Raw genomic sequence first — 144,179 nt, forward strand, 5'->3', positions numbered from 1 at the left:
TGTAAAATAAACATCCTCCAAGTGTGTATAATCTGAGCTGAAACAAGACAATGAACAAATGAATCAAACAGATGTCTATGGTGTATTTTCTTTTTTAAAAAAAAAATTTTATTTTTTTTGTTTGTTTGTTTTTTACAGAGAGGAGGGGAGAGGGCTAGAGAGTTAGAAACATTGATGAGAGAGAAACATCGATCAGCTGCCTCTTGCACGCCCCCTACTGGGGATGTGCCCGCAACCAAGGTACATGCCCTTGACCAGAGTCGAACCTGGGACCCTTGAGTCCGCAGGCCGATGCTCTATCCGCTGAGCTAAACCTGTTAGGGCTATGGTGTATTTTCTGAGACGTGTGAGAGATCGCTTCTGTGTCTGCGAAGTCATTTTATATTAGACTCCTGCTATAACAGAACGATGAAAAGCCAATCCAGGGAACCCTCTAGAGCAGTGGTTTTCAACCTTGGCTGCACATTAGAATCACCTGGGAATCTTTTTAAAATCCTGATTTCTGGGCCTCATACTCCAGAAATTCTGTTTCTTTGTTACTAATGTTGTGGTCCCACCCCATAACAAAGAAACAGAATTTCTGGAGGATGAGGCCCAGAAATCAGGATTTTAAAAAGATTCCCAGGTGATTCTAATGTGCAGCCAAGGTTGAAAACCACTGCACTAGAGAAACCTGGAGAAGAAAATGAAATTCAGCAAGCAGCTCATTAAGGAAATAGATTCACAAGTAGCAAAGGGTCCTTCTTTTTTTAAAAATATATTTTATTGATTTTTTACAGAGAGGAAGGGAGAGGGATAGAGAGCCAGAAACATCGATCAGAGAGAAACATTGATCAGCTGCCTCCCGCACACCCCCCACTGGGGATGTGCCCCCAACCAAGGTACATGCCCCTGACCGGAATCGAACCTGGGACCCTTGAGTCCACAGGCGACGCTCTATCCACTGAGCCAAACCAGTCAGGGCAAAGGGTCCTTCTTACACAGTTCAAAAGCTCGCATCTACTAAGGTGATCAAGGCATGTGGGCTTGGAAGGGTGGAGAGCGTTACAAAGAACAAGGATTCGGGGAAAGGCATCTAGAAAAGGAACAAAGTCAGGGAAAAAGTAAGGTTGTATTTGGGGTTCAGGGAGTGACCATTGATCTAAAACAGAACTTTCATCAAGCATGCTAGCACAGCCTAATGAAGGGACCTTGAAACCAAGGACAAAGAAAGTGAAATGTACCTGCCGCTTAGCACATGCCCAGGTGAATTCTGCTGACTTGCAGGAACAGGCCAAGGAAGATGTGATCATGTGCTCCTCTGCACCCTGGCAACAGTCAGCTTGAAATGCTTGCGGTTTGCTTCTTCCTCCTCTTCCCTCTCCTCCCTGCCTATTCGCGCCCATTCCAGCGCACACGTGGAAATCGTTTTTGCAATACCACACACACCACGAGTTTCATTCATTGCCGTTAAGCACAGGAACAGTCCTGTGTGGTGAGGACTCATCAGAAGTGGAATAACTTGTGCTGGTGGAGAAAGAGGAAAAGGGTTGGGGTTGCATGTGTGTGTGTGTGTGTGTGTGTGTGTGTGTGTGCGTGTGTTATAGCCCTGCAAGTTTGTAAGTTTTATGTCATCATGGTTGGTAGATTGTCCACTTGCCCTGGGAAGGGACAGAATATCTTGATTAATCCAGTTCCCCGTGTCTTGGCGTACAGTGTGGAGGTTTGCGGGAGTCGATAAATAGCACCCTTCTCACCCACCCAATCTCTGAACCATCTGAAAGATACAAAGGAAGTGAGCAGATGGAGATAGAGTAATTACCAGCTTGATTGCTGGTGAGAGCTGAATGGGAGCAGGTGGATTATATGCAGCAACAATGGATGTCCTAATAACCGAGCCCAAGAATTAGTCTGACTCAGACAGGCAGACACAGACGCCCTAGAAAACCCCAGCTCTCGCCCACCGGGGAGAGGCTGTATTGGGCGGCCAGATACAGGACAGAGCAGCTTTCTACTGGCCCATCCCGGAGAGAAAGGGAGGAGGAAGGTCTGGGTGCTGTATGCCAGCATCTTCCACACCCAGGGAGAGATTTGAGCGAGGTGGCTAGAGAGGACATGTGTTACCCTATTAAGTGTTTCTAGGGACCAAGACATCTCCCCCCTATGGCAATACCGACCATGTGTGCGCTAGTTCGTCTGTGTAACGGGGTACTTACTAAGGCCAACTTGAAACAAGCGGCCCATTGAGCAAAGGTGCTCGGTGGGCCCAGCTGGTCCTCGCCTGGTGATGAAAGCTGCAGCGCACCTCCTGGGCCCAGGGAGGAACCACTTCATCAGCCCCTCTTAGTTATGAAGTGTGCTGGCCAGGAAGCACTGGAGGAGGACAAAGGGTGTGTCAGAAGGAATCCCAGCACTGCCTTCCTGGAGATCTCTCAACAGGTTGCTGGGGAGGGATGGGATGAATTTGCATAAGGAGCCCAGAGTCTTCTCGGAGAGAATGAACTGGGGCCCCAACACACCAGGGAGCCAACACCTGCTTTCAGAAACCTAAAGACGTGCAAACTGGCTGGAACAGCATCACTCTTTTCTAAGAGATAATAACATTTGGGAATACAAAGCAGATCATAGTGGAAAGGTTTTTATCTTTTATTTCTTATTTTTAAAACAATACTTTCGCCCTAACCGGTTTGGCTCAGTGGATAGAGCGTCGGCCTGCGGACTGAAGGGTCCCAGGTTTGATTCCAGTCAAGAGCATGTACCTTGGTTGCGGGCACATCCCCAGTAGTGGGTGTGCAGGAGGCAGCTGATCGATGTTTCTCTCTCATTGATGTTTCTAACTCTCTATTCCTCTCCCTTCCTCTCTGTAAAAAATCAATAAAATATATATTTTTAAAAAACAAACAAAAAATAATACTTCCCCCCCCCCCCCAGGAAGTGGCAATTGTAACAATAAAAACAAAAGCCTAATGATACATGATGCTTTTCCTGGTAATATATATGTATATGTACATACAATATTAATTTGACAATATTAAATCCGTAGTAATAACCATGAAAATGGGCTATAAGTAAATTGTATACCATAACAGAAAAAGGTGGGGTTCTGGGCCAATTTGACAAGAATGTTGCCAACTACAAAGGTAACAGAAATTATAATATAGCAGTATAAGGGGGTCATAGCGACAAAATGGTTACTATGTGCTGTCAGTTCAGACAGTATTAAAGATTAGGTGCTGTCGAAGAAAAATAGGAAATGTCCTGAGATGTTACAGCTTGCACATGAGTGATCGAGATTTCCCCAAATTTGACCATAAACCTCTGGATTTGTGCATAACGGACTACACATGAATTGTAAAGCTGAGGAAATGTCTTCTCAACTGTCAACAGCAAACAGATTTTGATGAATCGTGACTGAAGGGAAATCTGAATTACCTTTCTATTCTCACTATAGAAAATGTCATTCCACCAAATCATCTTTTGAAGAGGCAAGCAAAGAATTTTATAAATATCGGGGAAAAGAGTGTTAGAGAGGTGTGTGACAGCCAATTAATTAAAAATATTTTGTTTTTCTGGACTGTGCGGTGTGTGTGGTAGCTGTCAGCTTTTTAAAATTTATCATTTATTTTCTCACTTGAAAATACTCTTTCATACCTGATTTTTGTATTTCTAATTTTGTATTCTCTCATCTTAAAGAAGATCCCCCCAAATTGAATACCTACAGGTCCCACAAAACCAGGACCTGACCCTGGATGTAAGTTAAAATGGCAACATACTTTCTTAATAGGAAAAATTGGGGGCCTCTTTTTGCAGCCTTTGGGGGGCACTCAATGAGATCCTGACCACTGAGATCACGCGACCGGGGTTGTACTGGGCCTTGACCAGCAGGTGGCAGTGAGGTACAGCAATACCAAGTAACAGCCCCAGCTGCCATCAAAAATAGCTGAGAGATAAAGGTTATTTTTGCATACTGCCTGGTGCCAGATGTTTTACTTTGGTGTTTTGGAATATTTTAGAGGAAGAATGTTCTAAGAAAGATATGAAGCATAAATATAGCTCCCCTCACCAGTTAAAATGTACTAAAAGAGTCATATTTAATAGCATGTAGACCCCACCCACTCACCCATACTATAATTATTTGGTTATACCACCATGAGCACCATGCCTCAGAGTTTTACTCCACCAAAATGAGTTTCTCCTAAGATGAGTTTATTTTCCTTCCTTATTACCCTGCAGGCGAGGTCATTGTTTTTCTACTTAAGAACAGCCTCTTCTAATCTTGAAAAGCAAAATTAATTTGCAGGGTCTGTTGCATGCAAAACTAAAAGAATTTCATGTTAATAAAGAACAGTCAAAGCGATCATAGCAGCACCATGGGCCATGGCAGGCAGAGAGGCCACAGTCAGTTAAACGCCGGGGTCCTTTCCAATGGTGACGCCCCAAATCCTGGGCATATCTCTTTAAAGATAGCAGCTAGTGCGTCCCTGGGGATGGCTCTGTGCCCGTCACTGTTCCCTGTTCTTCATCATGTTTTATTAACTTGAATAATGCTCACAACAATCCAGTTCGGGGGCACTGTTATTACCTTTGTTTTCAGACGAGGACACTGAGTCACAGAGAGGCTAAATAATTTACTAGGACCATACAGCGAGCGACAGAGCTGGACTGAGTCTAGGCAGCCTAGTTCATGAATCAAGGCACTTAGCCACCTGCTACTGCTTCAAGTCCAGTCCTATTTTTATCCCTTCCAAAGAGAACATCATTACAAAACAATCAGTGGAACATAGCCCGAGAACAGGAATCTCACAACGTCCCGGTCTTTTAGCGACGATGCAGAGGATGCTGCCACCAAGTCTGCTTCTCCCCTCCATGCCCAGAAAGAGGAGGAGAAGGCCACTTCGCTCACTGTTCTCCCACAGGGACTGACCATGGCAGCGGCCAGCTCTAACCAACCCCCCCTCCCCCCCCCCCCCCCCCCCCCCCGCCCGCCCGTGTCTGCTCTGCACTCCCCCGGAGTTATCCAGAATCTCTCTTTCCTTTGCTGTGAAACTCTGAAAGAACAATCTGTACTCGCACCCCCACCTCCTTTCTCAATCTGCAGCCGAGGTCCTGCTCCACCCGCTCCTGGACAGCTGAGCTCAGTGAAGTCACCAAGAACCTTGCATTAGTCAGCTCCACCTCTCCTAGCCTTGGGTCCCCCCGCTGCCCCCCCCCCCCCCCCCCCCCCCCCCGGTGTTTCTACATCTCTGCCCTTTCATCCTTAGCCCCGTTGGCTGAGTCCCGCCTTGTCCCTGTCTTCTCTCATTCCCCACCTCTCCCTGGCCCTCATCCTTCTGGCCCCAGCTTAGCGACGGAGGATTTCCAACGCTTTCTAGTTCCTGCCGCCACTCGCTCGTCTTTGCTCCCAACTCATCTTTGGGTGTCTCCACTCAAGCCATCCCAAGTAGTGCCTTCTGCCCACCAACTAACTGCATTGCTTTTCTTTTCTTTTTTAAAAAAATATATTTTTATTGATTTCAGAGAGGAAGGGAGAGGGAGAGAGAGATAGCAACATCAATGATGAGAGAATCAACTGGCTGCACGTCCCACACTGGGGATCAAGCCCATAATCCAGGAATGTGCCCTGACCGAGAATCAAACTGTGACTTCCTGGTTCATAGGTCGATGCTCAGCCACTGAGCCACACCAGCTGGGCTGCATTGCTTTCCTTAAATCCCCTATTTCAGCCAATGGCATCACCCTTCACCAAAGCTAGATACCCCAGCGCCTTCTTGCATCACTTCCCTACCCTCAAACCCGTCTGGTCTGTGAGCTCCTCCCCTGACCTGTTTTCAGGCCGAGTCCCCTTCCGTCTCATTCCCACAGCCCTTACTCATCTCATGGTCATCCAGTCCAGCTTTGCACAGTAGCAGTGTCTGTGAGCTTCCTGTCCTAATTTGGCTATCGGTTTACCGTCATAGCCCCTGTCCCCATCCCCACCTCCCAGCTTCCACTCTTTCACACTTCTCTTCCTCAAATGAAGGCTGTGACATGGCTGTCCCCTGGTGGCTCCCCACTAAGAACAGATATGTTCCTTACACTCTCCTTAGGGACTGCTGCCGCCCAGCCCCAGCTCGTGTTTGTCAGCTCGCCTCTGGCCACGATGGATGCCCGCTCCACCCCCTCCCTCGGGCACTCTATGCTCTGGCCGCACAGCTGGACCGGGCAAAGAACACAGGAGCTAGGCGGGCAGCCTGGGGTCACTATCTAACCCTACCACTACTCGCTACGTGACTTTAGAACCAGTATTTAAACTCTCTACACCTCCGTTTCTTTATTTATAAAATGGCTGCAATGATCTTTCCTAAAAAGAATGGCTATTCAATGGATAAATGTTTCTAGATCTAGAGCATCTACTGTGTACCAAATGTTGTGCTCAGAACTCAATAAATATTAGTTCCTTTTCTCTACAACTTCCTCCTCAGTTTTGTATTTTTAATTAAACCAATTGAGGTGATATTGGTTACTAAAACAATCTAACCTCCTCACCTTTGTTTTGTTTTCTTAAAATATATTTTATTGATTTTTTTTTTGCAGAGAGGGAGGGAGAGGGATAGAGAGTTAGAAACATCGATCAGCTGCCTCCTGCACGCTCCCTACTGGGAATGTGCCCGCCACCAAGGTACATGCCCTTGTCTGGTACATGCCCTTGTCTGGAATCAAACCTGGGACCCTTCCGTCCGTAGGCCGACACTCTATCCACTGAGCCAAACTGGTTAGGGCCTCCTCACCTTTGTTAATGCAGTTCTTTCTACCTGAGCAGACCTCAGTGCTCCCTCCACCCCACCCTCCTCCCCCAAATCCTTCAAGGCCAGGTTCAGCAGTTATTTGTGGCAAATCATTAGGGAAGGAGGTGAGCTCTCAAGGTGAGGTTCAGCGATCCTTCCTAAGTACTAGGAACCAGTTATTACACAGTGTATTTTTGTTGTTGTTTTGTTTGTACAATGTATTTTGTTAGCTTTCTAATGCATTCTTTTCTCCTCTAGACTGGGTGGGAGCTCTTTGAAAGTAAGAATGATGTCTTATTCTTAAAAACCGTGTTTGCATCCGCTGCATCTAAATATGTACAGAATACATTCAAGAGGGGAAAATGCAGTGTTATCTACTATTGTTACCAAGACTTCACCACTCTTAGTGGGATTCTCTGGAAATTATTTATAAATACTCTGCATTGATGTGTCCAGAACATTTTCAAATTGCCTTTCTTATTATGCTGAATAACTTCCTGTCTTGATACAATAAAACCTTACTTTGCTATATGAAGCTCTAGAGAAAAATGGGCTCTGAATGGGCTGTCTTTGTTTTTTTCTAATATTTGTGTTAGGAAACAGTTGATTGGTTAGCTAGAAAATAGTCTTTGCTGATGTTTGTGTGTTACTTTGGGAATTAATGGTGTTTAACTGTATGGACTTGTTTCTGCTAATATTACCCACATTTTTGTTACTTGGGTGATTTTTTTTTTTTGTCTGCCTCCCTCCCTCCACCCCCCACCCCGAATGTAAATGTTCAAAAAGTCAGCAATCTTGTCTTTCTTGTTCATTGTGCTGTGTCCCCAAAGTCTAAAAATCATGTTTAATAATATTTGTTGACTAGATGATGAAGAAATAAATGTATACTGTGTTCTCATTCTTAATAGAATGTAAATTATTAAAATGTGAAATATGTACACCAGGATATTTAAGGAATTAGTTGAATCATAACCTAGATGGTCCAATATTTGTAGATATCACCATTTGTATGACCCACTAACATCTCAACATATCCTGCCTAACGTCTATTTAAGTTTCTAACCCACATCCTGCTCCTTTAGACCCAAATCCCTCCCCTGTTTCTTTTCTTCTTTAAAGATGCCTTGCTTCTTTCCTTACTTGGAAGTTTAGGCCATCTAATGTGACCTTCTCCGCTTCCCTCTTTTCTGTTTCAGAGTTAAGTCATCACTGACTGGGCTCACGGTTCCCTTTCCCAGCTGCACACTGTGTCACCTCTACATTTCCTCTTTCCCAGAATCCTCTGTCCAGCGCCACAGGCCTGGATCCTTCTCACCCCTCACAGCTTATCACAGAGGCCTTCTTCTCCACAGTCTTCTTGGATCTCTCCAGCCAGAAGCAACTCTCCCCTTAGCTGACCTATCTCAGCACTTTACATACGTTCCCTTTAAGGCAGTGGTTCTCAACCTTCCTAATGCCGTGACCCTTTAATACAGTTCCTCATGTTGTGGTGACCCCCAATTTCATTGTTACAAATTGAACATAATTAAAGCATAGTGATTAATCACAAAAACAATATGGGTAAAGATAATATGTGTTTTCCGGTGGTCTTAGGCGACCCCTGTGAAAGGGTCGTTTGACCCCCAAAGGGGTTGCGACTCACAGGTTGAGAACCTCTGCTTTAAGGCATCTTAACAAAACAAGGCCCACTTTGTGCAAGCGAGGCACTGTGTGTGTTGGGAAGGTTCACAGCACGTGGTTCCAGCCCTTGAGGAGTTTACTACCTAGAAAGAGGTCCAATAAATGACCAGGAAGCAATATCACCAAGAGCGTTCCCGAACCCTCCTTAGAACACAAGCTACCCAACACAAGTGTTTGGTTTCCTCATGTTTATATCCCACGGAGCATCGTCGATGGTGCCATGCACGGAGTGAATGCAGGTCCCTACGTTACTTGACAAGGTTCTGGCTTCCTGCACACAATATTGTCCAAGGCAGTCTCCACCGTGGTTCCCAGAATAAGGCAAGTTTCCCTGTGATCAGTCAGCAGGTGTGCTAAATAAAGAGATTGTTCCTTCTTATTTTTTAAATTTAGCCTGGGAGAAATGAGGACTGGAGCAGAAAGGGGGAAAGAGGTGAAGGAAGGATGGATAGTTGAGATGTGCTAAATAAAACCTGGAAAACCCTGAGTTGGCAGATGGTTATTTTCCATAAGAAAAAAAGAAAGGGAAAGAGAGCGGAAAAAACCAAGGGGGGGGGGGGGGGGGGCGCGAGCAGGGAGGGAAGGAAAGGAAAAGAAAGAAAAGGAGAGGAGCGTAGAACCACCTGGCTGGGAAGAAAGCGCTGTTGGTATGCTGGTCAGAGGCAAACTAGAAGTTTTTGTTTTGTTTTGTTTTGTTTTTAATGAGGAATATAAGTGATGTTGACGTTGTTTTTTAAAATGCTTTCCAAATATATGCCACAACATGGATGAACCTGAAAAACATTATACTAAGTGAAAGTAGCCAGTCACAAAAGGCCACATGTTTTATGATTCTATTTATATGAAATGCCCAGAATAGGCAAGTCTATAAAAACAGAAAGTAGATTAGTGATTCCCAGGGGTTGGGGGAGACTACTAAAGGGTCTGGGTCTCTTTTTGGGGTGATGTGATGTAAATGTTCTGGAATGAAAATTGGTGATTGAGCTATTTTGAGAACGTTAGGATCCCCAAAGGTGGAATGCACAAGGCTGAAAGGGGTAAAGAATTATGAATTTATTAGGTCATCTGGCTGAGCCCCCAAATGGCACCAGCACCCAGGGACTGGGAGCCAGAGATTTTAAAGGATTCTAGGCGGGCTTTTTCTGGCCAGAGAATTCTCTGAGTGGGTCCTGAGGGGAAAGATAATGGTCTTAGCAAGTGAAATGTGGTCTTAGCAAGGGAAATGTAGTCTAAGCAAAAGGGAATGTCGGCTGTGAAGGGCTCTAAAAGTCAGTTGCCAGGGGAGGGAGTATCCATTCGATTATTTGATCAGACCTAATAGCAAACATACTTTTAAAGACCACTGAGTAGTACATTTTAAGAAGGTGAATTTTATGGTATGTGAATTATATCTCAATAAAGCTGTGCTTTAAAAAGAAACTATTCTTAATAATAAAACTTGAACATCAAGGCAAAGAGGTCTCTCTCCAACCCACTAAGTTCTCTGCCAGCCTTCCCTTTGCCAAACCCCCAAATAGCAGAAATCATCTGGCCAAACGGAATGGTAATACTTCAAGCTAAAATTAGGGAGACTTTTTTTCTTTTGGGTAGGTATAACTTCTCACATTTACAATCTAATTAGGTAATGGAATTCACATAGCAAATGGTAAATAGTATAAGAGTTAAATAGTACAGGAGATGGCAAAAAAAATGAATTGCATTGATTAATCAAGAGGCTATTTCTAACAACTTTATTTTCTGTCCAAAAAATTGGGTACCATCCAAAAGTCCAACATAAGGGGTGATTAAATTATGGCACTTCCCTCAAAGTGGAAAAGATATATATTTTTGAAGGAATATAGAATAATTTAGGAAAATGCTCATGAAATGATCATAGATGGTCAAGGAAAGTCACAAACAGCTTACAAAGTATGATCCCAACTTTATCAAATACTAGAGGCCCAGTGCACAAAATTCCTGCAGGGTCCCTAAAAGCTGCCGCCTGCCAGCCGGGGCCTCCCTTCCCTGGCTGCCAGCTGCCAGCTGCCAGCTGGGGCCTTCCTTCATTCCGCACCACCCCCTAATGGTCAGCACATGTCATACTGAGTGATCGAACTCCTGGTCAGACAAACTTCCGAGGGAACATTTTGCATATTAGGTTTATATATATATATATATATATATATATAGACTAGAGGCCTGGTGCACAAATTCGTGCACAGATGGGGTCCCTCAGCCTGGCTGGCAATCGAGGCCGGTGATCAAGGGAGGGAGGGGCCACATGAGGTTGGCTGGCGGCAGGATATTGGCTGTCAGAGCGCACTGACCACCAGGGGGCAGCTCCTGCATTGAGCGTCTGCCCCCTGGTGGTTAGTGCATGTCATAGCGACTTGTCAACTGGTCGTTCGGTTGTTCAGTCCTAACAGTCACTTAGGCTTTTATATATATAGATATTCATGGGTAAGTAGAGAGCATATGAGAAGGAAATGCTCAAAATATTTAGATGTAGAATTATAGGATATGAGCCTGTGGTACTTTATTTTAATTTTTCAATTTTATTTCAAACAAGAATGTTTAAATATCATAAAGAATTTAAAAGACACAGATAGGTATACAATGAAAAGTAATTCTCTTTCCATGTCTGTCCCTTATCCCTTCATTTCCCTGCCCCAGAGGCAACCACAGATTCTTGGAGAGCAGTTCACGGCTGGGCTAGGATGGCTCCCTGGGTGACCAGTTACCCTTGGAGAGAAGCCATTGAAGACTATTTCTTCTAGCTACCGCCCTTGCCACAAATTCACTCTAAAAGAATCTTAGCATGTGCCTTCCCATAGCAAAAAGTCTAGCCTGATATTTTGGGATTCCTCTGGCCCCACAATTTTTCTCCACTTTGCTCCTGGTGCTTAATATTCTCTTTAACTGGAACAGAGATTCTCATGCACAGTAGAGGTAAAAGTCTAAGAATGTCCGTGTTGGGTGGGCTCAGCATTGCCACAGACTTGTTATTGCACAGGTCACAGCCTGGCCATGGTCTAGCTCAGTGATGGCGAACCTTTTGAGCTCGGCGTGTCAGCATTTTGAAAAACCCCAACTTAACTCTGGTGCTGTGTCAAATATAGAAATTTTTTGATATTTGCAACCATAGTAAAACAAAGACTTATATTTTTGATATTTATTTTATATATTTAAATGCCATTTAACAAAGAAAAATCAACCAAAAAATGAGTTCGCGTGTCACCTCTGACACGCGTGTCATAGGTTCGCCATCACTGGTCTAGCTGACTGCTCAGTGATCTAATGGCTGTACCCAGGAATCTTCCTCTACCAGCAGTTCTCAACCTGCGGGTCACGACCACTGAAAATACATCCTGCATATCAGATATTTACATTACGATTCATAACAGTAGCAAAATTACAGTTATGAAGTAGCAACGAAAATAATTTTATGGTTGGGGGTCACCACAACATGAGGAACTGTATTAAAGGGTCGTGGCATTAGGAAGGTTGAGAACCACTTGTCACAAGGGCCTTGTCCCTCTGGCCCCTGTTTCTCAAACTCAGCCATTCACATGCCATCTGCAGGATTTTGCTTCTCTACTATCTATTACTTAATTTTGTCTTTAAATCAAGCCACTTTTTTTTCTTAAATACATGCATTTGAAGAGAAATTTATATATTACACGGTCTTTTTTGAATTCACAGTTGAATATGACTATTAATATTTTTCATGTGTTCGTGTACCTAGGGATTACATATGAAACATTTAGTAATGCAGATGGCAGAGGGGTCATGAAGGAGCTCTATGGGGCTCTGTCGGCTCTTGCTGGCCCAGTACCCGCCCTGCACGGGCCACCTTGCCGTCACCCCACGCACCCCCAGTGCTGCACTCACCGTGTTTTGGAACTTCTGCTGCAATGCACGCTGCCTTCACTCGCTAACTTAATCTTCCTAAAATACAAATCTGGTGTCACTTTCTTGATCAAAAATTGTCACTGCCCACTGCACATCCCTTACAGCAGAAAGTCCGAACTCTTTAACTTGGCATTCAAAGCCTCTGCAATATGACTACCGCTCTCTTTAATGTATTCATTTCATAAGTATTTATTTATTAAGCACCTATTCTGCGTCTTTCCCCCTTTATCTCCCACTATCATCTTTAGTGGATAAATCAAGTGCCACTTTGACATATTTTAACCCCAGGCACACTTCAACCCCAGAACTGGTCCTGCTCCTTCCTGTCTCTGGTCCTTCGCTCGCACTCCATTCCTCCCTGCCACAGTGCCTCTCACTGCCACCTCCCTTCCTCCCTCTGTAAAATGCTGCCAGCTACAGCACTCAGCTCAAGTGCTTTCTCCTCCCTGAGGCACCCCACATCCCCCTGGGCCAGAAATAGGCTCCCCCTCTTCCTCTCTCCCATAGCCTTTGGCCATCTACAGGGTGGTAAAGCGTGTCATAGTTACGTTTATGTCTGCCCTTTCAAAATGAGTATGTTCCCCAAAGCCATCTTGCCTGCCCAACCTCCCCTCCCTACCCACAGTCTTGCCCAATCCCTTGCAACATTTAATAATGTGTCTTAAATTCACTTACTACGCAAACTGTCTCCTACTTTTAAAAAGGCAAATTAGCCCCAGGACATACGTGTATGGAGTTGCCACTTGTCCAGAGAAACCTGTATTGGGAGGTTTTCCAGAAGTTTGCTTTGCGAGCCACCCATTGTGTTGTTCCATTGGCTCGCATGTGAGGGCTGGATGGAATATTTCAAAAGACGAGGAAAAGAAAGCAGGGGGAATTGAAAGATCCATAAATTTTATCTGTGCCAACAGGTTGCCAAGAGGGAGAGTCCCTTGTGTGTCAACCATGGTGCCCAGGAAAACAAAGGGAAAACATTCCCAGATGCTTGGCCACCAGGAAACTGCATCGTCATTCCCTCTTAATTGCTGCTGTCGCTGGAAGAGCCGAGAAGAGCTTTGCATCTTTATTTCTTGGGCTTTCAGGGATGTGAAACTTTTACCCTTTGAATTTTCCTTTCCCACTTAACAACCATAAAACTCGTCTCTAATTCGGCCTCAGTAAAGCGGCATGACATTTATTCAGAACTTCTTAAGTGTGCACCTGCCCCATAGTGGTTAAAAAAAATCCAAAAATTCATGGAAAGAGCATGAATTAAGCAAAACCACCAACCCTTCTTAATGTGTCGAATGCTTTGAGGTTTGAATCTTCGCAGCTCCAGGTGGAAGCCTCTGAGCTGGTTTCCCCTTCGGATTCTTTGGCTGTGATTCCTTCTGCCACCACCAACCCCAGTCGCTTCGGAGTCCTGCTTGCTCCTCGTTTAAGGGCCTGGTTTGTGCATATCCAAGAAACAGTTCCTTAACCTGAGCACAGTAGAGACAGGATAGAATTTTCAGGGAGACTTTACAAAGTGCCACAGGGAACACAAGGGAAGTAAATACAGAAAACATCAGCAACATTCCAGTTCAGTGGCTCGCAAACAGGCTTCGCTAGGGGACATTTAGCAATGTTTGGAGACAGTGTGTCACCACTGGGACGATGCTATTGTCGTCTGGTGAATAAAGCATTCCATCCCTCCTGCTACAGGACTAGAGTGCAATGCCGCTAAGCCTCCCACAATCCCCCTGCACAGCCCCTGCAACAAAGAATTGTCTGGTCCAAACCATCAGTGGTGATGAAGCTGGGAATACCTGGTCAGAGGGAAGAGTGGTACAAGTACCGTCACGGATAGGAAGTCATGCATTCAACACGTTCTGGTAGCGGGTCCTGTGCTAGGTGCCGGAGACAGTATAATGAGCAAGATAGAGAAGGACGATAAAACTGACTCCAAAAATTGGCAACTATAGTGAACTATGTGCCAGATACAATGTCATCGGCTCTATGAACATCATTTCAAATGATTATAACAATAATCCCATGAGTCGGGTACTTGAAAGTTGAGGAAATAGAATCAGAGAGATTAGGTAACTTTGCCATAGTTGTGTTTTTATTGTTGTTGTTGTTATTACTGATTTGAGAGAGAGAAGCATCAACTTGTTTTTCCACTCCTTTATGCATTCATTGGTTGATTCTTATATGTGCCCTGACCAGGGATCCAACCCGCAACCTTGGCGTATCAGGAAAATGCTCTAATCAACTGAGCCTCTGGCCAAGGCAGTTGGGCTTGTCTTAGGTTGTGGAGGCAAGACTCAAATGCAAATCTGCTTGAAGCCATACCGGACGCTCCTAACCCCTCCCGGGATATGTCCAGAGGCCCCGTTAGAGCCCAAGGCCCTTGCTCTCTGCCCCCTGTCTGGTGAGCACAGATTTTACATCTCTTCAGTGTCCAGGAGAGGGAGGAAGGTTGGAGCGGCAGAGGGGTGCTGACTCATGCTTCTCCTACTTCATTATTCCTGCCGAGGTGCCAACAGCAGATTGAGGACCATTAACATTTATCAGAACCAACAGCCCGGGGAGAAATGGCAAACATTTTCAGAGACTTTCTATGTGAATTGGCTTTAACACCAAGCAGTCATACTGTGTAGATTCTCACATCCAAAGAACAATTTTCCAGTGCAATATACATTGTTCTAGAATATAAAAAAAGAACTACCCAATTTGTTTTATGAAGCTAACAGAACCGATAGCAAACCCTGGCATGACTAGCACAATAAAAGAAAAATCAGAAAACAGTATTTCTTCCGGAAAGCCTTTTGGCATTGCAGAGCCAAATTAGGTAAGTGCCCTCTGGCTCAGAAATTAACTGAGCAGACAGCCTGGGCACATTCCCACCCAGGTCCATGAGGGGAGCGTCCATGGCCGGTCACGGCAGCATGGTGGCAGCAGGGAGCCGGAGTCCTGGGCCTCAGTCACCGGGCGAGTAGTTGGGTAAAACGTGGTGCAGGTGGAAACAATGAGCTGGACATACTCCTACAAGCATGGGCTGGTGTTAACAATGTGGTGCTTAGTGAAAAGAGCAGGAAACAGAACAACAGAGTGCCACCTAAATGAAAAACACATTACACAAAGCAGCAATGTACATTTTTCAAAAGTACATTCGCATAGAAATAAGTGTACATATTAAAAGGGTGCTTATTGAGGACAATAGGACTAGGATATAGGATAACAGGGATGCAGTCTGATTTTAACAGGTCCTAAGCCCATTTGCACTTATGAATCCTTTCACCCATAAAAATATTAAAAGTCATATTTTGCAACTGCGTTGGTATAAAGATGAGTATATATATATATATATATATATATATATATATATATCTTCTTTGACCTGCAAGCTCATTTTTACTTCTGATTTGAAAGAAATTAAAACATTTTCGTGGGCCCCTCAGAGAACTGTGAGCCCTAAAGCACTGTGCATGTAATGCCTGGTGAGAAATTGGCTGTGGATAGATAAATGAATGAATGAGGTAGAGAGGTGCCTTGCATGAAGCATGGATAATTATGTGCTACAAACTGAGGAGCATGAGTCATTCAGTCCTCTGCATCTGAAGTCTGAAAACCTTTCCAAAAAAAGCAATGCCTTAAGTGTGCTGGAGAACTCTGGTGTGTGGGACATTACTGAGATTTAAGGAAGTTAAATACCACCACCACCCGCCCCCCAAAATGCTCCAGTTGAGAAGTGCTGAGCTCAGGCAATGAATTCATCGAGAGGATTCTGAGCCTCGGTCTGCCCTGGCCTGGCTGTCCTTCTGGCGCCAGCAGGACGAGGCTCCCACTGGCAGACAGGGTGAGGGGAGGACTCCCTCAGCCTCCAGGTTGCACGGACAATCCAGGGAGCACTGTGGCCATGCTGGACACAAGAGCTAGGCTCTAATGCAGCTCGATGTATAACTTCTGAACATCTAGATATGTGGTATGCAGGCTTTCATTGATACTATTGCCCTGGGCCCTCAAATATTAGGCCTGATAGTTCTAAGAAGGGTGATCCTACCGCGCCACATCAAAACCGGCCCTGCACAATCACAGTCAGTCATTCGGACTCCCCAGGCCCCTTCCCCAGGTGCCAGTCAGCCTCCGACATGCCTGGGCAGCCTCAGGCTTGTGCCTCACAGACTCAGAACCATCACAGTGGGAGTTCTGAGTCCACCCGCAAGGTTCTCTCTTCTGTTCCAGCCCAAATCCCTGCTTTCAGGAAAGCGCACAGAGACACATATACACAGACACAATACATACAGACACATACATACACAGGAATACACAGACACAATACATTCAGACACATACATACACAGGAATACACAGACACAATACATTCAGACACATACATACACAGGAATACACAGACACAATACATTCAGACACATACATACACAGGAATACACAGGCACACATAGGGACTCACACAGACATACACACACAGATGTACACACAGACATACACACACAGATGTACACACAGACACACACACAGATGTACACACAGACATACATACACAGAGACACAGCCAGGTTACAGTTATGAATCCAATCTTTAGGAAAATCCTGCCTCAGGCACTGTGCTGATTTTTCCCCATTTGCTCCCTCAAATCCATCCTCTGCCCTTTTCTGCCATGCTCTGTGCCCGGGACCTGACCCCTAAGGACTCCACGCCCCCCCGCCCCCCCACCCCCCCCACCCCCACGCCGGCTTCCTTGTCCCCCAGGCCTGCAGCTTGGGGAGGAATGGCCTGGAAGGCCGAGGAAGGAGGACGCCCAAATATCAGGCCTGCGGGAGGGACCCCCGAGTGCGGCTCCACAGCGTCGGCACTTTACAGGCATACTCAGAAAAGCGTAACAAGATGGCCACCCCTACCTTGATGAAGAAAGTCAGAATTATCTGGATTGAGCTTAGAACAACTCAACCTGCACTGGGTTCTTGATGTTTCATACATGATTGTATTCGAGACTGAATAACCCAGCTTTGGGGAAATGTACCAACATCAGGCCATGGTATGCGTATCTTGTGGAGGCCATGGGACCTACCATTCTGTCCTGTATAGTTTCCCACCTGGGGAATGAGCATTTACAACTCACCATCGCTCAAGCAGCAGATTAAGGGTCTAACTCTAAGGCAAGTAGGCCAAAGACGGACGTGAGGGAGAAACGCCCTTTTCCCTCTAAGGATGGGAGACACTTGGCACAAACCCTGAGGCATTTAGTATATGTGCTGCCAAAGCGAGCAGAACCCTGAGGCGTGTAGAACCTTCCAGTAGGGAGTGAGCGGTCCCCGCCTAGTGCAGAGAGAACTGGGGTTAAGTACTATTAGACAACCTGAGTATTGGTCTGGTCTTTCTCTCCTGTACTGTGCATCCCTTTCATGACATCAAATCTTCAGGAAACTATCCTTAAAAGAGAGGTACAGGGAACGGAAAGGTGGGCGTGCGGGCAGTGTAATAGCATCAGTTAGCAGCAAAGGACCGCCTCAGCCAACAGAGAAGAATCCCTCAGGAGGCAGCCCCAGACGAAGCCACAGCTGGAGAAGCAGATGGGAGGAACAGGTGGGAAGACGTGAAATACACCCTGGGCATGGCTCAGGCAACACTGAGGGACAGACAGCCTGAGAGGGACTCATTTCCATAAAAATAACCCGAGTGACAAGTAGGTGAGATCAATTAAGATAACTGAAAACAAGATACACCTGAGTTCTACCTAATCTTGAAATACTCCTTCAATTTCAGGAATTCAACTTCAAAAACATCACTCTAAATCACATATGATGGTTTTCATCCAAAGGTCACATAGTACAATTCTGAGATGGGTGGGCGGGCAATTAAAAATCATGTTCCTATATTTGAAGAAAATGGGACAACTTTATACTCTCCAAAGCCAACTTGACTTGAAGCTATAAAAGGAGCCAATCCTTTTGAAAATAATCAAATGGGATTATATGGTATTTGATCAATAATTTCTGCTCATAATACTCCTTTCAAAGTGCATGCAGGCCTGCTGCTAATAACAGGCATGAATCACACAACCACACGAAGACTGAGCCAGGGGTAATTATATCAGGTAATAAAAGTGAGAAATAGCCAGCCATTAGAATTGGAAAGCTACTTTTGTACAAAGTACAGCCTCAAAGTACAGGATCAGTGTGCTATATTCGGGCTGGAGCGACCTATGCATAAGCAGCAAAAGTAGGTAAATTTGATCTCAAAGTGAATGTTTCTACCACATGAAGCTAAGGAAGAGTTAGTGCTCAAAGCCAGCCTGGGCATGGGGCAGAGCCCAAGGGCACCCATGCCACGCACAGCAGCTGACAAGAGTCTCCCCGCAAATCACCCAGCCTCACAGGGACTGTTTCCACTGCAAAAGATGGAGATGGAATGAAGACTGAGTTCTCCGCTAGCTCCAAATTTATCTTCATGACTACTGATTCAGAACTCATTCACTTCTTGGGAGCCAAATAAACCAACCCAGAAATTGCTATAGGCCCTGACCTAAACTAAGCTCATGAGCAGCAGTTCTGATCCATCAGAGCTTGGTAGACGTGGGCCCGGGGAATCCTGGTCCTGTGGTTCCGAAGTGGGCACCGGGCAATGGTACATTTCATAAACTTCTGCGATAATTCTGATAGGCTCTGAAATTTGAGAGCCACTTGTTCTGCGAAGTCATCAGGCATGAAGACCTGCTTTTGGAAGGGGCTGAAAAGAGAAGCAACATTTATTGAAAACTGGCTGGATGCCAACAGTGAACATATATTATCTCATTTAATCTTCATGACAATCTTCGGATCAGGAAAAAAAGGAAATATTTTCTTAGGAGGAGAAATCAACCCAGTTGAAAGTAAGGCAGTAAAGAATACTAGATAATTCCTACAAATTAATTTCCCTTGGTGACTCTAGCCCAGTTAAATAATTAAACTAATCGTATTCATTTGTATATTTTCTTTCTTCTTTTGAAGATGATAAATAAAAGGAGAAACAAATTTAACATAGTTGCATAAATACAGCATGCCAGCTTTATATGTAAGCTTAATGAAACAGCAAAATAAATAAACAAACAAATAAATAAATAAATCAGCAATAAGAATTAAGAACTTCCTTGGGTAAATGGAACTTGTTAAGCCATAATTTAATTGTGGCTTGGCATGCACATTTTACTTTGTGTATGCCAACCGACTCTCTAGACGAAGATTTACTCAGTTGCCATAGAAAAGTAAGAGCTCCTATATTGCACACTTTACACATAAACTCTTTAATTCAATAACATTTGTGTTTCTCTCCTTAGATGTACCAAATGCAGGGGAAGACTAATAAAAAATCTAAATTCCAGGTTGCCAGGGCACATTGTCCATTTGTTCTGAAGTCCAAATCTTCATTCTTGCTCATGCTGGGAGGAATGATCATTATTAAGAACTCTTTAGAAATACAGGCAGTTCTCAAATTGCTTTCCCCAGAATATTTATTCAAATAGCACTGCTCTAGAAAAGCTCACATTTTTTCCATTGTTCTTCACATGGGATGGAGTATTGGCAGTCCTGAGTTAGCACTTGGCATTTATACCCCATTGGTAGGTCAACCACCGGGAAAGAGAAACTTATACATATTTTGAAACTTCAGCACGAAAATAGAGCTTGGCCCTTGGAAAGAAGGATGGAGTGACGTGAATGAGAAGTTTTCCAATATTTATTTTGGTATCCTTTCTGTTCTAAAGTAATTTTATTCAGGAACAAAAAAATTGAATTATGATTAGCTTAGTTTACTGACTAAATTATAATGTGTAATATCTTATATTTTATGTGTAATTTATTGAGTAGTTTAAAATCTATTACCTGAGTATTATTTTCAATGTTCAAATTTTTTCCTATAATTGGAGCTATGTATTGCCAAACTTAAAGAAATCTGGTGTCTTTAGATTTTGCTAAAAGCTGGCCGAAATCTGCAGGAGAGAGAAAGGAAGAAGCATTTTGGAGCACTTACAGTACACAGGCACTGTATATGCAGGGAACCTCAAAGACCATCTCAGAATCCTTGAGAGGTGGGGACTGTTGGCCCATGTTACCGATGAGGAAGGTGGGGCTGAGAGCAGTCCAGTGAGTCGCTCACCCAGTAAGTGGTAGAACCACATGGAACTCAGTGTATTAAGCTCCATCGATTGAGCTCCATCTCATACATCACTCAAATGGCTGTGAGGGGCCATCAGCTGAGGGGGCCTGCAGAGAGTATGCTTTGTGCAGAGTCCTCCAGCCCGTGGTCGGCAAACTGCAGCTCGTGAGCCACATTCGGCTCTTTGGCCCCTTGAGTGTGGCTCTTCCACAAAATACCACGTGCAGGCGCACACGTACAGTGCAATAGAAACTTCGTGGCCCATGCGCAGAAGTCAGTATTTTGTGGAAGAGCCACACTGAAGGGGCCAAAGAGCCACATGTGGCTCGCGAGCCACAGTTTGCCAAGCCACAGTTTGCCGACCACTGATCTGGGGTACTGAAAGGCCATTAATCCTTTTTTTGCCTCGGCTACCCATGAAAAAGCTTGTGTTGGAGAAGGGCAAAGAAAGAAATCAGGGCCTGGCCAGAGTGGCCCAGTTGGTTGAGTGTCATCCCACGTACCAGGAGGTCACCATTTTGATTCCCAGTCAGGGTTGCAGGCTCCATCTCCAGTAGGGGGCATGCAGGAGGCAGTTGATCAATGATGGATGTTGCTCTCTTTCATCAATGTTTCTATATCTCTCTCCTCTCCCTTTCTCTCTCTGAAATCAATAAAAACCTATTTTTTAAAAAATCAATGGAAAAATATTTTTTTAGGAAAGGAAGCAGGTTCTTTTTTTTTTCTTTTTTAAATTTATTGATGAGAGAGAGATAAACATCAACTTGTTATTCCACTTATTTATGCATTCATTGGTTGCATCTTGAATGTGCCCTGACCCATGACTGGGGATTGAACTTACAACCTTGGAATATTGGTAGGATGCTCTAACTGACTGAGTAGGCCAGGGCTTGGAAGTAGGTTCTTAAGTTCACCGTTGACTGTACCTACCCAATAGAAGATGGAATCGTGGATACTGCCAATTTTGAGCAATTTCTTTGGGAAAGAATCAAAGTGAATGGAAAAGTGGGAATCTCAGTGGAGGGCTGTATCCATTGAAAGGAGCAAGGGCAAGATAAGTGTAATTTCTGAGGTGCCTTTTTCCAAAAAGTTTTTGAACTATCTCACCAAAAAATATTTAAGGAATAATTGATATGATTGGTTGCACATCATTGCTAACAGCAAAGATAGTTAAGTTACTTCCAGATTAACTAAGGTGAAGAAGAGGAGAAAAACGAAGATTAAAACTCATTTATCTGTCCCTAACCGGTGTGGCTCAGTGGATAGAGTGCTGGCCTGCGGACTGAAGGGTCCCGGGTTCGATTCCAGTCAAGGGCATGTACCTCGGTTGCGGGCACCCCAGTAGGGGGTGTGCAGGAGGCAGCTGATCGATGCTTCTCTCTCATCGATGTTTCTTTTTTTTTTTTTTTTAATTAAATCTTTATTGTTCTGATTACATTTGTTCCTCTTTTTTTCCCATAACTCCCCTTCTCCCAGTTCCCGCCCCACCCTCCGCCCTCACTCCCCACCCACTGTCCTCATCCATAGGTGCACGATTTTTGTCCATTCTCTTCCCGCATCTCCCATTCCCCCCCCCCCCCCAAGAATAGTCAGTCCATTCCCCTTCTATGTCCCTGATTCATTGTAATCACCAGTTCATTCTGTACATCAGATTATTTATTCACTTGATTCTTAGATTCACTTGTTGACAGATGCATGTTTGTTGTTCACAATTTGTATCTTTACCTTTTTCTTCTTCCTCTTCTTAAAGGAAACCTTTCAGCATTTCGTATAATACTGGTTTAGTGGTGATGAAGTCCTTTAGCTTTTCCTTGTCTGTGAAGCTCTTTATCTGACCTTCAATTCTGAATGATAGCTTTGCTGGATAAAGTAATCTTGGTTGTAGGTTCTTGGTATTCATCACTTTGAATATTTCTTGCCATTCCCTTCTGGCCTGCAAAGTTTCTGTTGAGAAATCAGCTGACAGTCGTATGGGTATTCCCTTGTAGGTAATTGAGTCTCTTTCTCTTGCTGCTTTTAAGATTCTCTCTTTGTCTTTTGCTCTTGGCATTTTAATTATGATGTGTCTTGGTGTGGTCCTCTTTGGATTCCTTTTGTTTGGGGTTCTCTGCGCTTCTTGGACCTGTAAGTCCATTTCTTTCACCAGGTGGGGGAAGTTTTCTGTCATTATTTCTTCAAATAGGTTTTCAATATCTTGCTGTCTTTCATCTTCTGGCACCCCTATTATTCTGATATTAGTGCGCTTGAAGCTGTCCCAGAGGCTCCTTACACTATCTTCACACTTTCGGATTCTTTTTTCATTTTGCTTTCCCAGTTGGGTGTTTTTTGTCGAATCTTTGGTTTGATTCTTGTGCTCCTCTGGTCTGCTATTGGGTATAATATTCTTTATTTCAGTCCGTGTATGCTTACTTTCTAATTTCTTTATCGTAGCATCGAGGGTCTCATTAGTTTTCGTGAGGCTCTGCTCAAGTTTATAGCAAGCCCTCAAAATTGCGATTCTTAGCTCCATATCCTCCATTTCTGTCATGTTTTTTTGTCTCCGCATCTTTTATGCTTTCTTGGTGCACCCCCTTATGGGCTTTGTGTGCAGTCTTGTTCTAGCCAAGCCTTAATGTTGTAGTTAACACTAGAGGGATTTGACCACCAGGCCGACTGGCTGTAGGAATCAGCTGTGTGGAAAACGTCTGTCTTCTGGGGAGGCGCTAATCCAGCCTTTGCCTGAGGCGATCCGGCAAATGGCTGTGCGCAGGGTTTGGGCGGGGCGGGATCAACAGGGCGGGCAGAGGGAGCAGTTATGGCCGCTCTCAGTCCCGTTCCCAGAGGCTCTGCTTCTCAGAACCCCAGCAGCCGCTGCAAACCTCGGAGAGAAAGCTGCCCTCAGGTTCCAACTGATGCCGGATAATCCCACTTCTCCCGTTTGAGTCTGGGTCCCTAGAGACTCGCCCGGATCTGGAGCCTAGAGTCTGAGACTCACTCCAGACCGAAAACGACAACCGCGCCCTCAGCCACCAGCCCGCTTTCGCGCGCACCTTGGTACCTTTGTATTTCCCACACTGTGCCTCCTCTGAGCCTCGGTTTGCTGTTCTCTTTCCTTCTAGTTGTAGAGTCTCTCTTCAGCCAGCCTTCCTGTGGTTCTGGGTGATGTCCGTTCCGTCTTTTAGTTGTATTTTTGAAATGGTTGTTTGCGGCAGCGGTCTCCGGTGTTTACCTACGCCGCCATCTTGGTCTCTCCCTCATCGATGTTTCTAACTCTCTCTCTCCCTTCTTCTCTGTAAAAAATCAATAAAATATATTTTTTTAAAAAACTCATTTATCTGGAGTATTTCGTATAAGTTCTTAATAAAATTTGGGTGGAAAAACACCCTTAACCAATCACCATGTATGATTGTGTCCCTACCATGTGAACCTGTTTCTGTGATTCTCTAATACAAGAGGCTCATGAGTGCAGGACCATTTCCCCACGTGAAGAGGGTCAGTTCCTTAGTCAAAACGTTCAGGGTAGCCCTGAACCTCCCAGGCAGCCCTGCACAGCCAGGCATGAAAGACCTCACAAGCCCAGGTCCTTCCAGAAGTCGGGTGCCAGTCATTCCATCCAAGAAGTGTCGGGACCAGAAACAGCATAGTAATGTGCTCCCAGGAAAGTGATTCCAATTCCCTCCTCTACTATTTGGAGGTATAACCTCACTCCTGATGACAGGGGTGGGCCCATGACACAGACTTGGCCAACCATAGCACCATTTCCTTGAACACAGCCAGGGATCCAGGAGAGGGCGATGACCCAAGCAGGTTCAAACAGAGACCTTTCCTGAGCCTGACATCTCAATTAGGGGAAAGAGAAGTTGTAAGTCAGGAGGACGTGACATTTAGGCTGCCAGTAGCCATCTTTTCTGCGATGACCCTGTGGAGAAAGCCTTTCTGCAAAATGAAGGCAGAGGTGAGAAACAGAGAGTTCAGGCACAGGCGCTGGTGCACCCAAATCCTCATCTCGTCCTGTGAGACACCCCAGGAACAGGCTCAGCTATATGAAGCAATATATCCCCTTCTGCCTTTAAGCCTGGGGTTGGTTTTCTGTCCCCTAGAATTGACAGAGCTTTGATAAACACACTTCCAGGAACATGGAGTTCCCTTGGTGGTCAGCCACATCTCTAGTATCTCCCCCACCTCCCTTTATTGATTAAGGTATTACAAATGTGTGCTCACCCCCCATCTAGTATCTTTTTGACCTGATTTAGTTCACAACTGCCCCCAATGAACAACTTGAACTTGAACCATATTACCACACATACATCCATGTCTTGAATCATGCAGAAATAAATCACCCTGAAGAAACAATTGGCACCGTACACAGGTTAAAACATTTAGGGATCATGATTAAATGTATACAGGATAGCGATGCCATGTACACACCACACACAGTAATGATTTATGGTCTACCTGCAGAAGTGTCTACATCCCACGTATGGAATGACAAATGAGGGGCCTGTGTGGTGCCAGCTGCTTCTATTTTAAATATATTTTTTTTTATTGATTTCAGGGAGGAAGGGAGAGGGAGAGAGAGATAGAAACATCAATGATGCCAGAGCTTCCTCCTGCATGCCCCACACAGGGATCGAGCTTGCAACCCGGGCATATGCCCTGACTAGGAATCGAACCGTGACCTCCTAGTTCAAAGATCGATGCTCAACCACTGAGCCATACCAGCCGGGCCCAGCTGCTTCTATTTTAGTTTGGAATATGACTTCATGGAATTTCAGCCATATTATCTGGTTTTGCTTTCAGGATAGCACATTTCGTATGTGCCTTTCCACGTAAGTTTACACTGGGTTTCGCAACCCTGGCGCTAGTGACCTTTTGAACCGTGTGATTCTTTGTTTTGGGTGCCGTCCTGTGTGTTGTAGGATGGTTAGCTGGCTTCAACCCACTAGATGACAGCAGCACCTCCCTGTGTGATGATCAACACTGTGCTCAGGCATTGCCAAGTATTCCCTGGGAGACAAAATTAGCTTTAGCCGAGAACCCCTGATTTAAACAGATCACCAAATTTGGACATTTGGTCTTTGGAAGATACTTTGTTTTCATCACTGTCTTAAAAAAAAAACCACACACTAGTTCACCAGCTATATCTTTAGACTCCCAAATAACTAAGCATGTTTCTATTGCAACTACTGAATTTGGGCCACAAGTACGTGTCTGTAACTCATTTATACACACACACACACACACACACACACACACATCACAGGTATCTTTCTGAACATTCACTCTCATAGGTCCTCTGATTGGACTAATCAATATTTCACAATTGCCTCCGTCACAGTAACTGAAGTCTATAATAAAGACTTCACTTAACATCTGATTCCAGTGCCTTCCCCCCCACCAAAACTGACCCTGCCTGTCCCCATATTTACTTCTGCACAGCACTGAAGCCAGCTCTCCACATGAGCTCACTCTCTGTTAAGGTTGCCAGATTTAGCAAATAAAGATGCAGAACACCCAGTTCAGTTTGAATTTTAGATAAACCATGAATAATCTTTTGGTATAAGTATGCCCCACATACTGCTAGACATCCTACGATGCACAAGACAGCCCAACAAGAAAGAATTATGCAGTCTATCTGTTGCATGAGACATACCCACAAGTTATCTGGAAACCCTGCATCTCTAGCCACTCCACCTTGAATCCTGCTGACACGGGTCATTCTCACTAGTCTTTCCCCACCTGCTGCTTAGAACCACAGGGCATCCCCTTGACCAGAGCTGCCCTTGTGGAGAGTGTGCTGGTCAGATTCGGGGTTACTCAGTGTTCAGCCAGGGTCCACTCAGAAAATCAGAAAACAACTGGAATTTCAATGTAGAGAACTGGTTATATAGCTGGTTGAAGAGGCTCGAACAACAATCGGGAAACAATGAAGTAACTCACAGATTAGCAAAAACATAAAGTTTATTCCCATCCATAGGCTAGAGGGGCAAAAAAGAGGAGGTGAGTTATTGGAGCTCAGGGCTCGGGGTCACCTGGCGGAAGTTGAAACTTGAACACAGACTGATCTAGCAGAAGCAGGAGACAGAAAAAGATACAGTCCCCACCTCCACCCGAGGAGAACACCAGCGGGAGAAATACCCTGGCTCCTCCCACCAACCACTTTCCTAACAGTGCTCCCCATTTGCCAATCCCAGCCAGAAACCAGCCTAGGGCCCTGGGCACTCCAGCCAGCGCCAGGCACTCTGAGCCCCCTGGCCCTGGTCCCCAGGGCTCCTTCTCCTCTTGTCAGGCCTGGGCTGTCTCTTCAGCTTCATGGAGCACAGAAGAGGGGGAATCTTTTTGTCTTTGGGATTCAGATGAAGTCTTGATAGCTACTGCCTCACTCACCAGTGCCTGTTCCAAATTTAATAGTGAGAAAAATTTGTTGTTGTTTTCTTTTTAATCCTGATTGCCTGTACTCAGTCACCTACCTAGTTTTCCTGTGATGAGTCACACTTTTGCTGTTCCAAGTTCTATTTTTTAGGGTTCTGCTCTTCCTGTAAGTTGCTCCCTAGAGCTATTCACAAATGCTCTGGTTCTCCATGGGCAGGCTTGTGGCAGCATGGCACACCCCACCTCCTTCTGAGTCAAGCATGACCATGTGACTTGCACTGGCCAATGAAATGTAAGCAGGAGTTAAAGCTTTAAGAGCAGGCACCTGATTTACTGCTTTTCCATTTTCCGCCTTTGGGACCATGAGAGCATTTGTCAAGATGGAGCATAGGTCCCTGTATTCATTTCCTATCACTCCTGTGACAAATTATCACAAATTTAATGGCTTAAAGCAATACACATTTATCATCCTATAGTTTTGGAGGTCAGCAGTCCAAAATCAGCCTCCTGGGCTAACGTCAGGGTGTCCACGGGGCAGATTCCTTTGAGCGGCTGCAGGGAAGAACCCCGCCCTGGCGCTCATTAGTGTGCTCGGCTGCCTGCACTCCTTGGCGCGCGGCCCTCCCTGACACGGCTCCAACCTCGCTCTGTCAAGGTCACATCGCCTCCTACTGCCTCTGACCCTCTCACCTCCTTCTTATACAGACCCATTTGCATAATCCAAAATAATCTCCCATCCCAAGATCCTTAACTCAATCACACTGTCAAAGCACCTCTTGCCATGTCAGGTACTAAATTCGTTCACAGGTTCTGGGGACTAGATGTGGATGTCTTTCAGGGTTATTATTCTGTCTACACAGTCCCTGAGAGAGTTCAGTGAGCCGAGCCCCACCTGCCAAGCCCCACTAGACATGCAGCATGAGTAAAAAATAGACTTCTATGGCATTAAGTCACTAGGATGTAGGGGTTTGTCTGTTACTGATGTGTGCTTTAGCCCACATGTACACCCTGTTTGTTTTCTATCTCCTGCTTATATTTAAGAAAATTGAAAAATAATATAAAATGTTGAGTGCGATTATTTTCTGCATAAAATACACTTTAAAAATAGCATACCATAAATAATCAATCTGTGAGCAAACCAAGGGTTGGGTTTTTTGTTTGTTTTTGAACAATGGTAACTTTAGGTCTGTAAAGTAGACTTAAAGATAAATATTACATGCCTGGCCGGTGTGGCTCAGTTGGTTGGAGCATCAGCCTGTGCGTGGAAGGTTCTCGGGTTCGATTCCTGGTCAGGGCACATGCCCAGGTTGCAGGTTCGATCCCCAGTTGGGGCCCATATAGAAGGTAACCAACCTATGTTTCTTTCACATCAATGTGTGTGTTTTTTTCTCTCTCTCCTTCTCCCTTCTTCTCTCTCTAAAATCAATCAATCGATCAGTCCATCAGTATTGCACATATTCAATACCTTAACAAGTTTCTCTCCTGAATCTTGCAGATTCTCTTTGTTCCAAAAAACTGACAGCTTAGCAATGTTGATTTACTTAGATGTTGAACCGGGTGAAGGGAAGAGAGAAAACAACTCATTGAAAGATTACTAAATCCAGTCCTGTTTTTCTTAAAAGCTGGAAGTTGGAGCTTCCTGATAGCTGAAATGAAAACACTTATCTAAATTTCTGAAGTACAATCCTTTCCTTCATTCCTGTAATTATGTCAAAGGTCATACAAAGGAGGTTGATGAATGTCTCACAATCTTGAAGTGCAGAGTCCAAGCAGGGCCACCACCCACACCTCCTTTTCCTAAGTCAGGACACGTAGACGTGTTGGCCTCAGTCCCAGTCAGTAGTCACCAGCTTTTTGGCCCTGTCCCTCTAATCAGTAATGTTTTCAGGACTTGCTGCCAATCTGTGTACTTTCCCAAGGTGCTATGAGCCCTATAATAAGCACACGAACAAAAAAAAATAAAAAGATGATATCAAGATGAAATTTTGAAATGCCTTGCCAGTCAGGATGGTATGCTATTACATGAGTTAATATTTCAAAACACAATATGCCCTTAAGAGGAGATTCACATTAATGATACTAGATATGAATCTAGTAAGCGTGAACCATGTTCTTGATCACTGTGAATACTTCTGTCAGACTTTTTTGTCAGATCTGATTTGATCCTCGTTATCTTTACCTTTTAATGTGGATAGCCAAGAGTTTGTTCTAGGAGTAAAAGTGTCTGTTCTTGTCATTGTTGTTGTTTATTTGCGTGTGCACATGTCATTGTTTTCACTTTAGTCCGTGGTTTCTTTGCAGCACATCTTTTGAAGTCATTTGTCTTTTTTCATGGCGTTAATTTAATTAAAGCCAGTGAATATTACCTAAAAATCGTTATGATCATAGAGCTGGGCACACACACATTGTAATACATCTTACTGTGCTGACAGCAAATCAAAGCGTGAGGAAACACCAGCCACCCCTCTGTGCCCTGGAGCTCCCACTCTTCCTTCAGGATGGCTCCGGGTGTGAAACGAACAGCTCCCAAGACCATCTGACATTTAGACCAAGTGAGGCTGCCGTGCCAATGCGTGTATGTAACATCCCAACGTTCCTGGGCGGCCTGTGCTGTACCCTGTGGAACGTGAATATAAATAACTGAAATGCAGGTTTCTAAACAGAGCAATGAATGTGGGTGACAGGTGACCCATAGTTTGTTCAATTCGCATTGTATTTGTTTGTTTGTTTTTAATATATATTTATTGTTGATAGTATTACAGATATTTCCCACCCCCTTTCCAGCCTCCCTGCAAGGTCTTTAGTACCCTATTGCCCGTGTGCATGTATTTGAAAACAAATTACAAAGAAACTAACGCCTAGAGAGCCTGGATGACTTTCCTAAGCCCACAGCGGGTTCTTGGCAAGTAGGACCAGAAACCAGATCCTCTGGGCCTCAGGAAAACACGCTTCCCATTACACCTCGAGTGAGTAAATTTAGCCATCTCGTGACCGAATGAAGTCCTGCTCACCTCCTTTCATCGTAACGCTATTTGATGAGGGGGAAAGGCTCAAGCCAAGAGCAAGGAGAAGAAACAAGGAGGCGACAGGTCCAGCTCAGGAGATGGGAGGAGACTTAGTGCTCTGCAAGGTCTGAGGGGGAGCATGTGCCTCTCAACCGTATCTCCAGCCTCCCCCCACCCCCCGCCCCCACTCCTGTTTGTCTCACTGACAAGGATCTTTAGACTGATCAAGGTTCCCCAAAAAGAATTCTTTAGTGCCTCTCCTACCGGATACTCCAGACATTATATTCAATGTCACATTGATTACATTGATACATATTGATTATATTCAAGGACAGCCCAGCAGAAAGGTGTCTGGTGTGGCCATCCGTAAGGAATGATAACATTTCCTTGGACGTGTAATAAGATGGAGATAATTACATTTCCCTCCTGTACCAGTAGGGCTCAAATCCGGGAAGCAAGACCACTATGAGTATGAAGGGATGCATTGTTTATGATGGAGTTAGACCTCACACAATTTTGGGAGGAGCTGAGGAAGGAAAGGCCCAAAAAGGACCAGAGAAAAGTCAACCAGCCCTGATGCAGGGGCACAAGTCAAGCTTGTTGAGCTCTCAGCTGCGGGAGAGGAGCCCAAAGGAGGCTGATGGGAAGTACCTGGAAGGCTGTCAGCTCTTGTGGCCTCCAGCTCTGTGAGCTCCCAGCAGAGCAGCTCATGGTGGGTCTGGGCTCACGGCTGGTCAGTAGAGCTAGCAGTTGGGAAGAAAAGCTGGACTCAGAGTAGGAAAAGCAAGAGTCAAGTGGGGCCCACTGACTCCCCTCTGGCTGTCCCTGCTGCCTCTACCAACCTTCAAATGTAACGGTACCCTGGCTGGTGTTGCTAAGTGGTTAGAGAAGCGGTTCTCAACCTGTGGGTCGCGACCCCTTTGAGGTCGAACGACCCTCTCACAGGGGTCGCCTAAGACCATCGGAAAACACATATATAATTACATATTGTTTTTGTGATTAATCACTATGCTTTAATTATGTTCAATTTGTAACAATGAAATTGGGGGTCACCACAACATGAGGAACTATATTAAAGGGTCGAGGCATTAGGAAGGTTGAGAACCACTGGGTTAGAGTGTCAGCCCGCACACCGGAGGGTCTCAGGTTCGAGTCCCAGTCAAGGGTCCATACCAGGGTTGCAGGTTCGATCCCCGGCCCTGGTTGGGGGCATGTGCAGGAGGCAACCAATCGATATTTCTCTCTCATATTGATGCTTCTCTCTCTCTCTCTCTCTCTCTCTCTCTCTCTATATATATATATATATATATATATCATTCCCTTCCTTCCACTCTCTCTAAAAAACAATGGAAAAAACATCCTTGGGTGAGGATTAACAACAACAACAGAGGTATTGGCTGCTGCTTTGTTTCTGGCTCTCAAACATCACACACAGTTTTCTTGTGGCAACCATAACTCTGATCCATACAGGACCTGTATGGGTATCTGGGAAGTGTAGTTCCATTTCACTAAGCTGACAAAGCCACCACAAATACTGTGGGACGGATATTGTGCGTCCGGAAGCACCGCTGTGATAAGCTGCTTGGGGTAAAGGGAAGACAGCCAAGGCTCTAGCTGCAGTTCCAGCCCTTGATCACTGCGCTGATTTCTGAAGACCTGGGGCTGTCTGCCTGCCGGGCTTGCTTTGTGTGTGTAATATGCTAGTTTGGAGCCAGACCAGCATCACTGAGGATGGAGGGGAGGCAACAAGGGACCCTGCAGGATTTCTTTGTTGTATTAAACAAAAAAACTTTAACTTCCATGGCTGAAAGTCTTCTTTTTTTTAATATGTTTTTATTTATTTATTTATTTATTTATTTATTTATTTATTTATTTTTAGAGAGAAAGAGAAGAAGATAGAGGGAGAGAGAGAAACATTGATGGGCTGCCTCCTACATGCCCCCTACTGGGAATTGAGCCCGCAACCCAGGCATGTGCCCTGATCGGGAATCGAACCAGTGACCTTTTGGCGCGCAGGAGGACACTCAACCACTGAGCCACACTGGCCAGGACGGCTAAAAGTCTTTTTAAAAGAAAGGGTTTATTAGGCCATTGCTTACAAAAAATAAAAAGTAAATAAATGCTGGTCTTGGTGAACGGAGTCTAAACCACTGGCAGCATGGCTAGGTGAGAAAGACAGCGCGTCCTGGAGTATAATCCAGGAGTTTTATACACGGATTGGGGGTGGGGAGTGGGGAGAAAGACATAAGCCGCTTTGAAAGGATTTCTCTTAGCTACAGACAAAGGGGGAAGCTGACTTGGGGCTGGTTCTGGGATAAACGCAGCAGAGTCCCCGGTAGAGCATGACTCACGTATGAATTAGAAGGGGAGGCTCCGGGGGACCCATGGTGCCTGGCTGGTCTCCTTCGCAGACATAGCCACCTGGAAATTCACCATAAATTCCAACAGGTACGCAGGAAAGCGAGCAGTCTTTTGTCAGAGCGGGTGCACAGTTACCGACAGGCGAGGAGTTCTGTCTCTTCCTCTCACTCCCTGGCCGCTGCAACTTGAATTTACAACATCTTAGTTTTCTTCCTTGTCAACTGCCTTTGCCTAGGGCAGTGGTTCTCAACCTTGGCTGCACATTAGAATCACCTGGGAATCTTTTTAAAATCCTGATTCCTGGGCCTCATCCTTCGGAAATTCTGTTTCTTTGTTACTAATGTTGTGGCCCCCACCCCATAACAAATTATATTTGTTAAATTACAGCAGGCCAGAGGGCGGGAGGAAGAGAGCCGAAACCAACAATAGGGCTCCCATGCCTGACTGTGTGTTTCACACAGCACAGGTGTAAAGCCGCTATAGACTCAGTTCACACCACAGCACAAGGGCAGTGGTTGCTAAGGGAGGACAAGCCTCACCTGATGAACTCCAGGCTCTCCCAGCAGATCCAGGGCACTGTGTTCTGGAAGTGCACTGTGGTGTCCTATTTTATTGTTGTGTGTGGAAATTGTCACAACCAGGTATCCATTACAGAGAAAAATAGTCCACGGGCTGGGCAATTCCAAATTGTAAAAGGTACTGCCTCGTGTTTCTAAAGTTTGCCTAAAATAGATGATGCTTTGAAAAGATATAGAGAAACGTGTATATGGGGGTGTGGGGGTGGTAGTAGAGAGGGTTGGTGGGTTGGTTGGCTGTTTATTGGTTTGGTTTTTTAAGAAGTGGCTATTTCAAAGAGAGTTGTTGTTTTTTTCTGGTAGATTCCAGCTGTAGTCCAGACTTCCACTCTTCAGAGATTCAGAAAGAGTTTATGGGGCCTTTTTCCTTCAGGAAAAACAAATCAACTTATAGGGCAAAACTTCTAAAGACAGGTTAGCACAGCTGGTATGGCTCAGTGGTTGAGCATCAACCTATGAACCAGGAGGTCTTGGTTCAATTCCAATCAAGGGCACATGCCCAGGTTGTGGGCTCAATCCCCAGTGGGGGGCATGCAGGAGGCAGCCGATCAATGATTCTCTCTCATCATTGATGTTTCTAACTCTCTCTCCCTCTCCCTTCCTCTCTAAAATCAATACAAATCTATTTTAAAAAATAAAATAAAAAGACAGGCTAGAATGCTGCCTAATTGTGGAAGAAATAGGTATGACTCTGACCATAAACTCAGCTGTGTTTACCATACTCACAGCAGGGATTCTGATATTTTGTTTGCCTCATTATCCCCAGAAGCTAGAACTGAGCCTGATGCTTGGTAAGAATTCCTCATTGGTTCTGAATTTCAAGCCTGCCTTTATCACAGCTGCCAATGGGATCTTGGGCCAGTTTTTAACCTGCCTGTGAGTCAGTTCCCTCAAGGAAAAGAGACATAAACAATCCTGGGTTGCTGTGAGAAGAACATCCCCCATAAAGCACTTTAACACAGTACTTATCATTCATTATCAGCGGATTTTAAATGATCTGTATGTAGCCCTGGCTGGGTAGCTCAGTTGGTTAGAGTGTCACCTCTATATACCAATGTTGTGGCAATAGGTGGAACAGCAAATCAATGTTTATCTCTGTTTTTCTCCTTTCCTCTCTCTCTCTCTAAAAAAAAAAAAAATAAACCGATAAAATTATTTATATGTATATTTTAAATAATGTTTTGCTTTAATAAAATTTTGATGTGGTAACATCATAATAATTAATATTCTCTTTTCTGAGGTTGTTAGTTCAGTAGGGTCAAGGTGAATAACTTTCATACATTTTCCTGACTGTAAGCTTTAACCTAATCATTTAGAGCTTTCTCGGACACACACCCATTTAATCTTGAAGATTTGTTGACTCTAGAATCAAAGACAAATGTGCTGCTGTAACTTGTCAGGAAGTCCTTACAGCCCAAAAGGTCAAAAGTTCTCTGTGTTTGTAATGAAAGAAGGACATAGAAAAAAAAAATGACTAAGCTGTACTAAAGATCAAAAACGGGCAGAAAACATTTAAACAAATAAGCCATTGGAATATTAATTGAAGTAGAGTATTGATCTAACTGAAAACCTAATTATGAAATCATATTTACCTTCTCTCTTTTGGTCAATGGCAAAGATAAATGTCGTCCTAAATCGTTATGTGTCCGATTTGTTTGAAGGGATGTATTTGTAGAGGCAACTTCTATTGTGTAGAGTTCTCCGGGGTCCTCATGTTTCTTTGCCGCTGTAACAGCCTCTGTTTTTATGGTGCTGATTTCCTGAGCGTCCAGGACAGGTGTCTGATGGAATGTCCCACCTTTGAGAGCAGCCTGGATTCTTTGTCGTGGTATTCAGGTTGTTCCCTGCTGGGGTCCAACCCCAGCGGGTCCAGGGGTCCCCAAAGGTGTGGACGGAGTCGGCGAAAAAGGAATGACACGAAGACAGCCTTCAGTTGATCAGCATAGCGAGGTTCTCCCTCCAGGATCTCCAGCCAAGTTCTGGTGCCATGCTCTCTCGCTAGGTTCTCCAGGTTCTCCAGCCAGGTTCAGTCACCAGGTTCTTTAGCCAGGTTCTATCCAGGTTCTTTTGCCATGTTCTGTCTAGGTTCTCCAGTGAAGTTCTGTAGCCAGGTTCTGTCCAGGATCTTTTGCCATGTTCTCTGGCTAGGTTCTGGTTAGGATCTGATGAGGATCTGATGAGGAGCTGATGAGGAGCTGATGAGGTTCTGATGATTATTGTCTTGTTACATCCGTATTTATACCAGCTGATTTTAATCCTGTCAATTTCTATTACAAAGGTTAGGGCGTTTCTTATCTCCATTCCAGGGAGTAAAGATTATGTAGCTTAACTACCCGCCTGGCACTTAATTAAGGGGTTGTATCCCCTCCCTAACCTCAGGGAAAGATCCCCACCTGGGGAAACAACCTTTCTCGGAGAGGTGACCTTGGTTAAAACACATGGCGCTAAAGGGAGCAAACATATTAAGAACAGTATGCTATATATGCCAGGTCCATTGAAACATATGCTGTGCAGATGTTTCTTTCCTGCAGCTACTGTGTCAAGCAGCGAGGATGGACCGGCTTCCGGCAGTTCCCACTCTTTCCATGTATTATCTGTCCTGTAGATACTCTCTGATACTTAGAAGGACAAGGGAACAAAGCTGGTCTACAGACTGGTATAGAAATTTCCAAAGACTAAAGAGGGGAAATTAATGAGCAGAAATTAATGACCAAAGGAATATTTTTGGATTATCTCTAGATTTACTTCATTTGAGTAATCCTTGGGTGAATGATCACAAGTAATTGAGAGCAGGGGGAAAAAAAAAAAAAAAGAGCCTTGTCTGGCCGGCATGGCTCAGTGGGTTGAGTGTTGACCTATAAACCCAGAGGTCGTGGTTCAATTCCCGGTCAGGGCACATGCCCAGGTTGTGGGCTGGATCCCCTGTGTGGGGCGTGCAGGAGGCAGCTGATCAATGATTCTCTCTCATCATTGATATTTCTAGCTCTCTCTCCCTCTCCATTCTTCTCTAAAATCAATAAAAATATTTTAAAAAATATGTTGTTGTTTTTAAAGAGAGCCTGAACAGCTTTCATTCTGAGCAAGGGCTAGGAGTTCTTAGGCACAGGGTAGCTTTGTGAAAGGGATACCAATCGGCAAAGTAGGATTTTGGTTTTATTATTTTAGGTGGGGCTGTGTGGTACAAGTTCTCACTGGAGATTCCAGTCTTTCCGGAATCAGTGGAAAGCAGCCAGGTTTAGTTGCTTAGGAAACCAGCAATGTAAGACTGGTGAGTTATAAACTCAACTTGTTGCTAACTCCCAGTCACGAAACTCTTTTAAATCTTTGTTCAAAGACAGTTCATTTCAATGTGCTTTAAATGCTCAGGAAATAGCCCTAGAAAACCTTTCTTCAAACCTTTAGGTAAACAAAAACTGTTTCTATGGTATTATTAAAATAGACTGGATACATTTCAAGATACTTCTGGCATTCATCTACTCACCAAATAGTCTATGTACCTTTTTTTTTTTTTCTTTTTATCCTCACCCGAGGAGCAGGGAAAAAGAGAGAGAGAGAGAGACAGAGAGAGAGAGACAGAGAGAGACATTGATGTGAGAAGCACATATAGATTGGTTGCCTCTGGAAACTCACCCTGACCCGGGCCAGGACTGAGCATGCAACTGAGGTATTTGCCCTTGACCAGGAATGGAACCCATGACCCTTTTATCTGCAGGCCGACGCTCAAACCATTAAGCCAAACCAGCTCGGGCTTATGTACCTGGTTTTGCCGGGACCTGCACATATGGTAGGTGTGAATTTTAGCTCACTTCACTTAGGGTCAAAGAAAGCCATGTTCCTTTATGTCTCAATTAAAGTTACATTTGTTCAGAGTCCCATCCACTCAGGAAACTCAATCTCGTGAGCAGGGTAGGGAGGTAACCCTTCTAGGGTCAAAAGAACGTATCTGGCACAGCCCAGAACCTGTTAGAAGGCCCTTTGACCATTATTGAGATGTACACGTTAAAATCCACATGGTCCCTTAAGAGCAGTGGCCCGGGCCGGCCCTAGAGCTTTTGGAGGCTGATCGCTCAGTGTTCACTGTACCGCCCCACTCCGGGCACCCTGCAGCTTCTCTGCCTGAGGCCAGGGCTATGTCTCCACTACTCCAGGACCTGTGTGCACCTCCGCTTCCTCCCAGTTTCTTGAAAAGTTCAAATCTTCCCTCTAGGATCCATCCAGTTCTTCCTTTCTCAGCTGGGGCTTTTTTTTTTCCTACAAAATTCTACACAGCTGTGATAGTCTGGATGCTTGTTTCATGCTTTATTTATGAATCCTCCTGTTCCTGTAATTGCAAAAGTCACTACCAATCCTGAAGTGGGAAAGGGAGACTACCTACAATTTGTTGGGCTGCTGAATGAGTGCAAAACATAAATCAATATCTCGATTTCATGTGGTTTTCCAGCCATAGATGTGATGGTGAGAACGGCAGTGGCTGCCTTCAGGGATCTCACGTCTTAGAACAGAGGCAAATAAAGAGGTCATTAAAGTAGAGCACACAGGAAGGGGCTCTGCAGCAGAGGCGAGGGAGGCTTTCCTGCAGAAAGTGGTAATGAACACTCACATAGCACTGCCTACCTCGGTGCCAGGCGCTGTTTCAAGCAATTCTTTCTATAGGTAGAGCTATAGATTTACAGTGAGGCTATCAGTGGAATCCAAGCCATCTGGTTCTGGAGTTCATGCCTTAAATTCCTCATCTCGACTGCTGTCTCCGCTGAGACCTGAAGAGTAATTTGAGCTTGTCACCAGAGTGTAGGTGTCTGGGGGTGGGGGTGGGATGAACACGTGTGAAGGTGCCCGGGAGGTGCCATGAAGAGGGAAGTTGAAGTTATTCCACCTGCAACAGGTGCGGCTAAAGCTCCAACAACCCTTAGGAAGCGCACCAGCAAGAACTGACGCTCGTTTCCCTAATGCTGAGGAAAGTGGGTCAGGGGAGGAGGGCTGCCTGGGGTCGTGAGGGGGTTCCAGAAAATTCCTCTCAAAAGTAAAGTCTTCACCGACAACTCCAGACGCTGGCAGGGATGTAGAGCCACAGGAACCCTCACTCGCTGCTGGTGGGGGTGCGTAATGGTACAGGCACTTTGGAAGACAGTTTGGTGGTTTCTTACAACATACTCTTACCATATGACCAGCAGTCACACAAAATCTTATGTCCACACAAATATCTGCATGCAGGTGTTTATAGCTGCTTTATTGGAAGCGACCCAGATGTCCTTCAGTAGGTGAGTGATAAATAAACTGAGGTATGTCCAGACATAGAATATTATTCAGCACTACAAAGAAATGAGCTCTCGAGCCAGGAAAAGACATGAAGGGACTTTAAATGCATATTAATAAGTAGAAGCAAATCCAAAAGGGTTACATACCATATGATTCCAATTATATCACATTCTGGAACGGGTAAAACTATGGAGACATTAAAAAGCGGTTATAGTGTGGTCATAGGGTCAGGGTAGTGGTGGTGAATAGACGAAACACAGAGGGTTTTTAGGGCAGTGAGTGAAACTACTCTGTCTGATACTGTCATGGTGGATTCATGTCATTACACATTTGTCTAAACCCATAGAATGTACAACACCGAGTCAGCCCTAAGGAAACCATGGCCTCTGGGTGATTACGATGTGCCCATGTAGGTCCATCGGTTGTAATGAATGCACCCCTGTAGTGGGGGATGTGGATACTGGGGAAGCTGTGCATGAGTGGGAGGAAAGGGGATTTGAAAAATCTCTGTACCTTCCTCTCAATGTTGCTGTGAATCTAAAACTGTTCTAAAAAATAAAGTCTATGGAAAAAAAGTAAGTCTTACCCAACTTTCTAACAATTATGTTTTGATTAAGGCTTTTTTTCGAGAATGGAAATATGCCCTTGAAGGAGTTAGATCTGTGCTTGGACTTACACCCTGTTATGAGTATTTTTTTTTTAAATAAGAAAATCAAATTGCTGCCCCGTCAGCTTAGCTCAGTGGTAGAGCATCGACCTAGGAACCAAAAGGTTGCGGTTTGATTGCCCGGGTTGCGGGCTTGATCCCCAGTAGGGGGTGTGCAGGAGGCGGCCGATCAATGATTCTCATCATTAATGTTTCTATCTCCCTCTCCCTCTCCCTCCCTCTCTGTAATCAATAAAAATATATAGGAAGGAAGGAAGGAAGGAAGGAAGGAAGGAAGGAAGGGAGGGAGGGAGGGAGGGAGGGAGGGAGGGAGGGAGGGAGGGAGGGAGGGAGGGAGGGAGGGAGGGAGGGAGGAAGGAAGAGAAGGAAGGAAGGAAGTCAAATTGCTTTTCTCCTACCCTGACTCCAGCCAGGCGGGGAGGCTGCTCCAGAGATAGGCCTGGGACAGACACCAGGGAACAAAAATGACAACACTCTTTGGAATGAGGCCAAAGCATCTGCCACAAGACATTACCGGCCTCTGCTTGACCACATGTTCCCTCGGCTACCCCAGGAGCATTCTCTTTTATGTATTCAAAGGGCTTCGCTTGCCAGGCTGTGGCAAGCAGTTCTGACTATTGAAGCACTAGCGTCACTCCTGGGATGTGTTAGCGGCATTTGTGAGTGCGATGAAGGGTAGGCCTGTCTCAAGGAACTGGAGACACAACCAAATCCATGTGTCCTCGTCTTCGGATTTCAGATTTCCCCCATTTGGCCCGAAACGGTGATCTTTGGGCCTGCTTTGCCTCTTGCTGAGTCTGGCAGTCTGAATATCAAATCCAGATGAAGCTAAAGCAGCCAGAGCTCTGGGTCAGTGGCCCAAAAAGCTCAAGCGGAGCTGGCAACATGCCTCTCGTGTCAGCGGTGCCAGCTCATGAAGGAGAGCAGAACCCGAGCTCAGGCTGTGCATGTCACCTCATTTCTACCCGCTGCTCTGCTTGTGGGAGATTTGATGTTATCTACTCCTCAGTGAGGCGAGGCGTGACCCACAAGGTCTTGTGATTCACAGAGCCTCTCACGGAGCTAGGCAGGTGGCAAGTGGAGAGCTGGGGCAAGCAAAGATGTCAGGAGGGTGAGGGCTCTGAAGGCCGCCAACACACCCCTCCCCACACACACACCAGGAAACCTCCCCACCAGGAAACCAGCCAGGGCCCCTTTTCCCAGCAGGGAACGGGTGGTGGTGAGTGAGTCCAGAGCTCGCTCCCTGCAGTGATGATCTGCATTCCTACCTGCATTTTAATCCATCCCACTCCTTCCCCACTGGAGCCTGGTCTTCAGCCAGCCACATGACATGGTACTCTCTCCCGTCTCCCCCAGACAGCTTGTCTGGGTCCCTCCCCTCCCTTGCCGTCCAAGCTTCTGTACCTGTGTTTCAGAATGAGAGAGAGAGAGAGAGAGCGAGCTGGAGAAGCTGAGGAGACCGAGGCTCCAGCACATGCCGAAGCAGGAGAAGGAAGAACCCCAGCCACTCCGTAGGCCCCTGGAGGGCCTAAGATTGATGTTGGAGAGGCAGGCAGGAGCTGAATCATGCAGGGACCTGCTAATGAATTGGGATCTTGCCGGAGGACAGTGCAGGGCTATGGAAACAGTTCAAGCTGGAACCTGCCATGAACACTTTGGCACTAAATTAGCCACATTTTTCATAGCATTAGCCAATGATAATCAACTTGGCCGGCATGACCCTGAGGCCCTGCAGGAAGCTAAAGCAAAGCCTAAGAAAGGGTCTGTTCAGTTCTCCATACTTCCAGGGCCAAGTACACTGTGTTGTACTTTAATTCTTCAGGAAGTAATAAATTCTTTGCAGGAAGGACCCTTGTCTTTTTTCTCGTGTTTCTGAAAATGCCTGGAACAATGCATGGGCACACCAGATCGATTTGTCCAACAAATATCAAGTGATGAATTCATAGAATCTGTGCAATTATACAGTCCTAAGTTCTAGTTATTTAAGGCAATGAGTGAACATTCTGGTGGAAAGTAGAAACGAGGGTGGGGACACGGACTTTAGAATAGCAAGGTGTTCAAGGACGAATGTGCTTGGGGTATTTGTTGGAAGTTAGACTGCTATGTCATGGAAGGCTGTTCGTTTTCATCACCAACCCAATGAGAAAGCTCTTCCCTTCAGGCCACAAAACGGCCCAGGGTTATGGCTGACTTCTGGTAACACAATGTGAAATCAGCAGTCGAACTAGAACCCCTTTCATTTGCAGGGAGGGAGGAAGCGGGGTGCGAGGAAATCAGAGAATCACATGGAGGAACCTGGTCTGGAGGAGGGACTAGGGAACATGGATCCTCCAAGACAACACTGTCTTGACAAACAGTCTTGAACCCAGGCTCACTCGTTCATTTGTTCAACGGCTATGTGTTGAGCCCCTCCTGTATCTGGGATGCCAAGTACAACAGCGACCAAAACAGGCACCCCCTTGTCCTGTAGCTCATGAAGATTCCCCTGAAGCACGGGAAGCAGGCTTGAAACACCTATCGAGCACATAATAACAACTGTGGGAGGTGCTGTGAATGAAAACAACAGAGCGTCCTGCTGTGAGAGAAAGGAGAGCCCCGCCTTCGCTGGCTGGGGGTCCGGGCAGGTCTTCCTGAGGACGAGTCAGAGAAGGATGAGTAGGAAAACGCCAGGACTAGACTGATGGGGCGGGGTCCCCAGCAGGGGGAAGGGGGAGCTCCATGGCAGGGTGAACATGAGGAAGAGAAAGGGTGGATGGTGGAAGTGCCCGTGAAGGGGTGCACACTGTGGAGGGGCTGAGGCAAGAGGCCTAGAGGCCAATGTCAACAGCAGGAAAAGGTGAGAAAGGATGAGGGCCTTCCACGTGGTCCACAGCCTCTCTTCCAACTCAGCACAGGTAAAGGCACCAGCAGCCTCCCCCACATGTCGGAGGCTGGGATTGGCAGGAGGCTGGAGAGGATGGACAGAGAAAAGTGGAACGAGAAAGCCGGGGCCAAGCTGACTTGGCGTGGACTGCCACCTCCCAGTGTGGGCTTGCGAAACTCAATTTCCAGTCCATCGATTGAAGATGAAAATACGCACCCTAAAGCGTTGTAAAAAGGAGTGTATGGGGGCGGGCGAAATGGGTGGAGGGGGTCAAAAGGTACAAAGTTCCAATTACAAAATAAATGTCCTGGGATGTCATGTACAGCATAGTGACAATACTTAATAATACTGTATTCATTATCTGAAAGTTGCTAATGAGTAGATATTAAAAGTCCTCATCCCAAGAGGGAAAAATTGAGGGGGGGGGGGGTGGCGGTAACTAAGAGCCTATGTATGTGAGGGATGTTAGCTAGCTTTCTTGTGGTGATCATTTTGCAATGTATACAAACAGGAACCATGATGTTGTACACCTAAAGCTAATACAATATTACATGTCAATTGTATCTCAAGTTGTTAACAGAGGGATTGCAGGTAAGTGAAGTCAATGCCGCGCTCAAGGAGAGTGTTCGGTGAATGGTTGTCGCGTTCCTGATGGGAGGAGGGAGTTATTTGAAAGGCATCAGGAGGCAGTGTCAGGACAATTCTTGGGAGTGTGGTGGGAGTTTCGGGCTAGAGCCGTCCGGGCCTGGCCGCTGAGCGTGGGCACCGATGCCACCGCCAGAGGAAGGGACAGCGAAGTGGGGAACCGGGGTGCAGGCGATGAGTGACTTGGGGGAGTAAGTGAGAAGCGGCGAGCGGAGGGGGCGGAGCAAGAGGAGGAAGGAGAAGGCTGGAGGGGAGATCCGAGGAGAGAAGTGAGGGCCCGCAGGGGAAGAGAGGTGAGGGGCCCTGGGGCCACCGGGGAGAGAGGCGAGGGGCGGGGGTGGGCGCCGGGAGGCGGGCAGCGGTCCCGGCTGCAGCCGCAGCGGCGGGGAGCGGGGAGCGGCGAGCTGCGCGCTGCGGGCGCGGGAGCCGCGCGGCCTGGGAGGCGATCTTCACCTTGCAGGTGAGCCCGCCGCGGGGAGCGGGGGAGAGGGCCGGGCGGAGGCGGCCTCCTCGGGCGCTGCATTCCGGGGGTCCGAAGAACCCGGGGACTCCGCAGGCCGCTCTGGCCGCGCGGGTCGGCAGAGGCCGCCGAGAAACTCCCCTGCCAACTCCTCCTGTTTGCTCGGCTGCGCCCTAGGCAAGGTTGGGAGGCTTGGGTTCTGCAGGCAGCCTCTGGCTGGGGGTGGCAGCGGATTGGGGCAGATCGATTCTGGGATTATCGCCCCCCCTCTCCCCCCCAATACCCCCCCCCCCACACACACACACACCACCTGAGAGTGCGGTGACCCCTCCGAGGACCGTCCCTCCACCACTCGCACTGCCCCCCTCCTGCTGCCAACCTCCCCCCACTGCCCACCTGTCAGCATTCCTCTCCCTTTGTCTCCCCCCCTCCCCCCCCGCCCCCCCCGCCCCGCCCACACACACACATTGAAGAAGCAGAAAGACCCCAAACCAGACCAGGGCCTGGTGGTGGGAGCTGACCCAGAAGGCAGGACCTGGAAGGTTTGCTTAGCTGTGCTCTGATGATTAACTGGGTGCAGGGGACCTGCCCACCACAGCTGAGCTGTGTATCTTTGCTTCTTGATTTAAGGCAATGGCCGAATCCTGACTGAGATAGATATTCCCATTTGACCTTTGGTGCAAAGACTTCCTGGAAATCTTCAAGGAACAAGGTGCCCAGGTCCACTCTGACAGTTGCCCTTTACTGCTCACTCACTCACTGCGTGCTGGGTGCTGGGTGCTGAGTGCTGGGTGCTAGGTGCTGGGCTGGGGCTTATGGACCTCATCCCTCCTCCTTATCCCTCCTCCTTGCAACAGCCCCTCAAGGTTGCTTGTCCATGATCCCCACTTAACAGGCGAGAAAGCTGAAGCACAGGCTCGTCAAGTCATTTACCGCAAAGCACAGGGCTAGCAAAGCGTAGAGGCAGGATCTGAATTCAGGTATTTCTGATTCCAGGAATGTCCACTGTAGGGCATCCTGCTCTATTCACAATAACATCAGGTACCCAAGGTGAAACTTGCTACAAGTGAGGGCCCCCTTGGCTCATATGCCTGGCAGGTTAGCAGGAAGCAGAATTGTATGAGAAGATGTTCATTTTGCAGGGAAATCAGTGGTAGTCATGGCGTCCAGGGCCACAGAGTGCAGTGGCCATTGGCCAGGCATGGACTCAGAGTCCACCTGGACTATGTGCGTCCTTGCCAAGTCACTCTTCTGAGCCGTGTGACACCAGTGATTCATTCCCTCTTTCATTCCTTCTTCTCCGTACTGGCTACTCCTTTCCAGTCCTTTCCTTGGCCTTTTTCTTTTCTTCTGTTGGTATTCCTTGGCCTCAATGTTCACACTCTCCAATACTCTTTGTAGACAATTTTGTTTGTTTCTTGCTTTATCTGTCATCTCTATGATGGCAGCTCCCAAATTCATCTTTCCAGTCTCCCCTTAATCTCTAACTCCAGACCCAAATCTTCAAATGTTTGAATCTCTATTGGCTAATTCCAGTGTATGTACCCTCAGGCACCCAAATTTAACGTTTCAAACTCAAATGTATTATGCCTATGCTTCCCACCAGCGTGTGAGTTCAGGTCTCCACGCTGCCTTGCCTGGGCTATTACGGTGCCTTTGAAACTGGTTTTTATGCCGGGGAGTCCATCCACCCTCTACAAGCTCAAGAGTCCTAGTCTTTGGTGCCTCAGACCTGACCAGAGAGACCAGAGACCAGACCTTTCTTCCTCTCCTTCCTTAGCAGCCTGGATTAGCGAGGTCTGGGGAGCCCTCGGCGTGTTGTGTAACTGCGGACTTGTTTGGCTTCCCCTTTACACTGTGAGTTCCTTTAGCACTGTGTTTGCCTTATCCTTAATCCTATCTCCTGGCCTGGCACATAACAGACACTCAGTAAATATTTCTGTAGTTAAAAGCCTTATAATGAATTGAAACTCCTTTAGGACACCATTTATAGGTAGTAAAGAATTTCAGTGTTTCAGAGTGTGACATTTCATATATGTGTGTGTTGGTGGGGGAGAAGCATTAGAAAGTAAGTTGGCAGCCCAGCCAGGGTGGCTCAGTGGTTGAGCATCAACCTATAAACTAGGAGGTCAGGGTTCGATTCCCAGTCAGGGCACATTCTCTGGGTTGTGGCCTCAATCCCCAACATAGGGCATGCAGTAGGCAGCCGATCAATGATTCTGTCTCATCATTGATGTTTCTATCTCTCTTTTCCTCTCCCTTCCTCTCTGAAATCAATTTTCAAAATATATTTTTTAAAAGAAAGTAAGTTGGCAGGTGTTTGGATATTGACTAATGACAAAATGAAAGCATGTTTTCCAAATATGTGAGTTGATATTAGAGGTGTTTTTAAGGTTGATGGAACATTCGGACACAGCACAGTGACTGTCTCCTATTTTCCCTAGACATCAGGTCAACGTGTAAGCTGAGTACACCCAACTAGAAGGGAAGCAAAGACAGCATCATCATGGCGTCAGTGTCTACCCATGGAAACCAAGATAAACCGCATTTGCCACCACTAAGCAAGCAGGTATGTGTTTACTGTGCCATCTGAAGAGGAGCATCATACCAGACTTTCCTTAAACCGCATCCAGCCCGGCGCTTTGTTGGATGAATTCAGGGAAAATGGAATGGGGAAGGAAAGTGTGTTGTTGACTGCCCTGAAAAGCATGTTTTAAACTTTTATTTCCCAAATCCTTTCCTTATTCTTCCCTATTTAGCATCCAGCCTAACCAAACCTTACATAGGCTGTCAATGATTGAAAAGGTTTCCCTCAGCGGAGCAAAACTCTTCGTTGACTCTAACAGAATGATGTGTGGTGATGCTTGTTTTCACATGTTTGTTACCAAGGCCAACCTTACCAAACCTATGCCGCAAACCGGAGTTGCCGCTCAGGAGAGCAGAGTCCTGAACTACTAAATTAGCCATCAGGTTGAGAACCCAACTTTTCAATTTGTTAAGAATGAATATGAGGTGTTTCAGGGATACTTAAAGGAAGAAGAGAGAAAGTATTGTGATGGGTCAATGAAGTTCATGTTCTCTGGGGTCAACTTTTCAAGCTAAAAATAGTTCCTGGAGGAAATGATGTTTAAGGAGCAAAGTTTGGGAGAGGCAAGCAGACAAATGATATCAAGTCACAAGGAAAAGTATGTAGACACCTGAGTTGCCTTTGTGAAATGGAGAGCCATAAAACATTTATGGGTATAGAGAAAAGGCTCGCCAGGGCTCCTCTGGGAGGCTGTGCAGGAGTTCAATCTTGACGGCAGGACTCACAGTTATTGTGAAGTCGGGTCCCTGACCCTGGATGTGTGTGTGTGTGTGTGTGTGTGTGTGTGTGTGTGTGTGTGTGTTGGAGGAAAGGAGAAAGGGAGGTGTTCCTATTGCTGCCTCAGCCCAGGCAGAACCAAGAAGAGATACTTACACTGGGATAAGGACGAGTGCTTGCTGAGGAACTAAAGTGAGTAGAGAGTGAGAACAGTTCCTTCCTGTCACTGTGACTCGCCCTGACCACCACCTCCGTGTACTGTGCTGTGCGGAGTTGCAGAGAGAGAGAGAGGTGTCCTGCTTCGGTTGCTTGTAAAGCTCTGAGGGCATAGGTGCCACAGGGTCCTTTGACCTTGTAATCAGTATGTAAAGTGCTTAGCCCCTGGGAGAGAGCTCAAGAAATGGTGACCACTGCCCGGCTGGTGTGGTTCAGTTGCTAAGCATCGACCCATGCATCCAGAGGTCACCTGTTGGATTCCCAGTCAGGGCATATGCCCGGGTTGTGGGCCCGATCCCCAGTAGGGGGCGTGCATGAGGCAGCTGATCGATGTTGATGTTTCTCTCTCATCGATGTTTCTACCTCTCTCTCTCTCTCCCTCTCCCTTCTTCTCTTTCTAAAATCAATAAAAATATATTTTTCTAAAAAAAGAAATGTGACCATTATCCACATTGATATCTACTACAAACAAGAGTTCTGAAAAGAACATAAGCAAAATCAGCAAGGTCAACTTCAAATGCCAAGGAGTTGCACCTCAACAAGAAAAACAATAAAACTCCCAGAGGTAAATGGCAGAGGACCTACATAAATCATTCAGAGACAAGGAAATATTAGTATGTGACTTTTTAGTAAGGAACAAATTAAATAAAATTTGCTTTAAAAAAAATGAATGAACCACCCACAGAATGGGAAAAATATTTGCAAGTCACATATCTAACAAGAGTCTAGTATCCAGAATATTTAAAGAGCTTTTACAACTCAGTAACAAAAAGACAAATGACCCAATTAAAAAAGTGGGCAAAGGACTTGAACAGGTGTTTCTCCAAAGAGAATATATAAACGTACAACAAGCAAATGAAAAGATGTTTCATGTCGTTAGTCATTGAAGAAGTGCAACCCAAAACCACAATGAGATAACATTATACACCCACTGGCATCGCTATAATTAAAAAGAAAAACAAAACAGAAAATAACAAGTGTGGACAAAAATGAGAAATTGGAACCTTCATAGTTTGTTGGTGGGATTGTAAAATGGTGCAGCTCCTGTCAAAACAGTTTAGCAGTTCCTTAATTAGTTAAACATAGAATTTTACATATGACCCAATGGAATTAAAGACATGTTTAAACAAAAACATGTACAGGAATCTGCATAGCAGCTCTAGTCACCATAGCCAAAAGGTGGAAACAACCCAAATATTCATCAGTAGATGAACTGGTAAACAAAATGCGGAATACCCTTGCAATGGAACATTGAGTCATAAGAGGGAATGAAGTCCTGATCCATGCTACAACATGGGTGAACCTTGAAAACATTATGCAAAGGAATAGAAGCCAGTCACAAAAGGTCATTTATTGTACAATATCATTTGCATAAAATATAAAGAATAAAAAAATCCATGGAGACAGAAAGCAGATTAGTGCTTGCCAGAGTGCTAAAGGGAAGTGGGAATGAAGAGAGACTGCCTAAAGGGTCTGAGGTGTCTTTTTGGGGTGGTGAGAAAATTCTAGAACCAGTGATAACAGCCACACATCATTGCAGATGTACTTAATGACGCTGAATTGTGTACTTTAAAATGACTGAAATGGTAAATATTATGTTATGTGAATTTTACCACAATAAAAAAATTAACGAGCCAATATATGACAAAAGATTACAACCCAGGGCCAGTTGTGGGGATTCATTATCTCAACGCTAGAGATGAAGGGGGCAGTCTGGCTAAACAATATGTAGAGATGTTCAAACACATTAGTTATCAGGGAAATGCAAATAAGACAATTAATTATTACTTTATACCTATTAGACTGTCAACATTTAGGAAACTGGATAATGTCAAGGTTAGAAAATCCCCTCTTTACCTAACCTGTTTGGAATCCAGCTGACGTACCCTTGAGCAGGCTCTGTGGGCCAAGAGGGGCATTCAGGCACTGCTAGCGGGAGCGAGTGGCGCAGCCACTGGAGAGAGCAATGTGGCAAGACTTAGTGAAATTGGAAATATGCATGACCTGTATTTTACTTTATATGTGTGTGTGTGTGTGTGTGTGTGTGTGTGTGTGTGTGTGTATCTGAAAAATGTTATCACTTGGCTCTGTAAGAGACATGTGGTGGTGGCAACATGGACGCATCCTGGGGAATTACACAACAGTTAGAAGCTGTGGACTAGGTGGATATAGCAATAGGGGTGGATCTTAAAAGCATAGAGATGAGTTGAAAATATTTTTAAAAATAAAATCAAATACATAAAACAATACCATTTACATTAAAAAGATGCATGCATCCAAAACAATGAACACATACAAAAGACCAACATTAAACACATAGAATGGCCCAGCCAGTATGGCTCAGTGGTTGATCATCTACCTGTGAACCAGAATTGTGGCTTCAATCCCCGGTGTGGTGTGTGTAGGAGGTAGTCAATCAATGATTCTCTCTCATCGTTGATGTTTCTGTCTCTCTCTCCCTCTCCCTTCCTCTCTGAAATCAGTTAAAACACACACATAGAATGGTGGTGATGGGCAGAGGGGAATAAGAGAGGAGAGTATGGATAAGAGTGAATAATACCTACATATCTACAAAGGAGGAAGATTGTGAAGGATGGGAGTTAGTTCAGTTTATAGCATGTCAACAGGATAAATACTGTAAAATAATAAAAGTAAGTCAAACATAGCAATAGTTCCACCAGAAATTTTATAACATAAAATATGTTTTAAAAAGCAACACTGTCAAGATAGAGAGGAAACTATATAGAAAAATACAAAGCAGTCTGCTGATGAGTTCATAGTCTAAAATGCATACAGAAGTGTACGGTAAAGGTAAATTAGAATACAGGTCTAGAAATACAGAACTTGCCATCCAGTGCTCAGAGTGTGATCCCAGGAGCGTGATCCCAGGAGTGTGATCCCAGGAGCGTGATCCCAGGCAGGAGTGTGATCCCAGGAGAGACCCCCTGGAGTGTGATCCCAAGAGTGTGATCTAGGAGTGTAGTCTCTGGAGCGTGATCCCAGGAGCGTGATCCCAGGAGTGTGATCCCAGGACTGTGATCCCAGGAGCGTGATCCCTGGAGTGTGATCCCTGGAGTGTGATCCCAGGAGTGTGATCTCTGGAGTGTGATCCCAGAAGTGTGATCTCTGGAGTGTGATCCCAGGAGTGTGATCCCTGGAGTGTGATCCCAGGAGTGTAAATAGTGTGCTGTAGGGGAATCTCTTCACCCAGGAGGCCACACTGAACTGGGTCTGCAGGAAACCAGGGAGGCAGAGGGAGCGGGTAGCATCGCAGGAAACGTAGACAGGGGCTGGAGGTAAGAAAGAAAATGCGGCAAATGTGGCTGCAGCAGGAATTCTTTCTTGGCTTCTCCAGCTGGGATTATTTCCTTGCCCGCGTCTGTCCAACGTTCCCAGCTGGAAGGCACTCGCTGAAACAGGTCACTGCTCCGTGCGGTGGCCAGGCCAGGACGCCACGCTGCATGACCACAGTGAAGGGAGCGTCCTGCCCTTCTCCAAGAAAACAGCAGATGCTTTTCTGATGATTTCAGTCGACTCACCATAGAACTTTCCTTACAGAGCCTGTTGTTTTGTCCAAAATCAAAACTGCACATCCACAGAGCGGAAATTTCAAAGATTATCAGAGAATGCCAAGAAGAAAGTTTCTGGAAGAGAGGTAAATTGCATCCCTTTTAACCTTTGTTAACACTGTATGTGCTGCAATAAACTGCCTAAGTATCATATTAGAATTATGGTAATGATTTATTCCTGAGCAGGGGCTTTGCATAATTCCTTGAAGAATTTTGATATCTGGGCTGTTTAGAATTTAAATCCCCTCTTTGAGACCCCTTTTTAAGGGCAGAGGTAATATTTGATTTACTAGTAGGAGCACACGTAATGCTTTCATGTGACCCAGAACATGGACCTAGAGTGTTATTTAGAATTTCTTGAAAGAGTAAACCTTCCTAAATTCCACTAGACTCTAACCTCATTGAGTTCAGGGAATAATGTCAAGTTTATTGCTTCATCCCAGAGCCAAGCATAGTGCTTCATATATAGAAAGTACCTAATCAATATTTGTGGAATGAATGGAAAGTCGCAGGGTCCATTAATACTTCTCTCACAGTGTCTCTGAAATAACCTTTTCTGCTGAGTCATCTTCTTTCTCTGCCTGCCTGATATAAATAAGACAAGGGTGTGAATTCAGCTATGCTTTAAGTTCTATTCCAATTTTAAAAAAATCATGGGTGTGGGGGGAGGGTAAGAGATAAACCAAAGGACTTGTATGCATGCAAGTAAGCATAACCAATGGACACAGACAGTAGAGGGATGAGGGCATGTGCTGGGGGTTGGGAGCAGCCAGGGAGAGCCCAATGGGGGGAAAGGGAGACATATGTAATACTTTAACCAATAAAGAATTTAAAATTTGCCCTAATCGGTTTGGCTCAGTGGATAGAGCGTTGGCCTGCTGGCTGGAGGGTCCCGGGTTCGATTCCCATCAAGGTCATGTACCTTGGTTGGGGGCGCATCCCCAGTGGGGAGTGTGCAGGAGGCAGCTGAATCGATGTTTCTCTCACCAATGTTTCTACCTCTCTATCCCTCTCTTTCTCCCTTCCTCTCTGTAAATAATCAATAAAATATATTTTTTAAAAAAAGAATTTAAAATTTAAAAAAGAAAAAAAAATCATGCTTTGTCATTTGAAAATGTCATAATAGAACCTGCAGATCTAGTCCCAATATTTGCAACATTACCGACACAGGGATCATTTTACTGTGAAATACAGTTTGATTTCTCAAATCATTCCAACTCAGTAGCAATTGTTTTGGAATAAACACTCTTTAGAAGTTGTTATTCATCATGCATTACTATGATGATTGATTGTGCTCCTAGCAATTCATGTCTTTTCTGACAACCTATGAGTAAGTAATTTAATTAAGCCTAGTAGACTAACATTTCAGTATGACCCATTCGCCTACCATCAGATAGATACGAGTGGAAAAATTGGTTGCAATTTAATTTGTCTTGGTTGCTAGGAAGAGCTAGATGTTTATCACAGCTCGCTGCTTTTGGAAGAAGTCACTTGACACATTTTGACAGAACGAGAAACTGCCTTTGCCAGACTAACTTGCCTGTTTTGAAAATGACAGCAGAATGTCGCCCATGTTTAACATGAATGCAGTAATCTTGTAATCCCCAGAAAATAGACATACCCAAATGGTGCAACAAAATGTCATGCAAGACTAAAGCAGAGAAATATCCTGAATAGGATATTATGCAGGAGTTTTATTGTACTGGTATCTTCTTGTATGTAGGATTAGAAATTTCAAAATATGTAATTCAAGGCAGCTCCCAAATGCAACAGCTACATGTCCACACACAGACACGAACGTGCCTGCGTGGTATGTAGTGGCCAGAGTCTGGTGCATGGTGGGCGTTCAGGCAAAGTGGGGGTCAGAGATGGAGTCCCATGGGGTTTAGGTTTTGTTAGATTAAAGCTGTACAGCAGGTTCAGTGCCTGGGGGCAGATCCCGGGAACAGTCTTCAGGAAGTACTTAATAAATCCTTTATTTGTCGAATAAGTAAAGTAACAAATGACTAAAAAGTCATTGCCAAGGTAGGTAAGAGAAAACACTGCGAGTCATTCTCCCTGACTTCCAGGTGACGTGCCAAGTTCTAAAATTCCAGCACTGAAGGGCGTTTTTGTTTTGCAGCTCTGCCCTTCTCTCTTGGAAGCATGCTTGTTACCCAAGGACTAGTCCACCACGGTAAGAATCGACATTCGTTTACTAATTTAACTCCAGTTTTCTGCGAGCCTCCTGGCCACTTTTTGGTGCGGGGCATGTATTTTGTGGTGAAGGACTTATTTATGCAGGCTTTTGCCTATTTTCAGCATGAACCCCTCCACCCACCCCTCCGGAAGATGTCCTAATCCCCAGAATGAGTGACCATGTTAGGTTACCTGGCAAAGTGACACCAAAACTGCAGGTGGGAAGGCTGTTAATCAGCTGACCTTAAAATAGGGAGATCATTCTGGATTAACCAGATGGGCCCAGCGTAATCAGATGGATCCTTACAAATTGGGTCAGGCCTGACTGGCATGGCCCGACCTATGAACCAGGAGATCAGGGTTCGATTCCTGGTCAGGAAACATGCCTGGGTTGCAGGCTCGGTCCTCAGTGTGGGGTGTGCAGGAGGCAGCCGATCAATGATTCTCTCTCATCATTGATGTTTCTATCTCTCTCTCCCTCTCCCTTCCTCTCTCTGAAATCAATAAAAATATATTAAAAAAGAAAAAAATTTGGGTCAGAAGACGGAACCGGAGAGAGGGCAGCATGAGAAGGACTCACTCAACACTGCTGGCTTTGCTGATAGACGAGGGGCCAGGAGCCCAGAGTCCAGGAATGGGGGTGGCCTCTAGGAGCTGGCAAGGAATGCAGCCCTGCCAGCACCTTGATTGTAGCCGGCTGCCCAGGTCTGAATGTTTGTGCCCCACCCCCCAGTTGACATGTTAAAATCCTAACCTGCAAAGGGGATGGTCTTAGGAGGTGAGGCCTTTAGGAGGCAATTAGCCTGTGAGGGTGGAGCCCTCGAGAATGGTAGTGCTCTTGCAAGAGACCTCACCAAGCTCCCTAGCTCCTCCCACAAGAAGTCTGCAAACCCAGAGAGGGGCCTCACCAGCCCTGAAGATCCCCTGATCTTGGACTTCAGCCTCCAGAACTGTGAGAAATCAATTGCTGTCCTTTATAAGCCCGCCCCCCACCCCCACCCCGCTCCAGTCTTGTTTTTGCAGCCCCAACAGACTGACACACCCAGTGAAACCTATTCTGAGCTCTGACCTCCAGAACTGTAAGCTTGCAGATGTGTGTTGTTTTAAGCCTCCAGGTCTGTGGAAAGTTGTTACAGCAGCCACAGGAAACGAATACAGTGCCTTTCTCTGTACCAGAGTCCCTGCATCTCCCAGGGGCTCAGTATATGTTAGACAGACTGTCCCTGCACAAGGATGCTCTGGGGAGGAGGATCCACCAAGCTCTGCCCATCAGGCCATTTGTCCTGGTGAGAGGCTGCATTTCCTGAGGAAGGGCGCCCTGTCTAATTTGTACAAGAGGTCATGAGGACTAGCAGGCGCCCTGCACCTCCCCACACAACCTCTCCCTGCCTACCTCTTTCTTCTTCCTTCCTTGCTCCCTTCATTTTTCCTGTCTCCATCTCACCAGAGAGCCCATAGGCATTGCCTAGTTCCCAAATAGCAAGAAGGCACCTGACCCTGTCAAAGCCCATAGCTTTGAACACTGCTGATGACCAGGATTTTAAAAAGAGTATTTGTACCCAGCAAACATGAGCGAAGATGTTCAAGTTCTTTTTTGAGTCTCAGAGACCACATGTGTCATTTATCTAGGAGAAGAATCCCATTTCAGTTGATATCATTCTTCTCTTAAGGATTTAAGTTTATTTATTAAATATGATTTCATTGTTATAACTTGAAGATAGCCTTTTTAACCATTACAAACTTTTGAACAATAATAGATACAGAGGCAGAGCTGCCTCAAACTGATTGTCAAACTGCAGTGGGAAGGCCAGAGAGAGTTGGGGGGCAGGAGGGAGGGGAGTAAGAGATCAACCGAAGGACTCGTATGCATGCATATAAGCATAACTAATGGACATAAGACACTGGGGGGTAAGGGAGGGTAGGGGTTTGTCAAGGGCAGGGGGGAAAAAAGGACACTTATGTAATACCCTTTGTAATACTTTAAGCGAAAAATAAAAAAAAAAAAAGATAGCCTTTTTATGGAAATATATTTATCAATCAGTAATGAGTCTTTGTCAGGCCATTTTTGACAACAAAGAAATAGTCATGCCATTATAAATATTAAACTTCTCAAAATCTATCATCTCTGGCATGTGTGCAAATATACTTTTCCAGGGTTGTGCAGTAGCTTTCTACGACTACTATAACAAATTAACACAAACATAGTGACTTAAAACAGTGCAAATGTATTATCTCACAGTTCTGGAGGTTAGATGTCCAAAATGGGTCTCCCTGGTCTGAAATCAAAGTGTCCCCAGGGCTGCTCTCCTTGCTGGGGGCCCTGGGACTTCCTTTGCCCTTCCAGCTTCTAATGACCACCCACAGTTCTTCCTCTGCCTACAAAGCCAAGGTCTTCTCCTACTGCCATCTGTCCAGTTCTGCCTCAGAATCCCTCTTTTACATTCAAGGGTCATTGTGATTACATTGGGCCCACCTGTGCTGAGCTGGCATGGCCATGATTGAGCCTGAGATGGGGCGGTGAAGGATTTAGAAAAGACAGACAAGAGAATAAAGCTGGGTCTAGGTGGGACGCTGCTCTCTGATGGAGAGACAGCGCCACGGCCTGCAAGCAGAGTCTGTATTTATTTATTTTTTAAAATATATTTTATTGATTTTTTACAGAGAGGAAGGGAGAGGGATAGAGAGTTAGAAACATCAATGACAGAGAAACATCCATCAGCTGCCTCCTGCACACTCCCTACTGGGGATGTGCCTGCAACCAAGGTACATTCCCTTGACCTGAATCGAACCTGGAACCCTTCAGTCTGCAGGCCGACTCTCTATCCACTGAGCCAAACCAGTTACGGCCAGAGTCTTTATTTTATAGCCAGATTCCACGAGGCAAAGTAAGGGTATGGTAAGAACATTCTTGCGGATTTCGAATCTACTCAATTACATCTACCTGATCAAGCTTTGTTTACTTGCTGCACCTCCCGCAGCCTATATCACTCAGCCACGTGGGACCACAGGTTCGGACCTTAAGGTCAAGCTTACAACTAAAGCCTTTGGCTGTAATTGTGCTGGGACTTGCACGTGGCTTGGCCACGAGAGGATCGTGCCCTCTCTTTAGTCCCAGGCTTGAACCTGTCCAAACGCAGTAGCTGCTCTCCACACCCACCCAAGTGATCCAGGGTAATCTTCCTATTGTAAAGCCATCTGAGTCACCCTAATTCCATTTTCTACCGTAATTCACCTTTGTTATGCAATGGTAACACATTCACAGTTTCCAGGGGTTGGGATATATATGGACACCTTTAGGGGGCCATTATTCTGCCTATCACAGTAGTAAAGATTTTATTTAAAAATTGTGGTAGGTATACAATCAGGTGTCAAATAACATTTCGGACAATGACAGACTACATGTACAATGGTGCTTCCTTAAGATTACAATGGAGCAGAAAAATCCCTGTGGGCTGGTGATGTGAGAGCCATGGGAACGTCGAAGCACAAGGCATTTATCTCTCAGCTATCGGAGGGGATCCCGGTGTAAACACGCCTGCTGCACTGCCTGTCATATAAAAGTATAGCACCTGCAACTTGGACAGTATGTGATACTTGATAACGATAATAAACGACTATGTTACTGGTGTATGTAATGACTATATTTTTGTCATCATTTTAGAGTGTCCTCTTCTACTTATAAAAAAACATTGGATGTAAAACAACAGGCTGTGTTACGCCAGCAGCAGCCTCATGCATCTTGTGTTTCCCGTGTCTCTTGATTGCATCGCTTTCTCTTGAGTTTGACTTAATCTCGTGGTGTTTTGCACAGTAACATGCTGTACAGGCTTGTAGCCTCGGAGCAATAGTTTATCCCAGGCGGGCTAGGTGTGTAGGAGGCTGTACTCCCAGGTTTGTGTAAGTGCAGTCTATGATGTTCGTACAACGGTGAAATCGCCTAAGGATGCACTTCTTATCATGTATCCCCGTTGATAAGTGAGGCATGACTGGTACTGGGAATCCTTAAGTTGAATTTCATAAGTTGAGGTACATTGAAAGGGGAGGCAGCAGTGACTAATTGTTGGAAATAAGTTGTTGGCTCCACCTTTGCACTGATATCTTTAAACAAGTCTTGAATTGTCTGTTTCATGTTCTTTTTTTATACGTTAAAGCTAACACTTGCTACTTGGCAAAAATGGCTATTTGAGAGTTAAATTCAATCAAGAATTGAATTATAACTCTTTTAGGGTCATTTCTTGTGATTAAGAATCTATGTAGCGCCCTGGCTGGTTTGGCTCAGTGGATAGAGCGTCAGCCTGCAGACTGAAGGGTCCTGGGTTCGATTCCAGTCAAGGGCACATGCCAGGGTTGTGAGCTTGATCCCCAGTAGGAGGGTGTGCAGGGGACAGCCGATCAATGATTCTTTCTCATCATTGATGTTTCCATCTCTCTCTCCCTCTCCCTTCCTCTCTGAAATCAATAAAAATACATATTTTTAAAAGTAAAATATTAAAAAAATAAAAAAGAATCTATCTAGCCCTGGTCAGGTGGCTCAGTTGTTGGAGCATCATCCCAAATGGTTGCAGATTTAATGCCTGGTCAGGGTGCATACGGAAGGCAACCAATCCATGTTTTTTTTTCTCTCTCTCTTCCTCTCTCTAAAATCAATTTTTAAAAAAACCCATATCCTCAGGTGAGGGTTAAAGACTGTGTATATATTAAACTTTGAAGATCTCCTTATACTTTATAAGTTTCAATAAGTAATACGATGAAATAATAATGTATATATTACTCCTTAGGTTATTTAGCAGCTAACCCAAGATTCGGATCATTGCCTAAAGTTGCACGTAAGTCATAGAAGTAAAAAGAAATTATTTTTAAATAGATGTTTATAGCAGCTGGAGATATGAATGTCCAGGTTAACCAAATTGCCTGCATTGCCTTTCTGAAAAATCAGTCTTTATTTTTTGCCACTTCACAGTTCTTCGTTCATTCAACACTTCCTGGAATCAAGTCGAGCCATAGGAACCTCCCCTTGGAGAGTCCTCTTTAAAGCGGGGACGAGGCCTCCTGGCAGGGCCCGCGAGAGCCTCAGAATGATGATCCATTCGGGTTTAAGTTTTCTTCTTTGGGCCAGTCTTTCCCGGATATTTTCTATAGTGAACATAATAGGTGAATAATTTTTTTAAATCAGGGACTTTCTAATACACCAACCATAACTCAGGATTTCCTTTTTTCCACTCGTAATACATCAATCTACTTTGTACAAAAGGGATGCTTCCCCGTTTACAGTCTGAAACTTCATTCCCAGCAAGAGGAGCAGGTTGAAGATTTCTTCCCTGAGAGGCTTTCTCTGCCTCGTGACCTCTTTCCTCTACAGACAGGATGGACCGAAGCTCCCCAAACTCCAATCCATACAGAGAATTTCCTACCCAGTGATTTGGAGAAACCATAACCCCCTCCCTCCCCTGGTGGCCTCAGACATTTATTTGCTGGCCTGGCCTCGCTCAGGCTGCCTGGCCCTGGCCCGGGGTCACACCTCTGCTTGCTCTGTCCTGGCCCTTCTACCACCAATTCAACACGGAGCCAGAAAAGCTAATCCTGCTCTTCAACAGGGAGCTTCATTCCCAGAGTGTTTGTCCATTGATTTGTCGTGGTGCTTTAAAAAAATAAAATAAAAATGTTGTCTTTATTGTTGAAAGTATCGAGGTACTTTTAATATTAAAATTACTACTATTAATAAAGAAAATTCTAGAAGGTAACTAATGGAGGAGATTCTGACCCTTTATATAATCTATCTTTCCTAACCTGCTTTTACAGTTGCTGGTATCCTGGGATATGGCCTGGGAAAGGCATCATACATAGGAGTCTGCCAAAGTAAATTTCATTCCCTTGACGATCAGCTACGCGGGGCTGGCTTTGGTCCAGGGCATAACAGGTTTGTCATCTGTTTGATTGAGGGATTGTAATGAAGGTAATTATAAAAAGGTAAATAAAAGATGATTCACCATTTAAAATATTAAAGTTTTTCTTAACATCTATATGCTGGGGTGAAAAACCTCCTTAAACCTCAAATTTTGAGTTCTTGCTATTCGACTTCAATAATAATTACTTATTATTTGACTTAGTTTCCTATTTCACTTGCTTAACAAACATTTAGTGAGTATCTACTGTGCTCAAGGCATTGTGCAAGTCTGAAAAGAATACCTTAGTCAGCAGACATGGCTTCTACTATCACGGGGTTACACCGAATTTAAACAGGTTTCTTTATTGCAGGACTTTTCAGAGCCTTTACTGTGTTAATATACTGTATATAGCGTGATTCTCATTAGGGGATATAAGCAGTAGGACTCTGGAGTGAAGGGTATTGCCTCTACTGTTAGAACACCTGGGTCAAAAACCAGTTGTACCACTTATTAAATAAACCATGTAATTTTGGAAATGTTTCTTAAACTCTCTAATCTTCAGTTTTCTCAACTGTATAAAATGGTGAGCAGAATTGTTTTCATGGAATTGTTATAAGGAGGAGAAATGACTGTGACACTCAGTAAGTAATAGCTGTTTCTACCACAGGACTAGTGTTGGGGCCACATTCACTAAAGACCCTCACTTGTCACAGTGGATTCTATGTGAGAGGCAGCACGGTTCTGCGGGGGGAAAAAACAAAAAACATTGGGCGTGATCATTATTGGCCTTTATCTTGCGTGAAATTCTGGCAGTCTCAAGCCAAGAAGCAGCTCCTACTATTCCCTAAGACAGTGGTCGGCAAACTCATTAGTCAACAGAGCCAAATATCAACAGTACAATGATTGAAATTTCTTTTGAGAGCCAAATTTTTTAAACTTAAACTATATAGGTAGGTACATTGTTATTAACTTAATTTGGGTACTCCTAAACTGGCCTTTGCTAAAAACATCCTCAATCTGTTTGACGTACGTTCGCTGAGGTCGACCCCTTCCAACTCTCCCATCCACACTCGTCTTGTAGCCAGTCTCACTCAACTTGTGCATGAATCGTGCACGCCTCCCCTGCACTGCGTATCCCGCAGCCCACCTGCGCCACGTCTCCCGTCACCCGCCTGACCAACCAACCGACCGACAACCGACACCCCCCACTTCTTCTAACATCACTTCTTCAAAATAGACTCTCTCAGTCCAAAAACCGACTTCTGCGCATGGGCCACGAAGTTTCAATCACACTGTACGTGCGCGCCCGCACGTGGTATTTTGTGGAAGAGCCACACTCAAGGGGCCAACAAGCTGCATGTGGCTCTCAAGCCGCGGTTTGCCGACCACTGACCTAAGACATTGGGCCTATGAGCGTCAGCGTAGGACAATGTCTCTCAATCAGGTGTTAAGACTAGAGCTTCCAGTGTCAAAGCACAAACCTCTCTTTTTGCTTCTGTCCTAGGCACTGCCTGCTTACCTGTGAGGAGTGCAAAATTAAGCACGGATTAAGCGAGGAGCGAAGTTCACAGCCATCAGCTTCCTAAACTCTACACCCGTGGCTTTTGAAGTTTCTTAAAGTTCTGAGTTTGCACACACACTACAATTTCAAGTGTACTTGAAAATAGCGTACAGTGGAACAGAAACATTGTGATTCTCTCTATCAAAATGCTTTTTGCGGAAGATTCTCAATTGAATTGAGTGTATGTTTTTCTACTGTGTACGAACATGGTGGGAGAATTCACACACCGAAAAGAAATTATGTTGTATTCTAACTTGTATACAGTGAAGTAAAAGAATGTCAAGTCCTCTCTAATTTTCCCCATCTATTCGTTCTTTCTGCCTTTGTTCTGGGTTTTAAAATCTCTTAAAGTGGACAGGCGTGAAGGTTGGGGAGCTTGGGAAGTCATACCCCACCCAAAACCATTGTGTATGGAGATAGAAACACAGGGCAAGAAAGATTGCTTCTTATAGGTATGTGGGGCACTTAGTGAGAAATGCATCACCTCAGAGAGTCACGGTCTGGGCCAATTGTCCTTCCGGTGACCTCGGTGACTTTACGCCTCATCACTATGGTGGAGTTTTGCTAGGCCATTGGGTACACGCTTATAGTCATCACTCAAGTACTGGGTTAGTTTATATTCTGTTAGTGGCCTCAAAGAATAAACACAACTTCCCAAGTGGTCCCTTCTTCTCCCAGGAACAGTTTATTATGGGAGGAATCATGGGAAGAATTAATGCATAGAATGATAAACTTTTAAGGCTATAGGCAGATCAGAAGCAGCCAGTTCAACCCCATGAGTTGGATTCCTATTTATTGCCAAGTGTGTGTTTTTTGTTTTGGTGTGTCTGTGTGTGTGTGTTGTTTTTTGGTTTTTTTTGCAAAAAAACAAACAAACAAACAAAAAAACCCTCTTCCATTGGGACCTTTTGTTTTATAGCAGGTTGTCTGAGTCCTACTTTAAAAATGTCCCTTGCATTTTTTGCATTTTCTCAGAAAAATGCTTTCTTTCTTTTTTTAAAATATATTTTATTGATTTTTTACAGAGAGGAAGGGAGAGAGATAGAGTTAGAAACATCGATGAGAGAGAAACATCGATCAGCTGCCTCCTGCATACCCCCTACTGGGGATGTGCCTGCAACCAAGGTACATGCCCTTGACCGGAATCGAACCTGGGACCTTTCAGTCCACGGGTCGACGCTCTATCCACTGTGCCAAACCAGTCAGGGCAGAAAAATGCTTTCTATGTGTGTCACCATTTATACATTGGGCATGTGTGTGTACGTAATTTGTGTTTTGTGTAATACATCTTGAAACCTGCACCATAGAGGTAAAAAGGGGAACCTCATCAGCAGTTAATACTTGATATGAAATATTTTATTTAAAACATCAAAAATATTTGCAAGTTTCTGTTTTCACATGAACACTAAGTGTATGAAATGGAATGATGTTTGACTATCTCTTCGTGTATACATCTCCTTATGTCTCAGTCGATAAAGTTCTCCTTCTGTAGACCAGATCACAGAGCCAATATCCTAGCTTCTTGGATTCAGTTTAATTCTTGGCTCTGACTTAGCAATTGGTGACTCTTTGTTATCTCTGCTATTGGTAAAAGTTCAGATTTGGGCACATTTATTTCCTGCATTCCAGAAAATTATTTCCCGGGGATCAGAACATTTTCACATTGCTAAGCACAGCAAGCCAATGCAGAAATCGGTCTCAGGGTATTGGGAAAGGTCAATCTATTATTGTTGAGAAGGCACACTGTTTTTCCTGCTGATATCTTCATAGTTCTGCATCAAATTGGGTTTATTGTTTGGGCTCTCTGCTTTTCCAACATAAGTAAGTTATTCATGGAAGCAGTTTTTTTCACAGTGATCTCAGTGTGAAAGGAGATCTATAAAGAAAAAGAAAACCTAGACGGTCATCTAAGAACTCTCAGATATTTTGCTCCATTATCTATTGTATATATTAGGAAGCAAGTATCTGGGGAACAATGTCTGTTTCTTAAAGGAAGATGTGTTAAAGGAGCAGCATTTGCCATTTAGCATGTAGCAATTACCAACAACACTCACCACCACGCTGGTCATAAGCTTGTGAAAGTAGTACCTTCATGGTGGAAAAAAAAACACGTTGTACTGTATATACTAGTAATGCTTATATATTTTTTAAATTCTCATTTAAGCAAAGATATTCTTTTTCCTTGCTGTCAGAATGGATGATTTATCTCTATTTTCTGTGAACATTACACAAGTAATAAAATTAGTCTTGAATGGCGTGATTAAGCCATGAAAATGTGCTGTAGGTAATTTTCATGATATTCAAATAATGCAAATCTGTTCATTGACAGAACATGTTTCCACTTTGGAACTCTACACCCAAATTTCAATGGTAGAGTTTGATTCCATAGACAGAGTTGGCAGAGATATCGGTGACTAACCCACCAGCTGCAAAGGCCAGGGCCAAATTAATAATGTAATTGAGTGAAGCTGGACTAGGTGCATGTTAAAACAGGCATAACCTTCACTTCCACACACTCAAATAGGCCACCTGCTGTTGTCAAATCTTCCAATTTGCAAAACAAATAAGTACAGGTTTTATGTGAAATATCCTGGTTTTTAAATCTTGAATCTTTCATCTATTCCATTGTTGCCTACTGTGTTCCAGGCACTGTCTTAGGTACGTCAGTGGGAATGTGACAGGGAGCACAACCAACAAAATTCCACACCTTCCTGGAACTTATATTCTCAGCACCAGTCTGAGGTTTGAGACCTGACTCAACCCCCCACCCACTGAAAATCCCCTCTGCTGTCTGGGCAGGTCACGTTCCAGGACCTACGTATGTACTTCCAGGGGAAGGACACCTGCTGCTCCATGTGCAACCCAGTACACTGCCCAGGTGCAAAACTACCCAGAAAGGTCTGTGGGAGCCCAGGCCTGCCTCCCTGCCCCTCTAGACTAGCTCCTCCATGACAGGAAGTGTATCCTTTTTTACTTATTTCTCAATTTCCACCCTCAAGCAGAGTTCTTGGCCAGACATAGGCACTTCATAAGTATTTCTCAGCCTAAACTTGTAATTTTCCTGTGGCTACACAACAGAATTCTTCTTCTTTTGCATAACAGCCTTTAAATATTTGTGATGTCCTCACATAGCAAGACTCCAGAAATGGGCTTACCAGGTTTTTGTTGTCTGCATTGGAAAATATTCAGATTACCCCTTTGGTTTCTTATAGTGTTCAAGGCTCATGATCAAACAATCTTTGTTAACTGAATGACTGTCATGCAGAAGCAGAGTTTACTTTAAAATACAAACCTCAAATCGTAGTTTGGTTCATTAGATTATCTCATCTCTGAATGTGCGTAGGTCAAGAAGGAGGATGGGAATGGGAAGGTGACAAAAGAGGAGGGACCTGGGAGGTAGAAGCCAATAATGGTGGGGAAAGAAATAGCAAAAAGGAACCTCCCTGAATAAGGTTTTGAAAATCAGGGCTGTCATCACAAGTCTATGGCTTCATTCATCAATTCAATATTTTTTAGAACCTATTATATGCAAGGCAAGGTGCTAAAAGAAATAGGAGTACATTCATACATAAGATAGTCTCTGTACTCAAAGAGTTAGGTAGAGGAGATATATAGCTAAACAGCTGTAGTGGAACGTAACAGTCCTGTGTGGGGTAGATGCAAACCCACTGCCATTAGAATTCAGGGCAGTCGTGGTCCCTTTTGCTGTCCTTGCAGATTGAATAACTGGTCCAATTCTCTACCTCTCCTCGTATCCATGCCTTTTGTCATGGACTTTTGCATTTCCTTTCCACATGGGCTTTTGCATTTCACTTTTGACCTTGGGCTTGTCCTATGACTTGCTTTAGGCAAAGTGTGAGGCAGAAATGAAGGTGTGCTAGTTTCAAACTTAGGCCTAAAGAGACCTCTGTGTTTCACTTTTGTCTCTATTATGAACATAAGAACATGCCCGGTACCGAGATGCAGAGGCAATAGTTTGCAGACTGACCCATCAGTTCCACAATTGTCTAAGATCTAATCCCTACAATAAACCCCTTATTCTGCATCATTCAGAGCAATTCTGCTTTTCCATCAAACTCTAACACAGGAACTGGATAGCTGGAAGTGGCCTGCAGGCATAACAAAAATCTCAAACATGTTGCATTGGTTGTGGGAACAAGTGGCATATAAATGCTGGCAGGACCTTGAGGAGATTATGAAAACTTAAAGGGCCTGGATGGGGGTGTTAACAGAAGCCTAAAGACCTTCCAAGTAGGCTGTCAAGAAGGGATTACAGGAGAGGAATTACTGGAAGCTGAGACTCTGAAGATGTAGTCAAGTTTAGCAAAACTGTCACCTGTGGTAACATAGGAAATAGGAAATGTACCTAAGGAACTTGATTGGCTAAGATTTCTGGGCAGGGTTGAGGGTGCCACTTGGCTGCTGTCTAAATTGAAAGGAGTGAGGCAAAAAAAAAAAAAAAAATCATTCCATTTCCAAGTGATTTGGAGAAAATATAAAGGTCCAAACAGTCTTTTAAACCTGCAAAAGGTTCTCATATTCAGAAATGGCTTCCAGCAAAGATCAAATCCCGAGTGGGGTGATGGCTTTTTGTTTAAGACCTCAGAAGGATGGCAGTGCACCACAGGCCAGTTCAGACACACAGATGACCCTCTACGTGTCCCAGAAATAACCACGTAGACCTGCCCAAAGCTTCACAGGGAACCCAAAATAAAAAGGGGACTGCTTCCAGGAGGCATGGGTGGCTTTTGTGAAATGGATTTCAACTGATACTTGAGAACTCCACAGATTTAAAAAATACACCAGTTGGGACAGGGGTAGTATAAACAGGCCTTGGGGTCCTCGGTTTCTATGGGCAGGCTAGGAAAACTAGTCAGCGGCAAGCATGAGCTACCTACTTTATGGGAAAGGTAGGACCACAGCCATGACGAGCCCCTGGGGAATATGGTTGAGCTCTAGTCAAAGAACTGGCAATGTGAGCCGGCTCTGCTTCAGAATTGCTGGCCAAGTGACTGGCGTGTACCTTTTTTTTTTTTTTTTTTTTTAACAAGGGATGTCTAGAATAGTAATATGGCTAACAGGTATTTGGGTTGATATTCAGGTTGAACAGGGCAGAGAACCTCTCTTTTAAGTTCACAGGTGTGTTTTTTAGTGTTTTTATTGATTTTGGACAGGGAGAGGGAGAAACATTGATGAGAGAAATACTGATGGGTTGCCTTCTTCCTGCATGCACCCCACTGGGGATCAAATCCGCAACCTGGGTATATACCCTGACTGGGAATCAAACTGGCGACCTTTGGGTGCACGGGACTACACTCAACTGAGCCACACCTGCCAGGACCTAAGTTCCTACATCTTCAGATTTGTACCCAAGTGCCTCATGCATACCTGAACCTGAGTAGATGATAAACTACTAGATTTTGAGCTGATATAATGGGATTCAAATTAGAGTTCCTGGGAAAAGCTGTGAGTTGACTATGCATGTGGGAAGGATGTGAATTATTGCAAAATGTTCCATCCCACGTTATTTTAAAAATGTGAGGAGGGTGGGAGTCTTTCCTTCCTGCACTTTGATAGGCAGGCTTGTGCAGAAATGCTACTGACTTCAGAGTCTGGGCTGTAAATAAATGGCAATGGGGCTTTTAACATACTAACTGGAACACTCATGCTAGAGCCCTAAGTGGTCACATACAGTCTGACTGCTGTGAGCACACTGTTGTGAGGAGCCCACACTAATCCATGAAAAGAAACATGGCAAGGCCTTTGAAATAAGAGAGAGCTGATGCCCTGCCAGGCCCCAGCTGCTCTAGCTCCCTGTTGTTTCAGCTCCATCCAGCATGACTGCAAATCTGGGACCAAGAACCAAATCGTTCAGCTGAAACCCTTAAATCCCAACCCATAGAAAAACCGATAGATTTTTAAAAATAATTTATTTTTCAATTATAGTTGACATACAATATGTTTGTGTACAACCCAGTACACTGGGTTATATTAGACTAAGTGATAATCCTGATAAAGTGAGCCAAGTTTTGGGATGATTTGCATCATCCAAAACAGAAACACTGTTTCTGATAGAAATGTAATATAAATAAGAATGTAAATGAAACCACAATTTCATTTTCCATTCACCTAAACCAGGAACAACCATAATAAAAAAAAGGATACCAAATTTTTATTCCCCTGAAATTTGCAGTTTTTAAACATGACCACTGCTTTTTTAGGCAGAGCCATTTACTGTAGTTGATTAATCCACAAGTCACATTTACCATATTATTAAATATTCAGAGATGACTTTATTTCCTATCCCTACACCACTTATAATGTACTTAAAATAGGTCGCAAACAATAAAACCATGAAATCAGTGAAGATGGATGTTCCTTTATATTTTATTTACCATAAACATTAAGAGAATACAGCAAACACTGGAAAAGGGCTTTTTAATAATTTTTTTGATGTAAAGCTTAACGCTTAAAATTATGCTTGTTCCCCCGACCCATCCCAATTCAGCATGCAGATATTTATTTTCACATATGCTAATTCTAGAGCATTACAATCCCTCAATGGTTTTCTAAGAGTATCCTTGTTCTGTAACTTAAATTTCACAAACTGTATACGATCGTAGTATTATACCATTATTCATATAGATTCACACAATATTAACAATAAAATTTGTTATTGAAACATTATTTTAATAAGCCAAACCACAAAAAGCCCAGGTTTGGATTTTACACGTGTTTATGAAGACTGCTGCTGAGCTTCAAGCATGCAGATATGACCACCTAGATGAAGCTGGATATTGAAACTCCTTCAGTAAGTCCAAGGATGCAGTGTCTCACTCTTCCCAAGCATCTCCATATTTGTTTACTTTGACTAGGAAAAGAGCACAAATAATTGATGATTCCAAATAGTAATACATAAAAGTTCACTATTATGGTGAAAAGTTGTTTTTCTCATTTTAATAAATACACACGAGAGTAGGATTGAAAAGGAGCTGGCAGACTTTAGTGAACTGGAGGTTGGACATAAATAGTAATGCAATGTATGGAGAACTTGACTTAAATATTTGATCCTCCTAACAACCTTATAAACACAACCCCCATTTTGAACGAGAAAAAACAGATTAGTAACTTGCCCAAGGTACAAGCCTAAAAAAACAAGTGGACTAAAATTTGAACACATCTATATAGGTCCAAAGCCTGGGTGTCATTACAACTTTACCTACTACCTAAGTAAGTGTGGTATAAATTACAGCATAAACAAAAAATACTGGGAAATTTAAAAAAATAATTAAAAAATTGAATTTTGTTTTTCACAAAAAATATAGCAGTAGAAATGGTCAGATATTCAGGTTATGGTTAATTCAATCTTCTCTCCTATGAGCCATGATACTGGTGGCAAGGAGGAAATACTTTCCAATATTCCTGCATTTTACATAAAATTATATTTTGAAACATGCCCATCTTCTGTACTCTTTCACCTTTTAGCCTCTTTTACATAGCCTTCATCTATAAATTATAAGTAGTCATATTGTAAAGAAGCAGTTATCTAAGTACGGACTAGGAACCTCCTGCCTCAAGACTCTTTCTGAGATTCTGTGAAGTCAAAACTATTTCATTATTATACTAAGACATTATGTACCCTTTTCCCTCATATTCTGCCATTTCCCCTTGCTTTATTCCCTCATTAGTACAAGGTAGAGTTTTCTAGAAGCTGCATGTGTGGTGCTATAATGGTCCTGACATAACTAATGTGCTTATGTTTTTAAAATCTCTCAGTCTTAATTTCTAATTAGATAAATGTCATCCACAGAAACTAAAACTGAAAAATTTAGGTGATACTTTCTGACCCAGCAAATCCACACTGTACTAATATCAATTTTTTTGCCTAGAGTCTAGAATAGAACATTCTAGAAAATCACTAAAACCATTTCATAACTTTATCTTCAAATAAAGCACACAAAAATCACCTTTCTTTTTATACACAAATTATTTCATATTAAAGTTGTGTCATGTAACAACTTTAAAAGACTGCTTATAGTCAAAACCATAAATGTCAAAATTTAGCAAATACCAAAGGTCTACCATATTTCCTTTTCTTAATCTTTATTACTATAGAAAGCCCAATGAAACACTCCATTTCTGATTTACCAGCATATGGTCCTATGCTATGCAGACATAAAAGATTACAAAACTGAGAAAAATACTACTGCCTGCCCTCATGGAGCTTACAGTCTAAATCAAGCATGTCAAACTCAAAGGCTAACATGGGCCAAATAAACGAGCATCCGGCCCGTGGGCCGTGAGTTTAACATGCTTGGTCTAAATCCTCAAATTAATTAGCAGAACAAAGTACCAGTAAGCCTTTACATATTACAGAGTAGTGGCTATTGAATGCGTAAGGTTTACATATTTTATTTTTAATGACAAACATTAACAATGTCAATTATCAGTCTATTTTAAAGCTAAATTTTTAACAGCAATAATATAATAGATATTATCCATCATTAATATGAAAACAGAATTCTAAATGCAGCAACCACTACCAATTAGAAATAAATTTGGCTCTAAAAGAATGATCATAATAAAAAGTACTAAGAATTTTTATATATTCTTTGTGGCCTATGACTTTCAAGAAGGTACCAAGAACAAACTTGCGGAATATCAGAGGGAAGGGGCGGGGGTGGCTGGGAAGAGATCAACCAAAGAACTTGTATGCATAATGCATAACCCATGGACACAGACAATAGGGTGGTGGAGGCCTGGGGCGGAGGGGCAGGCTATAAGGTCGTGATGGCGAACCTATGACACCCGTGTCAGAGGTGACACGCGAACTCATTTTTTTGGTTGATTTTTCTTTGTTAAATGGCATTTAAATATATAAAATAAATATCAAAAATATAAGTCTTTGTTTTACTATGGTTGCAAATATCAAAAAATTTCTATATGTGACACGGCACCAGAGTTAAGTTAGGGTTTTTCAAAATGCTGACACGCCGAGCTCAAAAGGTTCGCCACCACTGCTATAAGGGGTCAATAGGAGAAAAAAGGAGAGGCATGTAATACTTTCAACAATAAAGAATTTTTTTTAAAGGTACCAAGAACCTATTCCTTCAATTTTTAAAGTAGTAAATAGAAACCCAAGAGACATAAAATTCTGTATTAAAATAGCTACAAACCATTAATTAAAATACCTCCTTCCGTTAGAAGTAAACTTCTGTGTCAGAAAATTTACTTGGGGTAATGAATAACTGTTCCAAAATGACTTAAAAGAAACTGATCAGGGACATCTGTAATATGCTCATCAATAAGAATTTTTTTAAAAAAGAAAAGAAACTGTGATTTTAAAACTTATAATTAATTGCAGAGCAAAAGAACTATTTTAAAAAAGTCAAACTCCTCTTTGGAAATGTCCTAAAGCTGCTTTGTAAAGCATATAACTCAATTTCAATTTCACTAAGAAAATTAGTTTCATTAATCATGATTCTGTGGCTCTGCCAAAAGTGGCATTACAACCCAATTATCAACCTTAGGTCACCAGATCTGGTTTTATGTAATAGATGCATCATTTAAAAAAAGGTTTCCAATGTGACTTCTTATAAGGGAAAACAGTCAAATTGGATGTTACAAAACTAGTCTTACTATCTTAAGTCATACTTCTATTTTGACTTCATTATTTTCTAACACAAAATGGCCTTTACAATACCTTAAAAACGAAAGATATGATGACTGTGAAATAGCTATTCTTTTTAAAAAAACACTATTTTGATTAATTGCTTATAGAATTAAATCACATGTTAATATGACTAATGTTTTTATCTAATGCTGCGATATCCAATCCTACAGAATACAGTGATTAGACTAAACTATCATACCTTCTTTTTGGGGTATTCTTTCCTGCATAGGTCTGACTGAGGGGTCAGTCTTATGTGCTAAAGTTACTTCATATGACTCTCTGTTCTTATTCCTTAATTCCTCATATGTAATACTTTTTCTTTTAGGACTTTCTTCAAGCCTGGGATCAGGTCCTAAAACAACAAACAATTAATACATGGTGATAAAGAGTTGAATATATCCAAAGCAACTAAATTTTATAAATGCTCCTTACTCATAATAAAAATAGAATAAAGTGAAATAAAGGATCAATTACCACCATTCCAAAAGTACTATAATTCCCCCAAGGTAATTATAAAACTAGAATCAACTTCTCTCACAGTTTCAAGTTTTTATTTCTAAAATCTAAAATTAACATCAAGAAATTAGAAACTAACCATGCCAGAAGAACAGAAAACATAATACACACCAGCATAATTAAGACTCATTAACATGTTAGTGTTTTAAACTGCAAAGTTATCCAGTGTTTATATAAAGAGAAATATATCCTACTAATGACAATTGAATAAAATTCGATCCAGTATGGCTTTTATTTGGTAGTATTTCCATAGTTAAATGTTCCCATAACCACAACATATACACAAACAATTCCAGCTATTACTAAAAATTATTTTACCATCTTTGTATTTAAACAAAAATACTTGAAAATAGCTACTGAAAAGTATAAAACATAGCCTTTTAAGCACAGTATGCATCATTTTCACTTAGGTCTAATGAATGCAATACTGAGGGAAAAGAAAGTGGCAACTATGATTTCGACCGGGAAACCAGCATTTATTCTTTATATCTCCAAAAGAGTCAAAGTATGAATATGTATTATCAAAGAGTTAAATACTGTTGAAACGTATGGAAGTTGTTACTCTTAATACTGGTTGGCAGGAACAAATATTGAAGATACTTTATAAAATGTATAACCAGCAAAAAAGGCCATATAAGCAGTTCTAAAGAAAACTAATGCTAACACAACATTCAATGAACAACTACTTACAATCTGACACACTACTCCAAAAGTACTATTTTTCAAAGAGATTTTTAATAAGACATAAAAATTGGACACATTTTAATTATGATTTTTTTTAAAACAATTTTTGATAAGTCGTATTATTCTGGAACTCAATAGTAAGATCCCACTGAATAATCAGAATTTTTAAAGCAATCTAACTAGACATTAAATGCTTTCAACCATAATCACTTATTTTAATACAAAGTATAGTGTACTGATACAAAGAACATTTAAATTTCTCCTTATTAGTTATAATACTACACCATTGTTGAAAAGTAAAATTTTCTTTAAAAAAAAAAAAAAAAAAAGCAAAGAACAAATAGTATAACCTCATATTGGTTTTAAAAAGCACTCTGTATTTCACTAGTAATGAGTAATTACTGGACTCATTTCCCTTCACCATAATAATATTTTTAAATATCATTTAGATAGTGTATACTAGATTAGTAGTCAGAAACCCTAGGTTCTCATTCCTATTCTGCCAACAATTAGTGAATGTCCTTGGGCAAATCACTAAGCTTCTTTAAATCTTAGTTTTCTCAACTGTGAAATATGGAAGTAAATAATCTATTCCTAAAGTTCCTTCCAGGTCTAATACTTTTTTCATTGTTCTATAATTCTGTGACAAATAATGAAAACATAAATCAGACAGAATGTTAGGGAGAATTTTTTACACTTTAAAAGTCAAATGAAAACATCCTATATTATGCAGGGAGCATAGCATGATTTACTACTTTGAAGGTATACAGAGCTGGAAGGAATAAGAATGAAAAACAGCACTGATTTAAGTCTAACTGTAATTAACTGTAATAAGTGTCATAATAATTATGAAGGAATACCTCCTACTATGAATTCTCTACATTGAATAACTTTAAATTCTTGGTAAGACAAAGCAGAACTAAGGGGGCAAGTAGTTCTGCTTAACCAAAAGGGGAGGTGTCTTAGTAAGGGGAACAGCAGCTGAGGCGAGCAAAGGAGGCCGCTCTGCTGGCCCATGTGGAGAGCAGTCAAAGAGCTGCAATCCAGACTTAGAGAAGGGGGTGAGAAAGCAGAACAGCAGACGGACTAATAACTGCTCTGGAAAACCTAAAATATTGTAAAACAGGGGCCTTGCTATGGTCTGTGGGTCGATAGCAAAGGACTTTTTGTTTGCTTTTATTTGAAAAAGAAACTATGTAACATGGAATGGAATTTGCTAATGGAAATGAAAGGAAGAATGCAAGTAATTACAAGGCTAGAATACAAGTAGAATGGATTTGAACTTGAGAAACGGGAAAAATGGAGAGATGCAATGAGGGACAAGGACAGCTGCCTTTGGATAAAATGACTTTAACCACTCTAATCTGCCTACCTCCTGCCCCTTCTGACTATAGTTGACCCTTGAACAACATGGGTTTGAATTGTGTGGGTCGATTTATAGGCAGATTTGTGTAAATGGTTCTGCACAGACAGTTCAAACCTAATATTGTTCAAGGGTCAACTGTAATTGGATGTCTTTATTTCCAACCATTCAGGAAAAAACAAAGCAGCTGAGGATTAACAGTCTCTTGACAACTTTCATCCACTAAAGAATCTAAATTATATTAACTTCCATTCTCTCTGGTCTCTTCTGAAAATACCCCTTTACTCCTGCTCTAAAGCAGTGCTATCCAATATAATTTTCTGTAATGATAAGAACGTGATATATCTGCAGTCCAACACAGTAGCCACTAGCACATGTCGCTACTGAACAACCAAAATGCTGTCAAAGCAACTAAGGAATTGATTTTCAATTTGATCTGATAAATTTAAACAGCCATATATAGCCAATGGCTACTTGATATCCTGTCCTACCTAGAACCGCTCCGCATCCTCTGGAACCTCACTTGACCTATAATCAACTTCTCCCTTTCCACTGTATTCCCCCATCCCCTTAACCTACATATATATATAGCTATAAATCTCTCCCATCTTAAACAAAGCAAACAAAAATCGAAATGTTCCTTTAACCTTGTTTGTTCCCTATAGTTACTGGCTTACTATCTTTGGTTCAAAGCAAGTATTTTTAAAGAATACCCTATAGAGGTCCACAATCCCTTATCCAAACCCTTGCAGTCAGAAATGTTCCAAAATTCAGACATTCTCAGATTTTAGAAAAATATTATAGTATAGTCCTTGTATTACTTAATATTTATCCATTCAAAAGTTCCGAGCAGCAAAGAGTAAAAACAGTATTTCTACAACGAAATTTAGGAACAACCATATTAAGATAAAGATAAATAAACCTTATGTTTAGCTCAGGGTTTGAAATGAGTTCATGTCAGACTTTATCACCTATTTAAAAAACTTCTGTTTTCAAAGCTTTTTGGATTTTAGGCTTTTTAGACAAGGAATTGCAGACCTGCATTTTCTGTTTCTAATTCCTCACCTTTCACTGCAAACTAGACTGAAGGAAGAAAGGAAGGAAATTAACATTTGATGAGAGCCTATTACTTGCCAGGCGTTCGTCTGATTATTTCATCTCATTCCAAATGTTCTTTAAAAGAGGTATTATCTCCATTTGATAGATCAAGAAACTGAAGGGATCAAAAATTACAATCACTTGCTGAAAGTCACATAGCTAGTAAATGTGAATCGTGATTCAAATCCAGGCCTTAATCCAAAATTGATGTTGTTGCACTTACATTATGTAATCTTCAAAGCTAGTATTTACACAAACTTCACAAAGCATTTTCACAAGGATTTTTCACTTGACAACAGTTCTGTAAGGCAGGTAATTATTATTTTTCTCACATTACAAAGAAGCTGAAAGCCTTTAAGACCAGCCTAATAAATGTAACCTTTTTAAAGCCTCCCTGAGGCACAATTTATCACTTCTTTGATATTCCACCTAGCTTAGTATTTTCCATTAATGGGACATACTAGTAATTATCTTTATATTTCTATATCTTTTAACAGACTGAACCTCAAAACAATGTTGAATGAAGAAACAAATGAACAAATGAACAAACATGCTGTGTTTAGGCTGATGGTGGAACACACAGATGATACCCAGCAGAAAAGTCATCAAATAAAGTTTATACATACGTTGGACCATTAAATGCTGAAATTCATTTCAAGAGAAGTTTCTACCTTGGGCAATATGATCAGTAATACCAGTGGGAGTAGATTCGTTCATAGAAGAACTAAATGGAATTGGCTCATAACGAGGAAACTTCTCTTTTTCCATGTTATCTGCTGCTGGGGCTGTCACAAAAGATGAGTGATCACTCACATTTGATTCATATCTTGGCTTTTGAGAATAGTACCTATAAAAGAAATTCATATTATGTAAGAAACATGAATTATTCTTATACCTTATTTAAAGAAATGTACGTAGGTATAAAAATCAGTTATCTTATTTTCTAAATAAATCATATTATTTTAAGTTATTTAAAATGGTAAAATTAAGCCTGTTTCTTTCTGCCACACGCACACAAAAATGGTCTGACCTACTTATATAACTTAAAAATTGTCACTCAATATACAAGAGAAAAAATGTTTATTTAGTTTTCCAATTACGAGGCTTCAGAGATCATTTTAATGTGCTTAAAGTTTTTAGAAAGAAAAAATACTCCAGATCAGAAAATGTGTCCATTTCCCACATTAACTGGGAAGTTACTCCTACAGTAGTAGTCCACATAAACTCTACAGTGATAAAGCAAATGTAAGTCCATCTAGCTCTTAACGAGTTTACATTGTTTGCCACTTATGATATAACAATATATCTACTAAATCTACTTAATTACCTTATTACTTATCTATCTATCCAGACAAAGAGATTCACTTACACAATTTCCCTACTATTTTAAACAATAGAAGGATTAAAAACTTGAAATTTGTTGAGCTGAAATTGATAAAAATTGGGAATTCAAAAGAAAAGTTCAAAATATAGGTAACCAAAGGTGTTTGCTAAATTAAAATCCTTTATTCTGGGATATACACTCCCAATAGGATGCAACTTTGTATATAAAACAAAGGTAGACAAATCTCACTCTACCTTTATTTTCAATATATTTTTATTGATTTTAGAAAGAGGAAGGGAGATAGAAACATTAATGAGAGAGGAGATGAGAGAGAAACATCAATCGGCTGCCACCTACACACTTCCCACTGGGGATTGAGCCCATAACCCAGGCATGTCCCTGACCAGGAATTGAACTGGTGACCTCCTGGTTCATGGGTCGACATCCAACCACTGAGTAACACTGGCCTGGCTAGCGCTACCTTTCAAAATCTAATTAGCTTTAGCTTGCAACAAAGTGGCAAGTTTCCAATGATCCTTCAGTTAGGCAATGTTTCATGCCTGAACTATGGCAATATCCAGTTACAATTTTTTAGCTAAATTTAAAAACCTTTAATAAAGATAAGAATCTGGCCTACCCAGGTATTGAAGCTCGTCGTGCCTGTCCTGATCGTAAAGCTTCTCCAAGAGGGGAATTCTCAAGATGCTTGAACTTCTCTTGACAAGTTTTCACATAAGAAAGCTTTCCAGCAAAGTATCCCATGATGCAAGCAACTTATTTGTAAAAAAAAAAAAAAAGTGTAACTCAATGTACTTTTTTTGACAATCTTTTCTAAAAGTACATTAAAAAAAAAAATTCTAAGTATATCTCTGGTGTGAAAAGACTAAGATTTCCTGAAATAATGATAAAAGTATCACTTTAAATCAGATGAAAATCAAATCATTTCCCAGCTAATTTCTTCAGCTTGTTTTTAAAATTAGGTGCAACAAATCTTTTAAAATAATGAATTATTAAATGCTACCTAAATATGGCTCTTGTTGAATCATGTGTCTGTTTCCAATACAAAATAGAGGCTAACCTGGGAAGATTCATAAAAAACCTCAGGTAATTTTAAAAAGCAATTTAGCTTCTTTCCTATCAATCACATTATAAAATATAAATAAGTTATGCTTTTTTACATTTTTAATGTAAATTTAAAAGATTTATTTTTTCAAATTAGACTTAATTTTTATAATTTATCTTGATTAATCAGAATCCCTGAACAACTTTCTTCTCTAATAGAGAGTATTTGAGAATTTATTTTCAAATAGTATATCTTTACAAAGTAATTTAAATTAATACCTCTGTCACATTAGAAATGCCTCTTTAAAGTAACTCATGATATTTAATGTTAACAATAAAAAGATTCATAATAAATTCCTAGTAGCCCATTTAATAAAAAGCTTCAACTGATTTGTAAAAGCAAATAATCAAATAACTGTTATGAGTAAGACAAAACATTTGATAAACACATTATTTTACTTAAGTAAAAAGCTAAAAAATACTTGTTTTCATACTTACATATGAGTTTAGGAATGGAACCATATTTGGGATGACTTGAAAGGAATCCTAAACGTAAATGAATAAATATTTCTGAGTAACATTAATTGTTGGAGAAAGAGACATTGACAAGTTTATGCTAAGAGTATCTGAGAAAATAACACAGAAATTGCTAGTCATTATGTGATCTCTTCTAATGTGAGACAAAAGTTCAGCAACGAAATATAAAGTAAGACATATTATTTATCAACAGAAATAAGGGAAAAATGTAAAAGGAAGAACCAGTACAGATTATCTTTAAATGTTACCTAGCAGCATTAGCTCTTTCCATAACCCTAGAGAAGCCTAAAGCTATTTAAGAAAGAACCAAGTAAATTCAGTATCAACAGAAATATGAAAACTAAAAATACTCAACAATGTATTAACAGAGGCAAGATAACTTGATATAAAGTCACTGCACACACATAAAATTATTTCTTTATATCAGGAACAAATAAAAACATTGTTTAAAAGATATAATTTATTATAGCATTAAAAAAATCAACTACCCAAGAGTAATCTAATAAAAAATATGGAAGATCTCTACATTGAAAACAAAACTTACTGAGAAGTAACAGTTAAATAAATTGAGAAATACACCATGTTCATGCACCAAGACTATTGTAAAGATGGCAAGTGTCCATAAATTCACCTATAAATTCAATGCAATCCCAATTAAAATCAAAGAAAATTTCCCCTCAAATTAAAAACCTTATTCTAAAAATCATGTGGAAACAAAGGGCCAAGAATAAGCAAGGCAATATTGAAGAGCAACAAAATTGGAGATATCAAGATCTATGACTATAGTAATTAGGACAGTCTGTTATAAATGTATGAATAGATAAATTGACCAAAACCAGAAGAGTCCAGAAACAGACCCACACACGCAGTCACCTGATTTATGACAAAGGCAACACTGCATTGCAGTGAACAAAGAAAAAAGTCCTTTCAAAATATAGTTCTGGGTCAACTACATATCCATAAGGGGGAAAATGTACCGTGAGTCTACTTCATACAACATTCAAAAACAATCCCAACTGACTTGAAAATTTAAGTATGGAGATAAAATAAAGCTTACAGAAGCCTAAGAGACTCTTCATGTCCTTGTAATAGAGAAAGATCTTAGATCACAAAAATCATTCACCATAAAGCAGAGATCTGACATAATGGATGACATTTAATTAAGAACTAGTTAATCAAAGTGGGGGGAAATAATCACAATACATGTATCTGACAAAAGACTCACTTCCATAATATACAGAGAACTCACAAAACCAGAAGGAAAAAGAAGACAATCCAATGGAAAAATAAACAACAGACTTAAACAGATACTTCACAAAAAAGGATATATTTAAATAGGATATGAACAAAAGAAAAGGTCCTCAACTTCATTAAATTAAAACCACAATGCAATCAATATCACTTTTCACTTGCCACATGGCTAAAATAAAAGACACAAAGATAGCAAGTATTGTGAGAGTTTATTAATAAAATTGTATTAATAAATTGGTAGTGGGAGTGTAAATTAGTTCAAACAGTTTGAAAAGTTTGGCAATATCTACTAAATCTGAATATATACACAATTTATGACCAAGCAAAATGTCTACCAAGAGACATTATATTCATGGCATAACTACTTGTAATAATCGAAGTTGGAAACTACTCAATTGTCAATGTACAAAAAGCTGGATCAACTGCTGTGGTATATTCACAGTGGAAAACTACATGGAAATGAGATTAATCTACAGCTACATGCAACAATGTGGATGAATTCTGGGATGTGCTGGTAAACCAGCTCTTCCAATAAAAAGCCCTAACTTATAATGTTGGTTGATTTCTGTGGAGAGCAAACACTTGGACCCTGACCAATTTTAAGCTACCAAATGGTTGAAAAACCAGCTTACCAAAATCCTAAAAATTTAAAAATCAGCTCTCTGGAGCTGATACAGCCATTTTCAGCATACCTCTGAATAAATCTCACAATTTAAAGGATACTTAATTGTCTGATTTCATGTATATAAAGTACAAAATAGAACTCATTTATGCTGTTAGCCTCAGTTCCTTTACTTACACAAATGAGAAGTAAAATGAGGACAATAATAATATCTACATTTACACAAAAATGTTTTTCCTTCATTTACTGACCACTTTACAACATACAGGAACTACATATAAGAAAATAAGACACTCTTTACCCTCATAGAGTTTACAGTTAGGAGAGGCAATGAAGACAAAAAGCATGCAATATGATGGTTGCTATTCATTCACTCAAATATTTGAGCATCTACTGCATGCACTATGCCCTGACAGGTACCTGAGATGGCCTATTTTCTCAGGAGAAGTAGGAAGAATGGAGGCAAAAGACTTGTTGAAGGCTAATTCAATACTATTGGCAACAGATGGTTGTACTATAATGACAGTGCAGATAAAGGTAGATAGTATACAGAGTATTTGAGCTGGACTAGAACGGGCATTTATTGGACAAGCAGATAAGGAACAGAAGTGAAGGATAATGCTTCAGTTTCCTATTTGGACAGTGGTATCATTCGGATATGGGGGAAACAGAAATTGGTGTGTGGGGAAATGAATTCAGTTTAGGATGAAATGAGTTCAGTTTGAGCAGCCTGTAGGAGGGCTCTCCATGTGGAGAAATGCAAAATATGGTTCTGAAGTAGATTCCTACACTAGAGATAATACTGCAGATTTAGAGCAATAAATGGTCCCTGAAGTCACATTATGCTGGGTAACAGTCCCATAGACTGAAAACTGCACTCTGAAGAAAATCATGAGTGAAGGAAGAAAACCCACACTAAAATGAAAGTATCAAGAGGTCATGAATTTGTCTATTAGTGCTATTTCCAAAAGTAGTGTATAGTACCTATCAGTCAAAAAAAAAAAAGTTTTGGTAAATGTTAGAATATATCCATAGTTTATAACACAGACCATAATGGGTTAAAGAAGTATAAAGTGAAGTGCTCATTCTTGAAGTCTGGCTTCAAATGCAAGACAGCTGGATGCAGTTGGGAAGGGATATAAGGGAAGATTTTTCTTTTGTATATTCTCAAGCTAGAACGAACGCGAGCAAGTTTAAATGTTTGCCAGAAAAGAAACAAGTAGAGAGGAGCAGCTAAGACTATGCTGAATATGACACCATGGATGAAAGCATATACAAAATATTAGGCATTTTAATAAAATGTGAGATGTCTTGAATTCTGAATTCCTTTTCTAAAGTCTCTTTCAATTTTGGGTTGGGGGTCTGACTTTTTTATTATAATACCCACACAGAAAACAAGACCCCCAATATCCTTACTAATAAAAGGCTAAGTAGTTGTCACGCCCTCATGTATGATGCCCTCATGCCGTCACAAGATGGCTGCGTGCACAGCGGAGGCGAGCTTCCCACGGCCCCATGCATGTGCTGTGGGGGCCTGGCGGCCGCTCCGCAGGGCTTCTGCCAGGCTTCCTGTGGCCCCGCATACCCATGCCCACCTTGGAGGCAGGATCCCCGGCTCCAGCCTACCTCTTTGGGGCAATCCATCGAGGAGCCCCGGATGGATGGGCAGGGCCTACCTCTTTGGGGCAACTCATTGTGGGGCTCCCGCACTGTAAGAGGGCACAGGCCAGGCTGGGGGGCCCCCACCCCCAAGTGCAAGAATTTCGTGCACTGAGCATCTAGTTGTTTTAATAAAAGACCTTGATTCTCAATACACAAAAATAAAATTTTAACCCCTCAAATTCCTCCTATTTCTCTCCAAAACAACTTTTCTCAAATAGTTGTGTCAATACTACTAAGTACTTCATACTGCTAATATGAAAAAGCTATTTTCCTATCATAGTCACATTTTAGGAGCCAGCTAATTAAAAGAACAGGTTTTTAGAATATGTGGAGTTCATCCTAAGGTTGCCACCCTTTTCTAGGATATCTTCTTATTACAAGGAGATAGTTCACAAAATAATGTAATGAGTAGTTAGTTTTAAGATTACAGACTGATACATTTAATACTTGTTTTAAACTCAATTCCAGATATGAATAACACTGCCCTATTTAAGCCAGTAGAATTTGGAACAAGAACGTGTCCCCATCCCTCTATTACCTTAAGACAAAGCTGGTTTAGGGAGTCATTCATGTTTAAACCAGTGCATAAGAATCACCAGGAGTTGTTAAAACAAATTCCTGGGCCCTAATTCAGAGAGTCTAATTCAGTAGGTCTGGGCGGGGCCCCATGAATTTGCATTTTAAACAATCTCCTAGGTGACAGTAAAGTGAATGAGTTAGGTAGTCCAGGCTTGTCTTTCTGCCATCCTGTAACCCATCCATAGGCTTTTATTTACTTTCTTGCTCTTGTAGATTGTTAATGTTGCTACAATGCAAGATGTTATCAAATTCTCAAATCAAGATATTTGTGGCAGTGGGTCTATGGAGATATAACTCTTCTGCCGTTGTAAAAATTTATCAATGATAATGCTTTATATATACAGTATCATATTTACTTTATCTAAAAAATCAGGAAAATACCATATAAAAACATGATACTCAAAATGCCAAATAAATTCAAATTTTAAATATTTACCTTTACTAATTAATCCTTGAGTAATCAGCATACTTGTCGCAGCCAAAGGCACAGCTAGAAGAGGAAAAAGAACTTGTCAACATAACAAAAGGAAAAGATTTTATCTGAGTTCATTAGGATAGATAAACGTGTATCAGTAAAACCATCCAGAAAGTATGTTGTAAAATTAAGATCTTTAAGAGATTTTTTCCATGTTTAACAGCTGTACTGTATATAGTCAGTGGAAATAGAAAAGAAGCATTTTTAATATAAGAAAAACATTACAAAATATTAAACATTTCAGGAAGATCTGCTTACAGAAGTTCTTGGGTGATGTCTCGGAACATGATTGGTAAACAGTTCCCTACACTAATATAAAACTTTACCTGAATGATAAATGGCTCACTGTGCCTAAACTGGTTGTACAAATAGTTTGTGCTGAACACTTGTTTTCCTTCTGTGAGTCTGGAATTTTGGTACCTGCTAGGCCAAGGGGGCCTCCGTAACCGGCCCCCAATAAAAACCCCAGGTGCTGAGTCTCTAGTGAGCATCATATCATCATGGCCTAAGAAGAAATATTCACAAAATCTATAAATGTTGTGTGAAACAAATATGAAGTCATACACCTTTTCAGTAATTCCAGAGGTTAAGAACTACCAAACACACAATACATATCAAAACTGACCCTCTTTTATATAAATTACATGTATATTTGGGCACAGATAAAACTGTTTCTTTTGTCAGTTGCATAGGGCCACAATTTTAAGCAATTGGAAATAAATGCCTTCGTGGTTAAGCTTTAAAATCAGAGTAAAGCCCTGACCCATGTCCTCAGTGGTTGCAGTGGTTCTCAACCTTCCTAATGCCGTGACCCTTTAATACAGTTCCTCATGTTGTGGTGACCCCCAACCATAAAATTATTTTCACTGCTACTTCATAACTGTAATTTTGCTACTGTTATGAATCGTAATGTAAATATCTGATATGCAGGATGTATTTTTATTGTTTGTGACCCACAGGTTGAGTACCGCTGGAGAGCATCAGCCCACATACGGAAGAGTCTCGGGATCTATTCCGGTTAAGGGCATGAGTTTCAGGGTTTCAGGTTCGTTCCCTGGCCCTAGCCGGGGCCCACGTGGAAAGCAGCCAATCGATGTTTCTCTCTCACATTGATGTTTCTCTCTCTCTCTCTTTCCCCTGCCCCTCTCCCTTCCACTCTCTGAAAAAGCAATGGAGAAAATATTCTCAGGTAAGGATAAAAAAAAAAAAAAAAAAAAGATCAGAGTAGAAATAAAATTAAAGAATGGCCCCTAGATCAACATGTCTAAATTTAAACCAAAATGGACAAAGTAGTTAATAGACTTCAAAAAATCTGTAAAAAATATCTTAGTAATTTTTCCTCACATTCCTACTTATATTACAACCTTTTTAGATCCATAGGCACAAGATGACACTTTCCAAAGAAAGTGGGTTCCTTTATTCATTTACATTAATATATGCAAACATTACATACTGTATAGAATATCCGTATGTGAAAATACAAATATAAATTAAAAAATTTCTTAATGCATGACTATTAGTCTATCTCCTGGTAATTATATATTGAATTTCCTATCACCTGTAATTACAGCCAAGGTTCTATGCACTTTCAATGTCTGAAGTTATGTTATGCAACACTAAGGGTTAATCTCTGTTTTAAGAGTAATCACTACTAAAAAAAAAAAAGAGTAATCACTACTTACTAATACACTGATTTTTTGGCTGTTGTAATTTCTCAGTAATTCAGATATGATATACAACAAGCTGTTTCTTAGCTTGTCCTTATTACATGTTTTCTATCTAACTTGTGATAAACCTACTTTAATAAACAGAATTATTTAGGCTTCTATTATTCATATACCGAATGTCCTACTTTAAATAATTAAGCATACCTGGGTACCCTACCTATTGATCATGGTCCTTCAATGTAATTTTACCATAGCACTGTTATAATTATCTGAAATGTTAAACATGTACAGCAACATAAATTCATCAGCTAGAACTAAATGTGGATACCACTGTATCTATGTGGTCATTAGCCAAACATTACAATGAACATAATAGATTTGTCTAATAGATTTGTCTTTTTCTTAATCCTGTGTTATCTACAGACTTGAAAATAGATCATTTTATTCTATCTATTCTATGCAATCCTTGAAGATAAAAAAAATGTGTTGCCAGAGTACAAATGAGTTCTCTGAGAAATTATTCTCATTTTTTTAAGTTCTTGATCCATGATGACTATGCATTTATTTTTTTTTTTTTTTTTTTTTTTAAATCTTTATTGTTCAGATTATTACATTTGTTCCTCTTTTTTCCCCCCATAACTCCCCTCCTTCCAGCTCCCACCCCACCCTCCACCCTCACTCCCCACCCACTGAGTTCATCCATAGGTGCATGATTTTTGTCCAGTCTCTTCCCGAATCTCCCATTCCCCTTTCCCCCCCAAGAATAGTCAGTCCATTCCCTTTCTATGTCCCTGATTCATTATAGTCACCAGTTCATTCTGTACATCAGGTTATTTATTCACTTGATTCTTAGATTCATTTGTTGATAGATGCATATTTGTTGTTCATAATTTGTATCTTTACCTTTTTCTTCTTCCTCTTCTTAAAGGATACCTTTCAGCATTTCATATAATACTGATTTGGCGGTGATGAACTCCTTTAGTTTTTCCTTATCTGTGAAGCTCTTTATCTGACCTTCAATTCTGAATGATAGCTTTGCTGGATAAAGTAATCTTGGTTGTAGGTTCTTGGTATTCAGCACTTTGAATATTTCTTGCCATTCCCTTCTGGCCTGCAAAGTTTCTGTTGAGAAATCAGCTGACAGTCGTATGGGTATTCCCTTGTAGGTAATTGAGCCTCTTTCTCTTGCTGCTTTTAAGATTTTCTCTTTGTCTTTTGCTCTTGGCATTTTAATGATGATGTGTCTTGGTGTGGTCCTCTTTGGATTCCTTTTGTTTGGGGTTCTCTGCGCTTCTTGGACCTGTAAGTCCATTTCTTTCACTAGGTGGGGGAAGTTTTCTGCCATTATTTCTTGAAATAGGTTTTCAATATCTTGCTGTCTCTCATCTTCTGGGACTCCAATGACTCTGATATTAGTCCGCTTAAAGCTGTCCCAGAGGCTCCTTACACTATCTTCACACTTTCGGATTCTTTTTTCATTATGCTTTTCCAATTGGGTGTTTTTTGTCGAATCTTTGGTTTGATTCTTGCACTCCTCTGGTCTGCTATTGGGTATAATATTCTTTATTTCAGTCCGTGTATGCTTACTTTCTAATTTCTTTATCGTAGCATCGAGGGTCTCATTAGTTTTTGTGAGGCTCTGCACAAATTTATGGCAAGCCCTCAAAATTGCGATTCTTAGCTCCATATCCTCCATTTCTGTCATGTTTTTTTGTCTCCGCATCTTTTATGCTTTCTTGGTGCACCCCCTTGTGGTCTCTGTGCGCAGTCTTGTTCTAGCGAAGCCTTAATTGTTGTAGTTAACACTAGAGGGATTTGACCATCAGGCCGACTGGCGGTGGAAATCAGCTGTGGGAAAACTTCAGTCCTCAGGGGAGGTGCTAGTCCAGCCCTTGCCTGAGGTGGTCGGCAAATGGTTGTGCGCAGGGTTTGGGCGGGGCGGGCTCAACAGGGCGGGGGGAGGGAGCAGCTATGGCCGCTCTCAGTCCGTCCCCAGGGGCTCTGCCTCTCTGTCCCAGCAATCGCTGCAAACCTCGGAGGGGCCGTAGCCAGACTGTCCCGCTTCTCCCGTTTGAGTCTGGGTCCCTAGAGACTCGCCCGGATCTGTAGCCCAGAGTCTGAGATTCGCTCCTGATTGAAAACGACAATCGCGCCCTCAGCCGCCAGCCCGCTTTGCGCGCGCACCCTCACCACCGCACCGCCGTACCTTTAAATTTTCCACACTGCGCCTACGCTGAGCGTCGGAATGCTGTTGTTTTTGCTTCTAGTTGAAGAGACTCTCCTCAGCCAGCCTTCCCGTGGTTCTCAAATTGACCGTACTTTCGCTATCGATGACTATGCATTTAAAACGATTATTCTCACCTAGAGATGTGCATCATCACCTAATTCTCACACAGGTTCTTTCTAGCTTGAAACCTCTCTAAGTCTCTGAGTATTAAACTGAGGATAAAAGCCAAAAGATTTTATAAGAACTCCTATTACCTTAACTGCTCTTTCCTGGTTTTTGTTCATTCTTTCACTACCACTTGGTTCTCTTATCCATATGTGCTACTCAAACTTTGTCATTTATTCCATTATTCCTAAATATTAACCACTTGATAGATACTATTACCAGTTTATGCTTTTATTTCTACACTTAATTTCGTGTTGAATTCACCAACATCCCTACACCACAAACCCTAATTTCTTATGTACACCTTTGTTCTATCTCTAGCTGCGTACAGATCTTCCATCATCAGATATTGTATCATGAACTCAAAATGTCCAAACGTTTCATTCTTCAAACAAGAACTCCTTCAACTATACCTTTTCATCAATAATGTTATCATTAGTGAGTCTCCTAAGCTGGGTATCTTGTAGTATTTCCTTCATTCCCTCTTAGTCAACCTACTTAAAAATCCTATTATGTGTTCTTTAAAAAACCTTTCATTGCCAGTCCATCATTCCTAGTCAAAATGACACCACAATCAACTACATTCCCTCAATAACCATATGCCTGAGTTATTGCCAAGTACATCTTCTTATCCTTCATACTCAACCTGCACACTAACAAATTTTCCTTTAAAAAACTTACATATCATCTCTTTGGCCTATAAGCCCCAAGAACCTACAATCCATAATGAATCAAACCTTTAACTCACTGGTATCATGTTTATTTTTCTACCCCAACAAAAGACCTTTGCTCCAATAAATGCAACCTCAAGACTCTAGTAGAGAACAAGTTATTGTAGAATCTGCCTTTGCTCACTATTCCTTTCATCCAAATGCTCCTCTACCATCTAATTCATTTACTTAAAAGGCCAATGAAGTCTCTGTTGTTGAGTAAAACCTTTTTAAACTAAATTAATTCCAACTCATTTATCTCTTAAAAATTCCTATTACTGTTTTGCAATAGGAATCTTTCTCAAAGTGTTTTATGAATTGGCTGTTTTAACTACACCATAAAACTATTTTAAGGCAAAAGGCTGAGTCTCATAAAACTTAACTCCCTTACACACTATAAGCATAAACAGCAGGGTGACTGATGAATAGGTACATCCTCTTTAATTCCTTAGGTCACTCCTCCCTTTTCAAAATTCCATCGTGCTTTTTTGTTAGAATCACTTTATCTGAAAGGGCTGCAATAACCAGTGAAGCAACACCAGGGTTCTGTTCAAAAGTAATGTAATAGCTAGCCGGTTTGGCTCAGGGAGTAGAGCGTCGGCCTGCGTACTGAAGGGTCCCGGGTTCGATTCCAGCCAAGGGCACATGCCAATTTTTTCCTACATGAAATCACCAAAGGTCAAATTTTGTTGATTATAAAATTTAACTTACATCTGAACCAGAAGCTTTCATCATTGCATTCTGCGAAGACTCTTCTTTCTTCCTCTGTTGGAATGTAATCAGCCCCTATGTCTTTTTACCAAGGAGAAATCAGCAAACATTAAAATACCTATGGAAAAACTAAGTTTAAAAAATTACCTCAGTCTAAACCAGTGATTTTCAACCTTTTTCATCTCATGGCACACATAAACTAATTACTAAAATTCTGCGACACACCAAAAAAATACATTTTTTGCCGATCTGACAAAAAAAAAAAGGTATATTTCTGATTCATTCACACTGGATGGCTATTGTTGTGTTAGCTGTTGTCATTTTTTTCATTTAAGGGAAAAGAGGTCAGTGTCCCTGACTAAATAATCAGGGATTGCATATTCTAAAAATTCTTGCAGCACAGGGGTTGAAAATTGCTGGTGTAAACATAACAAAAACACACCCATTTTTTAAAAATTAAACAACAGGCTTGTTATAAACTTTTAACAAACTCTGACTTCAAATAGAAGTTAGTGATACTATCTGCTAGTTAGAACTGGCTATATAAAGTGCTATGTTCAATGCAAAATGAAAATGAAACATCTTTTCAAATTATCAAGAATTTCAATTTCAAGTGTAGGTCCATCTTTGTGTGACTGCACAGATCACACACCCATAAAGTTAGTCCAGCTGCTATACCGTTAGTAGAGGCAGTGAAAATTTCTCTACGTATAAAGTGCTTCTAATAAATACTTAGTTGATAGTTACGGGGAATTGGTCTTGCAACTTCAGCATTCGGCTCTCGAAAATCAGCCCTGCCATTCATCTTTCCTGCATCAAAAATATTTATATTAAGTATTAGAAACAATAATGAGATAGGTCAAAGTAAGTCAGGATATAATCAAGTAACATTACTAGTCTTCATGCCAATCAACAACTACTTACTAAACACGACTACATCTAAGTACCTGGCATAATAAAGTTACCTAAATAAAAAAATCACAGCCTGACAGGCATGTCTCAGTGGTTGTGCATGGACCCATGAACCAGGTCACAGTTGGAATCCTGGTCAGAGCACGGGCCGGGGTTTCCAGCTCCACCCCCAGTGGGGAACGTGCAGGATGTAGCCAATCAATGATTCTCTCTCATCATTGATATTTCTGTCTCTCTCCCCCTTTCTCTTCCTCTCTGAAACCAATAAAAAATGTTTTTTAAAAATCACAGACCTATTAACTAATTAGAAACAAATACTCATCTTAAGATCCTTAACTGAAAAAGAATATATGATTTACAGTATTTACCAGCTGATATTATCATCTATACTAATAAAAGGGTAACATGCGGACAAAGCCATGGTGGTGGGGCTGAGGCAGAGGTGGTTAGAAGGGCGATCAGGCCGGCGGGGGGAGGGGGGGGTGGAGGGAGAGTAGGCTGGTAGGCAGAGTGGTTAGGGGCAATCAGGCAGGCAGGTGAGCAGTTAGGAGCCAGCGGTCCTGGATTTGGAGAAGGATGTTCGAGATTGGAGAGGGTGCAGGTCGGGCTGAGGGACACCCCCTTCCCTCCCCCCAACGTGCACGAATTTCGTGCACCGGGCCACTAGATAAGCTATAAAAGGCTATCAACAGACATTTTTCTCCCTGAAGCTGGTTGATTTCACATTATCCTAGCTTTGGATACTTTCAGAAAAATTTGCCCAAGATTTGAATAATTGCCCAAAATAGAAGAGGAAAAATTTCAAGTCATTTCTGCACTTCCATTTTAAAAAGATAACATAATCATCAGGAAACACACGTATCCCACAAAGCAGTACTCCCCCAAAATGGAATAACAATGACGTCACATCCTTCTCCCAGGGATGTAAAGCTAACATCAAATTCTGTATCCTCCAAACTTTCCTCCCTCTCCAAATAGAGACCTAGAAAAACACGACATATAAAAATGCATAGCACTTCAAGAGCATACACTTTTTTTTGTTTTACCCATTCCTGGGGGCTTAAGAGGCCAACAGATTAGCTAATTCGTATTTTACATAATGTTCACAGAGCGTGATCATTCCCACCTTAAAACAATGTACACGGGGAAATGGCATGCATGCTGAGGAGGGAAGTTAGGGCCCTTCCACAATTCACGTAGCCAACAGGCCATCGCTGAGGTCTACGACAGAACCAACCCCTTCGCTAAGGAAAAGGAGCAGAAAAGCAGGTGGGAGCTTGCCGGATATTCCTATCCTAAGACGACTGTGAAATAGACATGAAGCCCTCGTATTTCCCTAACAGCACCCTACCCAGGCCCTGGAACGAGACTGCCAAGGCCTCTCTGGACAACATCCCTTTCATCTCCTATATTCCAAAGGAAAAACACCCGCGTCGTCCTAGGACCATCGACGCCCGCACGCCATCCCCCACCCACTCTCTCTGCATCTCCGCCAGCAACAACCTCCCCCTCCCCCACACACACATCCGTCACCCCGAATCTGTCCCATGCACACACACCCCCAAAACACTCCCTCTCCTTCCCCGGTCACCAGCACTCAGGGGCCCGAGACCCTGAGTGCGATCGGCCCGCCCTCACAGGCGGGAAAATGGCGGAAGGCGCAGGGGAGCCGCGGGCCGCGCAGCGGTGGTGAGTGGGTAGATGGGGGGCGGGGGGGGGGGCGGGGGGCAGGGGCAGGACAGGGCTCTCCGCCTCATCGCACCCACCTCAGGTGACAGCCAGGGACTAGGGCGCGGCGAGCCCGGGCGAGCAGAGGCAGGAGGCCCCGAGAAGACGGAAAACGGAGGGTGCGCGGGACCGCACCGGAGCGGGGGATGGGAAGCGGACAGCGACCAGGCAGCCCAAGAGTCACCCAGATAAGTGCTCCAGTGACCGTCACCCGGAAGCACTGGACACGCACGGGAAAGGACGTCACTCTCCTCGCGGCGTCCAGGGCGCGCAGCCTAGGAATACGCGCATGCGCCTGCGTCCGTCAGCGCCGCCTGCGTCCCGCCGCCTCCGGGCTCCCCAGGCCGCGGCGCTGACGAGCTGCACTGCGGCTGCGCCCGCCGCCTCCCCGGACCGGAGCCCCGCTCCGCCCCGCCCCCCTCCCTGGGTTGCTGGTCACGGCTTGGCTTCGGGCTGTTGTGACGCACCGCTCTGATCTTCTAGTGACCGGCTGGCAGGAAAGTTCTGGAACCCCTTTGAGTCCCCCTTGTCGAGAGTTACCGACTTTTCGTAGATGTCTCTGTGTTTAGACGACGTAATTCCTTTCCTTCTTTGAGCCTAGGGCCTAGGCTCAGCGGTGTGAAGGAGACATTGTCACGCATGCGCACTTGGCTGGCTGTCAGTCTGTTTTGAGTCTAGTTCAGTGGTTCTCAACCTTGGCTGCACATTAGAATCACCTGGGAATCTTTTTTTTTTAATACATTTTATTGATTTTTTACAGAGAGGAAGGGAGACGGATGGAGAGTTAGAAACATCGATCAGCTGCCTCCTGCACACCCCCTACTGGGGATGTGCCCGCAACCAAGGTACATGCCCTTGGCCGGAATCGAACCCGGGACCCTTCAGTCTGCAGGACGAGGCTCTATCCACTGAGCCAAACGGGTTAGGGCGACCTGGGAATCTTTTTAAAATCCTGATTTCTGGGCCGCATCCTCCGGAAATTAGAATTTCCGGAGGATGAGGCCCAGAAATCAGGATTTTAAAAAGATTCCCAGGTGATTCTAATGTGCAGCCAAGGTTGAGAACCGCTGTTCTAGAACCTTGAGCATCAGCTGTCTGAGCCGCAGGTGTTTCTTACCGGAAAAATGGAAGTAACGCCTACCTCATGGGGTTTTAGGATTAAAGCAAAACATCTAAAAAGGAGCTGAAGCACTCAGATGTTCTCCACTAATGGAAGAGTTTATATTTGAATGTGGGCCCTCTGCCTTCTGCTCCTAAGACATCATGCGGCCACATCCAGCCACCATGCATTCCTTTATTCATCCTACAAATATGGAGTGCCTGCTGGGAGCCAGATACTTAAAGTTATTGGCGACTTAGCCCTACCCGTTTGTGGCAGCAACTCCTAACAGCCTCTCCGGATTTCTTCTCTCTTTTCCAGCGCCTCTGCCACTATCCTCATTTCGTCTATCACTGCCCCTAGAACTGCCCCAAATGTATTTCCCCACAGATGTAGTTCATCAAGAGCCTATGGTGATCCATCTCAGGCACAAACCCAGTCCTGAGGTTCCTTCCTTAGAGCCTTTTGGTCGTTCCCATCGTGCACAGAATACAAGACCCTTCGTGGCTGGGCGTCTATTGTAGCGTCCATCATTAAGAAACACACTTGCACCTGTGCGCTGTCCTGTCGCCCTTCCGCCCACCCTCTTCCCTGCCTTGTCAACGCTATTCATTTTTCAAAATCCTGTCTTTATATTACCTCCTTTGTGAAACCTCCTCAGAAACACCCCCCGGAGAATTAATCACTCCTCCTTCTTAGCACCTCTTTGTACATACTTTGGTCACTGCAGTGTCTACTATGTTCTGCATCGTGTTCTTTCTGCCTATGCCTGTCTGCGTCACAGAATTCCTTTAGGACAGAGACCTTGGCTTATAAATCTTCACGCTCCAAGTATATCCCAAGATAATCGATATTAGTAATTAGTATTCTTTCTGTTGCTAAGCTGGTTCTGAGCTCAGGGCCTTTGCAATTGCTCTTCCTCTGTATGCTCACATGGCTTCTTGTCTCGGGTTGCAGCTGGTGTCACCTGAGGCACTTTATTGAATAGGCCTTCCCTGATCACCCAATTACAATAGTACCCAGTCACTCTTCATGTGACCTTGTTTGTTTTCATAGCACTTATCTTGATCTAAAACAATTATTTGTTTTCTTCTCTCTCTTTCTCTCTCTCTCTCTCTCTCCAACCCCCCCCCCCCACCCCACACTAAAATAAAAGCCGTGAGAGTAGGAGCCTGTCTGACATCAAAATGATCAGCACATAGTATGAAATTAATAAACGTTTCTTTAATTTGTTGAGTAAATGTTTATAAGAGAAGAAATAAAAAGAAGAAAATTAGAAGACATACTGGGTGAGCTTTATGCCAAAGCAAAATCTGTTCTTTTCTTTGCTCTCTGACTAGATTATAAGATTCCAGAATTCAATTATTCTTTATATTTACTGAGCCAGGCCTAACATGTGGCACATGGTAGATACTGGTGAGTATATTTTCTGTTGCCCACATATTTCTTAGCAACCAAGTTAATTAATAAATTGGATTGCTATTGATGAAAGGGTATAGTGATCTTTCTGCAGGAACAAATAAAATCCTAAACATTTAAGGTAAACTCATTTTCTGTGCTGGCATTTAGAGATATTGAGTCTATTAGTAATTAGGCAATGCAACAGTCAAAGAATTTAAACATAAATTAGTAAGGTCCAAACTGGAAGTTGATTCACATTTGATAGAGGCTACTGGATTTATGAGCCAATTCAGACCAATGTGCTTTAATCTTGAACTGTGAGATCACCAGAAATCAGTCTACCTGGGTTAAATTAAATCAACTCACTTCAAAATGCCTCCACTGAATTAAAATCTAATGAAATGTTATAAGAAATGCCCACTTGTTAGACCTAACTTTAAAAAAGTTAATTATAAAGGAATTATTTAGGGTACTCATTAATCCATATAAGGAATTGTCAATGTTGACAAGGACTGAGAACTATCTGTTAAATATAGCAATAAGGTTATTTTTAATTTTGGCAAAAGTAGTTTCATTAAAATTTAGATTATAATGGGATGAGAAAAGAATGATTGGGAATAATGTGGTGGAAAGTATAGACTATTCTTTTTTAATTTTATGTACAAAGAGATAGCATTCTGTCATAAGGTAGATGTCTTGAATGACCCCTTCATGGACGTTCACTTAGTCCAACGTAATGAAGCCTATGTCCTTGGGGAACTGACAGAAACACTGGAGGCACATGTTGAAGCCGTATTTCCAGATCAGACCCTGGCATTTTGAGCAGACACAGCAAGAACGAGAACCCTGGCTGAATTTCCTCGGATAGCTCCAGTAGAGTTGCTCTCTCTGTAGCAATGAGGCAAAAGGCAAGTATAGACTATTCTTTACAAAAGCTTAGCTGTTTGGTGAAAGAAAGACATAGAGTGGAGTCTGAGTGGAAAAAAGGAATAGATGAAGGTTAGTTTTGTTTTTTAATTCCATAGAGACTTTTTAAAAATATTTATTTATTGATTGATTTTAAAGAGAGAGGGAAGGAAAGAGAGAGAAATATCGATTTTGTTTTTCCACTCACTTATGCATTCATTGGTTGATGCTTATATGTGCCCTGACCAGGGATGGAAAATGCAACCTTAGCGTATCAGGACAATGCTCTAACCACCTGAGCTACCTGGCTAGGGCCTAATTCTATAGAATCTTGACAGTAATTGTCAAGGAGAAGAACCAGTAAAGAGAAGAGTTGAAAATATGGGAATGAGAAGGGATAATTAATAGCAAAAGGCACATTTCCCAGCTAGTGTTCCATGAGTGTGCCATAAGCCATTGATTCACTCAGCCTTTGGGATGAGCATCGGGCAGAGCTCCCAGGCCAGTTGCCTGCAGCTTGAACAACCTTCTTTGAAGTCCTCTGAAGGTCGCTTGCAGGAAAGAAAGCCTAATGGCATGCCCATATATTCCACAGGTGATGAAAACCATGGGCAACACTCAGCTCTTCTCGACGGTTAAATGTCAGAAAGTTCAGCCCAAGCGCTCGTTGCTGTCCATTGTGGGCAAGGATGCCTTGGGGTTGCCGGAGATATTTATGTTCTGGACCATGGCAGGCATGCCACAGTACAGCTGCTAGGGTGGAGACACAGGGAAACAGGACAGAGGCTCCTCATAGGTGCAACTCCTGGGAATGGCCCCAGGGAGCAGCCCCACATCTCAGTCTTCATGTTCATTGGACATGTCTGGCCTTTTGTAGTTGATATATTTTTTTCAAGGTGTTCAGGCCACATGCACCTCTGAAGTTATGCGTGGGTATATTTTCCTGGGGCTTGCTTTGTTTTCCCTTTTACAGCAAAAGAGATGAAGAGAAGCATCAATAAAATGAAGGGCGCATGTCTCTGTATTAAAAGGGGTCAATTAATATTTCTGAGATTTTAAGTCATAAAAAGTTCTAAGAAAGCACCCAGCACAGGGTCCAGCACTTAGTTTACATGCAGTAAATATGAGGTTTTTTTGTTTTTTTTTTTATTTTCTTGAAGATCTGAAGTACTGGAAAGGAAGTTGAAGAGACAGAGATAGAGAGAGATAAGCATATAGGTGATGTAGCCTAGATTGTAAATTCCTGATCAACAACCACAAATAGTTGTCCAGCTTTCTAATTAAAATTTAAAACAAGGAGTTTATTTTTAAGAGCAATATGGGGCTTCCAACGACAAAGGAGTTCAGTATTAATCAGTGCTGTTTGGGGGTTGATAAATGCCAATTGCATTAGTTCTTTGTTCTTTCATTAATCTCAGCTCAATCTCCAGGATCCTGAGAGTTGTGTTCAAACATGCATCTGTCTGCTTTGTTGTAACTATGCAAAGAGTCAACTCTTTGGTTGGTTAGAGAAGGAGAATTTTTTCCACATTTTGGTGACTCTCTTTTGCTGAGAATCTTTTCACTACAGTGGACATTTGAAAACAAAGCCTTTCTGAATAGCCATCCCTGCTTCTCTTTCTTGTATGACAGTTTCTTTTGCAGACAGAAGTGGGGGGGGGGGGGCATCCTCCACAGGAGGTGACCCTTACTGCAATGCTCCTGGATCTGTCAATCAACCAGAGAACCATCTGTCCCACTTTAGATTTCAGGAGCCATCTTGCATATCTGCTGTGCCTTTTCTGATGTCACTTATAGAAACCCACTGAAAGCTGTTAGATGAATTAGGGGAACCAGAGTACAGCTGCATGTAGCTGATTTTGAATTTTTTGCAGCTGGGTCCTACACATCACTCTCAGTTTTGAAATTATTTTTTATGAGATTAAAACCACAAAGTGAATTATTCACTTTATAATAATAACTCCTAAGAGTCTGGGCCTTCAAATTCTGTTCTCTGAAAAATTTAAAAATATATATTTTAACAACTCCCACCAAATATTTAAAATTCAAGCCTAGAAGTGGTAATTAATAATACCTAACATTTGTTGTGCACGTACAGTGAGTCAAGCACTGTTCTAAACATTTTAGTACAATATTGTATGAAATCCTTATAACTACCCTATAGTGAGTAGGTACTATTACTATCCTCACTTTATGAGGGATTTGAGGTACAGGGAGGTTGAGTAACTTACTCAAGGTCACGTAGCTAATAAGTGAGTCAGGTTTTGAATCTAGCCCATGATCTAAAGCAGTGCCTCTCCAGTGCTGCCTCAAACAGATTGTCAAACTGCAGTGGGAAGGCCGGGGAGGGTTGGGGGGCAGGAGGGAGGGGGGTAAAAGATCAACCGATGGACTTGTATGCATGCATATAAGCATGACCAATGGACATAAGACACTGGGGGGTAGGGGAGTCCAGGGGATTGTCAAGGGCGGGGAAAAAAAGGACACATATGTAATACCCTTTGCAATACTTTAAGCAATAAAAAAAATTTTTTTAAATTAAAAAAAATAAAGCAGTGCCTCTCAAACTTTAAAGTGCTTACGAATCACCTGGAGGTTTGTCTAGAAAGCAGATTCTAATGATTGGGTCTGAGGTGAGGACTGAAATGCTGCATGTGTAACAAACTCCCAGTTGAAGCCAATGCTGCTATTTTAAGATCACTGTTGAATAGCAAGGGTCTACCACACACTGGTTCTCAACTTGGTTACATATTAGAACCATCAGGACAGATTCTTAAAAATAATGAGGCCCAGGTCTCATCTCAAACTAATTCAAGCAGAATCTTTGAATGTGGGGTCTGAGCAGGGAAGAAACTAGGGGTGGGGGTGGAGCATTAAAAGTGACTAAAGTTATTGTAAAGTATATGATTGTCTAAACACTGTGCTGTACACCTGAAACTAATACAAAATAATATTGAATGTAAACTGTAACTGAAAAAAAAAGAAAGCAAAAAAGTGACAAGTTAATTTTAAAAACAAAGATTTATTTTAGAGAAGAAGGGAGGGGGATAGAGAGATAGAAACATTGATCAGCTGCCTCCTGCACGCCCCCACTGGGGTTCAAGACTGAAACCCGAGCCCTAGCCGGTTTAGCTCAGTGGATAGAGCATTGGCTTGAGGACCAAAGGGTCCGGGTTCAATTCTGGTCAAGGCCACATGCCCGGTTGTGAGCTTGATCCCCAGTGAGGGGTGTGCAGGAGGCAGCCAATCAAAGATTCTTTCTCATCATTGATGTTTCTATCTCTCTCTCCCTCTCCCTCTCCCTTCCTCTCTGAAATCAATAAAATATATATTTAAAAAAAAAAAAAAAGACTGAAACCTGGGCATGTGCTCTTATGGGCATGTGATCTGACTGGAAATTGAACTCTTGACTTCTTGGTTCATGGGCTGACCCTCAACCACTGAGCCACACCAGCCAGGCAACAAGTTAATTTTATTTTATTTATTATTTTTTTAAAATATATTTTAGAGAAACCAAGATGGCGGCATAGGTTAACGCGGGAGTTTGCTGCCTCGAACAGCCACTTCAAAAATACAACTAAAAGACGGAACGGACATCATCCAGAACCACAGGAAGGCTGGCTGAGTGGAAGTTCTACAACTAGGAGGAACCGAGAATCAGAGGAGGCGCAATGCTGAAGTAAAATACTAAGGTGCGGAGTGCGCGCAGCGCGAACTGGTGGCTGAGGGCACGGGTGACTGTTTCAATCTGGAGGGAGCCTCAGACTCTGAGCTCCAGATCCAGGCGAGTCTCTAGGGACCCAGACTCAAACGGGAGAAGCGGGACTGTCTGGCTTCGGTCCCTCTGAGGTTTGCAGCAGTTGCTGGGACAGAGAGGCTGAGCCCCTGGGGACGGACTGAGAGCAGCCATAACTGCCCCCTCCTCCGCCCTGTTGATCCTGTGGGACTCGCCCCGCCTAAGCCCTGCACAGAGCCATTTGCCGGATAGCCTCAGGCAAAGGCTAGATTAGCACCTCCCTAGAGGACAGAAGTTCTCCCACTGCAAACACAGCTGATTCTCACAGCCAGTTGGCCTGGAGGTCAAGTAGTAATTACCTACAACAATCAAGGCTTGACTACAAGACTGCTCACAGAGACCACAAGTGGGTGCACCAAGAGTGTCTACCTCAGGTAATTGGGACACTTAACACGGAAAGCCACTCTATCGACACAGCGAAGCATAAAAAAATGCCAAGACAAAGAAACAGGCCACAAAGGACAGAACCGGAGGAAAGCAGGCTACTGGATATAGAATTCAAAACCACACTTTTGAGGTCTCTCAAGAGGCTTCTAGAGGCTGTCGATAAAATTGATGAGATGTATAGGAAATCTAATGAGACCCTCGATGGTGTGATAAAGGACCAACTAGAAAGTAAGCATACACTGACTGAAATAAAGAATATTATACAGACTCCCAACAGCAGACCAGAGGAGTGCAAGAATCAAGTCAAAGATTTGAAATTCGAGGAAGCAAAAAACACCCAACCGGAAAAGCAAAATGAAAAAAGAATCCGAAAGTGTGAAGATAGTGTAAGGAGCCTCTGGGACAGCTACAAGCGTACCAACATCGGAATAATAGGGGTGCCAGAAGATGAGAGAGAGCAAGATATTGAAAACCTATTTGAAGAAATAATGGCAGAAAACTTCCCCTACCTGGTGAAAGAAATAGATTTACAAGTCCAGGAAGCGCAGAGAACCCCAAACAAAAGGAATCCAAAGAGGACCACACCAAGACACATCATAATTAAAATGCCAAGAGCAAAAGACAAAGAGAGAATCTTAAAAGCAGCAAGAGAAAGAAACTCAGTTACCTACAAGGGAATACCCATACGACTGTCAGCTGATTTCTCAACAGAAACTTTGCAGGCCAGAAGGGAGTGGCAAGAAATATTCAAAGTGATCAATACCAAGAACCTACAACCAAGATTACTTTATCCAGCAAAGCTATCATTCAGAATTGAAGGTCAGATAAAGAGCTTCACAGATAAGGAAAAGCTAAAGGAGTTCATAACCACCAAACCAGTATTATATGAAATGCTGAAAGGTATCCTTTAAGAAGGGGAAGAAGAAGAAAAAGGTAAAGATACAAATTATGAACAACAAATACACATCTATCAACAAGTGAATCTAAAAATCAAGTGAATAAATAATATGATGTTCAGAATGAACTGGTGATTATAATGAATCAGGGACATAGAAAGGGAATGGACTGACTATGCTTGAGGGGGGAAGGGGTGTGGGAAATGTGGGAAGAGACTGGACAAAAATCATGCACCTATGGATGAGGACAGTGGGTGGGGAGTGAGGGCGGAGGGTGGGGTGGGAACTGGGGGGAGGGGAGTTATGGGGGGGAAAAAGAGAAACAAATGTAATAATCTGAACAATAAAGATTTAATTATTAAAATATATATATATATATATATATATATATATATATATATATTTTATTGATTTTTTTTTTTACAGAGCGGACGGGAGAAGGATAGAGAGTTAGAAACATCGATGACAGAGAAACATCAATCAGTTGCCTTCTGCACACCCGCCACTGGGGATGTGCCCGCAACCAAGATACATGCCCTTGACTGGAATCGAACCTAGGACCCTTCAGTCCTCAGGCGGACGCTCTATCCACTGAGCCAAACCAGTTAGGCGGTTCTCATCCTGTGGGTCACGAGCAATGAAAATACATCCTGCATGTCAGATATTTACATTATGATTCATAACAGTAGCAACATTACAGTTATGAAGTAGCGACGAAAATAATTTTATGGTTGGGTCACAACATGAGGAACTGTATTTAAAGGGCCAGAAGGTTGAGAACCACTGCGTCTAGCCCCAAGTGAATCCCTCAGATAATTGCAAATCCAGCCTACATCTTAACCAGAGCCTCGGCCAGAATCACACAGCTAACCCACTCCCAAATTCTTAACCCAAAAAAACTATGAGACAATAAGTATATGGTGTTTTAAGCAGATAAAGTTGAGGGTAATTTGTTACACAGCAATGGATAGCTAATACAGGAATTATACAGACAGTAAACAATTTATGGCAACATTGTTATTTATTTCAGATGGATTTGAAAACATGTCACTTAAGATGTATCAGAAATCTCCCTTGGCTCTTTTATCCAAATTGGTCTAAATATTATTTATGATTAGTTTGCAGTTATTTAGAAAAAATTATATAATTTAATTTTAAGTGCTGAGCAATTTTATTTTATTATGTGGGTATGTAGATATATCTCTTTCTCCCTCTCTCTTCCTCTCTGAAATCAATAAAAATATATTTTAAACAAAGCAAAATAGGAGTTTATTATTTCACAGTTCTAGAGACCAGAAGTCTGAAGTCAAGGTGTCAGCAGGGTCATGCTCTTGCTGATGGCTCTAGAAAAGAATTTTTTTTGCTTCTGGAAACTTCTGGTGTTTGCCGATAATCCTTGGTGTTTCTTGGCTTGTAGGTGCATCACTCCAGTCAGATGTCTGTCTTCTCTCTGTGTGTCTGTGTGTCTGTGAAATTTTCCCTTTCTATAAAGATAAGAGCTGGGGTCCTCAAACTACAGCCCGCGGGCCACATGCAAATACAAATATTGTATTCGTTCCCGTTTTGATTTTTTACTTCAAAATAAGATATGTGCAGTGTGCATAGGAATTTGTTCATAGTTTTTTTTTAAACTATAGTCCGGCCCTCCAGCGGTCTGAGGGACAGTGAACTGGCCCCCTGTTTAAAAAGTTTGAGGACCCCTGGATAAGAGTCATACTGGATTAGGGTCCACCCTAATGACCTCATTTTAACTTGATTACCACTGTAAAGACTGTATTTTCAAATAAGGTCACATTCTAAGGTACTAAGGGTTAGGACTTCCACATATTTTGGGGATACACAAATCAACCCATAACATATGGTATATTTATTTCTGTGTGAAGCACTCACTGCCAATTTACAAGAAGGCTGTGATATGTAAGAAATATGAAATCATTTGGATACTAAAGATACTTGAAATTTTAAAAAATCAGATAATGTAAGAATAAAATATTAATTCAGATCATTTAATAAGAATAGCTTAGTCAATAGATTAGTTCAACAAATTATGATCCAATTGTTAAGTTAAAAGCTAAACTATCACACATGGTGAGACAGATCTATATGTACCATAGCAATCATTTATTGTGGCACCTGCCCTTTCTTCCTTCTTTTGGTAGCAGTGCCTAATTCTCCTTTGTGAAACCAAGTGTTGCTCACTTTCAGCTAGTGTGGTGTGGTGGGAGCTGATTATACTCCTCACTTCCAGCTATGGGCCTCTGACACAACCTGGGGTGATGATTGTCCACTCTGGAATTTTGAAAAATATTGGGAAAGAGGTGCACTTCTTCCAAGGGTGTTGCTAAGATGCTGATGACTGCCTGGGAAGGAAGCTACTGCAGAGGAAGGCAGAGACCAGAGTCTTGGGATTGGGGGAGAAGGGGGAAGAGAGAGAGAGAGAAATTGATTCTTGATGCTATCTTTAGAGTACTTGGATCCAGCTGCACATGAGGTACAGCTCTATCTCTGCACTTTGTAGTTAAATGAGCAGAAAATAAATCCCTTTTAAATCTAATTTGGTTTGAATTGATTATCTAATTCTTGCCCCAGCAAGAGTCCTAATTAACACATGGACCAACATGGAAAGATGTCCAGGAAATCCTGCAAAGACAAAAAAAACAAACAAACAAAACAAGCCAATGTAAAACATATAGGATGACTCCATTTTTTTTGTAAAAAAAAAAAAGTAGAAATCAGAAAAACAATTCTGGAAGAACATATATGAAACTGTTAGGAGTGGTTAAGAGAGAGGGAGATAATGATGCAGAAGGGATTTAAATTTCTATATGATTTATTTCCTTAAAGAATTTGGACATTGAATGTATATTTAATTATCACTAGAAAAAGTAAATATGATAGAGAAAAATTGGTAATAACATAACTACTATCCCACAGTAAGGGATAATTAAATAAATCATAATCCAAACAACAAAGATTATTAAAAATCATATTTTTAATGTATATACAGGGTCGCACAGTAAAATGGTCACCTTTTCAGGATAAGTGGGGGAAAAAAGTGGCACACAAGCAGCACATATGGTAGGATCATAGTATTGTAAATAAAATAATGGAGTGCTTCACAGGAGCGACTTTAGCATCAGGCCGCCACATAACTTACATGGCTTTTCAGCAAGTTAATCTCTCTGAAATGATTTTTTTTTTATTGTGAAAAGTAGAAGATGCTCATAGTACCTACCTCACAAAGTTGTTGTGAAGAATAAATTAGATAATTCATGTAAAGTATCTGCCATGTACAAATGCATGATAAAGGATATATATATATATATATAGAGAGAGAGAGAGAGAGAGAGAGAGAGAGAGTGAGAGTGCTAGGAAGGCTCATTCCTAGGATGTCTTAGTGTCAGTGTTTGTCTTGTGAAATGGTGAACCATTGAGGATGGAGCAAGACTGTAACCTTGGAAGCAAGTCAAGGCCTTTTCTCAAGAGAGAGAGAGATGCCCAGTGCACACAATTCGTGCACTGGTAGGGTCTCTAGTGGGTGCCAGCTGGGTACTCCCTCCCTTCCCCTGGCTGGCCCTGCCCCCTGGTCAAACTCCTGGATGAACTCTCTGTCAAGGGGACAATTTGCATACTATGCTTTTATTATATAGGATATTCAGGAAAGACATTTAAAAATGCACCAAACATTTTAATAGTTGTTTTTTTGGATGCTGGGCTTACTGATAATGTTTTTCTTCTATATACTTTTGTTGACAAACTTGTAGGAAATCTTTATGAACTTATTTGAATCAAACTGACAACAATTGCCAGAAAGCAAAATCTCAATAGATTGAGAAAATGCTGTGGAGAATGGCAGTTTTACAGCTTATTTAAGGAGGGTTACATGAAATCTATCGGTGGTAGATTTATATCTATTTAAGGAGGGTTACATGAAATCTATCGGTGGCAGGAGAAAGCAAAGTGTGAGGCGGGGTCTCTGGGATTGGATAAAAAGTAAAATGGGGAGACTCACTTCTTTTACATTGGCGGGTACAGCATATAGAGATGGTATGCTGGGAATAAGATAACAGTGGTCTTGTGCTCTGTTGCAGTGATTTTGTCCTGAGGGACCTGGAAAAGATTACTCTGACATTTCAAAGGTATGTTTTGTTTTTAAATCTTTCTTTATTGACTGATGGATTTGAAAGAGAGAGAGAGCACGAGAGAGAGAGAAACATTGATTTGTTGTTCCATTTACCCATGCATTTATTGGTTGATTCTCTTTTAAAAATATTTTTTTTAATTCATTTCAGAGAGGAAGGAAGAGGGGGCGAGAGATAGAAACATCAATGGTGAGAGAGAATCATTGATTGCCTCCTGCACGCCCCTTACTGGGGATGGAGCCTGCAACCTAGGCATGTACCCTGACCAGGAATTGAACCATGACCTCCTGGTTCATAGGTCAATGCTCAACCTCTGAGCCATGCTGGCTAGGCTATTGATTGATTCTTGTATGTGCCCTGACCAGGGATTGAACCCACAACCTTGGTGTATTGGGATGATGCTCTAACCAACTGAGCTACCTAGCCAGGGCCAAAGGTATGTTATTTTAGATTCAAAAAGACATTAGAGGGGGAAGGCCCTCTAATTTTAGTGGGAATGGCCGGAGAGAGATCAATGGGGAAAAAAGGAGATTTATGTAATACTTTAAACAATAAAGAATTTAAATTAAAAAATAATAAAATTAATGTCATAGAAAAAAGATATTAGACGGGCTCACTTATGGAGGGGTATTTTTTCTTTACCTCTTCAGTTTCCATCTGAATTAATATAGTTACTAGTCCTTGTTGGGTTAAGGGGTAAGCATGTTCCCATAATTGGGTTACAGCATTATTCATACATAAAATTTCTTTCTCAAGATTCCTTTCCACAAACTTTCTACAAGTTTGTCCTATAAAAAGTTTGTCTCTTTAACGTAAAGATTGACCTTTGTCAAGGAAGCTACAGACCTAGGACATGATGACTCACTGTGACTTGCTTTCAGTTAGGAATTTTTATGTTCCAAACATCCTATGTGGTTTCTTTCAGTCTCTGAGTTTGTGAGGCCCACTATGCAGGCCTCCCCTGAGCTTGTCAGGTTTAGTATGTGGCCGCTTTTTGGCTCACAATTCCCCCGTTTGGTCATATATCAATAGGAAGAATGCATTGATGACCAACCGCTTGGTTGGATAATGCGGTCCCACAGTGCTAGGAAGGCTCATTCCTAGGATGTCTTAGTGTCAGTGTTTGTCTTGTGAAATGGTGAACCATTGAGGATGGGGCAAGACTGTAACCTTGGAAGCAAGTCAAGGCCTTTTCTCAAAAGGGAAAAGCAGATAAATGGGAGGCAGTCAGGTCTTATGGGCCTTCATTAAGAAAAAAAAAACCAAAAACCGCTCGATTATTTCTAACTTGCAATCAATCATGATCCAAGTTTTGCTGTCTCCTTACTTTTCGGTATTTTGCATTTAGCGTAACATTTACTTACTAGTGGCCCAGTGCACAGATTCTTGCACATTGAAAGGAAAATAATTAGAATAAATATTTTAATATTGCTATTTGCCTTTTCTGCCCTGGGAGCCAGGCAGCAGCCCTGCCCCCCGCTGCTGCCGCTGTTCACCGTCCGTGGGGCGATCGGGCCCCCTTGCACCTGCCTTGGCCTGGCACCACCCACTCACCTGCTCAACCATCCCACCGCAGTCCCACCCGCTGCCAGTGCTGCATTGCCGACACCCGCCATGTTCTGTGCCGCCCCCTGGTGGTCAGCGCACGTCATAGTGAGTGGTCAAACTCTCGGGCTCCCTTTCGAATGACTGCCCAAAGGGACAATTTGCATATTGGGCTTTTATTATATAGGATAGTTTGAGGGCACAATTATATACCTCTTTGCTTTTCACAATCTCCATGAGAAGGGTTCCCATTTACTGGTATTATTATTATTATTATTACTGTTGTTATGGTTGTTATTTTAATATGGTCCATCTACTTCCCACTAGAAGCACTCAAGTGTCATTCATTATTAATCTGATTCCTGCTAGGTGTGCAATAGGGAACTGTAATTTTAAGGTTTAATTGGGGCCAAGACTGTAAGAGCACAAAGGTGTAAATTACAGTTACCATCAAAAAATTTCCAGAGGCTAGGAGAACAGTAAGAGTTATATAAGTAAATTTCCTGTACCTTAGCAGCCCTATGTAGAGCCATTTTAATTTTATTATTACTTTTTTTAGCCAGTTTAGCTTCCATCGGAATTAATATAGTTAGTAGTTCTTGTTGGATTGGGGGTAAACATCCTATATAATAAAGAGCTAATATGCAAATGGTCATCACACCCTCACGCCGTCACACAGTAATTGCTCAGACACTCAACACTGGGGAAAGAGGAACGGGGACCAGCCAGGCACAAATGAGCTCACAAGAGAGGAATGGGGACCAGCCAGGCTGTGGCCCAGGAGAGGGACAAGCCGCCTGCCCTATGGTCCCGGGCGCCTGCAGCTGCAGCTGGCCCAGGCGAAGCCGGCCCGGGTCCTGGGTGCCTGCGACTGGATGGAGGAGGGAATCCTGGGTCCTGGGTGTGGGGTGAGGCAGAGGCAGTTAGGGGCAATCAGGCCAACAGGGGAGCAGTTAGGGGCAATCAGGCCAGTAGGGGAGCAGTTAGGGGCGATCAGGCAGGCAGACAGGGGTTAGGGGTGATCAGGCAGGTAGGCAGGCAAGCAGTTAGGAGCCAGTGGTCCTGGATTGCGAGAGGCAGTTGGACATCCCCAAGGGGTCCCGTATTGGAGAGAGTGCAGGCTGGGCTGAGGGGACCCCCCGCCCCTGTGGTGCATGAATTTCTGGCACCAGGCCTCTAGTGTTTCTGTAATTGGGTTCTAATGTTATTCATACATAAAATTCCTTTCTCAAGATTCCTTTTCATAAACCTTTTACAACTTTCCTTGTCCTTCTTAGTTTGTCATTTTTTACTTACTGGGACAGGGGAAATCCTGGGAAAGTTCTCAGTCAAAGGGAACATTTGAAGGAAGTAATAATGATGTCTTGTATTTGTGTAACACGTTTTACTATTCAAAGCATTTTTTTTGCAATTGCTATTGTCAGAAAAATTTATAGCTATTTCCACTTAACAAACAAGAAGCTGATGCTCAAAGAGATTAAATGATAAAAATAACAGAACTTGCAAATAACAAAGCTGGGACTTAAATGAATTCAGGTCTTCTAGGTAAAAAAGAAAAAAGAAAAAAGATGAGCCCTAGCCAGCTTGGCTCAGTGGATAGAGCATTGGTCCTGGGTTCGATTCTGGTCAAGGGCATGTACCTCAGTTGCAGACTTGATCCCCAGCACTGATTGGAGTGTGTTTGGGAGGCAGCCAATCAATGTGTTTCTCTCTTTCTCTCTGTCCCTCCCCCTCCCTTCCACTCTCTCTAAGAATCAAAGGGAAAAAAATATCTTAGGGTGTGGATTAACAACAACAATAAAAAAGATGAAAAAGAACAAGAACATGACATTGGTTCTGTTTCAGAAATTGAAGAACCTTTTCCTAGAAGATGCCCATAATAATATCATTGGATATTTTTTTCCTGTGACTCATTCAGAAAAATCTTTTCATTCCTTAGGGAAATTCCACAACATTATTTTCATCTTTCAAGAGTATTTTGTTTTTGCTGTTGTTTGGTTTTTATTAAATAAAAATTTTCAGTGTGGATGGTTACTTGTGTAGTTCTTACAAAAATAATCAGATTCCAGGAGAAATTTGAATAAGGCAAATAGTGCTAAAGATTTTTAGTGTGTATGTATTTGTGTTGGGGTGAGGGAGAAGGTAAAGGTAAAATGGAGAATTCTTATTGACCCAAACTAAATAAAATGTTTACATACAATCAAACGTTAATGAGCATAAAAAAGTTAAGAAACTAAAAGGTAATCAGTCAACATAGAGAGGAAAATGACATGTGGCTCTGTTAGAACTTTAAATAAATCTGGGCAGGAATAGTGTTTGTCCTAAAGGCTGGGCAAGAAGTCTGCCACCAACACAAAGACCAGCAAAGGCCATTAAAGGGAATTTTAGGAAGGGAGTGACATTGTCTAAATGGCAACAGAGGAAGTTGATTTTGGCAGCAGCTTTGGGAAAGGGCTTGAGAAGAAAAATCTGGAGAAGATTCTCAGGGGGAATAATGACTATACAACATACATAGGTGGAGTTGTAAAAGTGGAAAAGTTTGAGCATACAAGAGTCATCTGTTTTAAACTTTTATGGAAGCTTTTCTAGTTCAAGTCCCTTTGATCAAATCTTATTTTTCATCTGTCTCACCACTATACTTTTTGTCGTTGTTGAATTTTTATAAGTTAATTTTGAGCTAAACTGATGATGTACGCCTGGAAGCAAGATTTCAAATGCTCTTCACTATACTTTTGAATTTAGCTTTTATTAAGACTTACTCCAAATCATAATAACAACAATGTATTTTTAAATTGTCTGCTTTAACCACCTGCATTAACCTTATGTTGTGTCCCAACAAGACTCAGGCATGTTTAAGTCAGTTGTCAAGCCCAACCATCTGGGCATTCCAGACTCCAGTAGTAAGCATTAACACCTTGGACTTGAAACTTTAAAACAAAACACACATTGTTTCAAACATCAGCCTGTGTCATGAATTTATATTGAGATGTTGGGGTGAAAGGCTGTGACTCAGGCTCTGTAGATAGCTTTCAGCTTGTTGGGATGTGAGTTTCAGTACTTTGAACTCTAGTCCTACTATATCCAGAATAGTTCATTGTTGGATAAACACCTAGCAGCCTGTAAGTTTTCTCTCTCTCTCTCTCTCTCTCTCTCTCTCTCTCTCTCTCTCTAATTTTCAAAACTGTCACTGAATTGCTTTATATTTTTAAGCTATATCCAGACTAACAGTGAATATCAATATATGTTTGAAATATGCTTGGGAAAGTAAGATCACAACTGTCAAAAAGAAAATATACTTTAAAGAATTATTTTCATATAGGCCGTATTTTATGGAATTTAAGAGGTTTAATGAACATCAATTATGAGACTTTTTCTTAGTGACTTTAAGTCCTTTGGGACAGAGCCATTACATCACATCAATTTTAATTGATGTAACCTTGGAAAGGCCGATGCGATTCCTAGGTGGATGCCTTTTCCTCTCAATACTAAAGGTTTCATAGGATAAGCAGGCCACCTTAGAACTGTTTAAGCTGTTGATTGATGTGCCTGGGAGCCACAGCATGTGCCTTTGGACACTGAAGGAAGGAATTTTCCAAGGGAATATATTCTTGATGACTTAATGGAACATATCTGTAGAAAGGCTCTGAGGATTTAAGCAAGGACACGAGAACTTGTTTGGCCATAGTAAAATCAGCCCTCTCCCTCCTGCCACACCACCTTCAGCAGGATTGGAGGGAGGTCCACACAGCTGACAAGTTTGCCACTTCCCAATGATCATGATACCGCCTACAGAGTGCCAAGAAATCAGGCACAAGGCGGAGACTACAATGAAGATTGACACCACCACCTTTTCTTGAGTGACCGTCAGAATTAATTTCATTATGCCGAATACCTTAACTACTTCAGAGCACAAACAGAACTCCGAGCCACTGGGTCTTCATTATTTACAGCGGTTCTCAACCTGTGGGTCGCGACCCCTTTGGCAGTCGAACGACCCTTTCACAGGGGTCGCCTAAGACCATCCTGCATATCAGATATTTACATTACGATTCATAACAGAAGCAACATTACAGTTATGAAGTAGCAACAAAAATAATTTTACGGTTGGATCACAACATGAGGAACTGTATTTAAAGGGCCAGAAGGTTGAGAACCACTGGATTATTATTTCATAGAGTTTAGTACATGCACTGATCTGAGCCAATCTTCCTCTCCTCCCTAAGCAGCCAAACCCTTCCACTCTGTGCTTTGGAATATATGGTTCCTCTTTCCCTAATTGAAGCTTGGCTAGCCTTTGAAGACACTACACCCTTCTCAGCTTTCTCAAGTGGTTGCTGTGTCCTCTCCTACACTCCATTTACAGAGGACCTAGAGGTGGTTTCCTTGATTCTTGTTGCTACTTTTAGATATTTTTATTGTTTTCCCTAAACACAACAACCTACTCAGCTTCTTTGAAGCACGTGTTTTCAGACCACTACCACCCTGTATTGAGCCATCTACCAGCCTTTTGCTAACTCTTCCTTATTCAATGATGAGTTTAGATTCTGGTCTTCTGTCTTTCCACTATTACTCATGCCCCTATGTTTGGTGACTTTAGCATTCACAAAAATTATCCATGCAAACACCCTCATCTCTGAGTTCCTTAATATTCTCACTTTTAATATTATTTTCCTTGACTACATTTCAGCAAAACACAATCATGGTCCTATGCCTTAGAGGACTTCTTACCACATCACTATATCACCTGCAAAAATCTTGATTTTCAGTGGTCCAATATTCTTCTGACTGATCATCTCTTATCTTTCTAACTTTACCATTACTATCACCCCCACACAGTCTCTTTGGAGCAACTAATCTTCATTGTCCATTTTTCTACCTATGTTTTACTTTTCTTCTTATGTGGCTTACTATAATCAATCACTCCATTGCCTAAACTCATGTCTGTCTTGTTCCTCTCACTTTCCATCTTACTAGGAAAACTCAACCCTGTCTTAAGCACAATTCATTATCTATTTCATATCAGCACTGACCTGTTGAACATGACTAGAGAACAATATGCAACGATGTTGACTGCTCTTACTTCAAAATTTTAAACCGTAAATTTCAAGTCAGCCTTATCTTGTTCAACAGTCTTGCTACATTTCCCTGGTCTTTCTCGCTCTCCTAGATGATTATTTCACAGCTTCTCCTCTATCTTCAAACCTCAAATATCCCCACCTCACTCTACTTTCATTTTTATTTATTTATTTTTAATATATATTTTGTGTTGATTTCAGAAAGGAAGGGAGAGGAAGAGAGAGATAGAAACATCAATGATGAGAGAGAACCATTGATCGGCTTCTTCCAGCATGCTCCACCCTGGGGATTGAGCTCACAACCCAGGAATGTGCCATGACTGGGAATCGAACTGTGACCTCCTGGTTCATAGGTTGATGCTCAACCACTGAGTTACACCAGCTGGGCATATTTCTTACTTTTAGATAATGACCACTCTTGTAAGAAAATAGAAGCAGTTGGGAGAAAGCCATCTCAGATTTTCTTCACTAAATCTATCAGCCAGCCAGCATCTGTACCTATGTACTCTGCCTTCCCTTCTGTTATTCTGCATAACCACGAGTGCTCCCATCTGAAGCCAACATTCCCACATGTGCATTAGATCCTGTCCTTTTGGCCCATCAGTGTTTTCAGTCCAGCAATATTCCCTCTCCCCTACAGTCACAGTTTTTCCTTCTCGTCTTGATTAGTGCCATCAGACTACAAGCAGGATATAAATTCTCTCCAGTATCCTTGTTCCCCTCAAGTAATGTCACATTTTCCTACTTTGTATTGCAATGATCCATTAAGAATTGGCTGTTATTACTGACTCCACTTTGTCACCTCATATTTTCAATTCAACTCACTCCATTTTTGGCATTTGCACTGACTATTCCTCCAAGAATGCTCTTATTAAGATAAAATAAAAACCTTCCTTTTGCCAAATCCAGTGGTCATATCTCAGTTCTCACCTTGGCTGGCCTCTTAATAGCATTTAATTTGATGACCATTCCCTCCTTAAATATTTCTTCACCTGGTTTCCAGGTCACATCTCTTTTCTGCTTCTCCTACTTCCTTGCCCAGTCCTTCCAAGAATGTTAAATGTTGGAGCATATCAGGACTCAGTTGCTGGCCTTTTTTAAAATTTGACATTTTATTTTATTTCTTTATTGATTTTTAGAGAGAAAGGAAGGGAGAGGGAGAGAGAGGTAGAAACATTGTCATCGATTGCTGCCTCTACAGGCCTCCCACTGAGGATGGAGCCTGCAAATTGGGCATGTGCCCTGAAGGACCTGGAATTGAACTAGTGACTCCTTGGTGCATAGGTCAGTGCTCAACCACTGAGCCACACTGGCTGAGCAGCCTTTTCTTTATGTTCATTTATGCTCATTTCCTAGGTACTCTCACCTAATCCCATGGCCTTAAATGCACCATCTATGCACTGAAGCCTCCCAGTTTACCTCTCTGGCCCTAACTACTCCCCTGAACTCCAGACTCATTTCCTAGCTCCTACTTGATAACGCCCCTTGTTTGTCTACTTGTTATCTCCTACTCTTTGTTTCCTTCCCCAAAGCTGCTCCTTTCCTTGTATTTCCCTCCTCAGAACCCACCTTTCACTCCATTTATCTGAGAGTCATCCTGAACGCCTTTCTTTCAATCCGTCAGTAAGTCCTGTCAGCTCTATTATCATCATATCCAGGATCCAGTGAAATCTCACTACATCCATTGTTACTATTCAAGTCCAGGCTATCAAAATCTCTCCTCTAGTCTTTTACAACATTCTTCTAGCAGGTCTCTGCAGCCCAGTCTTGCCCTCACACAATTCATTCTTTACATGGAATCCAGAATTATCTTCTTTAATTAGTAAATCAGATGATGTCATTCATCAGAGTAAAGCCCTACAATGGTTTTCTATTGCATTTAAAATATAAACCCAGTCTTTACCCATGTTTACTAAGCCCTAATGACCTGGCCCACCTCTCTGACCTCATTCCTATAACTCTCCCTCTCCTTCACTCTGATTTAGCAACTTGGACTTCTTGTTCTTTGAGTATGCCAACTTGTTCCTGTTACGGGCGAAATACAGCTTGTAGAGAATCTGATTTTGCTTTTAGAACCGACAAAAACGTAGTGTTTTGCTTAATTGAGCATTCTGGGTCTCAGATGGATCTGTCCATTGAATCAAATTGCATTTTCAATCATATATATATATATATATATATATATATATATATATACTAATAAAAGAGAAACATGGTAATTAGCGTACAACCGCTACCCTTTTCATTGGCTAATCAGTGAGTATATGCAAATTAACTCTCAGCCAAGATGGCAGCTGGCAGCCAGGCAGCTGGAAGCGAACATGAGGCTTGCTTGCTCCAGGGACTGCAGACTCCAACGTTCCCCACCTGACTTGCCGGCCTCTGAGCTGGCAGTTTGAAACATTCTAACAAATATAGAAGCTAAACAAAACCCCAGAAAGCTTTCCGGGATCTCAGAGCTGGAGTTATACATTGTTTCGATTATAGAACGCAAACAAACCAGCGGAAGCCTCAGAGCTAGAGCCAGAGTTAAAGCTGGCCCAGAATAAAATAAAAAAAAGAGAAAAAAAAGGAGCAGTTGGGAGCTTCATTCAACAACCACCAGCCTGAAAGCAGCCCTCAGCCCCTTACCCAGACTGGCCAGGCACCCCAGTGGGGACCCCCACCCTGAAGGGTGTGTGACCAGCTGCAAACAGCCATCATCCCCTCATCCAGGCTGACCAGGCATCCCAGTGGGGACCCCCACCCTGATCCAGGACACCCTTCAGGGCAAACCAGCCGGCCCCTAGGCCTCTATCCTATATAGTAAAAGGGTAATATGCCTCCCAGCACCGGGATCAGCAGAGCCGCGAGGCCTCCTGGCACTGGATCAGCGTGACAGGGGGCAGCGCCCAAACCCCCTGATCGCCCTGCGGCTCTGTGTGTGATAGGGTGCGGCGCCCCAACCCCCCCCCCCCCCCACAGGCCCTGCTCTGTGTGTGACAGGGTAGAGCCATAACCTCCCCATTGGCCCTGCCCTGAGTGTGACAGTGGCGGCGCCCCAACCCACTGATCGGCCCTGCTCTGTGGGTGACAGGGGGTGGTGCCCTAACTCCCCTATCGGCCCTACTCTGTGTGTGACAGGGGGCAGCGCCCCAACCCCCTGATTGGCCCTGCTCTGTGGGTGACGGGGTGGCACCGCAACCTCCCCATCGACCCTGCCTTGAGTGTGACAGGGGGCTGTGCCCCAACCCCCCAATCAGCCCCACCCTGAGCGTGACTGAGGGTCGCATCACAACCTCCCAATCCGCCCTGCTCTGTGCATGACAGGGGGCGGCGCCCCAACTCCCCAATCAGCCCTGCTCTGAGCCCGACCAGGGGCTGCACCTAGGGATTGGGCCTGCCCTCTGCCACCCAGGAGCAGGCCTAAGCCAGAAGGTCGTTATCTCCTGAGGGGTTCCAGACTGCAAGAGGGCACAGGCCGGGCTGAGGGACACCCCCCCACCCCGAGTGCACAAATTTTTGTGCACCGGGCCTCTAGTATATATATATATATATATGTGTGTGTGTGTGTGTGTGTGTGTGTGTGTGTGTGTATACACTACACATATATTTGTGGATTGATTGTTGAAGAGGCAGTGAACTTCTTGGACATGTCAGAAAACTAATAATCATATAGTATTTTGGCTCCTGATGCGAACTGCTCCTTAGCCAAGACTGCCTTGATTTGGGTTATGTCACAATGTTCTTTTTTTTCCAGTGGGATGAGAGAGAATTTTTGATCAGCTGCCTCCTGCACACTCCTCACTGGGGATGAGCCTACAACCTGGGCATATGCTCTGACTGGGAATCAAACCATGACCTCCTGGTTCATAGGTTAATGCTCGACCACTGGGCCACACCAGCCGAATGAAATAAAAATGTTTTATTAAGAAAAGGACTTTCATGTCAGAAAGGCCAGAAACTGTCTCTAGGAGCCTGAAATTACCCAAATGGTGGAAATTACATCCATTGTGTCATTGTTGAGAGCCTAAGCCTTAGCCTTAGCCTTACAAGCTCTGAAACCCAATTTTGTCAACATACTGAGACTAGGACGATGGGCACCAGAGAGAGAGAGCCTGTGGCAGTGTCTGTGGCTTCATCTTCTAGGTCTTCAGAGGCCCAGTGGCTTTGCCCTTCCTGGAGATATCCTTGTATTCTCTCACAAATGTGCTCTTCTTGCTTAAGCTAGTTATGGTTGGTTTCTGCCATTTGTGATGAAAACACCTCTACCAATACAGGATTGCATGATATTTTTAGGAAGTTAGTAAGTTAGCACATGTAGAACACATGTAATAATAGTATTTCTGCCACTGGGATTGACACATTGACTCCTTCGATCAACAGGTTCTCTCTCCATAAAGGTTTGGATGAAGGCTGTCAGCAGTTGGCTGTGACTTTTTATTTTTCTGCCTCCATGGCTAACCATTCCTATCCTGATGGACTTTTACCCCACTAGGTATGATGTCACACTTCATTCTTTTCAAAGTCTTGTAGAGTTTGGAGCCTTTCTCTTTATGGTGACTTTGGATTTCTCCTCTCTAAAGCATTATGTGTTGGTTTTACAATGAACTTGAAGATGACCTTTAGATCCTTATTTATTTCCAGATTCTTTAAGACACTTGAATGCAGTCTCCAAACACTGACAATAGTTTATGCCTTATTTGGCTTGTCTGTTCATGGGTATTGAATAAGCTGAGAGGTCTTAATGATTCTGTTGTCTTGTTTTATTCTCACCCTCCTCAGTTTCATTTATAGGTTTCTTAGGGCAATTTATGGGGGCTACCGCCAGGCTTCTTTATCTCAGCTGCTCTGATGCCACCATGATTAAATGCTACTCTCTTGATTTCTCTATTAACCTTCTTGGACCCTACTCTTCTGAGACCTTTCTCGTGATTTAGGCAAGAGTAATGAAGGAATCCTGGGAATAGCATATAAACCAATTTCATCCAAGTATCAGAATAGTATGAGATGGAGCAAGAATTATAGGTTGGGGTCCGTAATGTGATTGCTATTAAAAACAACAACTCCAACCCAGATTCTCTGAGGCTGGCAGAATCTCCATCAGGCAAGAGACTGACTTGAAGCCCAGATGCTTTTTCCCTTGCCATCACTCAGCAATGCCTGTTGACGCCATTCTGCTGGCCAGGAAGAGCCATGGGTCTCCCATTAGCATTGCCACTTTAGACTTGCTATTGCCCACATTTTTGCTGCTTTTGCAGGACATTCCTCAGTCACAAGGACACTTTTGATATCATACCATTTTGGAGGCTAGAACAAATGGTTTTCTTATTTGCATGAAAATTACCAGGCTGACATGTACAGGCTAAAAAAGGTTCATATAACAGGACTTCTATAAATAGATCCAAAATACTAAATTGTGTTGAGTGGGATTTTACAACAGCCATCAGATATTTACATACAGTTTATAAAAGTTGGAAAATGTGACCTGCTCAAGTACTGGGACGTGGAAAGTTGAGTATTTTCTTGAGGGGGAAAACCCCTCACAGATAAAGATTTACATTGCTTCACTATAAGAGGATATTTCTTTAAAGGTAAGATGTCTCTCTGAAGGACCATTCAGAATATTATCTAATTATTACTCTGGGCTTTTTGCTATATTAAAGGAGTAGTTTACTGAAAGGGTTTTTTATTTTTTTAGTTGATTTGTAAAATATTTACTATGTTGGTATTTTTATTATATGTAGAAAATAAAAACAATTTCTGGTGTATTATATTGTCAGTGTGGATGTTATTAATCAGCTCATCATTTACATAATTAATATATGGTTAATACATAAATATAAATATACATATAGTCTCAACGTCAGTTATTAATACATTAAAATTTAGGCCAAACTTACACTTGCAGAAAGAGAGTAAAACATCAAGGTTTTCATTTGTTTTATTTGGAAAACATTTATTTATAAAATATTAAGGTTTTTATAGTTTAAACAAAAATAAAAAAACAGACTAATCAATAGATGACTAAATATTGAGATAATTGTGGCAAAGCTAATTTTAAATATATCTGTATGATTGATCAAATTCTCTTTCATTTTGCTATAGAGGACCTCACAGAAATATGTATTTGTAAATCTTTGTATTATTCTAATTGTCTATCAGGATTATTATATCTGTGTATCTTTACCTGGTTTATCTAGGAACCATCCGGAAAATAGGCAAGTAAAGCTAAATTTAGAAGATAAACTTGGAAATGATAATGGAATAGGGTCTGAGCCAAGGCACATGCACTGGTTCCACAGAGACCATGTTTTTCATACCTTTCTGTCCCTTTTACCCTTTCTCTTCTCTCTTTCCTGAGGAGTTTACCTGGTAGTATATTTCATTTTTTTCTCCCAAAAAAGATCAAGTAATGCTTCCAGCTATAGCCAATTATGGTATTTACCAATACATTCTTTCTTTACCTTGACAAAAGTAATCAGCTTTAATTTGGAATCAGATTTAAAGGCAGAGAAAAAAACATGTTTTTCTGGAAACCCTAATGGAATTCAAAATACTGCCCATTACATTCATTTTCTTAAACTTATGATGTGTCTAGGCACAGGGCATACTGCAATTAAACTTTTCCAAGAAAATGATGATGTAAGTAGTAAAAATGGGCCCAACTGGATACAACCAAAAGAGATAGCCTTCTTTTTCCTGCATGCTAACAACAACAACAAAAAATCATGACTACGGTTTAAAAATAGAGTGAATATTGTCTCAACTGCTGGCATCAGAATTCTTTTTGGGGAGAATTTCAAATTGTCTTTGTTTTGAATAAGTGATTGAGACCCTGAGGTCTTAGATATCAGCTGATGACAAAGCTTTAGAGAGGGAGTCAAAACTGCTTAGTTTGAGAATTTGCTCGATAGGAGAAGAAGAATTCTTTGCTACTAGGAGAATGTGGAGAAGGCAGAGGAGGGAAAAGGGTGTGTGTCAAGAGGGGGAGTGACCCAGGGATCATGGCAAAGGGCCATGAGAAACCATTGGTGGTAGGTGTCTGGAAGGATTCTAAAACACTGCTTTGAGCTGTTTGTGAAGCTGTGCCTGGATGAGACTGCTCCCTTCAACTCCCAGTTCTCCTGTGAAATCTACCCCTCTCATAGGTTTGTTGGTTTTCTGGACATTGGAAGAGCTCAGAAGTGAGTTGTCAGGGAGAAAGAATGAATCTGGAGTCAAAGGTGAACACAGAATTCCCCATCCCACACCCCTGCCCTGGTAATCACAAAAATCTTTGGGAAGGCTTTTGAACTTGTTCGGGCTCATTTTCTAAATCATAAGGGGCCAGGTGTCTCCAGCTGACATCTAAGTTAATGGGAGGGAATGTGTTTGTTTTCTTAGTGTAAACTTGCCAGATAAAATACAGGATGCCTAGTCAGATTTGATTTTTAGATCAACAGTGGGGGCTTTTTTAGTGTAAATATGTCCCAAACATGGTGTTGGGTATATATTTGTAGCAGTGAGTACTGCCACAGATACCCTTGTTGAATTTGGCCCCTATTCCCAGTCAACAATATAATCTTTTGGAAAAGAGACTGGGTCTGAGACAAGGCTTTGGTCCCACAAAACATACCTTCTTTATTTCTTTCTGCCTCCTCTTTCCTCCTCACTCTTACCTCTTTCCTGCAATTGCTTTCCAGAATTCTGTAAATTAGAGGCAACTGAGGGTGAACTAAGGGAAGAAATTGAGAGAGAGCATGTAGTTAAGTGTCCTCTATAAAGGGAAGAGAATAATGTTTACTTAGGGGTTGTTGTGAAATTTCAATGAGTTAATACATGTAAATATTAAAAATAGTGCCTTGCATGGTACAGCAGTAATATTGATTCTAGAGCTTAGCATCTGGAGTCTAGAACCCTTTGCCTATTTTATTTTTATTTTTTAAAATATATTTTATTGATTTTTTTACAGAGAGGAAGGGAGAGGGATAGAGAGTTAGATACATTGATGAGAGAGAAACATTGATCAGCCGCCTCCTGCACACCTCCCACTGGGGATGTGCCCACAACCAAGGTACATGCCCTTGACTGGAATCAAACCTGGGACCCCTCAGTCCGCAGGCCGACGCTCTATCCACTGAGCCAAACCGGTCAGGGCACCCTTTGCCTATTATAGTCACCACTGTTGCTCCTTACTAATCTATTCTTCACACTGTAGTTAGTGATCTTTTAAAAATGCAAATCTGACCATGTCATTGCTTTGATTGAAAGCTTTCAGTGGCTTTCTGCTGCTCTAAATAAAGACCTACTAGACTTTTACTTTTACCTATTTCTCCATCTTAACTGTCTCCCCTTCACTTTGCATTTTCCAGGCAGGTGGGACTTTCAGAGCTGTCAAAGGGCTGTGCCTGACATATTTTCCTCCTTCCCAACCCCTATTTCACTATGACGATTTATACTAATTTTTCAGTTTTTGTCAAGGAAGTCTCCTAGTCTACATTACAACTCACAGTTTAGAGCATCCTTTATTTTTCTTCATAGCTGTTTATTAAGAGTTTATTCTAATTATATATTTCTTTATTATAGCATAAGCTCCATGAGGACAGGGACCATGTCTATCTTGTTAGCCATTATATTCCCCAGGCCTACCATAGTACCTGACACATACTAGGTACTACACAAACAAAAAAACAAAAGAATGAACAGGAGTCAGTATTATAGCCCATAGGCAAATTTGGCCCACTATCTCATTTTGCAAGCTAACAATGGCTTTTATATTTTTAAATGATTGAAAAAATCAAAAGAAGAATGATATATTGTTGATATATGAAAATTAAAATTTCATTTTAGTGTCCGTAAGTCAAGTTTTATTGGAACATAGCCCTGCATATTCATTTATGTATTCTTTATGGCCACTTTTGTGCTACAGCGACTGAACTGAGGAGTGTGACAGAGAGCATATATATGGCCTGCAAAACAAAAATATTCACTCTCTGGCCCTTTACAAAAAAAGTTAGCTGACCCTTGTGTTAAACAATAGTAATTCTGGGCTCTTGGGCAGCTTCTGTTCAAAAGCACCTGCAGGTGGCCATTCTCAATTGTTAACAGTTTGCTTCTATTGCTGAAACAAGTGATCTATTTATTTTGCTTAGTTGGTAGGATTAATTAAAGAGACTTTCCTTTGTCCTTTGTTTTTCTGCTTCTCTATCAACAGACAGAAACCCCCAAAGGACATTAGTCATGTGGTATACTCCTCTCCCAGTGGTTTGATCATGTGACTTTCTCCCCTAATCAGGTATTTCTACTTCTTTGGATAATTCATGAATTTTTTCCCTAAATCAGACAATAAGTTCATAGATGGTAGCAATGAATTAAAAAGAGTGCCTATATTTTCCCACCAACTTTCCTTCAACTCATACACTGGGAACAGATTAAAAACTACATACTTTTTTCAATCTTCTTTTAAAGGGACCACATCCCTTTCTAGTTACAAATAATGCATACTTTCCAAAGCAACACTTTAAAATATGCATTAAAGTCTAACAATGGGTTTTAAAAATATATATATATATTTAATGATTTCAGAGGGGAGAGAGAGAAACATCAATGATGAGAGAGAATCATTGATTGGCTGCCTCCTGTACACCCCACCCCCCACTGGAGATCAAGCCCACAACCTGGACATATGCCCTGACCTGGAATCGAACTGCAACCTCCTGGTTTGTAGGTCAATGCTCAACCACTGAGCAACACTGGCCAGGCCTAACAAAGTTTTAAGATAGTTTCAAAGTTATATCACCATAATCATCCCAACCTGGACAGATGATCTGTTCATTCCTTTAAGAAAATTAACTTAAAAATCTAATCTGAAAAGTAACCACTATGTATGCTTATGGCTGCTGAATTCAAAGATATTTTTAGTGATAGAGTAGACAAAGGAGATGGTACTGAACATAGGTGTCTTTTTTTTTTCTAAATATATTTTTTATTGATTTTTTACAGAGAGGAAGGGAGAGGGATAAAGAGTTAGAAACACTGATGAGAGAAACACATTGATCAGCTGCCTCCTGCACATCTCTTACTGGGAATGTGCCTGCAACCAAGGTACATGGCCTTGACTGGAATCGAACCTGGGACCCTTCAGTCTGCAGGCAGACACTCTATCCACTGAACCAAACTGGTTAGGGCATAAGTGTCTTTCTTCATATAATGCCTTTATTTCTGAAAAACTGTGAATGGAAATGGATCTAAACTGAATAATATTTTAAAAGTCCATCAAAGTAATTCACCTGTAAAGTTAGTATTTAATCCTTGACTTACCTCTTTTTTAAATTCATACTTTCATACAATGGATCTGCTTCATACAATGAATCTGTTTAGAATGGGTCTGTTTAGAATTCACATTTTCCTACAATGGATCTGTTTCATACAACAGATCTGTTTAGTAATGATAAAGGAGAGAAAAATGGCAGAAAAGTAACATACCAGCAGAACTATATGTATTTTGAGTAAGTTAAGACCTTATTAATATCTCTATAATAAAAATAGTCTTAAAATATAAAACTCCTAAAATGGCTAGGGCTATATTTATTTTTATACCTTTACTTTGCAAAATAAAAAGTTTAGCTTATGTCAATTCCTGAACAATTCCTTGCAAATTTTACCTGTCTGTGATATTAAAAAGTCTGGGAACCAGTGATGTAGACTAAGTGATAAGATAGGTTTACAATCAAATATTCATGAGAATAATCCTGGAATAGCATTCTGATTAATTAGATTTTCACATTGTGTTAACCATTTTGTTTCAGCCTTGCGTATTTAACTAGATTTGACATGCATTCATAGAAAGCCTTTGGTTATGCCAGGAATCATCTTAAATGATGTCAATGAAAAGATGCTTAAGTATGGGCTTTGCTTTTGGGAACAAACCAGATTAGTGCAAAAGACAGAAAAAGAAACATTTAAGTTCTGTCTTCAATGTGATACCTGTAATAAGAATAATAGATGTATGTATGTGGTATAGAAATAGTTAAGTCAGGGAAGGGAGTGCAGTCAGAGAAGGCTTCATAAAGAAGGTAACACTTTTACTGGGTTTGATGGGCAGATAGGCGAGTCCTCCAGGTGAGCATGGACTGGGAAGAAGGCTGTTCTACCCAAAGGGAACCACATGCTCAAAGAGATTGAGGCTTTGAAGGGCAGGATCATTGATATTGATGCTTCATCGATATTGACAGAGCAGCCATTTCAAGTGTCAAATGAAGAAATGGCCAGAGAAGAAATCTGAGAGGTAGCCTGGAGTCCGATGATAAAATGACTTGTATGTTTTGCTGAGTTGCTTGGACTATATTTAATATGTGCCTAGAGAATCTTTGAAAGGTTTTAAGCAGGAGAGAATTGGAAATCTTTCTAGAAATGTATTAGTATTCCCTTTCTGCCTCAGTAAGTAGAGTAGCAGCAGGAGAAAAGGAAGACCAAATATGCATGAGTTGACTCTATAAAAGAAGCCATAGGCATGAGTCTAAAGGAGCTAAGCAGGGCTGTTGAGGACAAGATATTGTGGACATCACTCATTCATAGACCAGGAGTCAGAATCAACTCAACAGCATGTAGCACAAGTAGAATATATTGAACCTAATTGATTTTCTTACTGATGGTGAAAGATTTTTCAGTGATATTCTCAATGAATATCAGTCCTCATTTTACAAAGAAACACATTGATATATAGGTGGAGGAAATAGTTCTTGAAATTTCTTTATAAAATCAAATTACTATGAATGCATTTTCTCTTTTTTTAAAATATATTTTTATTGATTTTTAGAGAGAAAGGGAGAGGGAGAGGAAGATAGAAACATCAATGATGAAAATTGTTGATTGGCTGCCTCCTTCAAACCCTCTACTGGGGATTGAGCCCACAACCGGGCATGTGCCCTTGACTGGAATCAAACCCAGGACCCTTCAGTATGCAAGCTGACACTCTATCTACTGAGTCAAACCAGCTAGGGCAATATATTTTCTCTTAATATGTCTCATTCTTGTTAATATTAAGAAAGGCCTGGGGAAGAGATTTTGGTTGACATCTATTAATTGAATTTTTCTTAATTTTACTATAGAAAACAATTGGTTAATATATGTAGATGGTATCCACCCATGTGCTGAGTGAGGAATAAAATTGTGCCACTTATTATTAAAATTTGGAGATTCATTATACTTTCTGGAGAATGGATATATATTTACAATTTCTTTCCCTATTTGTTACTTAATACATAATAGTTACTATCTACATATATAAAAGCCTAATATGCAAATTGTCTCCTCAGGAGTTCGACTGGGAGACCGGGAGTTCAATCGCTTGCTATGACGTGCACTGACCACTAGGGGGCGGTGCGGAATGAAGGAAGGCCCCTGCCGGAAGGCCCCATCGGCCCTGATCACTGGCCAGGCCTAAGGACCTTACCTGTGTAAAAATTTCGTGCACTGGGCCTCTAGTATAAATATATGGTGAATTGAAAAGAATTTGCAATATAAATGGAAACAGTTTTCCTGAGGAAAACTAATTACTGACTTAACTGGTAGTTCTTTAATATGGTTTAACTTTTATATATAAACAGGGAGAATAAGTGATCATAACGAATTTCACCCTTTAAACGAGTTTAACGAAGATCTACATACAAGATATTAAAAAGCTATTATAGTTATACTAGAAACCTGTTGCATGAAATTCATGCACTCGGGGTGGGGGGTGTCCCTCAACCATGCCTGCACCCTATTGCAGTCCAGGATGTCCGACTGACAGCTCCTGCGTTGAGCATATGCCTTCTGGTGGTCAGTGCGCATCATAGCAACCTGTCATTCCACCATTTGGTCGATTTGCATAATAGCCTTTTATTATATAGGATTGGTGCATTGGGGAAATATTTCTTTTTAAAATATGGGGGTTTGGCTTAGAGATGGGAAATGAAGGCAGTAGGTAAAGTACCTCTGAAGGGGAAAGTGTGAACTGTAAATTTCTCCATAGAAATTGGGGCTATGTACACTGAACATTCTTAAGAATGACCTGCAAGTTGGAAGCTCTAGGTTTGCAGATTTTCTAAATTCTTTCTCAATGTGAAATGCCAATAGGAGTATTAGTACCAGGAGGCTGAGTATATGAGCTAAAAAGTGATAATCGTACTGTGGGAAAATGTGAAATAGAGAAAAAGTAATATAAATTATATTTGTAAGGTGATGATCTCAGCATGGTTGGTTAAATGTAAGGAAGAGAATCTGGAGGTTACTGTAGACTGTCCTCTGGAGTTATGAGCCCAGTGTGCTAGTGTAACAAAACAATCTGGTCATCATAGAGTAGGATTTGAAAACATCACCTAGACCCTTAAAAAACCCTGCAGTTGTGTATACATCTGAAATACTAGATGTCTTTATTTCAAGAAAATTATAAGAGACATTAAAATATAGGATATTCTTATTCCGATTATATTACAATGTAGACTCTCAGGACTCAGAAAAAGTCTCAAAGTTTGAGAGGAGTAAATCAGGAGAAAACCAGGAGTATTACTTTACCTTAGTGTAGGAAAAAGAATTGTCAAAAACCTAATAGAATAGGCTGGAAATAGGGGTTTAGTTATAGACACTTAATAACTGAAGTTATATAAATATAGTGACCTGGTGCACGGATTCATGCACATTGAAAGGAAATTAATTAGAAGGTGGCCAGTGGGGCGGGACTGGGCAAGACGGGCCTGACATGCCCTGGAGCCAACCTCCAGTGGTCCCTCCTTGGCATCTTCAGAGTGAGCAGGGTCCCTCCGGCAGGTGGGGTCCCTCTGCTTGGCCCATGGGGATTGGGCTGAAACCGGCTCTCTGACATCCCCCGAGGGGTCTTGGAGTTCGAGAGGGCGCTCTGCAAAGTTGCTGTCTTATAGGATGTGGAACGCAAATGCAAGTATGCAGTAAACCAGATTTGGGGCCAACAGTGCCCCAGCAATAACATAACCCATGGCCAAAGGTAATCGTGTGGCCCCACGAAGAATCGGGCTGCCTCCTCTCTGGTTTCTGGGTGTGTCACCAGAGAACTGCCACTGCCAAGTCACTGCAGCTTGGCAGTTCCTATGTGGAGCGTCTGCCCCCTGGTGGTCAGTGCGCATCATAGTGACCGATGGATGGTCAGACACTTAGCATATTAGCCTTTGATATATATAGATAATCCAGATGTTTTCCTGTCTCTTGTCCTCACCACCTACAATGTTTCCCTTTTCTCACTCTTTGATATTAATGGGTATCCCCAGGAGATTTTTCACCTGCACTCACAGAAAAGTCCTATTGACTACCGATGTTTCTGTCCCTTTCTGTCACTAACCCCCCTTCTAGGGTACTGCTGAGCACTGCTGCTTTCTTGGCACCACTGGGTTCCACTGAGCTATCACTACACATGCACTAAAATATTCTGAGGTCCAAAGTGTCAAACTTAATTGGAAAACTTAAACGTTTTCCCCTAACATTCTTAGGTGGGTATCAAAAGCACTTAACCACACCCAATTTTAGTAGTCACAACCCTTTCGGTTCTTACAGCTCCAGTGGGAAAGTGGGGACATCCCTTCAGGGATGATCTCTCCAGGGCAGATCTCTCCAGGCTGCGGCAGAACCTCACCTCTTTCCAGGCGTGAGGTTTTGCTGCAGAGTTCATCTTCCAGTGCCAGGCCCCTTCTTCCCCTCAAGGAGTACCCTTCTGGTGCCGGCTTGGGCTGAGCCTGGGTTCCCTCTGCTACAGTTCTAGCAAGGGGGACTGACGTCGTCAACTTGAAGTTGGCATGAGGGGACCATCTACTCAGTCTTCTCAGTCTACTCAGTAACAACTCTCCTGGAAAACGTTAAGAAAACACAAAGGACGGGAATTAAACGGAACTTTTAAAGGACAGTATTTAAATATTTTAAATGAATGAACGCGAGACAAGGACACCTCCAGGTTTGCGATAGCTTCACTAAAGCTCTTCGGGGTAGGGAAATGCAGTGGAATCAGGAGCGGTGTGGACGGGGAGTGAAAACTTGTTCAGTAAATCTCAGGAGGAGTCAGCACGAGAGTTTCAGGTGTTTTAATTCATTGTAACCACTTCATTCACTGGATGAGATTCCAGCTCGGGCAACATTACTCATCTGGAGAAGAGTTTGAATTTTTCTCTTCTCCTTTTCCGGATTTCTCCAATACAGGTTGTGGTTTTGTCCCTATCCACATTTAAAGGGAAAGGCGCTTAGGAAAAGGCAAAATAGAGAGGACTTTGAGGCTGCATCTCTCGAACCCGTAAAGGGAGAGCGATAATGGATAAGGGGCGTGCAGACTCCTCCTTCCTTGCCCAATCAGGTGCACAGGAAGATGTCTTTTTACCAATAAAAATAAAGTTCGCTTTCCGGAGGCGGGAGGGTGAGCCTTGACTGCCAGTTCTCCAAAGCAACGATAGAGTAGAAGACAGAGAGTGATTAGAAGCAGGACCAACCCGGGAAAAGGGGCGGGATGGGGTGGGGGCAGCTCTGAGCGGCGGCTGGACTGGCCAGTGGAGTGCGAAAATCGCTGTTCCTGTTGTAGTGTTTTTCGCCAATCAGCAAGGTGAGGGAGTGGGCGGGGCGGGGAAGGGTGGTAAGAGCTCGCAGCACAGGCGAGCGCCCGTCGGGCTCGGGGGAGAGGGAGCAATCCGGTTAAAATCAGAAGCGGAGGGAGATTTAACCACGGATCGGTTCCGATCGGATTATTCCTTAAAGGCGACGCGCCATTGTCAAGAGAACGGAGCCTGGGGCCCGAGGGCGGGGACCAGCGGCGCTTGAGGAGGCAGCTGCACCTGGACTGGGGACGGGTAGGTGTTGCTTGGGGGAAAGGCGCTTCATTTCACTTTCTCTTCCAGCCCCAGGGGCAGGCGCCGAGGTGCCCGCCGACCGGCGGCCCCAGCCCCGGCGGGAGGCGAGGTCGCCGGCCCTCGCCTGGCTGTCCGATGGAAGCGGTGGGAGAGGCGGGCCAGGATGGCTGGCAAGCTGCTCCTGCCGAGCCAAGACTCATAACGGACACTAAGCTCAGCCCCCGTCTCAACCGAAAACCAGCCGGGTCCTCGGGGAGCGCCGCGCGCCCGGCTCCCCCGCGCGCCCGGCTCCCTTCGTGCGCGCCCCCTTCCCTTCGCGCGCCCGCCTCCCCTAGCGCGCCGCCTCCTCTCGGACTCCCGGCGCCGCGGGGCAGGGAGGAAGGCGGTGGTGGCGAGGCGGAGGGAGGTCGGCGGCCGCTGTTCCGCCGCCCTGGCCGTGAAGGGTGGACCGAGGAGCCAACTTGGGGCGGCCGCTGGCAGCCCCGGGCGGAAGGGGTGCTGGAGAGCGGCGGAGCGCGCGGAATAGCCTGCCCGGCCCAGCATTGTCCCTCTTTTCCTTTGGTCTCTCCGCCCACTGCTGGCGGTAGTTGGGAGGGGTGCGGATGCGGGCGCTGTGCCCGCGTCGCTACGGGTCGGCTGTGCACCCCCAGACCCAGAGCTTTCCGGAGCTGGAGTGGCCCAATCGACGCCGCAGACACCGCCCGAGGGCGGTTCGGGCCTGCTGAGTGTCTTTGCTGCTCTGAGCTCGCACCTTCGCCGGCTGAGCTCTTCTTGCAACTTTTCTTTGCGGATGGATGGAAGTTGTGGCTTCTGGGCGGCAGGTTCTTTGGGCGTAAGCTAGTTTCCTGCGTCCTGGAGAGGCTGATTTCTAGGGAAAAAATGGTTCTTGACTGCTGTCGGTCTCCTTCCCATCCCAGTTTCATTCCTCGGCACTTAAAATCTTTCCTCTTGTGCATTTGCAATCATATGGGAGCATTAAACTCTCTCAGATCAAGATAACTTGGCAAAAAGCAAAAAGAAAAAAAAGGCGGGGGTGGGGGTGGAGGTGTGATGGAGAGGTCAAGAGTTCCCTGTAGAGTCAAACTTGCTTTAACCTTTGAACTGTGGAAAGTATCACCCCGACTAACTTGAGGTTCTTTTAGAAGGAAAAGGAAAAAAGAAAACAGAAAACCAGGTTGCCAGGGTCTATGAGATTAGAAAGAAATAGACTTTGGATAGAAATAGTTTTCTAAAATGCAGTTCTGCCTAGCAGATATCTTCTATTAATTTATTTTTCTTCTTACAAAAGGTAAAGTTAACTTCTACTATTGAACTCATAGGCATTATTCGTAACACCAACTTTTACTATTAGTAAAACAAGTATAAAAGGTTTTTTCATCTTGAACATTAGTGCTATGCTGTACCTGTCGATACTTGCTAAAGAAATCATATTTAGAAAGAGCACATTCCTTGTTAGAGACCTTATTTAGAAAAGGAATGTTTTCATAAGCATTCATTTTTGACAGTTTCTTGTACATACTTAGTAGAGTACTTGCATGTGCAAGTTACATTCCTATAAACAAAGTAGCAAAGTAGCAGTGGGTATGTTACTCTGTAGTCTTTTTTTGCTACTCATAAAAAATAACATTCCATCCAGTCTTTTCTTCCATTCTGAGTGATTTTTGTAAAATTACTTATGTAGAAGAGTGAATTTTGTCGGAACACCTGGCCCAGTGTTGTTATTTTTTGTAAAGCAATACTAACAATTTCCCAAAGTGTTGATTAAAACACTATTTAGTAACTTTCTGAGTGATATGAAACATGACAAGTTAACAGACTCAGCAGTAACAAAGGAGAAACTACTGGGAGAGAGGAAGGAAGAGAGAGAGAAACATCATGAGAATCAACATCAATCAACATTCATCCAGCTGCCGGCTGCCTCCTGCACGCCCCCTACTGGGGATGGATCCCGAAACCCTGAGCATGTGTCCTGACCAGGAATCTGACCAGTGACCTCTTGGTGCCTGGGTCCATGCTCAACCACTGGGCCACACCAGCCAGGCGGCAGTATTATTGACTATATTCCCTGTGCTGTAGGAATCCTGATATTAACTGGTATTGTTACATCTAATATCCACCTCCAACCCCCACCCCTCTTAATCCTCTTCTGTGATAAGGACGGCAGGCAAGCTTTCGGGCACAATCTTCCTTTTCCCCATTACATGATAGAAAGTAGAAAATTAAAACGTGTTTCCAAATTTCTATCTTGGTTTACTTACCAATTTATTTAAATAGTACAGGAGAGAATTTCTGAACTTTTAAAAAAGCACATATAATGAAAACATTTGGAAAGAATTATCTTTGAAATATCTAGATTGTGTTTCCTGGAAAATATATTTTTCTTGTGAGCTTTTCACATTTTAAAAAACACATTGTCTTATGTATAGACGTTACCAAGACATTTCTCGAGTTGTGAACTCTCTTGAGATCCTTGGGAACTAGGACTGCCTTCCATTTCTGTGCAAATTCACAGTGTCACCTAGCACCTTCCTAGTACCCAGTAAATGTGTTGTCTTAGGTCTTTGTGACAGGAAAAGATGATATTCTATATAGGTGGCTTGAAGTACTTTATTTTTTAATAAACACCTTTCTAAACAAGGTAAACCAAAATACAGCAATTGGTTCAGTAACTGTGGGAAAATATATTAACTTTTTTGTTCTGTGTACAAAAATGTGACTTAATTGTTTATTGTTATAATATCTGTTTCACAGACATCTTTTGTGACAGTAATAGCTCATTGTCACAATTATTAGAACTAGGTTTAATCTGTCAACATCTGTTGAGTACCCGTTTATTTAAGGAGTGTTATGGGAAGATAAAGTAGAAATGGATGGCAGTCATTACTCTCAAAGGTACACAGTTTAATGGGAAGCTGCAAAATTAACACCCATAAGAAAAAGACTGTATCTCAGTGCAGTGACAAGTGCAGAGTAACCTCGACATGAGATTGATGCCAAAATGGTAAAGGAATAGTGCAATAATAGAAGAAACCTCGGTGAGGTTGGAAAGTTTTCATTGCTTTGTACAACAGACATTCTCATCCTCCCACCCTCCCCGCCACCCTTTCCCCTTGGGTGACCATCAGCTTGTTTTCTACATCTGTGGGTCTGTTTTTTGTTTGTTTTGCTTACTCATTTATTTTGTGTGTGCCTTTTAGATCCTACACGTGAGATAGATTTTATATATTTTTAAATAAATTTAAAAATGAAGTATGTCTGGGGGTTGGCTGGGTGTCTGTTCTCTACTTGAACTATTTTTATCTGTAATAAATTAGGGGGGCAGAGCATGCGCTCTGTATTTCAACTATTGTCACCTCACCAGAGGGATCATCCCAGCTGAGATGTCACCTTGTCTGCGAGCTTTCCTTCTGTTCTCCTGATCATACGTGCCTGCTCTGTCCTCTTGCTCCTTAAAAGCCTTTTACAGCACGGGCCACGCTCTGACCGACCCTGTGGTTATGTGGGTATTTCTTCCTTAGGTTTTGGACTTTGGTAAAGACCATTTACAAAAGTTAGAGGCCCTCCCTTCCCACCCCACCTTCTTGCTGTTGCCTAAAGTACTTGAGCAGTTTTATTAGACCACAAGTATTCCATAAAAACGGTAAGCTGTATAGAAGTTCAAAAAAGTTATATTTGGGGTTGGTGGTGAATGTATGTTTTGTTTAGAGGGAAAAAGATTTTTATTTTCCTTACCACCAAAGTATCACATGCTCATTGAAAAATATGAATATGAAAGCAATGTATACTTTATAAGTTAAAAGTACTCCTGTAACACTGCTCTTATCACATAACTATTGGTAATGTTTTGGTGTTTATTCTTTGTTCCCCCTCCCCCTTCTTTTTTTTAGATAGGACTGCCTTAAACTATCATATTTGACAATTTTAATTAGTAAGTTGTATTTACTGGGAATGGAAAAAGGTAATCAATTTTTATACACTTATTTATTATTCATTTTTCCGGGCTCAGTAATTTTGTGTTGGTGGTGGTGTTTTTTTTTTTAAAACCTTTTCTTGAGTTATAAAGCTGCCACCAGTATGTTTGTATTCCAAAATAGACCTCATAATCATTTCAAAAATTGATCAAAACCTGTGTCCCCGAATAGTATCTGCCTTTACCCTAAAATACATTTGGAGTATATACTCTTAGCATACTCTTTTCCTATTCCTTGATTTTTCTCATCTCTAGAGAACATTAAACTTATTTTGAAACTGCAACAGGCACTTCTCCTGGTAGCCAAAGAAGGAACGTACAGAAGGCTTTACTCTACCAGGAAGTTGCTCATAAAAAGGGAGCTACAGTTTAGGCTGATGAACTAGGTGATAAGATTCTATTGTTCAAGCGCTTCATAAGGCTGCCCAGAGGGGAAAAAAGGGTTTCCCAAAGGTTCCTAAACAGAAATCCACGCTGCAAGCACAACCAGGTGGCCTAATTAGCTGATAAAATCTCCATTCATTCAGCACATTGTTACTGAGAGTTTCACCTACTTTGTGCACCGTGCCAGGCATTGAGCTCTAGACATTGAAGATGAGGTTAAGTCTATTGAAGGTGAGGATGTCTGTCTCCACCACAAGTTATGAGCTCCTCTGAGTAGGATCCTTAAATAGACATAATGTACATGTGGATTCAAGGCAGGAAAGCAAAGTGCCAGCTTAGGTGAGTTAGTTACTCACTCTTGTTTATTCTATGTAGCTTCTTCCAAAATGGCCTAGCAGACACACCTGGTCTTCCCTAGGAGGTGGATTGGGGTCCATGGAGCCTGTTACATTAAATGTATGAGCGCTAGATTTTTTTTAATCTTTTAACTCTGCTATTCCCATGATGTGGCAAAGTGTTTCTGGAATTCTACAAACATTGGTGTGTCTTTTTCCATGTACCCTTCAGGGATCATTCGTTTCAAAGATGCCAATAGAGTATTAACACATTCTTTTAAACTCAAAGTACTATAATAAATAGATGCTTTTATCAATGTTATAAAAATAATTATTTTGAAAAATCACTTGTATTCAAATACAGTGTGAAGTATTTTTAACTTTTACAAAATGGGTGCCCCTACCTCCCCCCATGCTTGTGGCTTGATCAGTGTATTTGTGGGTGAGGGACTGGATTGTTAAGAAAGGGACCCTGTATGACTGTTAGTGATGGGATCAACGAGGCCAGGAAGACTAACAGACGGGTGTATCCTATGGAGTTTGACCATAATGCCCCAGTTAATGAGTTTATCAAGATTTGTGAAGAGTCAGAGTTTTACAATAACAGCTTTATTGAGAGGTAATTTATGACCCATACAACTCATCTATTTAAAGTGTACAGTATTCAGTGGTTTTTAGTATATTCCAGAATTGTGCACCACCACCACAAACAGTTTTAGAACTTTTTCATCACCCCATCACATTCCCATCCTCCCTCCCTAGCCCGAGGCAAGCACTAATCTATATTCCATCTCTATACATTTGCCTGTTCTGGACATTTCATATACATGGAAAATTATATTTTAATGTGCCTTCCTGTATAAATTGGTGCCTCTCAATGTGTATTAACCCTAGGAGTGGAGAGGGTCTGTCATGATGTGTGTAGCGCCAACTATAAAAAGATTTTCTTTAAAAGGAAATTTAAAGAAAGGGAATTTAAAAGGGAATTTATCTAAATCCTTATTCTACCTAAGCCTGGAGAGTAATGGGAAGAGATTCCCCCCTCCCCCCCCCTGAATATCATAAGACTCATTTTGGTGACACTTCTTTATAGTCATTTAATCATTTGGTGAGTCTCTTCAAGTAAACAATTTATGTCTCGAGTTCTGCATACTGGACTTAAATAAAGGACAGTATTTTAAAAAGAAGTGGAAAGTACTTAGTAAGTTCTAATCGTTGCTGAATACAATGTGCTGTTTACTTATTGATTCAAACTGTTGTGTTGTGCAACTCACCATTTATTTGATCAAAAATCATGCATCCTAGGTTGATCATGATGAACTTTCGTGTGCCCTTGCACAATGCAGGTGACCTCGTAGGCACGTAAGTGCTTATTGATTGCCTGATCACTGTGACCATAGATATTTCCATCAGCTCTACTAGTCCTTATTCTTCATCTTGTAATAATAAGAGTAGCTAAATGTATTGAGTGCTTACTAAATAATGTGATAGGTACTTACATGTACTGTCTTTTAAGGTAAAATGATACAGTTTATTTTTGAGAATTTCCTGTAATTATCTCCATGGATAATTTTACAGGCGTCAGATCATTTCTTTGTCCTTTTAAGATTATTTTGAATGGCTATTTCCTATCAAACCTGAGCCACTGCTTTCTCCATCTCTCCAGGAGCTGTCAACATATGGTTTTTCACCAACTACATCCTGCTGTTGGGTGATAGCAGTTGTAAGACCCATCTCTATTTCTGAGCATCCAGAGAGGTTAAAGTTTGTGTGTGTGTGTGTGTGTGTGTGTGTGTGTGTGTTAATATATTTTATTGATTCTTTACAGAGAGGGAGGGAGCGGAATACAGAGCCAGAAACATCGATGAGCGAGAAACATCGATTCAGCTGCCTCCTGCACACCCCCCACTGGGGATGCGCCCGCAACCCAGGCACATGCCCTTGACCGGAATCGAACCCGGGACCCTTGAGTCTGCAGGCTGACACTCTATCTGCTGAGCCAAACCGGTCAGGGCAAGTGGTGTTTTTTTAAGGGTGTCAGGGACTTGAGGAAGGGATATCAGTTTTTTTTTACTGACTGCAATGCAGCGTCATTTTTTTAGGTCATAAAATATTTGCATGTAGCCCTGGCCTGTGTGGTTCAGTTGGTTGGACATTTTTCCATGCATCGAGGGGTTGCCGGTTCATTCCCGGTCAGGGCACATGACCCGATTGCTGGCTCGATCCCCTGGTAGGGGATGTGTAGGAGGCAGCCGGTCGATGTTTCTCTCTCTCTTCTATTTTTTGGTATATCTCTATTTCATGCTAATATTTAGATGTGATATAATTTAGTTCAATACTGAAGAATGCTGGAAAGGTAATTTAAATGCAGTTTTCGGTTTTGTTCTCCATTAAGAAATTTAAGATGGATTATGCTCTCTATTATACTGGTAAAAAAAAAATAGCTTTGGTGGTGTGATTTATGTGTCTTTGCATAAGAACCTCCAGACATTACTCTTCTCAGTCAGCAGTGTACCGACCACCATTTGTTGGTGAAATTATTTCTTTCTAAATCATGTCTGGTTTTTAGGGTTGACTTGCTTATTCCTTTACTGTTAGCTGTATCTCTCTCTCTCTTTTTTTAAATACACTTTTTAATTGATTTCAGAGAAGAGGGGGAGGAATAGAGAGATAGAAACATCAATGATGAGAGAAAAACATCATGGATTGGCTGCCTCCTGCATGCCCCCTACTGGGGATTGAGCCCGCAATCGGGCCTGTGCCCTGACGGGCAATCAAACTGTGACCTCCTGGGTTCATAGGTTGATGCTCAACCACTGAGCCACGCCAGCTGGGCAGTTGTATCTCTTTGTTTGCTGTCATCACACCTGTCTGTAGAGGTTTCCTTGCCTTTCTAATTTAATGTTTTTAGTGTGCTGTGAGACTAGCACCCATAACCACACTTGTTGAATGAATGGTGGGTAAAAATGATAGAAGGCTCTGTGTGGGGAGCCAAGGGATGTCATGTGCATCGAGCATTAGTGCTAGGTCCTTGTTATGTGGGTTTTTACTGCTTAGAGGACTCTTGCCTCTTTCCTGGTTTTGGACTATGTTTCTGATAAGTAATATTCTGGATAGCAGAAGGTGCTGTAACAGGGTGGGGTAGATGTCTAATTTCCCACATAATGGTCCTCTTAATTCAGTCTTAAGTCTAACTCAAGTGGATGGAGAATAATTCTTTTTCGCATGCCTTGATATTCTACTTCTTGGAAGACCCATCACAACCCCAAGTTTGTACACCAGGATACTTGCTGCAACATAGAACCTAATATAATGAATGCCATGAGCAGAAACAAGAGACCCTAAGGAACTGTGAGGATGCATGGAAAATGCCACATGTGCCTGTCACCTAGATATTTATATTTAAACTGGATCTTTTGGCAATTAACTTATTTTCTTTGAGGTAGAGTTATCGTCATAGATGCCCTTTTCTATGTTTGTGTTGGTGACAACTTAGACTTCTATGTCTTGTATTTAATATTCCTGGCAGTACCGAACCCTTACTATACTTTGAGTAAATACTGGTTAGGGTTTTAGTTGTAGATTTCTTTATGGTTGTTTCACCTTTTCCTGTTGGAATTCATAGAGTCATGTTTTTAGAGCGGGGTGGCCTTGGGAATAATATGCTGCAGCTCTCACATTTTGTAGCTAAGAAATGAGATTGTGACTTGTTTGGACTGTGGACAGAATTGAGTTTTGTTTTGTTTTTTATTCCTAGTCCAGTGTTTTTCCTGTTCTAGCATATACTAATACTTACCCAAGTAAAAAGTTTAAGGGATAGATAGAATCTTAGACTTTTGTAGCCTCTATAACAGAGGTCTGCAGACATTTATGTTATACCCAGAAGTATAAAAAATTGTGTCTGCATTTCTAATATGTGTAAGTTTGTTGTAAACTATATACTACATATTATGTTCATAAGAAGAAATGAACAAAAATGAAAAACATTTTAGAATGCATTATTTCCATGCTTTTGATTCCACTTAAAATATCAGTGGTTTTTAAGACAAGTATGATTGAATGTCATTGCTTAAATAACTTTTTATTTTGAAATAATTATATACTTGTGGGAAGTTGCAAAAATAGTACCGGGAGTCCTGTGTAACCTTCATTCAGCACCCCCTAGTTTTAATATCTTACATAACATAACATTTAACATAACGTAACATTAAACCAGGAGACTGACATTGGTACAGTACTCGTCAGTAGCCATATTCAGATTTCATGGTTTTTAATGCACTCATTCGTGTGTGTGTGTGTGTGTGTGTGTGTGTGTGTGTGTGTGTGGTTCTATGCAATGTGATAACATTTCATGAGTGGACTCATTTAACCACTACCACAATCAAGATACAGTACTGTTCTATCAATGCCAAGAAACATCCTTGTGTAGCTCAAGGTCACCTCCTTTCCCACCCTCCTCATCCTTATTTCCTGGCAACCACTAATTTCTTTTTATCTCTATACTTGTATCATTTTGAGAATGTTACATAAATAGAATCATTCTGTATGTAAACTTTTGAGTCACTCAGCACGTGCCCTAGAAAACCATCCGAGTTGTCCTATATATCAGTGGTTCATTTCTTTTTATTGCTGAGTAGTGTTCATTGCATGGATGTACCACAGGACACAGTTTAACTGTTCACCTGTTGAAGAACATAGGAGTTTCCAGTTTGGGGCTATTATGAATAAAGTCAGACAGGTTTTTGTGAACAAAAGTTTTCCTTTCTCTCAGATAAATCTCCAAGAGTGCAATTGCTGGGTTGTATCGTAAGCATGTTTAGTTTTATAAGAAACTGCCAGACTGTTTTCCAGAGTGGCTGTATATTCCCACTGGCAATGTATGAAAGATCCAATTTTTCCATATGCTTGCCAGAATTTGATATTTTCACTATTTAAAAAATTTTAGTCATTCAAATAGTTGTGTAGTGATATATCTCATTGTGTTTTTAATTTGCTTTTTCTTAATGGGCAAACCTATTGTCTTCCTACTGAGCAAATTGGATTGTTTTTCATAGCTGAGTTTTGAGAGTTCTTTACATATCCTAGATAAAAGTCCTTGTCTGATAGATGGTAGGCAAATTTTTTTCTCTCCATCTATGGCTTGTAAATCGGGACTTTTAGAGAGCAAAAAAGTTTTAAGTTTTCATGCACCGCATTTTTTTCTTGGATGAATTCTTGTTTTGGTGTCATGTCTGTGGACTCTCCACCTAGTCCTAGGTCTCAAAGATTTTTTCCTAAAGGTTTTATAATTTTACATTTTACGGGATAATCACTTGCTTACCTTACAATTTTTGATAAAACCCTAGTATTGGTAACAGGCAGTTGCCAGTTCTACCATTTTCTTATTGCTTGCTTATATTTTGCTTTACTAATATATAAAAAGCCAGGGGCCGTGGACTGAACAGCAGGTTGCATGGGGCGACCAGGCCAGCAGGGGGGTTAGTGAGGGACGACCAAATGACTGAACAGCAGGCTGTGTGGGTGACCAGGCCGGCAGGGGGGCAGTTGAGGGTGACCAGGCCGGTGGAGGGGGGGCAGTAAGCGGTGACCAGGCTGGCAGGGGGGGCAGTTGGGGGCGATCAGGCAGGAAGGCAGAGATGGTTAGGGGTGATCAGGCTGGCAGAGGGGGGGCAGTTAGGGGTGATCAGGCAGGAAGGCAGGTGAGCAGTTAGGAGCCAGCGGTCCCGGATTGTGAGAGGGATGTCCGACTGCCGGTTTAGCAGTCGGACATCCTCTGGGGGGTGCCGGATTGGAGAGAGTGCAGGCTAGGCTGAGGGGACTCCCCCGCCCCCCGCCCATGCACGAATTTCGTGTACCGGGCCTCTAGTGTTTAATATATTGTTTAATAGGCCTTTTTTGGGGGTAAAAATGTTTTAAAAATTCATTAGTGGGTGTTAATAATTCTAATGAGATCTGCCAGTATACTTAATTGGGCCCATGTAAGCTGCAGGATGTTGCCACATGCGGAACGTGAACAAACAAGGGAAGGCATCACAAATGGCCCCTCCAGGGTGTGAAACGGCCACCTTTCCTTTAGGAGATACTGTGTGTGCATTCAGTGTCACAAACAGGAACCCTTCCGAGTATTGTAAGGTAGAAGAGGCTTCATACAGGGCATTATAATTGTTACAGGGCCCAGCAGCAGGTTTTAGGGTGCAGTCCCCACAAGGGGAGCTGGAATCCAGAGTTCGTGCGCATCTGCTGCACTTGCCTCCAGATGCCCTGGAAGCTGCCGGATGGACGGAGCCATAGCTTCAGCCCAGGGTTAGGAAGTCCCATCCAGGAGCCTCTGCTGCCACTGCCCCTGCCACGCAATTCTTGTCACCCCAGAAGCTGGAGAGTGGACATTGGAATGATGCTCTGGAGGGATCTTGTGTTTCGACAACCGTGGTTGACCCCCAAACCACCAAAATATTGCTTTTCAGATTGCCCACAGGTGAACAGAAGTCGAGTGAGCCAATGTGTCATATTCCGCATACGTCACACACACACCACGAGGCTGCAAGTTGCCTGACACAGGACCAAGAGGGTGGTGTGGTCAGCCTCACATATGGAATATCAGTAAAGCTCTAATTTAAGATAACACATATGCATAATCTAGTATTTCCACCCCATTGGCTTGATCACCCTGCCTCTGAAGGATGCATGTACTCTGAACATAATTTATTTTGAATGATTAAGTAATGGGAGCATAGTAGGCCTGGTATGATCTTCCCCCCCACCCCACCCCACCCCCAAATATTTAAAATGTATCTTTTATCTTCCAGTTTCTGAAACCATATACTTTCCTTTATAAATATATACAAGTATAAAATGTCACGGTTTTGGGAAACACTCATTAAATTCAGTCGACGTTATTCTTCCCTTACAGTTGGGACCGGAGTCTTCTAACACCTGCTTTCCCCGGCTTTCCCGGGAGAATAATGTAAACAAGGTGGGCTTTCTCCTAGAACTGGGCTTTGGTGCCAGAGGCTCTACAGCCAGCAGTCATCACTCCTTTGCTATCCACTTGTCAGAAATAATTAAAGTTTGTTGTGTTTTATTGCATACTTTGGATTTTATTCCTGGGTGTAGCAAATTTTGGCACAAACCCCAAAATGAGACATACAGCTATTCTTGCAAAGACTGGTTTTATATGATCTGTGTTGGGAATTGATTTAAAATTCAATAAAATAAGTTGTGTGGAAACCTTTAAGTATATGCTCACGTGCATTTTTCTAGTGAGAGGTCCGTAGGTTCATCAGATTCTCAAAGCAGAGGCCATAATCCAGGAAATTAAAAGTGGCTGCTCTAGGGGTGTAAGTTCAATCACGAAATTTGCCAACCACTTAACACCAAGGCTTTTGCTGTTTTCACAGCCCCTTTCCCCAATCTCCATTCTGTATCTCCAACCTTTTTCAGGACATAAAAAGACAATTATTGTTACCCAAGTGTTTAGGGAAGAGCCAAGGAACATTTTAGATCATTATTATATGAGAAGGGGTACCTGGAAATCAATTATATTGCCCCAACAACCATTGAAAAAGGTGTGTTCCCTTAGCATTGATGGGATCCTGAGAAATAATGAGCTATAGGTTGATCTGAGTGCTAGGAATAGTTTCAAATATGTACAATTTAGGAAGAAATCTACTAATTTAAATTCTGTAATCATCCAAAATTGGTAAGAGGATTCAGAGATACATAAATGCATTGAATTTACACATCTAGTATGTCACCTTTTCACATTACTTTAGCCTTGTTTCTTTTTTAAAAATATATTTTTTTTATTGATTTCAGAGAGGAAGGGAGAGGGAGAGATAGAAACATCCATGATGAGGGAGAATCATTGATCAGCTGCCTCTTGCAGGCCCCTTACTGAGGATTGAGCCTGCAACCCAGGCACGTGCTCTGACTGGGAATCGAATCATGACCTCCTGGTTTATAGGTTGATGTTCTACTACTGAGCACACTGGCTGGGCTAGCCTTGTTTCTTAATATATGCTCTCTTCTTATACACCAAAGCCTAAATGGAATGTGGCATGGAGAGTAGAGATTTAAAAACCTTTCTTTAAACAGAATCATGCCCAGAGATCTCAGATAGAAAGTAATGAGAGGAGAGATGGTTTTGGTTGAATTAGGTGGCAAGAAAAGCCTTATTTTTTTTTTACAGTTTTCTTCAAAACACACACACACACACACACACACACACGTACGTACATGTGCACATGCACACACATACACGAAGGGCTTAGAAATAGGCCAGTGCAGGCTGTGCTATCTGAATCCTGGTTGTACTGGTTCAGTTCCACAAACACTTAGGATAGTATCTCCTATAACCCGGCAGTCTGGATTACGTTACTTAAAATCTCTAGAGGTGCCATGGGTAGCCTCAGAGTCCTCATGTTTAAAATAAGTAAAAGATGATTTCCCTCCTGGGATTGCAAGGATTAAATAAAAAGAGCTAAGTGAAACATAAGATCGTGTTTGTGGCAGGCAGAATGATGGCCTCCCCAAAGGTAGCCACAGCTTAATCCACGGAACTGTGCGTCCCGTGTCACATAGCACGCATGTGGTTGCAGGTGGAATGAAGATGGCTAATCAGCTGACTTTAAAACAGGGAGAGAGGCCTGGGTTACCCCTGGGCCTAATGTAATCACAAGGGTCTTTAGAAGAACCAGGCGGGAGGGTCAGGACCAGAGAGAGAGACGATTGGCCTCATGAGAAGGAATGGACCAGTCGTTACTGGCTTTGGAGACAGGGCGGTCCCTGAGCCAAGAAACGTGGGCAGCCTCTGTGAGCCCATAAAGGCAAGAAAAGGGATTCTCCTTAGAGCTTCCAGAAAGGAATGCAGGTCTGCCGACACTTTGATTTTATCCCGGTGAGAACTGTGTTGGACTTTGACTTCCAGTACTGTAAGAGGATTAATTTGTGTTGTGTTGCGCCACAAAGTTTGTGGTAGTTTGTCACCAGGGCAACAGGAAACTGATCCAGTACTTTCTGAACACCTATGGGAAGCTAAACAAGCATTCTCTTTCTCTGTTAACACAACCTGCTGTTTCTAACCCCTGTCTACTCTGTACCTCGCTTTCCCCTTTCAGAAAGAAAGATGTCCTTTACTGGTCGCTTCACGTGAGCCCCTCATCGTACTCTCCCCACATTTTCCTTCACCTTCCATATCTTCATTTCTTTCCTGCCTCTCTGCCGACTACCCGGACATCTGCACAGGCTGCCTCATCTCGGGGAACCCTGCTTTCCCGTTGAGTTACCACGCCAGGATTGCCCTGAAGAAACAGGATCCCACAGTGTCTTCAGATTTATTAGATAATTTTCGCTTAAATTCTTTATAGGTTTATAAATATTATGTGAAATTACATGAGTTAGCTTTTTATAAGCACTAGACTATGTTGGTTGTGATGAAGTTAGAAATGAATGAGAGGTCTCTTTTCCACAGGATTCCACTGCGGACAGTAAGAAAGTTGTCAGTTAACAAGAAGTAAATACAAGCATCAGATGACCAGGTGTCAAAGCGAGTAGTAGGCAGCAGTAGAGAGAGACTTTTAAACTGAACAACCTGTGAAGGCTTTGTAGAAGAGATTTTTGGACCAGGAATAGGTTCTTAAAGGAATTAGGGAAATGGGTTTCAATAAAATAATTTGTTATTAGAAACACAAAACTTCTTAAAGTTTACTAGTTTAATTATTTTTTTTTTTTTGTGAACACAAGGGGGGACTTTTTTTTTGGTCCTATTGAACTTTATACGGTTGAGAGACTTGTAGAATTTTAAAACCTTTTAACTAACAGTAAATTGACAACACATTTGACTTGGTGATCTGAAGTATAACACGTGAGATAATCTATTCCCTGTTTTGCCTTGCGTGCTACATATTTTTCATTGTATTGTACTTTAATGTTGCTGAGATCTCAAACTATGATTTGAAACCTAGCATAATCTAATCTGAGTTCATTATTTTATGTGCTAAAACATTGATTATGATTACAATTTTAAAGGAAAGTATTACATGGCCTCAGTAATGACAATGTTAGACTAACCCTACTTCTTTTTAGATATGATTATTAGGCTGGGTTAAGAGAATTCAAAAGATACAGTGTAACTGGATTTTAGCCACATATTTTATAACAGTTTTCTCTGGTAACAATGGGGAAAATGTGGGCTGATGACCATAAAATTAGGTGGAAATATGATTGGTTGAGTAGCACCTCCAAAAATTAATGAAAAAGGAATTGATGACAACTGGAGAAAAATTTCTAGTCAGATACTGAAGGTCACACTGTCCATATTTTTGTAATGATGTGAAAGAAAACATTGATAGTATGCTTATCAAGTTTTTGGGTGAAATGAAAAATTTAAGGTTAACTTTTGAAAATAATATCTCTGACAGAAATGGTGTGTCAAGGCTAACATGATAACTTAATGGAGTTTGGGTGTATGGGGTTCAGAAAACAGCTGTGTAATTATAGGGCGATGTGGTTGAATACAAACAACTTAGGTATTTTAATTACTCGAATAAACTCAATCTATAATAATAAAAGCATAATATGCTAATTAGACCAGACATCCTTCCGGATGACCTTCCGGACAAAGCCAAAGCTGGGCCTGTGAGGGAAGCCCGGGTCCTGGGTGCCTCCCGGCGGCTGGAGGGAGGCAGGTGCCAGCAGCTGGGGGAAGGAAGGCCTACTCTTGCATGAATTTCATGCATCGGGCCTCTAGTATGGATATAAAATGTAATGTGGCTACCAGAAAGTCTTTATAGAATCAGAGTCTGGAGTAATAGGAGGAGGAGCTTCAGAAGAGGAAAGGTGTTAGTCTTTACTTCTTTCTGCACCTGCTAGACTGCATCTGGAGTACTGGGTTACGTTCTGGATGTCAAATGTGAAAATGAGTCAGAAAACAAAATAGGTGTTGGTAAGGATGTGGAGAAATTAGAATCCTTATTTAAGTTGCTGGTAGGAATGTGGAGTGATGCTTCTGCTGTGGAAAACATTTTGGCGGTTCCTCAAACAGTTAAACCTAGAATTACAATATGACCCAAACATTCCACATTTATGTATGTACCCAAAAGAATTGAAAACAGGTAAATACTTGTACATGAATATTCACAGCAGTTTTACATTAGCCAAATTACATAGCAGTTTACATTAGCCAAACGGTAAAAACAGCACAAACGTACATCAACTGATGAATGGATAACCAAAAGCTGCTATTATATCCAGACATAAAAATGAACGAAGTACTGATAAATGCTCCAAAGTGTGTGAACCTCAAAAACATGATGCTAAATGAAGGAAGCTGAACACAAAGGATCACATATTGTATGATTTCGTTATAGGAAATATTCAGGTCAGGTAAATCCATGGAGACATGAATCCGATTAGTGGGTGCCAGGGGCATGGGGAAGGGGGAGTGACTGCTTAACAGGTCCAGGTTTCCTTTTGGGGTGCTGAAAATGCTTTGGGACTATAGAGATGTTGGTTGCAAATCATTAGGAATATACTAAACTGTACACTTTGAAATGGTTAATTTTTGTATTAAGTGGATTTTATCTAAATTGAAAAAGCATCAGTACATACAAGTCAGTTGACTAGCATCAAGGGTCCAGAAATAAACCCTATGATATATATGTATATATTTTTACATAGGTGATAAGATAGTACAACAGGGAAAAGATAGTCTTGTCAGCCAATGGTGCTGAGACAACTGGAGATCCACATGCAAAAGAAGGAATTTGAAGCCCTCCTCCCACAATCCACAAAAATTAACTAAAAATAGATCATAGACCTAAATGTAATAGCTAAAATGATAACATTCTTAGAAGAAAATAAGAGTAAATCTTACTACCTGGGTTAGGCAAAGCCTTCTTAGATATACTCCTAAAGGCACAAGCACCAAAATACAAAATAGATAAATTGGACTTCATCCAAATAAAACTTTTGTGCCTCGAAGGACACCAGGGAGAAAGTGAAAAAGCAACCCATGAAAATGGGAGAATATATTTGTAAATAGTATCTAATAAGGGATGTTTATCTAGGATATACAGTGTTTGGCAAAAGTAGGTTTATGGTTGTTAGAATGGAAAATCATACAATAATTAAAAAATAATACAAAAATAAACTCTGGTTCTAGCTGGTATTGCTAAGCGGTTAGAGCACTGCCCAGTGTATGGAAGGGTCACGGGTTCGATTCTGGGTTAAGGGCAAGTACCTGGGTCGTAGGTTCAATCCTGGGGCACATGAGGGAGGCAACCAGTAGATGTGTCTCTCACATTGATGTTTCTTTCCTTCCTTCTTCCCTCCCTTCTCTCTCTCTCTCTCTCTCTCTCTCTCTCTCTCTCTCTCCTTCTCTCTCTCCTTTCACCCCTCCCCCCACCCCTTCCTTCCAATCTCTTTTTTTTTTAAAAAAAAAGGAAAAAATATTCTCGGGTGAGAATTACCAAAACACACACACACACACACACACACACACACACACAGCAACAGAAATAAGGTCTGTAAACCTACTTTTGCCCCACCCTGTATAAAGAACTCTTACAACTCAAAAAGACAAATAGCCTGATTAAAATGATGAATAAACGGGTGAATTTCATGGTATGTGAGTTATACCTCATGAAAACTTAAAAACGAGTCAAGCGGAATCTGTTCAGAGGAGGTTTTTTCGTCTTACAGGATTTAGAATTGGAATCCTAGCCTTTTTGCTGCGTCTCTTTTCCCTTTCACCTTCCCCCACTGCACCTCCCGACTTCTGTTGGCTGTACCTTTTATACTGAGCCGGTTGAAAACCGTTGCATTCTGTCCTGTAGCCTTACTGAAGTCTTTGGTGCTTTGTTTTGATGTTGTCCCTGTGCTTTTTGATTATCGTGCACATATTCCTTGCAGAGTGGAGTCGGGAGTTACGGTGACATTTCCTTCCACACACCCGTGTTGGGGCGCCACGCCAATCGAAGGGTGATGTTCCTGGTATCAAAGACAAATGAGGGCTCTTTTCCTGTCATCCATCAGTTGCTCAGAGTCATGTCCTACATATATTATTCACATTTGAACCATGACTTCCTTGAATAGCTCTTTGGTTTTTCCTGGTGTATTATTTTGATTGTCTTTGGCAGCATTTTACAGACTGTCCAGCCACAGGTGACACATGTGATTGTCCTGACCTTTCTCTTGTTGCCAGTGGCTGCTTAGCTCCAAGCATCCTTTTCTGTCTACGGGGAGAAGGGGATAGAATGGGTGGCAGCTGCTTTTTTTTTAATCTTTCTCGTTTTAAAACGTGTGAAAAATTTTAAAACTTATTAAAAAAAACTTGTGAGAATAGGAATGTGAACCTTATCTACATTTCGCCTAGACTCATTAGTGGTAAACATTTTGCTATGTTTGTCTTCTCCTTTCTTTATCTTTGGCTACGTTTCTAGATCTATACTTAATCCTTTTATTTTGGTGAATCTTTTGAGAGAAAGTTGCAGGGATCATGAGTTTTTAACTTTAACGATTTCCCCACATATCACCTAATAAAAGGACTCTCTCGTGATCACGGAGCAGTGATTAAGTTCAGGAAATTAGTTGCCACACGTTGAGTCCTTTGGGAAGCAGATGCTGAACCAGAATTAGGATTGCGTGAAACTAAAAGAAAGAGGCAGACCTGCGCAGGTGGGGCTGCCGGTTGTGGTGACACCTGTCCGCCAGCACAAGGAGCAGATCTGGCGCCCAGCTGGTCATTTGAGGAGTTCTGTGCTGGGCAGAAACGGCTTATCCTGTACTTTGCCTTTCTCGGTTAGGTGCTGGGAGCTATCCAGAGAATAGCGAAACCCTCTTTTGAAAGCTGAAGTCAACTCTGATGAAGCTAACCGCTTAGCCATCCTCTTCACACCTGGCAGTGAGTCTTTTGGATGTGAGTGGTGCATCTCTCTGTCTCCCACAGTACCAGTATCTAATATACAGTCCATATTCAAGCTCACCAGTTGCCCAGTAACTCCCTACAAAAGACACCTCTCTCTCTCTCTCTTTCGGACGAAAATCTTTCAGAGAGCTCCCCAGATGACTTTCCTGTGTCTCTTTGGCCTGAACTGAATTGCTTGTCCCCAACGGGACAGGAGCAGCTGCTAAGGCCAGTGGCTGGCAAAGGAGAATGGGATTTCCAGGCTTAGTGTCGACCTGTGGTGATACACCCCGTGGGCCTGGGGAATGGGCTTCTTCTCTCATCATATGCTTCTCACCTGATAACCTTAGAACGAAAGAAAAAAAAAATTAGGTTCCTCTAGCAATAAGGGAGGGAAGCTGTGGGCAGCATTCTGCTGGAGTTTTCTGTTACATATCTTTTCTCTACTGAGAGAGAAACATCACATTCCTGTCATGAAGCCAGCTTTTCAGTTATTCTGCCTTTTGAACAGAACCCATTCCTTTCTTCCTTTCATGGAGCTCACTAATTTTCTGTTGTAATAGGATGAGTTATTGTCTAGTCCTGCCGCGCAGCTGCCATCCTGGGAGTCCTTTTTCATTTCACTCTTGGATCGCTTCCACTGCCTCTTGTGTTCTCACATCTACTTTATTAGGTTTCCGTACTCGTTTGCTAGAGATCCTCCAGGAATATGTCCTCATATGTCTGATAATGTCTCTATTCTACCTTTTCACTTGATTGAGCATTTGGATATAAGAGTCTAAGACAAAATTCTTTCACTCTGGAAAAAATTTTGAGACTGTTCTGCTACAGTTGAGTGTTTCTGGTGTTAGTCAGATTCTTCCTGTTTTGTTTTTTTCCTCAAATCACTCAGAATCTTTCGGTTGTTGTGAAATTTCACAGGATTTGTCTAGATGTCTTATCTTCATGGAACAGAGTGTAGGTCGCGTCCTTGCCTTTATCTCCTGGCCCCTGTCTCACTTTGTACCTGGACTTTATTACTGATGGCACTTCTCTTACTCTGGTGATTTTTAACATCGATAATGGATGGTTCATCCAGTACCTCTGACAGACACTGCACCTGTTAGTCATCCCTCTCTTTTCTGGCTAGTAGAAGCCCACTTTGGTTCAGGTTACGTAGTGCTCATGTGCTTCATGGGCTCCCCGCATCCAGCCCAAAGCCAGCGATTTGTGAATGGTGCTTAGCCTAATGTCATTTGTGTTTTTCCCATTCCTCTGGGCAGTGATTGGTTTAGGCATAGTGACTCATGAGGGAAGTCTGCTGGGACCCAGGTTTTCTTCCATTGGTGAAGCTATATCTTTTGTTTTGGATGTTGTCATGTGAGCTTGTGACTCTCGGAGTTGCTGCGGCCATCTTGGGTCATTGAGGAGAGAGATGATGAATGACCTTCAGCTCAGAATTATCTAAAATTGAACTCCCGATAGTCTTCCCTCTCCCCAATTTTTCACTCTATCTTTCCAGTTGCAGAGGCCAGAAATCTTGGCATTATCCCTAACTTTACTCTTTCTGTCACATCCCACATTCTGTTTATTGGGAGGTTATGTGAATTCCCCTTCAAATTGTATTTATAATCTGACTATTTTTTTTTCTTTCTATTTATACCACGACCATCCTTGTCTAAGCCACTACCATTTCTTGCCTGGGTTATGCAATAGAGCAGTGCCTACCCAGGAATTTTCTTGGTGCTCAACTAGACAGACCAGGATTGCTCTAGGCCACATTACACATCAGATTCACTTGAGGATATGGGACGGGAACCACAGCTCACCAGCAGGGAAGCATCAGGTGTTCTCCTTGGTGGGGGTCCTTGCAGCAGTCCACGGAGAGAAGAGCAGAACTGTTCTCTGTGTCTCCTCTCTTTCCAGGTGAAGCTTAGGTGTGAATAAGGAGGCTCACGAGTGGGTATGCAGCAAACCGGCTTACGGGGCCCGTGTTCGATGAGAGCCATTCATTGCCTTGTCTAACAATCCATGAGCATAGCTCCCAGGATCCCTACAAGGCACACCCCCAATTGTAGGAGTCACTACACTAAGCCCAACGTTCCAGCCACTCACCAGGTATTGATAGTTCCTCGCAGTCCCAAGCAATTCACCAGCGGGTCATTTTTACCATAAACCATGTTGCCTAGTAACACAGCTGACATTCTGCCTGTATGGTTTCCTGGGAAACAGAGCTAGAAGGTTAACTGAATTCAAAACCAGCTTCTCAT

The 144,179-nt window shown here is 42.2% G+C and overlaps 3 protein-coding genes and 2 long non-coding RNA genes across 11 annotated transcripts; 2 read left to right on the top strand and 3 right to left on the bottom strand.

Moving 5' to 3' along the window:
• Nucleotides 1–28,760: 28,760 nt before the first annotated feature.
• On the bottom strand, nt 28,761–34,908 carry LOC138995980 (uncharacterized). The gene is made up of 4 exons (XR_011468710.1): nt 34,314–34,908; nt 32,137–32,330; nt 30,437–30,528; nt 28,761–29,397 (listed from the first exon to the last, which is right to left on the bottom strand). It is a non-coding gene; the product is annotated as an uncharacterized lncRNA (long non-coding RNA).
• A 7,303-nt stretch (nt 34,909–42,211) lies between these two features.
• OCIAD2 (OCIA domain containing 2) lies at nt 42,212–59,628 on the top strand. 3 transcript variants are annotated; one of them, XM_070396844.1, is made up of 7 exons: nt 42,212–42,445; nt 45,057–45,181; nt 49,691–49,787; nt 51,824–51,877; nt 56,658–56,705; nt 57,679–57,796; nt 59,269–59,628. In XM_070396844.1, exons 2-7 carry the CDS (start codon nt 45,119–45,121, stop codon nt 59,348–59,350), a joined length of 462 nt encoding a protein of 153 aa, XP_070252945.1. In that variant the 5' UTR covers nt 42,212–42,445; nt 45,057–45,118; the 3' UTR covers nt 59,351–59,628. The 3 variants fall into 3 exon arrangements, with proteins under 3 accessions (XP_070252945.1, XP_070252962.1, XP_070252953.1); XM_070396861.1 differs by lacking the exon at nt 42,212–42,445 and adding an exon at nt 42,507–42,612; XM_070396852.1 differs by lacking the exon at nt 42,212–42,445 and adding an exon at nt 44,393–44,469.
• A 6,068-nt stretch (nt 59,629–65,696) lies between these two features.
• Nucleotides 65,697–88,524, bottom strand: OCIAD1 (OCIA domain containing 1). 5 transcript variants are annotated; one of them, XM_070396873.1, is made up of 9 exons: nt 88,330–88,521; nt 86,399–86,461; nt 85,652–85,732; nt 80,133–80,186; nt 75,544–75,591; nt 74,621–74,756; nt 73,331–73,506; nt 69,198–69,350; nt 65,697–66,196 (listed from the first exon to the last, which is right to left on the bottom strand). In XM_070396873.1, the coding sequence occupies exons 2-9, from the start codon at nt 86,454–86,456 to the stop codon at nt 66,159–66,161; spliced, it is 744 nt and encodes a 247-aa protein (XP_070252974.1). In that variant the 5' UTR covers nt 86,457–86,461; nt 88,330–88,521; the 3' UTR covers nt 65,697–66,158. The 5 variants fall into 5 exon arrangements, with proteins under 5 accessions (XP_070252974.1, XP_070252982.1, XP_070252993.1 ...); XM_070396881.1 differs by lacking the exon at nt 88,330–88,521 and adding an exon at nt 88,123–88,186; XM_070396892.1 differs by lacking the exon at nt 88,330–88,521 and adding an exon at nt 86,617–86,635.
• LOC138996022 (uncharacterized) lies at nt 88,207–97,974 on the top strand. Its single transcript, XR_011468719.1, has 3 exons — nt 88,207–88,252; nt 95,206–95,389; nt 97,203–97,974. It is a non-coding gene; the product is annotated as an uncharacterized lncRNA (long non-coding RNA).
• LOC138999108 (small ribosomal subunit protein uS14-like) lies at nt 91,515–93,427 on the bottom strand. The gene is made up of 2 exons (XM_070401140.1): nt 93,389–93,427; nt 91,515–91,679 (listed from the first exon to the last, which is right to left on the bottom strand). The coding sequence occupies exons 1-2, from the start codon at nt 93,425–93,427 to the stop codon at nt 91,515–91,517; spliced, it is 204 nt and encodes a 67-aa protein (XP_070257241.1).
• Nucleotides 97,975–144,179: the final 46,205 nt, after the last annotated feature.

This window comes from Myotis yumanensis, unplaced genomic scaffold, assembly GCF_028538775.1.
Source record: "Myotis yumanensis isolate MYYU_CA2020_CCGP unplaced genomic scaffold, mMyoYum1.0.hap1 SCAF_1, whole genome shotgun sequence".
NCBI lineage: Eukaryota > Metazoa > Chordata > Mammalia > Chiroptera > Vespertilionidae > Myotis > Myotis yumanensis.

What these genes read in the sequence shown, in the direction of transcription:
- OCIAD1 (XM_070396873.1), bottom strand. Translation starts at nt 86,456, where the DNA reads ATGAATGGCAGGGCTGATTTTCGAGAGCCGAATGCTGAAGTTGCAAGA. An exon ending in CGACGAGCTTCAATACCTGG is followed by an intron (nt 73,507 to 74,620) that starts GTAGGCCAGATT and finishes TTTCTTTTATAG; the next exon opens with GTACTATTCTCAAAAGCCAA. An exon ending in AAGAATACCCCAAAAAGAAG is followed by an intron (nt 66,197 to 69,197) that starts GTATGATAGTTT and finishes CTCTTTTCCTAG; the next exon opens with TCAAAGTAAACAAATATGGA.
- OCIAD2 (XM_070396844.1), top strand. Translation starts at nt 45,119, where the DNA reads ATGGCGTCAGTGTCTACCCATGGAAACCAAGATAAACCGCATTTGCCA. An exon ending in ATCATTGCCTAAAGTTGCAC is followed by an intron (nt 56,706 to 57,678) that starts GTAAGTCATAGA and finishes CTGCTTTTACAG; the next exon opens with TTGCTGGTATCCTGGGATAT. An exon ending in TTTGGTCCAGGGCATAACAG is followed by an intron (nt 57,797 to 59,268) that starts GTTTGTCATCTG and finishes CTTCTGTCCTAG; the next exon opens with GCACTGCCTGCTTACCTGTG.
- LOC138999108 (XM_070401140.1), bottom strand. Translation starts at nt 93,427, where the DNA reads ATGGTTCTCTGGTTGATTGACAGATCCAGGAGCATTGCA. An exon ending in ACAGATCCAGGAGCATTGCA is followed by an intron (nt 91,680 to 93,388) that starts GTAAGGGTCACC and finishes TCATTGCTACAG; the next exon opens with AGAGAGCAACTCTACTGGAG.